Here is a 134,899-nt window from a genome sequence, read left to right as displayed (position 1 = left end):
TTAGAAAGGTTTCCGTTTTCGAATAGCCAAGCTGCTCTAGTTCCAGGGTGAATGGAACATGGACGAGTTCATCCGGTCGTACGCCCTTGCCATTGAGGCTAACGTTGTTGTGCTGGCAACAGTAGCTGGAGAAAATTGGAGGACGGTGCCCTTGCTTTATGGGTGCATACAATTGGACTGCATGGGTGCATATATGGTGGTGCATACAATTGGACTGTATGGGTGCATATATGGTGAAAAATTGGATCTAAGGAGGGACTTGGGGGCGACCCGTCTAGCGCCAGCGACGCCCCGAAGCCAGTGCCACGCGCGTCTCCTCCCCTCCTCCTTCCTTCTCTCCCTCCCCTGCTCTCCTAATCTAGGTTGCCTTGGTTGCCGCCTCCAGTCGCCGGTGCTGCCGGCTGCCCTTCGTCGGTCTGCTACCTTCAGGCCCATATCTGCGCTCTCCCAGGCTCGGGAGGGTGGGGGGCGTCGTCCTAGCCCAACGAGCACGGCGACGCCGCACCGCTGGACCTCGCCACGCGGCAGCACGTGGAGCCGGGGCTACTGGCTGGGCGCGCGCGCCGAGCGCGTCCCCGCACCTCACCGCGTGGCTCTGGGCCGCTAGCCTCCCGCCGCACCTATCCCCACGATGTTGCTCTTGGCGCCGCCACCCGACGGGGCGCCCTCGGCATGGACGGCGCTCTCCGTCTGCTGCCTGGGGCTCCTTGGCGCCGGGGCGGTGGGTCTGCTGCAGTCACACGCATGGTGCGTCCGGATCCGTGCTTCCCCGGGCCCTCCAACTACGGTGCGGTGGCGGCCCCTCTCCTGCTGCCGGTGCACGGCCGGTTCGGGCTTCCTCCCCGCCGTCAAGGCCGCCGGTGGGTCGGGATGTCGTCAGCACATCCAAGGTCGCACTTTTACAAGTCGGGTCACCACTCTCCCCCCAGCAAGGTCGGGATGTTGCCGGCACATCCAAGGTCACGCCTTTCCGCGTCGGGTCACCTAGCTCCCCCCGGTGGGTTGATGCTTCGTTGCCGCCGGCTCCAAACTATGGCTTCATGGCGGACGCCCGGCGCGGCGTCCACATTCGCGGTGCTATGGTCATGGAGGAGGACAGTGGGGAGGTTGCCGTGCCACGCAAGAGGGGGGCGACGCGCTTGCCAGCCTATCCCCCCACCGCCCGATGCCGGCTGACCTCATCGGCCTGTACTTCAACTGCTTCTGGAACGACCACGTAGCTGCCCTCTTCGGTGATGGCGGTCGCCGCAGTGAGTCGCTCGCTCTTGGGTCGCTCCTGCCTATGGTTGACGCTCGTGAGGCCATGCCTCCTCCAGTCGTCTTCTTCGCTGGTAGGGATGGGAGGATGGGTCTTCGTCCTCCCCATGGTGCTTCGGGTCATCACCACCCCACGACGACTACCGCTACCATGGATCGTCCCCAATCATCGTCATCGAGTGTTACTAGGGGGCCCTCGACTCCCCCTCCCCCCGTGGTCGTCTTTTGGTCGTCGCCGTCGCCCCTGGTCGTCTTTGGATCGTTGTGATGCCGGTCGGCTGGCCTGCAGATGTTTCCCATCATCGTGGCCGTGGATTGCTTGTTGCCATCCTATCAATTTGGCTCTCATCCAGGCCTTGGTGGTCGGCTGCGTAGAGTTGGTTTTGGGGACCTTAGCGAGAGCTTTGCCGGCATTCACCGGTGCCGACAACGGTTGCATTCCTTAACGTAGGTCACCTTGCTTGGGACGTTGTTGCGGCCACCAAATCCATTTGGTTGTGCTAGGTGAAGACTTGGTCTGCTCCTCCATGGACAGACGGGCGATGGCTGCGTTGGCATCGCTCCCCCTTGGAGGTATCGTCATGCATGACATTCTCGCTCCACCTCTGCTGGCTCCGGGTTGTTAGGCAATCGGTGATGTGCGTGTGTTCATGGTGTCCTTATCTCCTGCAGGTTTCAGTTGCCTTAGGTCCTTTTTAGTGAGGTGGTGGTGCTATGGTTTTTTTTCTGTTGTTGTGTTTCTGTTGTTGGTCGCAGGTGGTGGTTCTTGTAACTCTGCACTTTGGAGTCTCTCCTAAAGTTGCATCATTGTAATTCTATTCCTAACCTCTGTTTTTATAATTTTTTGGGTGCATTAGCACTCCTAATATGATTATAGGAAAAAGTCTACATAACCCCCAACCTATTGCTAGTGAACTACATAACCCCTCGACCTATAAAACAAGGTATTCTACCCCTCACGTTTGCAAAACCGTTCAAATAATCTCCTGGGGTGGTTTTGCATAGAGGTTTTGCCACGCTGACACGTTGAGGTGGACTAAGATGTTGATGTGGACCGGCCAATGTGTGGGACCCGCTTGTAAGTGTCACCAGCCTTTTGTTGAACACCACGGCCCCCTTGCCCCCGGGGAAGGCGGCGGCGTGCGGGCAGTAGCCGCGAAGGGCAAGCGAGGATCGACACAGGCGAGGTCCGAGCCGTCCAACGTGTGAGAGTGCAAGGACCAGTGAAATAGAAGCAGGTGTGGACCAAATTATAGCACGGGCGGATGAAATCAGCGGTCTGTAGGCCAAATCAGAGCACGAGCCGGTGAAATTGAAGCAGACGCAAGCCAAATCGGAGCATGGGAGGGCAAAGTCGGAGGTTGCACAGATCAAATCGAAGCATGAGCTAATGAAATCTGCAGTGTTGCAGACCGAATCGGAGCGTCCACAGGAGGACCCGAGGATTGGCGGCTGCAGGAAAGGACTGGGGTGCTACGCACCTTGCCTCATCCACTTCCTGGCATCCGCCGCGTCTCCCACGGTCTCTGCATCTCCACTGCATCCGTGGCCACACCAGCATCTCCTGGCGAGGCGTATGCCGTGCCGCTGCTGCTCGTTCGCGAACCGCATGCGACGCGATGGTCGCTGCATATGCACCCCTGGAGGCAGCGCGCACCCGACGCCTGACTCCTAGTGCCACCATGGTCTGCACCTCTGGTGTCGCGGCGGGCTAAGGGTCAGGATGGAGCAGCTACGACGAGCATGGGTCGGAGTAGAGCAGGCTCACTTGCTCTGGTCACCATGTTACAAATTGAACCTGACCTTTGTTTCTTCACCAACCATGGCATAGGCTAGTTATTGACTTGTTGCCTCGCCGTTGTTTGCTTCTTAACCCCTATGCAGTGCGCTGCCATCCACCTGCCTCACCTGCTCATCACCCGAGCCAAGCAATCTCATCCAGCCGCATGTGCTGCGCCTCACCCATCCCGCTCCATGCCCTGGCTACTGGCGTCAAGAACCTCGCGCCAAGCAGCCCCACCGTCCTCCTCTCCACTGACTCCGCACCTCTGCCGTGGCTCGATGGGCACTGACGAGAGCCTGCAAATGTAAGCCCCAGGCTGCTCCCTCCCCTTCCTTGTGCAACGCTCGCTGGCCGCCGTTCACAAGTTGCCGTGCAAGCTAGCTGCGCAGAAGCCATCGTCCCCACTCAACAATCAACACCGTCGGCCGGGCATACTTACAAGCGGGACCCACTTATTAGGCAGTCCACGTCAGCAGCGTAATCCATCTCAGCAAGCTGACATGGCAAAACCGTGATGCAATACCACTTGAGGAGGTTATTTGAACGGTTTTGCAAATGTGAGGGTTGAATATCTGGTTTTATACTATGGAATTATGTAGACTTTTTCCATTGATTATACCTTCACCCCAGGGCCACACCATGGTCAAATGAGCTCCATTGGAATCATAAACACCCTCTTTTGTTCAATTATATTGGTCCCTGGCCAAATGGCGAAGGATTAGCCGGCTTTAAAATGTGCATCGATGACACGTCCACGAGTACTCTCTCCGACGACATTCCCAAGGCCGTGTGAGCTTCCAGCGTCTTCGTTTTGTCGCGCACGTCTTATCAATTCCTACAATAATCGCTACCCTGCTATAAGAAGGCGTCAACCGAACCACCGCCTTGCATCACCAAGCAAACAATCACAACTCTACCTCTACATACATATCACCTGTTTACATTTCAATCAAGCAGCAAGATTTGCAATGGCGAACGACCACCGCGCCGCCGCCCTCCTGATCGCGTCCCTCCTCGTGACGGTCGCCGTCGCCGACGCGAGGCTCGCCAAGCACCACAACGCGAGGCTCACCATACACCGAGACGCGCGTGGAGGTAGGCAGAGGCAGCACACGTTAATTACAGCAATGATAATGAGCTGCATCGTCCAATGAAAATCATCCGGCAAGGCGGCAACAAGGTCTAACTGTTGGAGAAATTAATGGGATCTCTTGCAGTTTACTTTGCGAGTGACGCCGCGGCGGTGCCGTCGCTGACCTGCAGCAAGGTGCACGGGGTGAAGGCGGGCGAGACGTGCTCCTCCGTGGCGCAGGGCGCGGGGCTGACGCAGGATGACTTCCTCGGCTTCAACCCCAACATCAACTGCGATAAGGTCTTCGTCGGCCAGTGGGTCTGCCTTGCGGCCACTTCCGCTTGATCAAAGTCAAGTCTACGCGCGCGCAGCCATTCACTTTTTTTTTTTACATGCAGCTTATTATGATGTTTGTGCTACCAATAAAGGAGGTCTCCAAGCATTTGTTTGCTTGTCGGCTCTCTCGGCTGTGCCACTTTATTGTATTCTGGAGTCATGTAGTACTACTCGTCCCCGTGACAGATTTGCATTGAAAATTGTTCCAACTATTGTGCATGTGTTCCATTCTTATATTCTTCATCTATTTTCTTGGGAAATACCGATAGCATTGTAGTAAGATGGCACAGCAGAGGCAGCGGTGGGTAGAGAACGGGATTGATAGGATAGATTGAGATATGGATTGAGATTCTGATCTTTCGTTGAATCTTCATCCTGAGCATCTACAACAGTTTAGACGGTCGTTATCTGCAAACACATGCCATGTCACATACAGACAACTAAACAGACAATTTATATAATGATATGTCTATTAGGTTGTCTATAAACTATTTAATTCATGCATGAGGCGATCAAGTATATATTTGGTCTTTGCATATCATTTTGTTGCTAGTTTGGCACATGTTAGCATCTATTCACACTTCAGCACATTCACATGAAAAACTGACGGACATAATAGTGCGCTGCAACAGCAGGTCTTCCCTTGGATTCCTCCTTGCTAGTCAAAGCATTCAGACCAAATCTGCAATGTGAAGTCTAAGCATTCATAGTTATAGTTCGTGTACATAGCAGACATATTCAGTGGCAGAATTTGAAGTTTGTGAGCCTAACAAGAATCAGATAGCAGTAGGCCCTAGTGCTCAGCAACTCTGCCTGTGAAAATCAATGGCAATACTAGCATGTGTTAAACTGACCAAGATTATTAGAATATCAGGAGCATGCTAGCAGAGAACTCGAACTGATATTACGTTGCTATTATCTACATATGGAACTGTAAAAAAATGATATTAGTAGCATAATGCTTGACTGTCATCAAAAGGTCATGAAACAAAAAAACACAGGTCTACGTTTCAGATTCGTAAACACCAGGAAAAAAATTAAGAAATTGGAAAAGAGAAGATCTGCACGATCTTCGCTCTCTACATTTGCATTAGTGACGTTTAAGTAAACAAAGAAGCAAGCAACACGGACATTCAGAGAAGCAAGCATGGACTGGGGGAGATCAGTAATGAAGCTGAACACAATTATATCAATAGAGTTGAGATTTGCACAGATAGGATAATACTCGTTCACTTTTGCACACTTTAAAAATGGTAAGCAAGTCTAATTTACATTTTCTTAGTTACAATCTTGTGTGGCCAAACGGCAGAGTGAACGGTAGAGTGCATCGAGGTAGGCAGCGGATGTATGGATCGAAGGAAAGAGCATAGGTAGCGATAGGGAAGAGGGCGGGACATAGATTGGTAAACAGTTACGTATGCAGAACTGGGGTGGGGGCATGTGCTCTCGATTAGAAGAACCATGTGTCACATGGTTGGTTTCCTTAGATCCTTATACATGATATTAAATGATGTATCTCATTTGAGAAACGTTATTTACAGATTTTCTGGTAAAAGTTTATCAGATTTGCAATGTTCCAGTTTAAGGGGAAAAAATATAATCGCAATGAAATAATAAGTTCCAAATGGAGAAATAAAATATTCTTTAGAAATTAGGTCGAGATTTTTTAGGAAAAATATACCAAGTAGACAAATAAAATGTTCCAAATTTATTTCACATTTATATACATAGTGGTCAGAATCCAAATTATTATTGGATTTTAATTCAATGGTCAGAGTAGTTGTAGAGTATGTTTGAATCCAAATTATTGGATTTTAATCCAATGGTCACAAGAGTTGTATATTTCACATGGAGAGAGATACTTAGTAGCTAAAGAAATGTGTAACAACCCTACATATGGCACATAATGGTTATATTCCTTTTTGTCCTTAAAAAACTTTTGGGTCTTTTTTTGAGCTGTGCTGTGATGCGTTTTTTCTCAATTAACTTTTCAACATTTTACCTGTGACTCTGCTGACTTAGGTTGTTTTCCCCCTATCTTTTAATGAAACATGTGCAATGCACGTTCTCGAAACTATCCTTGAGAAATACCAAGAGGTATCACACGATTATACCTAGCTAGGGAGTAGCGGCGGAGTCAGACCAGAAGCTCGCCGAGATCATGTCTATCAGACAACGGGGTCATCAAGCAGTATTAACAGCCATGTATCGTGATTTTCTTCAATTTTTTAAAATCCGTTGGGATCAGCTGACCCCGATGAGAAGTTGTATCAAAATTTGGTACTTTATTGGCTATTAAAATTCTATACATTTAGTAGTGACTAGTAGAATTGCCCGTGCGTTGCTACGGGTATTTACCCTCCCTAAAATAATTATCTGCTTATTTCTAATTCATGTTTCATAGTGCTTTACCACTTTTCTTCTTCTCGTTCCCAAAATCCTGCACAAAAAAAATTTAAAAAGTAGATAAGCTATCACAAGGAGAAAAGTTCATGAATTTTATACCAGGTGCTATCACAAGAATACGGAGGTTCTGATGTAATTGGATGCTGTAATCCGTCATTTTTTTAAGTCAATCTATATTTACCCCCTTCTCTTTTTCTTTTTTACCCCTCTCCTTTTTCCCACCTTATCTGTTCAGCCTTCCTTATCTTCTCTTCCGTCTCCACGCCGCTAGTCCAGCCACGCCGACCTGCTCAGTTCCCCACCTTTGCTCGCTCGCCGTGCGTTGCTGCTGCTACCCGGCCTCCACCGTTGCCCGGCCGACGAAGCTAGTACTACTCTGCTGCAACTGCCCCCCATGCTGCCATGCGAGGGACACACTGTTGCAGGCGCTCGCACCCACATTGTCCTGCGCGCTGGCACTGGCGTGCCAGCCATGGCTGCAGCGAGGCGGGGAGATGCACATAGGCCATGCCAGCGGTCTTCCAAGCCGCACTCCTCTGCTGATGCGGTGCCGCTGTGGGCTGAGGCCCACATTCTCAACCACGCTATCCGCTGCAGTTGCTCGGTCATCCTTCTCCTCCCCCGCCAGATCTGTAGCGCCCGATGGGAGAGGAGGGTCTTTCGGTGCGGGGAACTTCATCCTCGACCTCCCGATGAGCTCGCAGCGCGACTGCCAAGAGCAGCACCAGCATCCGGGCCGAAGATGATGAGATCTAGTCCACTAGCACCACTACGACGCCGCGCTCGGCCTGGGCCTCCGCGTGTACAGGGCAGCTTCTCCAGCCGTTGCCGGGACCGCCACTAACGGAGGGGGAAGAAGCAGCAGCAAGCTCCCCGTCGTGGTCGCCTTCCATAGCGGCGGCTTTTCTACCAACTCCTACACGACGCGCTGCAACTCCCTGGGCGAGCGCGGCGAACTCCGGGAGGGAGCCCGAGTGGTGCGGCGCGGGGGAGGGAGACAGACGGCGGCGGAGCGAGAGGCCGACTCCCTGGGCGAGCGCAGGCGCAGCTTGAGCGGCGAGGCCGAGGCGGCGGTGAACTCCGGGAGGGAGCCCAAGTGGTGCGGCGCGGGGAAGTGGGACAGACGGCGGCGGATCGGGAGGCCGACTCCCTGGGCGGGCGTGGGCGCAGCTCAGAGCGGGGACGACGCAAGCGAGGCAGCGCAGGCGGATACGTTTGCAATTGCGGAGAGGAGAGGAGGAGGGAAATCAGAGGGACGCGGCGTGGGCACAGTCAACGATATGGACCCACCTGTCGGTGTGGTATATAATAATTAGATCCACATGTCAACGAGATTAAGTTGGACCAAATAAAAAAAAGTAGGCAAAAGTGGTCCACACTTTATAAATAGGTATAGATATAGATATAGATATAGATTTGAGGTACCTTAGGAAGCCCATATAAAGTCTTGTTATTTTTTCCTTTTGTATTTAGACTTATACCATATTCCTGTAAAAGGGACTCTGCACAATCGAGATGGTCTACTCTAGACTCTAGACAGTGCATATATACTCTCTGCACGTACAAACTAGGGAGATGGATATATTGATTTTCAGCACAATATCAAGGGACAAATAGAAATACTACTCTGTTTTCAGATGGCCTAACAAAAGACAAATGCGTCAATATTTACATTAATTAAATACATTGATGTCATTAATATATTTGTAGAGAAGCTCTACAAATGCGGTTACACCAAATCTACGAGAGAGATATAGAGCTCATTTGGTAGGGCTCCGGTTGTAGCTAAAACGGCTGTAACTGTGGCTTCTTCGATGGAGCAGCTTTTTTAGCTTCAGCTTGTCTGTTTAGAACAATGTTCGGCAAACCGGCTCCTCTGGTAGTTTAAAGCGGAAAGGTAGGTGAAATACCCATGATACCCTTTCCTTTTCTTTTTTTCATCCTATTTATTTTCCTTCCCATTTTTTTCCTTTATTTTTCTCTCCTTCCCCTTCTCTCTCTTCCTTATCCAGCTCGCGATCTTCTTCCTTCGGTCTTCTTCCTCCCACGGTCGAATGCCGACCTCCGACTCCGGCAAGCCCCCTACGTTACCTCCCACCGCCGACTAGCCCCCACCTCATGCCATCCCCATCAGCTTGCCCCCGTCGATGGCTAGCCCCACCACTCCTGTCGCTGGCCATATCCACCCTCCCCTCCCTACGCAGGCTGCCTCCGCCCCATTTTCCAGCCGCCGGCCACCTGGCGCTGCTGTTTGCAGCCACCGCTTGCCCACGGGCCCTCCACCGCGAGGGCAAAGGTGGGAAATGAGGAAAAGCCGCGGGGAGCCAGTTTTTTGGTTCCTCCCTCTCCTAGCTCCTCTCAAAGGAAATCTTGGAGCTTCATCGGAGGAGCCATTTTGCTTCGGTCCGTTTAGTAGGGTTTCGTGAGAAGCCGGTAGAGGAGCCTCTCAAGAAGCCCCGCCAAAATGGGCTATATTTTCTTTCGATGGAAATTTAACATTCTCTAGCTTCAGAAATATGTAATAACATTCATGGAGGCCCCACTGGCTGATTATACTTACCCTAATTAAGATAATTTGTTGGAAAAGTATCAGAATTCTTTAAATTTATATCAAATCCTAATTTCCCTTATCTGGGCTACATCCTCTATTCCCCTGTTGAAGTATCATTACACACCAATCCTCACGCATGTCTTGTGCTTAGCCTGTGCCCCTGGCTCTTGGTTCTTGTCTATAGCTAGCCTCGTCTATCGATTCAATAATTACTTTATTGCTAGCTAGCTAATGATAACTAGTAGAAAATTGCCAGCCGGCCGGACAAATTAGTGTATTATCAGAATCGTCTTGTTAATATCCATGGACAATTGAAGGCTTAGCATCATTGTTACATGCATGTGCTTTTATAATCACTACAACCTTTAGGCCTACTTAGGCGATGAAATCAATAGTGTTGTGAGTTTCGTCCTAATGACACTTTGTAAAATGTTGTCTTTGTCCATAGTCCTAGTTACACATTCAAAGTTACACGTGATAAACTATACATTTACTTTTATAGGAATTGTAACTACTTTTTTCCATTGCTCTATGCTTCAATACTTCACTTGGCCCCGGTCCAAAATCGAACAAGAATGCTTGGCCATGAAGCTCTGTTTGTTTTCCCCAAAGCAAGCCGAACTTCATTTCTTTTCTTTTTTTTTGAGGAACCAGAAACTTCAGTTCATTTCACCTAAGAAAAGAATGGCCGCCATGCAAGTATGGGCAACGACATGCCCGTAAATCGTATCACCAGTACGTACAGTAGTTGACCGGAGCGCCATTTCCGAGGTCGTGGTGGAATATACGCGATTATGTTGTCACCAAAATGTAATCGCCTTTTGGCTTTTGCACTCGCTACGCTATATAAGAAGGCACACGAGAACGTAGCCAAGCCACTCGCAGCATCAGCAAAGCAGAGACCTCAAGCTTGCACACGCACACCGGCCTATCTGCGTTGCTCATTCATAGCCTCCTTCACGGGCAAAATCCTTGCAATGGCGAACCATGGCACCGCCGCTATTGTGATCGCGTTCCTCCTCGTCACCGTCACCCTGGCGGACGCAGCCCCGCTGGGGTCGCTGCTGACCTGCACCAAGGCGTACGGGGTGAAGGAGCGGGAGACGTGCTTCGCCGTGGCGCAGGCTACCGGTCTGACCCTGGATCAGTTCCTCAGCTTCAACCCCAACATCAACTGCCACAACCTCTTCATCGGCCAGTGGGTCTGTGTCGCCGCCGTTACCGCTTGATCGAGTTTTTGCTGGCACCCTGGTCGATCGAGCACAACGTAACGTTGTTACGTTCGTGCTATATACCCCTTTATATTTCGCCAGGAAAGAATGTTTGTGCTATGAATAAGGAGGTCTCTCTTATGTACGCTTACCTCTAAGAGCCTTAGTTTACTGTAACTAAGATCGGCTGAATTTGCTACTTCCTCGTATTGTTGTGGAGTAATCTGTCACTCTGGCCATGTACCAGATATGGTATGAAAATAATTATCAGGTGTGTCGTGTTTTGTAGCATGTGTTCTTTGGCTATTCTAATGGATGTTTTTGAAAAACATAGTGACGCTTACACATACACACGTCACCATACTCCCTCCATCAGTCATTCTATGTTTGTCTTAAGTCAAACTTTCTCAACTTTAATCAAATTTATAAAGAAAAGTATCAATGTTTATTGCATCAAATAGGTATACTATAAAAATATATCTCATGATAAATCTAATGGTACTTATTTCATACCATAAATATATGTAGTTTTTTCTATAATCTTGGTCAAATTTAAAAAAAATTGACTTAGGACAATCCTAAAATGACTTGTTTTCTTGGATGGAGGCACACATACTCAGAATCATCTTGCCATCAGCAGCCATGTCGCCTACTTTGAACAGTATTAGGATCTGATTGGTTCCGAGGTGAACCATTCCCTGCACGGGCTCGTGAGATGCAACGAGTGCTAGTTTGGTTGCCTGCTCAAGCCACTGAGCTAGGCTCTCAGCGTGTAAAGATGCTCCCGCAGCCAGGCTCCAGGGAAACGTGAGAATTAGCTGTTTCCAAACCTGGCTCGTGTGGTGCAAGAATGAGCTGCTTGGGGAAGCGTGCAGAGGAGCAGGAGTGCTAACTATGCAGCAGACCAAATAGCAGCTCGAAGCAAACTTGTATCCGTATAACGTGCATGCAACCAGCCTGGTCAGGGGCGGCCTGGCTCACGGTCACGGATGCAGGGCAGGTTGGGGAGGCCCAGCCATCCAATCACGCCCTTGACGAACCGCATCCACATGGGTTCAGAGGCGGATCTAGGACCCTGGCTTGTGGTATTCACTAGTTCCAAGCCTATGAGCTTATCTCCACCTAAAGAAAATGAGGCCCAAGAGGCCATTGTTAGCCTACAAAGCAACAATTCAGCCCGGGTCCTACTCTCATTCGTCCTCCCCTGTTGGGTTCTCCACAGGCCATGGGTTTCGGAAGATGGCCCGTGGAGACCTGAGTTCACTTTAGTTTCATGATTATAGTTTTATGATTATTGTTTTTTTAAGGGACTATCTATTTATGTAGTATTGACTTCATAAGAACTTGTTTGCTACCTCTTCTTAAATGACATAGCAGTGCTCCTACAAGTTTTTTTTAAAAAAAATCCTCGCATTCATCCCTGGCTATGATCATAATGTAGCAGCATTATGTATGACAGTATGAGCATGACACTCTTCTACTTCCCTGGGAAAACATGCCGTGAACATCTCAGTGTTGTTCCTGCTCTCTGGTCGAACTTCAGTGGACACATCGACAAATATCCATATCTTGAGGTCATCAGGACATTCTAATTCAGGAACACAACCTGAAACCATAAAGCATTCGGCACGCGGGCAGCAATAATTTAACCGGAACAGTTCGTACCACCACCGCTAGTCCAAATGTCCAATAATGGAAGACGGGCGACAGCAATGTGGATGAGGATAGACGCATCAGGTCATGTAGTTAACATGGAGTTGGAGATGATTTGGCATCTGTAGATCACTGGCGCTATACCGGAGCATGCAGTAGTACCAGTCATACAGAGTACAAGATTGCAATGGAAAACCCTGATCCTCCTAGGTTCACCTCCCGATGGAAAACTCTGGAACTGTGTGCGCATTTGCATAGACTGTTTGTACCACGCCACGCTAGATAGCTAGCTCGGTCGAATAGCAGCAGGCAGACGCAGACGAGACCGGACCTGAGCGGGCCACCTGACCCCGGCCCGCTGATAAGCTGATCTCTACGGCTCTTTCGTGGACTGGCTAGAAACTTAGACGCGGCGTTGCCGCGTCAAACGGATTGGGCCGTGCATGGGATATGTCTCCTTTAATTTGTCACATCGAACTGCAACGAAACTAATACGCTATCAATTTTGCACGATCAATATTAAGGTCTGCAGTAGCAGTAAACTGAAAGTTACATCTAGCTAATAAATACATGCACATACAGAGATTCGGGGAGCTATGGTGGACGTAGTAGTCATCAACTGCAGCAAATCAGGTTTTCCTATATGATTAGCAATAAAAGAGGTAAAATCAGATTTTGCATATGCGACGACGTTAACTCAATTCATGAGAGACAAACGTGCTGGTCGCACCAGGGAAAGAGAAGACAAAAACTTATCCAAAAAAAGTATGACTGCACCAACGAAGTACTCTAGGAAATTAAGAATGGTTTAGGAGCAATCTCCAAGCTGACTGTTGTATAGAAACAGAGGTCATCTAAATCAAGTAGAAACACTACTGAACATTTTTTTTTCATTTTCCAGCATCGCCTTTGCCCAACTCTTCATCATGCGCTGGAGCTTGGTGTCACATTCCGGTGTCAAGTTCATTTCAACAATACCAAATAAAAGCCTATTCCTGCATTGAACTCAAAAACTTCAGTTATACAGAGATGCTGCACGCCTGCACCTAACAAACTAATCATGGAGGTTTTGACGAGTGTATGTTTCTGTAGAAGTGAAAGTCCAAATAATTAAAGTCCTTTTTAAATCAATGTTTGCATTTAAGAAAATTATTACTCAGAGTTGTATGAGGTTCTGAACATTACTGTACAGTATAAGAAGTTAAGTACAACCATCTGTGAGATATGATATAGGAAAGCTACAGGCACCAAGGGAAATTTGTACAATTAAGCTTAGGCCCCGTTGGATATATTCTAATAATCATAATTTAGACACGAATTAATTAAGCTAATATAGTTGCATGTGGAATATATTTGTATATTATTGTTGGTCATATGGGAGAGATATTTATGTGCTGCACTTCTGCTATAGCGAAGCAAGTCGAAGAACGTGCTATAAGTTGCACATTAGAAACATAGCATGGGGATCTATAGAATCAATTTCCACCTACCACCCCATAAATTCAAGATATACTTATATTTAAATTTTGAAAAATTATGGAATATCACGTGCCAAGATAAATAGCCTACTATATTAAATATATTCTAATTCCTTCATTTTCAAAATGAAGGGATCCAAACGGGTCTTACGGAGCAAGAATTAGTTTGCAAGCTAGAAGCTCCTGCTGGCTGCTGCATAATCTTCAAATCGGTTTGTATGGGACAAACTAATCATGGTGAGGAGGTGGATCGGAGCAAATTGATATTCACCTCTTCCCCTGTCCACGGCATCGAAGCTGCTACCGCGAGGAAAGTGGGAGCTCTAGCACCGAGAACTCCATCTCCATGGCCGTACAGTGGACATTGTGCTGAATGGCACCATGTGCTCCACGCCGTTGAGCCCCCAGTACAGCGACCGGAGTTGCCCGCATCACTCGAGAGCCAGCGGCGAGATGCTCGCGACGTACGGCGATGTCAGCTCAGGAGAGGTCGCCGGAGGATAGGACCAGCGCGCTCAGCTCGCCCAAGGCGGTGTCTCGCAACACGCAGATGACGTGGTCGGAGAAGAGGCTGTACTGTGTACTCGATGCGCGCCCGGCGGCCGGCGGGACGGCGCCGGGAGGCAGACGCAGCGGCGGGAGATTGGGTCCGCGACGACGAGTTCCTGGGAGGCTGGGATCCAGATTCCTCAGGAGAGGTAGCCGTTGTAGCAGAAGAGGTGCTTCTACGAGGCGGCGCCCAGTCCGTCCGATCAGCGCCGCTTGTGAGGAAGGAGAGGGCGAGGTCGCCGTCGACGTTGCCCGTTGGCGGCCGCGGTTGCGATGCTGCGTACGAGGAGGATCGGAGGATGTGAAGATGGTGATGAGGTGGAACATGCGACGGTGGCGGAGAAGCGAGGAGCGCGGCGGCGGCGGAGAAAAGCGTGGCCGCGACGGAATCGGCAATGATGAGTTGACGACGGCAACGGCACCATAGAAGGCGGCTGGTCGGCAAGGGAGGTGTGCGGCACAGCGGCGTGGAATCCGGCCGCTCGAGAAGCCGCGACGGGCTGAGGTGGAACGCGAAGCTGCCTGAGTCCATTGCCCGCTCGTGCGCCCTGGTCTTCACCGTAGATGTAAGATCGGATGGCCGATAAATGGAGGCGACGTGGCCCAATCCTGGCTCGAGAAACGTCCACAGGTCTCGTCGCTTAAAGATGGACGCAAAAAATGATTGAAGCGTGCATGCGGGTGTTGATTTGATTTGAACGGGTGATGTGGCCACCTTGTTCCCTTGTCGATTGTCCGACCCCCGGGGCTAACAGCTTTGCTTCCATTCCGATCGAGTCAGTGAAGTAGTGATGCGCTGGCATCGTCGTCTACCTTGTCGTCCACACTCCACAGCCTGCTTCAGTTCGCAGCGTTTCTCTTCTCTCTTCGTGAATGTACAAGCTGATGACAGCCGTGCAGACAGAAGCAAGAACTGGACCAGGGAGTCACACGCCGCGGATGGCGACAAACGCCGGTCAGGTAGGTCGATTATTTCGTCACCAAACTCGTACGCACTACGCGCCGCGCGTGCACGGCGAGGAGAGGAGAGGAGAGACACGTACGTACCCTCCTGCTGTTGCTACCCACCGGCGTAGCTGCTCGCTATATATCCGTCCCGTCCATCTCGCTCGCGCAGAGCCCTGCGGACGCCGTCCTCTCCTCCACTCCATCACCCACATGCCACGGCCTCACCACCACCTGACTGGCTGACCACGCACACAGTCGCCGTCACTACTCAGCAGCAGCGGCAAGCATCGATTGATCATGTTAGCCGGCGAGCTCTCGGCGCACCCGACCTCGTCCTCGTCGTCCCCTCACGGCGCGCCGCCGCGGAGAGGAGTGGAACGAGACGAGATTAGGCCGGCGACGGCGGCGACATCGCCGGGAGGCGGCAAGCAGCGCCGGCGCGGGGCGTGGGCGGCGGCGCTGGACCACCCGCGGGCGGGGTGGGGGTGGGACCGCGCGTACCTGCTGGCCTGCGCGGCGGGTCTCGTGGTCGACCCGCTCTTCCTGTACGCCGTGTGCCTCAGCGCGCCGCTCATGTGCGTCTTCCTCGACGGCTGGTTCGCCGCCGCGGTCACCGCGCTCCGGTGCGCGCCGGACGCCATGCACGCCTGGAACCTGCTGCTGCGGCTCCGGGACGCGCGCGCCCCGCCGCTGCCGCCGCCGGCGCGGGAGGACGCGGACGAGGAGGCGGCGCGGCCGGGGCGCGACGGCGCCGCCGCCGTGCCAGGACGGGCCAGGTCCAAGAAAGGGATCCTCTTGGACGTGTTCGTCATCCTCCCGGTGATGCAGGTGCGCGCGCCTTGTCCGTATCCGAGCATGATTCTCGTGCACTCTTTGAAATGCTAGTTCCATCTGGCTCTGCTGGGCACAAAAAACAATTTAGCATGAATTGCGTTGGTAGGCGATGGGTCTGTAGAGCATAGTGACAGATTTGAACGCTTGTCCAAAAAACCGGAGAATTTTGAGACATCGACGTTCGTACTGATACTTCCATACCGTGGCCGCATGCGGCCTCGCGTTCTTCTTCCCTTCCGCGTTCTGCCGAGCTGATAGCTGCACGTGATCCACTACTGCTCCGAGCACCAGCCACACGTCCCACCGCCGCACGGCCATGGTCCATGAGGCCCCCAGCCTGCCTTCTTCGTTCTGGCACCCTGCACCCACCAACGTGCTGGGCCTGCGATCGATTGGGGTGCCGATTCCCTGAGGTTCTAGTTTTAGAAAGGATCAAGCAGCGTCAGCGATCCACGCCACGTACGAAGACGGTTTCGCTCATCGGCGTGTCGTTGCAGACCGGGACCATGGTTCATGGCGTCATGCGGCGTGTCGTTCTATCAATCAATGCAGATTTAAACTGCTTTCCGGTGAGGCTCGAACGATCTGTACTGCTCCAACGGTCCAACCCCACTGAAAACCCTGTGGAGTGTGGGCGCCTCGTCATTTCTTCAGTGGTAGTGTGGTACCATGTCAGCCATAGGCCCATATAGCGTGACAATGCATTTCGTACGCTCGCAGGTAGTCGTCTGGGTGGCGGCGCCGGCGATGATACGCGCCGGGTCGACGACGGCCGTCATGACGGTGCTGCTGGTGGCGTTCCTGTTCGAGTACCTGCCCAAGATCTACCACTCCGTCCGCGTCCTGCGCCGGATGCAGGACGCCTCCGGCTACGTCTTCGGCACCATCTGGTGGGGGATCGCGCTCAACCTCATGGCCTACTTCGTCGCCGCTCATGTGAGTCCGGCTTGTCTCCTTTACCATCTTCTTCGTGCACACTGATGTGCTTTAGACGTTTCGGTAAACTTGTCGCCTTGTCGGGGCGTGGAACTCGATACGATAGCATCATATCCGTTTGCCCAACTACCGCATTATGTTGGACGGAAACACAGGGCAAAACTGGCGAAGCACGCGTTGTCGTGCACGCAGGGGCATCTTACCAGGAACGGCCTCGGCAAATAACGACGCCTGCGAGGCTGCGACGCCATGATTCTGTGATAGCGAAGTCACGCCATTCCTGATTGCAGGCGGTGGGCGCGTGCTGGTACCTGCTCGGTGCGCAGCGGGCCACCAAGTGCCTCAGGGAGCAGTGCGCCCAGGGCGGGAGCGGGTGCGCGCCCTGGGCGCTCGCGTGCGCGGATCCGCTCTACTACGGCGGCGCCACCGCGGCGGCGGCGCCAGGCAGGCTCGCCTGGGCCGGCAACGCCACCGCCAGGGGCACGTGCCTCGATAGCGGTGACCACTACCAGTACGGGGCGTACAAGTGGACGGTCATGCTGGTGGCCAACCCCAGCAGGGTCGAGAGGATCCTGCTCCCGATATTCTGGGGCTTAATGACTCTCAGGTGAAATCGCTGTTGAAGTTGCAGATTACCTGTTCATAATTGAATGCGCATTCATTATGGGTTTATTTATGGTTTGATGAGTAACTTGGGCTGGTCACTGATCGTGTGAATTCTTTTGCACTGTTCCGCTGCTGGGTGGCGCTGATCAGCACGTTCGGGAACCTGGAGAGCACGACGGAGTGGCTGGAGATCGTGTTCAACATCATCACCATCACCGGCGGACTGGTCCTCGTGACCATGCTCATCGGCAACATCAAGGTAGCTACAAAGGATAGTGTTCCACAATATTGGGACCGATCCTCCATCGACGACGTCTTGGCTGATGATCGACGCGCGCGAACGTCTTGTGTGACTGCTGGCAGGTGTTCCTGAACGCGACGACGTCGAGGAAGCAGGCGATGCACACGCGGCTTCGGAGCGTGGAGCTGTGGATGAAGCGCAAGAGCCTGCCCAAGAGCTTCCGGCACCGGGTGCGGCAGTACGAGCGGCAGCGGTGGGCGGCCACGCGCGGCGTCGACGAGTGCCGCATCGTCCGTGACCTGCCCGAGGGGCTCCGAAGGGACATCAAGTACCACCTCTGCCTCGACCTCGTGCGCCAGGTACGTGCATGCACACCGCCCGTCCTCCTCCTGGTGTGAAGTGCGATTGGGCTCTGCTGGCCGTGCTGGCGCGTCACGTGCTCGTCTCGCGTAACTGTGCAGGTGCCGCTGTTCCAGCACATGGACGACCTGGTGCTGGAGAACATCTGCGACAGGGTCAAGTCCCTCATATTTCCCAAAGGAGAAGTCGTAAGCACACGACCACGCGATCTCCCTTGTCGACTGCAATTTTGGAAGCACAACTAAAAGCGAAAGTGATCTCTGCCTGTTTTTTTTTTTAAAAAAAACTCGATCGAACAGATCGTCAGGGAAGGGGACCCGGTGAGGCGGATGCTGTTCATCGTGCGGGGCCACCTGCAGAGCAGCCAGGCGCTCCGGAACGGCGGCACGAGCTGCTGCACGCTGGGCCCGGGCAACTTCAGCGGCGACGAGCTCCTGTCGTGGTGCCTGCGCCGGCCGTTCATGGAGCGGCTGCCGGCGTCGTCGTCGACGCTGGCGACGCTCGAGAGCACCGAGGCGTTCGGGCTCGACGCCGCCGACGTCAAGTACGTGACGCAGCACTTCCGGTATACCTTCACCAACGACAGGGTGCGGCGGAGCGCGCGATACTACTCACCCGGGTGGCGCACGTGGGCGGCCGTGGCCGTGCAGCTCGCGTGGCGGAGGTACAGGCACCGCAAGACGCTCACGTCGCTCTCCTTCATCCGCCCGCGGCGGCCGCTGTCGAGGTGCTCGTCGCTGGGGGAGGAGAAGCTCAGGCTCTACACCGCGCTGCTCACCTCGCCCAAGCCCAACCAGGACGATCTGCTGTGAGTGACAGAGATGCGCGCATGCGTGACAGGAACGGCCGCGTGTGCACTACTCGTAAGTGAATGTGAGATTGAACTCGAGCCTTGGAGATGGAGCTCCAGGTGCACTGCTTTAATGGCTTTATACATGGCCCGTGATGTGTGGTTAACACTATTAAATCCTATTTACTTCTAAGCATGCGCAGCAACTTAAGAGGCCTATCCAATTGTTCCATGCTTGCAAATTTACAAAATCTAATTAACCAGACATGTAGGCAACAGAACTCAGGATGAAAAGAACGAAGCGGAACATGCACATACTAAAACCCATATGGCACTATATCGAAAGCAATAAACATATATCCCAAGTAAGACCAGAAATACTCTCCGAACCAGTCATAGTGGATCGCATGGTAACAAAAGAACTGTCAAGGACAAAATTGGGTATCAAAAACCTTGCTAGGCTAAGCTTAGAAAATAGCGGGACAGCAAAACTGATGCAAGTAGCAGCATCTGGAATTAGGTAGGAGATGAACCAAGGAATCAGCCGATTCGAATCTATAGGCTGCTGGAGTCCCTTCCAAAGATGAACCGCCTCCCCCAATCTGAAACGACCAGCATCCTTGTGCGCCAGCTGAATTGCATGCTGTATTTAACAAAGAGCAAACGACCATCAAAACCAGCATTCAATCAGATGTGTCTGAGGGCCAGAGCAAAAAGCATACAGAATGGTGAGATCTATACCTTGCATAAGCAGAATACCACAGCCATTGAGTGCTGTGGCCAACATGTACCCAATCACCCGGCAACTGATAAGCTGTTTGCTCTCCACCCAGTGGAGCAAATTGGCCAAGATGCCTGTACCTGTAGGTCACAGGATAACAGATTAGTGAAGTCTGGATAATCATTCGTAGCCACGCAAACGGTAGTAACATCTAGTTACACGTGCCAATAAATATACGCCATTTGTGCACCTTGTACATCAAATACAACAACAAAATTACATTTATGTTTCAACAGGATTTTGTAATTTCGAATAATTGAGCAGTTTCTGTTGCAGATACATATAACAAGCATGGAAAACAGACCTGAAGGGTTTGAACCGATGACGCCCTGCACCTCTGATTCTTACAGGACCCTCAGGGTTTTCTTCACAAATCTTCATTCTGTTGAAACAATTAGCTAGATATGATCCCTCTTGAGCAGCAACCTGAAGCACCAACAAGCATCGATATAGAATGTCAGCACAAAGAGCGCAGAAGTTATCTTGCCAATCTGGAATACGAGTTACTCGGCTGTAATGCTACATATGAATTACCTGAGCTGTTGCTGGGAGCATCTTGACTTGAGAATCAACTTGAGCAAGGGCCTTTTTGAACTGCTCGATGTCCAGTTCTTTCAACTCCTTGGAGTTGCCATCCGAGTTCTTGAGTAGATCATGGAAGCCTTTCATTTGGTTGGATTTAAGATACAACTCCACTTGTGGGTATCTCTCACAGATGTCTCCAAGAACATCTTTTATTTCCTTCACAGTTAAAGTGCCGGAATTATCCTTGTCTGCTACTCGGAATATGGCAGCAACATCTTCCTGAAAATATTACAAATAAATATGTAAGAACTAAGAACACTCTAAACAGATGCTAGTTGATCGAAAAACAGCCACTTCCTGAAAATCCATTAATACAGCCCACTGAATATATAAGCACATAGATGACAAGAAATTTAGTTTGTACAATATACAATGTATTTACAAAACAGCAATATCTAGAGTTAATCACAGAGTAGGAATCAACATGGCCTTGTTGATGAAGCATCTAACAACAGATCAAAGTATAACTGAACCTGAAATTGAAAACCTGGCAGTATGTAACTCAGACTAAAAGCAATAACACATTTCTAATTGGTTCTTCTCATGTGTGAAAAAACCAGATATTTTTGGTAGAGCAAATTAGACACAGGTTATAAAAAGTAAGGCTGATACACATAATTGTCGTTTTTCCAGAACAAGCTAGACACAGGTGTAATTTTGAACTGAAAGAAAAAGGCAATGAATAGTGATTCTGCTAAATATAAGTGTCAAACCATGATGTGGTTATCTGGTACGAGTAACATGATGTTTAAAAAAAGAGTATCATGAACATACCATAACTTTTCTTTGAGCTATTGTTGCGCAATCACCAAGTGCATATACATCCTCACACCCTTGAACCCTGAGCCACTCATCAGTAGCTAGCGCACGCCGGTTCTCCTGCAACAGTTTTAGTGATACTTATTTACAAGTGGATACAACGAAATACATTTTTCACTCCTGGATGGAGGAAATGAGATATACCTGACCAACTTGCTTCATGAAATCCATAATGATGGGACGGGTTCCAATTCCAGTTGTCCAAACAGCCATCCCATAAGGAACAGCAACCTCTCCAGTTGCAGGATTGGTCATGGTAATATCCTTATGGTCTACCTTCACGACCTTAAAATTTGTCTTCAAATCTATACCATCCCTCTTGAACTTCTCTTCTGCAAATTGGGTGATTCTTTTGTCGAACCTAAACAAATCATGAAATATATTGTAAAAAGATCGCAACAGACGTGATATCAGGAGGCAAAAGGTGCATTAATAAGCATATAAACTGTTATTGACAAGATATTTTTTGAACCTCTCATATTAACTGCATAAACATAAGAAATGCCGCAATAAAAAGCATCAAATACGTGACACCAAATTTTAAGAAACACCTTTTGTTCTTTATGGAAAAGAAAAGAGGAAAGAAGTTCATTTGGTGTCTCCACATTATAGCCATGGGTTAACTAGATTGATGGAAGTAGACGTGGAAGGGGTACAAACCATTGAATGGACTTACATTGTAAGGATATGACCACCTGCTTCAATTACTGAAATGTTCACATACTTATTTACATCAGGATACAACTTTGCCAAGTCTTCATTCACAAAATCATGCAACTCTGCAGCAAATTCTACCCCCGTTGGGCCTCCACCAATAACGACAAAGTGAAGATTCTTCTTCCGCTCTTCCTCAGAAAGGTTTGGAAGGGAGGCTCTTTCAAAACATTTCAAGACACTCTTCCTGATATTTTGAGCATCTTCTACTTCCTACAATAGTGACGCTCTATCAAAAGGCATTGCATTGTACAAAATATATAGAAAATGTTTGCACCATTAAACACATATTACATCAAGAGAAATAAAACAATAAATTATGATGAAGATAGACCGAATCTGCTATCCAACTGCAGCAGCCCAAGGAACACATTGATTGAAAACAATATAGCCTGGTTGCACCAAGTTATTAACTTGACATGGTATGGTATGAGACAACGGATACACAAAGCAGCAGGTACACCAAGGCACATAAGAAAGTTTGTACCCAAGGTAATGTTGGCATCAACAAAAAGGTGGTAAATTGTTTCTAAAGTAGCTTTATTCACTGATTCAAATGTGGGGACTTCATTGCTTCTCTAGACCTTACATGGTACTTACCTTTAGGAAATGGCAATTCTCAGTAACACCTGGGGTGTTGAATGTATTAGGTCTAGCCCCAACACTGACAATCAGGTAATCATAATCCACAGAAAATTCACCGTTTCCATCAATGTTTGTCCCTACATCTGATCTGCAGTGGACCTTTTTGTTTGTTGGATCAATCTGGAAGCACTCGGCTTCCCAAAACCGGAATGCACCATTTCTCTACAGAATGATATACAGACATCAGTATCATATATACTACTAAACACAATTCGACAATCAGCGATAAGTGCTATAATTTAGAGCATATTCCCTATTAGTACTAGGGAGATACCTTTCTCACAATATTGCGAACTGGCTCCACAATACTACGTGCTTCAACTGTGCCACATGTCACGCTTGGCAACAAGGGAGTGAAGGTGAAGTAGTTGCGAGGTGATACCACATGGACATCATACAAGGATGTGTCAATATTTCTCAAGAAACTTGCACCTGCCCACCCAGTTCCAAGGATAACCACCTTCTTCTTGTTTCCGGTCCCATCACAAACTTGAAGAACCTGATTATCTTGACAAGCATAAGTTAAGGTGCCAGCTCTACAAAAGGTTAACGACAGAAGTGTGTCAGTCCTGAAAGAGTATAAGTGAAAGAATAGCACGTAAGCTGAAGTAAAAGAGTGACTGACCCTTGTATGGTCGCAGTAACATCTAAAGTGAAGTTTCTTACACTATTTCTGGATATATTTACAAATAGCCACTTCTGGGATTCATAAAAGTATTTTAGTACACAATGACTAAATATTATTTTCTGAAGGACATCATGCAGCACAAGACAGCAATTGTGAACTGCTGAAAAATCTTAGCTACTTTACTGATCAAATAGCATAATGAACAAGCATATTGTACAGAACTACAGCTGCATAATTAGAACCACATTCCGGGTATATGAACTAAAAAAGTAAGAATAATTTCATCTTCTACCATCTCATATCTAGATGACCAAAGCACATACACATAGCATTGCAGTGCAAATACGGCAGTCACATTGTCATCAGCATAAGGTAGACACTGTGATCAACTTAAATACCTAGAACACTTACTGCCTGGTCTAGTAAGTATACTCCTCTAAGATTGACACTCACCAAGTACGGGGCTATTCAAGTAATTTGCCTATTAAAAATCACAAAATTATTTTGCAACACCCGAATATAACACGCAGCACGATGGTTAGATACATCTACTAATTTATCAGGCCGTAAAACACATCTAGCAAGGTCAGACAGTATGCATCAACGCAGTGTGGTTTTAACAAACGAAGAGATCTACGATGCCGTAACAGAGTTTCGGAGTAAAACGTCCCATATCGAAGCAATTCAAAATTCTATCGACCGGCCGCAATAAACAATAAACTCTCCTTAATTCTGTTGCCCCCTGCCTCGAACTGCAAAGGGTTGGCAGAATGCACCACGACGACGGCGAGGCACATGCACGGATCAATCGACTAGCAGCGGGACGAAAAAGAAAAAAAAGGGAATGCATAGGGGAGATGAAGACGCTGGACGCACCCGACGGCGAAGACGACGAGACCCTTCTGCCAGCGCGGCGTGCGGCGCACGGCCTCGGCGGCCCGGCGCACCAGCGACAAGCCGCTGCTCGCCATCGCTCGCTCGCAACAGCCCGGACTCTCTCGGATCGCGTCGACGTGGGGTGCGCGCGCGGGGCAATGGTACGGCGAGGGTGGGGAGGAGCGGTTTGCTCGCTTCCCAAACACGCGGCGGCGGACGGGGGCGGTGGCGAGGTGCCTCCTCGACTTCCGGGGCGAGCCTAATATAGTAGTGGAGTACAGCACGAAGCCTTCCGGTGCGGCCCCTGCGGCGTAGATATTTTTTCACCTCAACCCTCGATTGGAGGAGGAATAACGTAATGCCGCGCCACCGCCGGAACGCACTGGCGCAGGCCGCAGGAACTCATTCATTTGGCCCCCTCAGGGATGAGTTTGGAAATGCAAAACTTTGAACGGGCGAATCAGGGATATGACCCGGGACAGCTCGCGGGCCGCGGTTGCTTGCCTTTTCGTTCGGTCGCGGTTACCACGTTCGTACATGCACACCCGAACCTCGGCGCGTACACGATCCGACGGTCGGGGCGTGTACGTGGACGGCTGCGATGGTCGCGCGAGATCTTGGGGTAGGTGAGGCGTGCGCCGCGCGCCGGTCTATTGACTTGTGAACCAAGAAAGAAAGGAGAGGCAGGGGCATGGAGGGAAGTGCGGGGAGCCGGAGATCCTGGTGTTTACAGGTCAGAGACAGGAGAGACCAGGGAGATTTTGCGGCGGCGCAGCTGTACGGCGCTAGGGTTTTGTTTTTCTTTCCCCGTTTGTCTAGGAAACATGTGATTGTTTTTTGTGTCTTGTAAGGCAATATTTGAATTGGAGGTTTGGTGTATTTGTGCTAACTTAAATAATTAACCGGAAAATGGAAATGGAATGTTGGAGTAGATACCAAATCTTGCGAGAATTGAAAATGGTGTTGCGAGTGATTAAGGAAACGTTTAAATATAAGGAAATGAACACAGATCCTTTTAACTTTCGAACCAGAACGAACACTCATCGAGGAAAATAGGAAAATGCTCACTCGGTGCAGCCGTCAAATGTAACTTTTGAACATGTAGAACAATTATTCATGAAAGTGGAAAGGTATCAATAAGACAATAACGTATCTCGGTGCACGAGAGGTCAGATCTCAGGGAAGTTGCGAAAGGATCTCTAGTATAGTGGTTAGACCACCTAAGTAGCACCTAGCAGATCCAGTTTTGACTCCCCATATGAGCGAATTAAACAGGTTTGGAATAAAAAATTATAAAAAAATAGGTAGGGACTTCCCCAGCTGACTTCGGTTAGATCTCACGAAAGTTGCTTTCATGTTCTCCAGCATCCATTTCCGTTTTGGCCAAAGGAGTTTATTGTCCATACTCCAGTCTCCACATGAGCGGCCATCAATTCATCTCATATTCGCATTGTTGGTAAATGCAGCATTTAGTATGGCCTCCTCGACAAGAAAGTAAATGTATGGCTCTGCCCCTAGAAGCGCCCCCATCGGTACAATGTTGCATGATTATGGGCTGTAATCCATACTAAATCTCTCAATGCCTTCCACTAAAAGAAGGTTCCCTTCCTCCTCTTCCCAAAACGACGTGACAACTCTCATGTCTCATCCAACAGGTATCATGGTTAAACCCTTTTCCACTAGGATTCTAGGACAGAAGGAGCGTATAGGATTACCACATCACTACCCTTACGTGGTCTCCTCTTCGGCTCTGATATGAATTGCGATCGCACTCCCCTGGTGATCTTCTGTTTGTCGAATTGTGCAGAATATCATCATCTGAATGCTATGTAAGTTGGTTTGCATCCTTGGACCATGCATGCTATATGTAAATTGTGAAAATTTGACCGCACTATGTTTACCGTGAAGGAGAACACTTTACGTACAGCCATTATTTGGATTCAACTCGATAAGTACATCGAAATTAACATATTATTAACGCCCCGCTAATTGTTTTAATAAACTATTAAAATCTTAATCTAAAGTACTCAACTAGCCTAAAAACAAAAGTACCCTCCAATGGGAGGGTACACATTTTTTATGCAAAACTTTGTATAAGTTCTACCCTCTGGTGCCCGTACCTAAGCAAAGGAAGTCCGAAAGGTAGACCCAAATAAAAAATAAATAGTATCTTTGACCAAATAAGTAAGAAGAAAAATGATCCTTACTTCGATACGAGAATAGAAGATTCGACACATCGCATTTTTCTTGTGCCCAGTAAAGGATTAAGAAGGTCCACTGTTCCTCATAAAAAGAACTTGTTCTTTTGCATGAGATAGAAATAATGAACTCCATAAAATTGATAGGTTTTTCCCCCTAAATCCTAGGAACTATAGTCGAGTTGTACACGTGCCAGTACTTGCGAAGGTAAAATACTTACGAAAAACTTGGCTACGGAATTCTATTGTGATCAACCCAACTTCAATCATACTTCTATCTCAGAATTCCATTAGGCTCAGGATGAGCCTAAAAGGTAATTGTTGTGTGAAATGAAAAGCGAGACAAATAGTTTCTACGTGGACCTGTCCCCTTGTGAAATTTACTCGAGATACTACTTTACTCTAGTAGAACTACAACATGTCATTTCGTCGTCCACTCGCGAAAACAGGAGTCGTCACAGGGGAGTTGTTCTTGATTGCACCCACCTTCGCAATGGAGAGCTGCAAGCTAGGATTAGATTTCGTGGGCCATATTCCTTTTTCCGCGATTCCTACTATGTTGGGCCAAACAAACCAAGCTCCTTTTTCCGCCGCACAAACACGTCCAAGAGTTGGGCCCAGCACTGCCGCAACACTGTAGCCGGGCGTCCACCTACCTATCGCCGCCGGCCGGCCGCACGAGCCGCCACGGAACCCACCCGGGGCCCGCGGGAGGTCTCATCCGTCCAAAACTCTCTTGACAACGCCGAGGCAACCGGAAGAAATGACCGAGCGGGCGGGGAGTGGACCATGACGAACGAACCCGCACGGCCACACCCCCCATGCCCACCGCTCCGCGGTCCCCCCAGCGTCGCGACGCGCGGGCGGCCGCCGCGCGGCCGCGACCACGCCCCGAGTCCCTGACGCGGGGCGCTCCCGCACCGCGCCCCGAGTCCCGAGAGCGGCCTGCCTGCAGCCTACGGCACGGCCTGCGGCTGCCTGCAGTGGACTGATGATTAGAGCGCGTGCGCAGTAGGCGGTAGTATAAAGCTCCGCTCCCCCGGGGGCGCCGCTCCGGTCTGCCCCTGGTTCCTATAGCGTGGTGCGACCCGGGATTCCCTCGTGCTCTCCTGTCCCCCTCCCCCCGCCCCCCTGAGGGGAGGACCCCGCAGATCCCATCGGAATTCACGGCCGCATCCAGGCCGGCCCTCCCCGCCTCCCGGCGACGACCAATTCTCCCCTGGTATGTCAGCCACTCTGTCTCGCTCGCTGCACCCTATTCATCCGTTCTTTCTTTCAAGCAATCCTGCGCTTGTGGTCTTCTTCGTTTAAGGTTCGAGCCGAGGACGGCGCCTCGGGCGGCCGATTCGGCGTTGCTGGGTTCCTGGGCGAGTTCGTATCTCTAGGATTATGGGTTGGTGTTTCTTTGGTTATAGGCGATTTCCGTGAGCTAACTGAGCAACCGTGATGGGATGGTTAGGTGTGTCGCCGTGAGTTGCTTTGATCACTCTGAATCTAACATGGAGGTGCAACTACTGTTGGCCATGGGTGGCCACATGGCGGAGCACCCTAAGCATTGCAGAGGCTGAATTTTCGCTGTTAGTGGTATGCAGAAATGGGAATTTTGTGAAAGGAGGCCTACGCATGGAATTGTGATATTCCTTCTACCGATTTTGCAGATAGGTAGATCGTCAATATGCTTCTCTTTGCAATCCATGCTTTGCTTGCAAAGGGGATTTGTGTTTCTGAAGGCATGTAGAACGGCCGAACAGGAAAGGTGGTTCTTCTGAAATGTTTGAATAGGGGGAGGGTAATTATGTAATCATGAAGAGACATACACCATTTTTATGCAATGTCTTGATGGTACTTTTAGATTAGCTTTCTGGTGGTGCAATTATATGGTTCATAATTAGTGGAGCCGTGGAGAACCACCAGTTACTTTTGAATGCATCTGGACTGCATAAATGATTGTTTTGGAGTTCAATCTACGATAGTCGATCTATTCCTTGCTGTCCAAAACAGGGAATCTTTTATTTGTCCTGAGCGTGCTGGGACATACATGCTGCGCAATACGACAGATGTCTGCATGGCATTTTTGGTATATTTCAGCCTGAGTAGTAGAATTCGATTTGGATAATTGGATGTTGGGTGATGACTTGTGCAATAATTGTTGTATCTGATGGAGTGTCGCGACCCGTGCAGATGCTCTAAAGGCATCAATTGCGACGAGAGCTAATAGTTTGGTAGCCGTCAGCTGAGCGGTTGAGTTTCATATTCTGGGTGGTTGTTTTCATATAGTCTTCCCAATTGGGGCTAGGATTTAGTGAGCTGCAAGCTGTTGAACCAGCGCAATAACTGCTGTATTATTTGAGGGCATTAACTGCTGTATTTGATGGCGTTTCTAAACTCACACTGATACACTAAAGCTACCAATCACCTTGAGAGTTCAGATTTGATGGAAAAGTGGAAATTTGTCGGTACTCGCTAGATACTCACCCATACAGCCACGTGTTTGCGATTGTGCAGCCTCATGCAGAGTTACAGAGAAGATGAGATAATGGGAAATTCTGGGTTTGTGTATGTGAATCTTGTGTTTTCCTGCTGATATGCATGGCAGATGGTGTTGTTATGTCCCGTAATGGTAGATTATTTTTGGGTGTGATTGGAGGTCACCTTGCAATATTGCTAACCTTCTGATGAAACTGACTTAAAGTGATAGCGTTTCTTTCAAGTAAATTATGCTAACTTAAGTCTTAAATAGCAACAGTATGCTAACATCTGATCAGTAATGTTGACTTTTTTGCAGTTCTCGTTTCTCCTACCCTTCATGATGTTTAGATAATCAACGGTGCTGGGTTTTAGCCCTGTTTTGAAATTTTGAATTGTGCTAAGGATTCAGTCTTAGTCGTGAAAGATGAATGGTTCAAATGGTTCCCAAGAGCATCATGTCAGTGGAGAGGAGGAAGTGCACCATGTTAGCCGACCCATTCTGAACAATGGACCAAAGCACCGTCCATTGACCCCCATGAGGCAATGCCGTGGTGTAGCATGTGTAGCTGTTATACTGTCAACAGCATTCCTGTTGATAGTTTACTTGGCCCCTATTACTACTTTTGTTGTGCGGCTGTTCAGCGTGCATTACAGCCGAAAGGCGACTTCCTTTCTGTTTGGAATGTGGTTATCTTTATGGCCATTCTTGTTTGAGAAGATAAACAAAACCAAGGTTGTCTTCTCTGGTGAAAATGTGATTCCAAAAAGGCGTGTATTGATATTTGCTAACCACAGGACTGAGGTTGATTGGATGTACTTGTGGGATCTTGCATTGAGGAAAGGGCATTTAGGATATATCAAGTACATACTTAAGAGCAGCTTGATGAAGTTGCCTATTTTTAGCTGGGCATTTCACATTTTTGAGTTTATTCCGGTAGAACGGAAATGGGAGATTGATGAAGCAATTATCCAGAACAAACTATCAAAATTTAAGAACCCCAGAGATCCTATCTGGTTGGCGGTTTTCCCTGAAGGCACAGATTATACGTAAGGGCATAATCATCTTTGAAATTCTTTGTTTGTATATTTGTGTAATCCACATGCATGACTGAATATGTACTTAATCACATATATTTAATGTCTCAAATTTCAATAGTTATTGATTACCAAACCAATATTATATGTGGCCATCCATTTTTACATTGCTTCTATGTATTGCTTGTCATTTTATTGAATGTGCATGATTCTTCCTCTTTTCCTATATTTGGTTGCTGATTGCTGATTCTGTATTAGTGAGAAGAAATGCATCAAGAGTCAAGAGTATGCTTCAGAGCACGGTTTGCCTAAGCTAGAACATGTTCTTCTTCCAAAGACAAAGGGGTTCATTTGTTGTTTGCAGCAGCTGAGGAGTTCCTTAGATGCAGGTGAACACCATTTCCCCCTACTTCTCATACCGTGCATGCATGATACATTTGCTGCCATGATGTTGTGTGGTACTGTCTGGATTTCTTCTTTCTTTTCTTAGCAGCAGAATCTTTATCAACTAACATCTATAAATCTACAATTGAAAATTCCATCTCTTGAGTTTTAGAAGTATATCCATTACATGTGATGTTAATAGTGAAAAATCTATATTCACTCTCTGTCAAATTGTTATGCCTTGAATATGAATAAGCATTCTTAGAACCCATAAAGTTTCTAAAAAAGATCACATGTGATGTTATTTGTGAAAAATCTATATTCACTATTTGCTATTGTTATGGTTTTGAGTAACAAGTACATGGGTTTTCAGCTCCTGGCATAGATTGAAAAAATGTTCTCACTGTTATAGCCATCTAATTGTAATTTTGAGTTAATAAAATGGGGCGTATTTTGCTTCCAAAGCGAACTAAATAAGTCCGTATCAGGTGTTGTACAGTCTGTGCGGTCCAATTATTAGTGTCTGAACCAGTATGTACTAGCATTTTGAAAATATCTCGTCACTGTTACTGAAAGGACCACATATACTTGAATTCCCAGTAACCTAAAATATAACAGCAATTTCAAAAGCCTAGCTACTTTGTAGTTTTTGAAGAACTTCTTTTCCGCTTCTGCAATGTATTTTGGCTAAGTTCCACACTTTTTTTTTTTATATATTTGACTGACTCATGAGTCCTGACATGCCGTTCTTGCAGTTTATGATGTCACAATCGCATACAAGCATCGACTGCCAGATTTTCTGGATAATGTATATGGTGTTGATCCTTCTGAAGTCCACATCCACATCAGGACTATTCAGCTCTCTGACATCCCCACATCAGAAGACGAAATAACTGACTGGATGATAGAGAGGTTCAGGCAGAAGGACCAACTCCTGTCAGATTTTTTCGCGAAGGGCCACTTCCCCGACGAAGGAACTGAAGGAGATTTATCGACACCGAAGTGCCTGGCAAACGTTTTTGTGATAGTCGGCTTGACAGGCATCTGCCTCTTCCTAACCCTTTTTTCGTCTGTGTGGTTCAAGATATATGTCGTAGCAAGCTGCGCTTACCTCTCGTTTGTTACCTATTATTCCGTTCTACCACCCCAACTGGTAGGTTCACCGGAGGGTGGTGTCAAGGCCAAAAAGGCTGTGTAGAAGATGATGTAATTTGTGACCGAGAACTGTATATCCGCCAGCCAAAGATGTTTACAGCTGGAAGTCTGGCGTGTGCCATTTTAAGATTCCCATTCATGCTGTAGAGTTTTGATGTCTGCGTATGGAGTCATTTTCTCGTGTCATCAGTGTAGGAGGGCTCTTATCTGAAGGCAGTGAAATGTGCTCTGAGCTAGAGATTGAACAGTAACATGATACGAATCGAGCTCATTTACATCTGTCGTTCCATTGCATGCCTTGCCCGAAAAATGCGATTAGCCTTTCGGTGCTCAATTCATCACACAACGACAATAAGAACTAATTCAAGCAGTCACCAGCCAAGTCGTTGTAGTATAGTGGTGAGTATTCCCGCCTGTCACGCGGGTGACCCGGGTTCGATCCCCGGCAACGGCGCAATTTTTTATTTTATAATGCTCTACTTCTTTTTTGTTAGACGCAAACAGAAATGGATTTGATACGCTTCTGTTTCCTCTCTCCACGGGTCTAGAAGTCAGAACACGTCGCCGTCCCATTCAATGCACAGAATCAATTGTGAAAGTTACATGCCAGTCACTTCCATTCCATACTTTTTCTTCAAGAAAATCCTTGCAAAAAACCGATCCCCTCAGGCTCAACCTTTCCAATCATGGTACTGTTGTGAAAACCACACTCGAGCTGTTTTCGCCTATCCCATCTGATAACTCCACAGTCGTTCGCCTCTAGAAGACCTTCCATGAACACGCAGTATGCAGTGCAGGGCTCTCATAATTAGGAAGTTAATTAGACCCCGCCGCATAGTTTATTATGGTTGGCTCGCGTTTACAGTTACTAACTCTGAACCATCTCCGTACGCCTCAATCTGATGATACCACTACCTGGCTAGCCGGGTGCCCAGTCGCCGTGCACGGCAAGCGAGCTGCCCAGCGGTTTGAACTGATCGCCGGATGACATGGAAGGGTGAAGAGGAAGCCCATAGCGTTAAGCAATGAGACGATGAGCACCCCATCGCCTCCTGTCAGCTTACAACTGCTATAAAATTTAGTCCCTATCACATCAAATATTTAGATACTAATTAGGAGTATTAAATATAGATTAATTATAAAACCAATTGCACAGATGGAGGCTAATTCGCGAGACGAATCATTAATATGTGCTAATCATGGACTAATTAGGCTTAATAGATTCGTCTCGCGAATTAGTCTCCATCTGTGCAATTAGTTTTATAATTAGCTCATATTTAATTCTCTTAATTAGCATCCAAAGATTCGATGTGATAAGAACTACACTTTAACTTAAGGATCCAAACACACAATAAGTACGAAGTGTCATTCCAACGTGGGGATTGCCATGACCAACAGAGCAATGAGCAGCCCGTCGCTTTCGTTCCCATAACATCCAGCACGTCGCCACTCGAGCCCGTCCGCCCCCTCCACATCGATCGCCTCGTCCTGCTCCTGCCCGTCCACGCTGCCTCCTGCTCCTGCGTGCGCGCCACTCCCTTGTCAAGCGCCCAAACCTCCGCCAGCACACGACTCCGCCGCTACGCCAGGGACAGGGAGGGCAGGGCATGGAGGACCGCGCCGCCACGGCCAGTGTCCGCGTGGACGGCGCGCCGGCGGAGGCGACGCTCGGGGGCGGGGAGCTACGGTGGCGCCGCGCGACCGGCGGCGGCGGTGCGGGGGAGCGGGCGCTGTCGCTGGAGCGCGAGGTGCTCGGGGTCGAGGCGAGGGGGAAGGAGGTCGTTGTGAGGGCCTTCGTTGCGGCGGGCGCGGGCAGGGCGACGTCGTGCGCGTCCGGCGCGGGCGCGGGAGGGAAGAAGGGAGCTGGGAGGCGGTGCAGGCGGGACTTCGTGCTCGAGATGGCCGACGGCGAGGGCGCCGCCGCGGCGTGGGGCGAGAGGATGAGACGCTGCCTCGACTCGTTCGGTATGTGTGCTCACTGCTCAGGCTAGATGGAAGTGCTCCCCTGTTTTGATTCTCTTCTCACACTAATTAATGCGAGATCAAAATACCTGTTAATCATGTCTGTGCTGAAAACTTCACCCGTAGGCCGGCCGAAGAGACTGTTCACTTTCGTCAACCCCTTCGGCGGCAAGAAATGCGCGAAGAAGATCTACGACGCGGAAATCAAGCCTCTGTTTGAAGCTGCGGGTGTGAGCATCACAGTGCAAGGTTCAGCATGCAAATGCGGATGGTTTTCCATGAATTTTACCAAGTATTTTTCCATGGTTTTTGCGGTTACATCGATCCGTTTTGTTCGTGATCTGTTTCAGAGACCGAGTACCGGGGACATGCCCGGGAGGTGGCGACTTCCCTCGACCTTGCCAAGTACGACGGCATTGTCTGCGTTAGCGGCGACGGTGTCCTCGTGGAGGTTAGTGACTTAGTGACAAACCAGTGTTTGCAGCCTAGTATGCTGTATGTTCTGAACGATAAGCGCGTAACATGCGTTCAGGCTGGCCTGACGGGGCTTCAATGTAGAGCGCTGACTTACGTTTTGTTTGTACTCAGCAAGGTTACTTGAATCTGATAAACCTCAAACCTCGTTTCAAAAAAGAATAATAAACCTCAAACTTCACAGAGTTCATCTGAAATGTGGTTGTTTAAGCCAGTTGTTCATTGGTTAACGTTTTTTTGACGTGATACCCCTTCCTCACAAATACCTAGTGAAGATTGCCTGAAGAAATAGTATGTTATCTGAAAGTGTACAGTACTAACACTGATGCATCACCATGTTCTCCTGTTTGTCATAGCTTGTGATACATATTTGGATCCAGTCTTAGTCCCTGGAAATCTAAAAACCACTGGGTTCCAGTCATTCTTATTGTTAACATCTGCGAGGAAAGGTGTAACCTTTTTTTTTTTTGCGAGGAGGAAACGTGTAACCTGTTGCTTCTGATGCTGTGATTTCTGACCTAGGTAGTGAACGGAATTCTTCAACGAACAGATTGGGAGGAGGCAATAAAGATGCCAATTGGGCTAATTCCAGCGGGTAAAACAATATTAACTACAACACTACCACAAGAAAATTCTGAAAGCCACAGAACAGGCCTGGTCTTGTCATGTGTGCAGGTACAGGAAATGGCATGGCTAAATCACTCCTGCATGCTGCCAGTGAGAAATGCTCTGTTTCAAATGCTGTATTTGCCATTATCAGAGGTCATCTCTCTATTCCTTTCTTTCTCATGCACGGAAGTACATGAATCATGCGGATTTCCTGGGGAGAATCTTATGGAACACAAACTTCTGGTTATACACAGGTCACAAGCAGTCCTTAGATGTCTGTACCATTTTGCAAGGGGAGAAGAAATTTTTTAGTGTCTTGCTAATGACTTGGGGTATGCAACAGACTTTATAAAATAGAGGTAATTCTAAGAAACTTTTCTGATTGTTACCTGATTGACGTCTTAGGTTTGGTGGCCGACATAGATATTGAGTCTGAGAAATACAGGTGGATAGGAAGTGCACGCTTGGACTTCTATGTATGTACTAAAACACTCCCATTTCTTGGCAGTTCTTTCATCTATCTTCTCTGAAAGATCTAGGCCTTGCCTTTTGTCCTTTCTTTTCCTGAATTTGTATCCAACTCCTTGCTGACATCATTTGGACTTGTTAATTATGACAAGTAATTGACATGGCTGGGACCTGTAGGATCAGTTCTAGCTTCAGAAAGTTGCCTTCCGATTTTGTTTCTTTGCTGTTTGGGAAATGATCCCTGAAGTCTAACAAGCTCTAGCCTTGTTTCAGGCCGTGGTTCGCATAATGAACTTGCGAAAATACTGTGGAAATATTCACTTCGTGCCTGCCCCAGGCTATGAGGCATATGGAGAACCCATCAAGCAAGTCAAGAATTTCATGGTAGAGTCTCTGGAGCAAAATGGAAAATCTCATCCGTCTTCTTATCCAGGTCCTTCGGTCGAGTTCCAAGCTTCAGACTGGAGATTTGTTGATGGTCCATTTGTTGCAGTTTGGATAAACAACGTGCCATGGGCTGCCGAGGATATCATGGCAGCTCCTGAGGCAAAGGTAACCCAATAATATGCTCTAGCAATAGTAACACTTTATCAAGGGTCCCCATTTCCTTTTGTACTTTGAAACCTGTGCTTAGCTAGCGTGTTCACTTGCCAAATGAACTTCAGAAAATGTTCGGAACTACTTCCTCTGTCCTAAATTACTATTCGTTTTAACTTTTCTAGATACATACCTTTTGATATACATCTAGATATATACTTGCCAAATGAACTTCGGAAAATGTTCGTACAGAACTACTTCCTCCGTCCCAAATTACTATTCGTTTTAGTTTTTCTAGAGACATACCTTTTGATATGCACCTAGATATATATAGATACATAACAAAAATGATGTGTCTAGAAAAGGTAAAATGAATAGTAATTTGGGACGGAGGGAGTACAGTTCTTAAGGCTAAATGCCTCTCTTCAGTAGCTCATTTTTTATTATGACAAGGGCTTTGCGTTTTTGCTTGTATGCGTTAATGGAATGCCTCTCATCATTATGCATCGTATATTCGAGTATTCAGTTCCATTCGCTTCTGGAGGAGTGTTTTTTTTTATCAGCCTTGATTTAGTATATTTGACTCAAGGAAGCTGAATGCTATGATTGTGGTGCAGTTCGCAGATGGCTATATGGATGCAGTCATACTCAGAGATTGTCCAAAGGCCGATCTTTTAGCTCTACTGATGAAGATGAGCGATGGGAGCTATGTCAAATCACCTTATGTTACATATCTCAAGGTTAGTTTTTCTCATCCACTGAAATTTAGATGTTGCAACTTACAGTGACGTTTTCCCCAAAGTAAAAAAAAAACCATATTAGGTTATATTTTAACTGAATAAAAGGTGCTTCAACAGTTCAACTTATGTCTTGTTGCGAGTGCAGCATGATTAGTTATCATGATCCAATAGTCCATCAGTAACAAGGAAACGAACCCCCTTACTGTGACTTTTTGCAGGTAAGATCTTTTAAATTATCTCCAGGCCCGCTTGTTGGGAACCCAAAAAAGGGTGGCATTATAGACGTGGACGGTGAGGTAATTGCTAGAGGAGAAGGAACGTACGGCAGAAGCCAACATCAAGATGTGATGGCTTATGGTCCTCCTATTCAGCTGACAGTGCACCAAGCATTGGCTACTGTATATTGCCCTAACAAAATTCGGTGAAGATTGGCGTTGACAAAACAAAAAATTGCCTACAACTTTGCCAAGTTCTAGAAGAAACATGCTCAAGTAGAGAGACAACAAGAAAGGGATCTTACAGTTCTTTTGTCAACAAGCCAATGAAAGCCGAAACCAAGAAAAGGTTGTCTTTTGCTAAGACAACTGTGGCATTCATGAATGTCAGACCAAATACCCTCAAATGACCTTCCCTTTCTGCCCTTTATCATATCTCCTAAGGTTAATCGCGTCAATTGTTTTTATTGTTGTTTAATAATTTTATGACTTATTCTTCATGAGCTGTAACTTGTAACTAACAACCCAGTGTAGATAGTACTGTTCATATACCATCATAATTTTCTATTGGGCATGATAAATTGATTTACGGTGAAATGATCGTGACGTGTTAAAGTAATCCATATATATGGTTTGTATTTGCACAACTCTTGAACATTTTGTTCAATCTCTTCATTGGAAAACAGAATCAGAAAGTAGGCACATAATGATTCCTTCCGAATTTTATTTAGTGCCTGAGAGTTGCTTAAGAGGGGTTTATTCAGAGGCGACTGTGATGCATTTCTAGGCAACCACAGCCTGAGTCAGGCCGCCGGAAAAGGCATCTCCACGTGTACATGTGACCGCATTGGTTATCTCGGCCGTTCATTTGCCTCACATGATATCTATCCAACCGTTGAATTTTTCACCTACTCATGATTCTCTCACCTACCCATGATTCATTTCACCGTTAATTTTGAAATGAATGGTCCATATAGATCATGTGATCACATGTGTACGTTTGAAAAATCCACATTCTAGAATCGGGGGCCTAACTCCGGCACCTTTATTTACAAAGTATTGCAAACGCTAATGCTGATATCAAAGGTTACTGCCAGTTAAAAGAACTATCGTGTCCGCGAAGTACTCACTCCTCGCAACAACACAAACCAGGAAACCACGACTGTCTAAACAAGAACGGACATAGAACATTCTGTCAACTACGAAATCAAGAACTCTAGACATCACAAAGTTTCATCACAGAGAGGATGTTCTATCCAAAAGAAATCTCAGAGTTGAGGTACATATTTTCTCATAACTATATAGAGCTTAAGACTTCAGAAGTACACCACAGCAGAGCACACGAGAGATAGCAGTTGCAACCAGTACCGGTACCACAACAGAGCAACTTCCAAATTTAGATGGCAGATAAGGGAAAGGAAAAGGTGATACAAACCAACGGAAAACCAACACAACCCTCTCTCGTAGGCAGTCAGAATCAGTGGCAGGGGCGCTAGAGGAGAGGAGACGATGGAGCCATGCAAGTTGGGAGCACAGTGTGGCATCGGAGGATAGAGAGTCGAACCGTTTGGGACACTCCACCTGGTAACGTTGCTGCAGGGGAATTATCTCAGGTCAGCTGTTGCAAACATGTATAGTCAAAAGACCAGGACTGGCTGAAATGATTTTTCTTTTTTTGCAGAAAGTTAGCCCTTGAAAGTAAATTGGTGGAACCTTTACCATTTATCCCTGGTTGCGAGTCTGAAGCACGTTCAATAGATGTGCTTCCAGCGGATATGGGCTATCTTTGGCCAGCTTTCTCCATCAGGTGCTCGGCAGCTCTCCTTCAAGAGCTCACAACCGTATATCTCTATGTGCTGGAGGGAGCATGGCAGATCTGGTAACGGATATATGTTGGCGCAGCATCCGATCCTGAGTCTCTTCAAACTCGAGAGGCACTTCAGATTTCTTGGCAGGAACTTCATCTCGCATCCAACCAATGATAGCTCCTCGACAGATGAGAACTTCGCAGATTCTTCGAAAGAAAAGGATGGCTCCTTCCAGCATTCAAGAGTGAGATCCGCTGGGACTGTAAAACCTTCAGACGAGAGCATATGGCGGAGCAACACAGAGCTGCTAATAAGGAAAGCCCTTTGGACACGAAAATGCGAGATGCACTCAGCAGTGAGCTTTGGAACATCTCTCAAAGAAACCTCGAGAAGTTGCAGTGAAGACAAGCCTTCAAGGAAGCACAGGTCCTGGATACCACAAATTGATAGTGATTTAAGGGACGTTAGATGACCAATTGATAAGGAAGCAGAGCTCCTGCAGAAATAAATATGAAGATATTCCAGGTGTGGCAAGCTAACACTCAATGAATCAGCAGCAAGAAAGCAGTTATATTTGTCAAACGGGCAAACTACAAGTTTCTGGCATGATCGGTGGCTCGCCGCAGGACGGCTCCGTGATATGTTCCCTATGCTTCACAGCCATGTCCTCGACGACGTCATGACCGTAGCACAAGCAATGACCGGTGAGGCGGTGACTTGGACCTGAACCTGGCGCCATGGTTATCAGCTCAAGCAATTTCAGAGCTTGGTAGCCTGCAGAACCTGCTCACACATGTCTCGCTGAGACCCGGGAATGACCAGAGAATTTACCCCAACAGCAAGCAGAATGTTTCTTTCTCATCAAGGGACGCCTACCACAAACTCATGGCTGCAGCAGGATCCACCCCCTCACCCTTCTTCAACTTCATCTGGCGAAACGCGCACCACCCCATGTGCAGTTCTTCGGGTGGCTGCTAGTTCAAGGGAGAATACAGAGCCGCGAAAACCTGGTCAAAAAACACATCCTAGATAACCCCTTGTGTGAGTTGTGTGGTCAGATTGAGAGCTGTGATCACATTATTTTCCAGTGCCACTTTGCTTCCCAAATCTGGAACTCCATGGGTTTCGACACAACAAACACAACAGTGCGCCGACTGTGGACTGTAGTCCGACCGGCAACGGTTCTTGTCCGTCAGTTCTCGGCTTTTTTCCTTCTGATTACCTGGATGCTTTGGAAGGAACGGAATGCACATGTGTTCCGGCAAATCATACCATCACATACACGGTTCTGGCTCTCCTGCCGTGAGGAAGCTCGCCTTTGGAGCGCTAGGTTCAGACAAGAGGAGCGAGTAGTAACAGAAGCTTGGTGTTCTCTATTTAGCTCCATGTAAACAGTTTCATGAAATTTTCAGTTTCCCTCTTCCCCTAAGATTTCAATGCAAAAAATGTACGGTGTAAGACTTTGGTCAGACAATGGCCCCGGTAATGAAAATTCAGGTGGGGATGACCCTAAAAAAAAAAGGCATATATTCTGCTCCACGAGCCAGCTCTAAAGAAGGGCAGGAACTGAGGTGAAGGCTTGAAATGGAGGCAGCAGCTCGCAAGCCCCCTAATGACCTGAGGCACCAGCAATACTTAACAGAAACGAATTTAAGCGCTGTCAAATGTTGAAAGACCTTCTGAGGGAGTGCGGTTAAATTCATAATCTGTTTCAATGACAAGTGGCGCACTGAAGTGAGTCCACCAAGGCAACTAGCTAAGGCTCCGTCTGTAATACTGCATGAAGAAAGATGAAGTCTAGAAAGTCCTGACGGTGGAATCAGCAGCAGCACGATATGCCGTCCATAGATGAGTCCTATCCTCTGCTCATGGCAACATAGCCATGCATTAATGACATTTTCTTTCGCCAATACTTTATCTCCTCCCTTTTCGACAGAGCTTTTAATTGTTTGAATATGTTCAGATACATCATCATCCATCAAGGTCATCAACTGCTTCAGAGATGAATGTTCTTTTGACAGTACGCTCCTAATATTTGATCCTGAATCCACCTCCCAAAGCAAAGCGAGTTGTGATGCCAAGTGGTCTATCCTCATCAGGTTTTCCCTCTGACCATGCTGCTGCAACTCGTCATTGGTAATAAACATAAGCAGTGGGCAGTGGCTAACTGATAATTCTTTAAGGCCTGATGGAAGAGAAGGCAATGCCTTCAGATTTGGAACATTATCTAGTTTCAGATAGTGGCAATGCCTAAGGATCTTGGTGTCGTGTGGTAAGCCTTCTAACCCAGGGCAATTAACAAGTTTAAAATATCCCAAACTCTCAAAATAGGAACAGTCAAGTAACCAGCTTGGATACAGGGAGGATTTGTAACCTTTAGCTTGAGCTCTTTTACGGTCCACAATACTACCAGATGGTAGTATAGAGTATAAACTGTTTTTTTGGTACGGGTAAAATTATAATTAGCCCGTCGATCTCCAGCGCTCGGCCGCCGCCACCGCCGCCTCCGGCACGCCGCGCTTGAACTCGTAGAAAGCCAGGTGAACGACGACAGAGAGCGGACTCACATGTTCGTGATCGTGACACACAAATTCAAATGGAACAGTGAATGAAGGAGGCCAAATTCCCGGAGGAGGCGCCCGGCTCCGGCTCCGGCCTGGGCCGCGCCACGTGCTCATCGACCATGAAGCAGGCCAAATTCCCCGACGCGCTCGACCTCGCGCCGGGCGCCACCGACGCCGAGGGCCCCGCGGCGCTGCGGGTGTGCCCCTACACCTACTGCTCCCTCAACGGCCACACGCACTCGCCGGCGGTGCCGCTCCGGAGCTTCCTCGCGCCACGCCGGCGGCTCATCAAGACGCAGCAGAGCATGAAGCTCAAGGGCGTCTCGGCGTTCCGCAAGAAATCAGGGGAGAAGACCAGCAGCGGCAGTGGAGGCGGAGGCGCAACGCCATTTTACATATTTTCAAACATACCCCTATACTACTTATACATACTATGCATACTATAGCTTAAGGTTTTAGAAGTATATAATTAATCTCAACCGTCAGCGTTAGGTAATTACATACGAGTCAAGTCATTTTCGAATAGTGTACCGTAATGAAGCCATTCAGGCTGAGGTGGTGGCATCAAACCTTCCCGGATCTCCAAATGTTGAATGTCGTCTGCTTGGGAGCTATTCTCTTCAGTCCAGATAAGCTGCAAATCTTCAAGGTGTCTTTTCTGATGAAGCGCTGCCTCCAAGGCTTCCTCCTTTCCTGTGACAGCTTCGAGATTTGTAATACATAAACTGCCACGAAGCTCGTTCATGTTCCTGAGCTGACGCAGCTCATATCCCATCTGCCTTTTCACGCCAAACGTACCAAGTCGTTGGGCTGACGTTAACCTGCCAATGTTTGGTATTGAAGGCATACCTCCTCCATAAATCCCTAGATGTCGCAGCTTTCTTAAATTGCAGAACTGGCCAGGCAAATATTTTCCTTTGATGTGTGAAGAAAGAAACTGTAAGTGGAATAGAGTGTACAATGATCCAGGCAATTCGGAAATTGAGGTTGTTGTGAGGTTCAGATACCGAAGGTGCTTCAACTCACAAACAGATTCGGGCAACTTGCTTCTATTGTAAAAGCACAGATGCAGTACACGCAACTTGTTCAAATTCTGCAGTAACACATGAAAAAGATCACATACATCATCAACCAGTGGGTCAAGGCAAATTATTGTACGTAGATGTTGTAGCTTGCATATATTTTGCTTATGCTGTATCATACTCTTAACACGAATAGACAGATGCCTAACTGTGAGTGGTATTTCTGCCTTGTCATCATCTAATCTGAAGCAATCTTCTCTAGAGAGTGGCCCTGCCAAATCATGAAGGAGATCATGCATAGTATAGGCATCAGTGGTTATCTCCTTCCCTACATAAACAGGCTGAAAGAAGGATCCAGAAATCAGCTCATCGATGTAGTCGCTTCCGACATCTTCGATGCTCCTATTATGGTTGCATGATTTTTCAACTAAGTTAGTCCCTCTGCAACCCATAAATGTACCACCTCATGAATATAGTAACTGTGGCCGTTTGGAAATAAGCTGCAATACGAAAAGCACCTTTGTAGACGTGGATCTAGAGGGGTGTTTGGATACCACCCGCTAAAGTTTAGCACCTGTCACATCGGATGTTGGATACAAGTATTAAATATAGGTTAATTACAAAACTAATTGCACAGATGGAGTCTAATTCGCGAGACAAATCTATTAAGCCTAATTAATCCATGATTTGACAATGTGGTGCTACAGTAACCATTTGCTAATAATGGATTAATTAGACTTAATAGATTCATCTTGCGAATTAGCCCAGAGGTTCTGCAAATTAGTTTTATAATTAGCTCATGATTAGTCCTCATAATTAGCATCCGAACATTCGATGTGACACTACTAAAGTTTAGCACTTAGTATCCAAAGTTTAGCACTTAGTATCCAAATACCCTCTAATTTCTCATAACTCCATAGAAGAGCTCTCATGGGTTCACTTAAGTTTTTAATTGCCAAAGCGTCTCTCCATGAAGTGACATCCTTTTTTCTGCTCAAATGCGAGCCCACAACTTTTGCTGCCAAAGGTGATTGTCCAAGACGTTTGGCTATCTTTTCTCCAATCACTTGTAGCTGCACTTGCAACTGCTGATCTCCAATTTCCGCTCCAGAGAAAGCATGATGTTTGAAGAGTGCCCAAAACTCAGCATCTTTCAGGTCTTCCAAACGAACCACTTCTTCACAGCAAAGAGCAGCTGGAAATGTATCCCGTCGAGAAGTAATCAAAACTTTGCTTCCCTCCTTCTGAGAAACCAGAGGTTCTAGCAGTAGGTCCCACTCCCTCTCATTGCTGTATCCTTCAAACCACACATCATCCAAGACGAGCAGGAATCTCTCTAACTTTTGCAGTGTCTCTTACCCCTGCTAAACTTTAGCACCTGTCACATCATATGTTTGAATACTAATTAGGAGTATTAAATATAGTCTAATTGAGTGTGACGATGGACATCAAGTTTGCCTGAGATGCAGACCCACATCCTGGCATCAAAATATTCTTGTGTCCTCTTGTCATTGTAAACAAGTTGCGCCAAGGTGAATTTTCCCGCACCTCCGTGTGCAACAATGGCCAACCTAAGAATCTACCTGAGCAATCGTTGGCAGTCTTCTTGGTGAGAAGATCTATTATGCTGTCGCGATCCTTGTCGCGCCCAAACACTTTTGGCGGGGTTAGTGATGTTGCCGGAGGAACAATAGCTATTGCTGCAGCAGATGTCCCTGTGCTGTTGCTGGCTGGTAAGCCCAGAAGTTGACGGAAGTCCTCGGCTTTTGCCAGGGTGGCCTTCAGTTCACTCAGCTTGCGAATTAGCTTCCTGTTCTCAGGAAGCAGGTTGCGTGCCCTGCTCGTCGCAGCACGAAGAGGCTTCATAATACTTGTTTTAATGGTGGGGGCATCCGCTTCCCGTGCGGGCTCCTCGCCGCTCTTCACTTTGCGCTTGGCGAGGTTGTACTCGTGCTCATCAAGCAGGTCTTCGGCCTCATAGAATGCTTCTTTGAGCTGGTGCAGCCATGCCTTCAGCTTGTCCCCATGGGAGCTCTTCTCGGCCGTTTCAATCAGCAGGTCAAGTTGTGGCAGGACGGTGGTCTCCAATTCGTGGAGCTTACGCGCCAGGTCCACTCCCAGATAGGTTGAAGCGTCAGCGAGCAGCTTGTTGACGATTGGCGATGCCACCCACCGTAAGCCGGCCAGCGCCACGCCCGCCATGGAACTGCAGTAGTCTGTGTTTCCACCGCTTTTGCAAGTGAAGAGATCTTGGATGATGAAAGTATTTCCAGGTGAAAAGGAAGAGAACAGAATGAATTGAAATAGCAGGAGGTGTTGGGATATTGGCAGGGATCTACACTGGCAAACGATGGGAAGCAAGCAAAAACTCAAGATATTTTTTCTAGATTTTCTTTTTCTAGGGGATCAAAAGAAACGAAGGAAGAGATGAGAGTGAAAAATATAGGACAAAATGGAAGAGTAGAGGTAAGAAATGGATTAACAGGTAAATGATGAGAAGAAAAAAGACCGATTCATGTTTTTTTTCTGTTTCTTTTTTGGAAGGAAGTATGGACGAGACGAGCAATGGAAGTGCTTATGCTATGCTGGGGGAAACCTACTGGCAAAGACACAAATCTTGTCGTAGAAGAAACCTGCTACAGTCAGAAAGACGAGATTAATTGGTGACTTGCAGCCTGAGATATACAGAACCTACAAGCTGACTATCTTTCCTTTCCCATGCGCGAATGGATGCACAAAACGAAGAGTCGGGAAATTGGAAATAGCTAACGAATTAATAGACAGAAGGGCGAGTTGCCCTTAAAGTGCAACCACTCGCCAAACAGTTGAGTAGTGGGATTTGCACGATGGGACCAGTCCAATTTGCATTAACCGAAGTTTCACCAGTATCCCACTCTTTCCCATAGTGCAGCACTGTTTTCTATAGTGCAGGAGTCCAGGACTATTCGACTCTGTTTTCCCTTAAAGTGTAACCACTCGCCAAACACCATTGATCGCGCAGAAACAGCAAAAGAACAATCGAGTCAATGAGATGGTAGGCAAAGTTACCTTCCTTTCTTTACCACCAGTACTGGCCTTTCATGCTTTTGCATCACCCTTTCAGATCTGAATGCTGTGACCAAGAATACAATATGACCCTTGGTCCTTTGTTTTACAGGAAACCCATGACAGTAGAGAATTGCAATTGAGCAACATGATTTTCCGTTAAATTGGGTTCACAAATTACATGGCCAAGACCTGACTTGCAACACGCCAATTTTGGAGAGCATAAAAGAGCATGAGAGAAACAGAAACGAAGGGAATAAGAGCTAAGATTAGTACTGAGCACAGCAATGTCCTTCCCATAATTCCAAAGAAATTCCTACCCATCACCTGAATGGTGATGCTGAGTGACAAAACTCAACTTGAGTAATGGAAACACAGGCAATCGTCACCGTGCCGGACAAGAGGTCAAGGCCAATAATTAAAACCAAAGGTGATCGTCAAGAACAACTTGCAGAAGCTGGACCGCAAGAAGAAAAAAAAGGATTTCGACATTAGGGCCTCGAAATGATGGTGCTTTAATAAACCCAGAACTTTAGTAAGATAAAATTTTTACTTCAATTCAAAGCAGCCTTAAACCAATTGTTTTTCTCAAGTTTCCAATTGCGCTACTCATGAGTATGGTAAACAGCAGGAAAAGAGTGCACCAAAGCACAGCAGTGGCATCTGTATGCGAGTATTACTCAAAATTCAAAAGATCCAAAGTAAACTGACAGCACACTGCCTAATTCATATTACCATATGACAAGTCTCAAAAATTACATGGGACAGTTCCAAGTGGTTCCATCCTATCCTACCTCATAAATCATAATAAGTTAATTAACTGCCAGGTAGCTTCCAGCATAATAAGTAGAGGGCACATTTGTTAGAGTGGTGAACATAGTGGTCTTACCAATCTATCAAATCCATGTTGCAAATTGCAATGGTTAAGCACCCCAATAGCAGACACTAGACAGTTACATAATTGTGCTCATTGTTAATTTCTAACACGCTAGTTACTATAAAAGAACATTTCAAGATCCACACATACAAACTGGAAAGTATCTTATTAACAGTAATACAGCACGGCCAAAATTAAGCACATCTATAGCACTACAGTAGTGATCTACACTCTACAGTGCCAAAAGTGTAAGAAAATAGAACAAACCAACCAAATAGGAATCAAGCAGGTAAATTCTTTCCCAGTCACAGACTGGCGGGTTACTGCCTACACATTCTTAGTTCAATGAGCTTCCTCAATATATTAAAAAAAACTAACAGCCTCCTAGGCATTTAAATTTTTAGTCCTATCAGGATCAGTACAATGGGGGTTAAAGTTAAGGTGATATGATGTTAAACATGTGAAGTGCAGGCAGTGGTCATAACTCATAACTGTGCCCGCTGCTTATGATTTATGAACAACTAATTCCGAAACCAAGCATGCTTGAACTACTCGAAGTAATATCTCAAGTTGTCAACTAACATCAAAGTTAGAACAGTTCAATGCGTTGCAACCATTCTTTTTCTTTTTCATTTCAATTGTTTGGAACCCAAAGAAGAATCAGCAGATCCAATTTCCCTAAATTTCAAATAGATCATTCATGGTTTCATGCAAGCAGAAAGATAATGGCCTATAATGGGAGATAACAATATAATTTACAGGTATTGCTTCATATGTTCCACAGAAAATAAACATATCAAATGAAAAGACCAGCATGCATTGTACTATGAACGTATATCATGCAATAAACATATTTACTTAGATAAATGAAACAGAAACCACCAACACAAGGTCAATTCACCACAAATTGGAAACTTTCTTATAAACAGCAATATAGCACAACCAAAATTACATGTATCTATAGCACTACAACAGTGATCCACTCAGTCAGAAGCGTAACAAAATAGAAAGAACCAACCAAATAGGAATGAAGCAGGCAGATCCTTGCCCAGTCACATGCCAGCAGGCAGCGCAGCCAAGAAGGCACTGTACGCCGAGTCGAGGTCGAAGTTGAGCTGCCTAGCCTGCTGCTCGGTGAGCTCATCCGCGGCGCCCATTTTATGCAGCTTGCTGAGCCACTCGTTCACCTTGACCTTCCCCTCGAAGTCGGGCGGCAGCAGGGGGCCGAGCCTGGCCATGGAGGTGGAGACGTCCTGCAGCAGCGGGCGGACCTGGTCGTTGGCGAGCATGTTGAGCTTGACGGCGTCCATGGCGGTGATGAAGGTCTGGACGCAGTGCGCGATGGAGGCGGCGGATGCGGCGGTGGCGGCCGGCGCCGAGGACGACGACGCGGCGCGGAGCTCGACGGTGGCCGGGACGCCCGACTGGAGGAGGCGGTTGAGCGCGGCGGGGCAGTCGAGGCGGTACGCCTGGACGAAGCGCGGGACGGTGACGGCGCCGGCGAGCGAGGAGGAGAGGGAGTTGAACTGGGAGATGAGCTTGAGGCACTCCGCCTCGTAGTCGGCGGCGGAGACGAGGTCGCGGACGTAGGCCCGCTCCAGCTTCTCCGTCGCCTTGATGATCGCGTACAGGTCCGCGTAGCTCTCCAGGAGCTCCCGCTCCCGCTTGTCGTTCCACAGCTTCACCTCCATCGGCGCCGGCGGGGCTCCCTCCTCCCTCCGGCGAGCGGATTGGCGGGGCGGGCGGGCTAGGGTTTCGCGGCGCGCGAGATTTGGGGGAAGAGGAGAGGAGGGGAGGGGGATCGGAGTAGGATGGGTATGGGAGTTGCGAAGAAGTGCGAGGGGTTCCGTGTGAATAGGAGAGATGCTGAAGGATTCGGCGACGACGCGGCCAAGGCCTTGACGCGTTTGTTTTGCCTTTCTGCTGAAGCGATCTCGCGAGCACAAAGGAGTGTTCGTATTCGGCAGCACTCCATTTTAAAAAACAATTTCACTCCATTAAGGACCTGTTTGGATTGAGGCTGTTAAAGTTTAACAAGATGTTACCTCAAATAAGGTGTTAAACTTTAACATATTGGGGTGTTTGGATGTCCTGTTAAAGTTTAACACCAAAGGATGGAATTGCCACTATTGCCCCTCATTTCTTCCTACTAATTGCAGCCAAATACCCCTGTTCCCGCCAACACAGTACACACGCCAGTGACGCTGCTACTATGGTAGTGACGCTGCTGCACAGTGATGCTGTTGCTGCTGCACATTTTTTTTTCCTTCATTCGGCCAAATGACAAATCAAAGAAGTAAAGGAGAAAAACAGCCAAAAATTATTCGCATTGTCCAAAACACACGGTACAACACAGATATTGCCTTGTCATTACAACACAAAAATACAAATAACCTACGATTTGTTGTACAACCCTCTAGCTAATTCATCCCGAAATGCATTCATATTACAGTCTTCTTCCCCTCCTTGTGTATTTGTTGCTTGTCCTTCACAGTTTGATTGTTCGTTCAAAGGAACAAAATTTTCATCCGTATCGTACATACTAAAGGCCGTATCGGCCATATCATTCTCTCGAATGAAATTATGTAGCGCCATGCATGCTACTATTATCTTGCTCTGTTTGTGCATTGGAAAACTAGGTATACCCAATAAAATCCTCCACTTCATCTTCAGCACACCGAATGACCTCTCGATAACATTCCTAAGGGACGAATGCGCGTAATTAAATGTCTCTTTCGTACCTTTTGGCATTGGGCCACTTCTAAACTCTAGAAGATGATACTTTATACCCTTGTATGATGCGAGGTAACCAGTACGGTTAGGATATCCCGAGTTAACTAGGTAAAATTTTCCTAAAACAGAAGACAAATTCATGATGTTAAACAAAATTGACACCAAACTTGTATAACCTTGTATAAATTTAAGACATTCTAAGTATACAAAGAGGAGTACCTGAAGGCGGATGTGGAAACCTATCCCCATATTTGGTTAAGGCATCACTGAACACCCTCATATCATGAACCGATCCTGGCCATCCACTGACTACAAATGTGAACCTCATATCGAAGTCACAAATAGCTAACACATTTTGTGACGGATACCCATGCCTTCCTGTGTGCTGGACTACCTTATCATTTGGCACCACAACTGGAACATGCGTCCCATCTATAGCTCCTATACAATTATCGAAGTATGGAGAAAATCGTGGATTCCTCAATCTTTGGTGGACGGTCTTGAAATCTGGATCCTTTGGTTTAATGATATCTACTGCTAGTCTCAGCACACTAGATAAAATCTTATCAAAAGTACGACTGATAGTCTCTAAGGACCTGACAAACCGATCCTCAACCTGTCGAAGTGACTGGGGTGCACCAATGATCCAAAGAAACATTCCTAAAGCTTCCATAGTTGACATTCCTCTAGTTGGGCTCAGTCCATACATGTCTACCAACAGGTCATGTAACTGATGAAACATTAAGCTTGACATCCTAAACATGTTATAGCATGAGGTTCTATTACTTAATGTTTCGTGAACCCAATCTATGCCAGGTACAGTGGGTACCCTCCTTGGTGCTTTGTCCATGTGTTTTTCATAGTACGTACCAATCATAATTGCAGCCTGTATGATGTCTCTAGTCCTTTTACGACGATGTTGCCTCATTTCCATGAATATTTGAAACTCCAGCGACAAGTACTCATCAGAATCACTTCCACCAGAATCATTATCCTATAACAGTAACTTCAAAATGTCAGGAACTAATTATTCAAACAGCCATAACAGCCATAACAGGTAGTTCATGCATACAGGTAGTTCAAGCATACAAATTGTTCATGCATACAAATTGTTCACAACAGTAACACATAGTTCATGCATACAAATAGTTCATACAGCTAGCACACCAATAAGTCACAATGCATACTAAAGAGACAGCCTCTAATTCTACTTGGGATTTGTAGACGTTGCAAACTCGACAATGTTGTTCTCCTTGCAAAATCTTCTCAAGTGAAGCAACCTTCCTTCAGGAGTTGGAATGTTACAAAAAAATTCCCTCTCATATGGATCTTTAAACAAGTGCCTGCTTCCATAAAACTCCACAGTATCAGGTGTTGCTCCACATTCTAAAGCTAGTTCTTGTGCCTTCTTTACTGATTGAGCCATCTCTTGCATAGGTGTTAGCTTCATTCTTTTTTCATTGATTCTGGCTTCTAAACTAGCACCCACATTCTTCAAAAGATGGTCACTTCTATCCTCAGAGGCACTCAGTTTATCAATCAAGTTGTTCATGGCTAACATCATTGGGCTTTTGTATTTCTTGGTAGGACTTGTACCAGTGGACTGTGTGCTTGGGGTACTGCCTCTCTTCTTGCTGTTAGTGCTGACTGGGTTCTCCTCATAATCATTAAAAACCCCATTAGGCCCTTCTTGATCTTCCTCCTGACCATCTTCATCATCTGCTGGCTGTTATTGGTCCCCTTCTTCATCATCAAATCCAACCAGGAAAGAAGTAGACCCATCCACTATAACATCATGAAACATTTCCTCTAGATGATCCATATATGCAGGAGTACCATGCTGCAATTTTTTGCATTCCCTAAACTTTCCTGCAAATACATTTTCAGGTTATACAACAATTCAAACAAAGGGACTGCATGATACTGTACATACTGCCCCTCACCTTTGTGTTCTGTTTCCACCACCAATCAGATGTTGTTACAGTGCCATCTGCTCTCCTTCCTAGGCCACTCCGTGTTTGAAGTTTTCTCCAGAACCCATAGAGAATTTTTAGTTGATTAATTCTGTTCCTCAACTATCCTTTGTCATGTTTCAAACCAGTGATCTTAGAGAATTTGTCAACAACTATCTTGAAACCCCTTGCTGACATGGTCCCTTTGTGGCAATTGCCGCCTCTAATTTGCTCAACCCATAATTCACACAAAACATGGGTATTTGGTTCAGACCATTGTGCCTTGTCAGTTGTAATCTAGTTCATAGCACAAACATACAATCCAATCACACACAAATTCAACAGATATAGTAATTCAATTCACATTGCACATAAGCAGTGAGTATCAAGAAAGGACCACACATTGCATAGTAATCTAGTTCAAGAAAGGATCACACATGGATCAGCAGTGAGTATCAATGAAAAATGGGTCCCCTGATGTAAATGAAATCTAAATACCATCATAAGCAAGAAGGAATATACAGTAGCTCAGGATAGTTCAATTCACACACAATTCAATTCACATTGTATGCAAGCATATGAAGCATTGCACCATTCATTCACAGTGAAGAAGATGAGTTCCAGAAATTACCTTCGAGCCTGGGAATATGCATTCCACATTTTGTGCATTGGAGTTGTCTTCATCAACATCATAACACTCATCTCCACCAAAATGAGATGTCTCTTCTGCAAGGCCTTTACCACGAGCAACGGCACCTCTCATGCGAGCTCGTCCATCGCCGGCGGTAGCACCGTCAGGGCGCTCACCGACGAACAGGGACCTTGTTGCACGGCCTCTGCTTGCGCCGGTGTTCTTGCTGCCGCCGCTAGCTCCTCTTGCGCCGGTGTTCTTGCTGCCGCCGCTAGCTCCTTTGCTTGCGTTGCCACTCTTGCTGCCGCCGACAGGGACTCTTCCGCCGCCTCCTCCAACCCTTCCTCCGTGGCGCAACGCGCGCAAGACGGGTGGACGGCTTCCGCGGCCAACGAATGTTGGTTCGCGAAGCATCTCCGCGTACGAGTCCATGTCGGGGAAGTCGGGGAAGTCTTCGGCCTGAGAGTTTAGATCCAGAGCTTGGAGACCTTGGTGAGGAACCCTAGAACAATCGGCCTGAGAGAACAAGTCTTGAAGGCCATCGTCGCCGTGGCCCTCCATGGAAGCCGGTGGAGCAAAGCCGCTTGACTGCGGAAGGTGTGGATCCATGGGATCTGGATCGGCGTGGGGAGGAGTGGATCCACAACCGGAGAGGAGGAGTTGTGGATGGGGATTGGAGCCAGAGGGGAGGAAGGGGAATGCGGCAGCGGCCGGAGATGGCTGTAGGGCGAAGGGAAAGGCGGCGGATGACGGGGAAGATTTGCGGGCGGTGGATGAAGGGGCTTGCGAAGCGGAAGGCAGCGGCTCGCGGGGAAGATCTGCGGGCGGCGACTGGCGGGGAGGATCTGCGGGCGGCGGATGGGGTGAGGGCGGAGCGGGAGGCGGTGGCTGGCGGCGGGGTGGGGGGCGAGAACTGGCGGCGGGGTGGGGGGCGATGCGAGAGGAGAGACGGAGGCGCAGGCGATGCGGCGGGGGGCGATGCGGGAGGAGAGAGACGGAGGGTACCCAGGGAATAGCCGGATGAGGACCAAAGTTTAACAAGTTTAACACCCCCTTGAGGGGTTAAAGTTTTTGGGGGTGTTAAAGTTTAACACCTAAGTTTTAACACATCTGTTTAGATCAAAAAGTGTTAAAAAGTGTTAAAACTAGGGTGTTAAACTTTAACAGCCTCAATCCAAACAGGCCCTAACTCTATAAAACTTCCTACCAAACACATTCAGTTTCACCAACTTCAGCTCCAGAAAAAAATATGGAGTTAAGATACTTATTTTTTATGTAAGTACTTAAGGACTTCAAAAATACTGGTTTTAGACCTCCTCATGATGTCGTGGGTTATTTATCCACCGCTGCCACTGGTTATGCAACTTAACTCGTTACACAACTTACCTCCTCGCGAAACAAAAGAATCCACCCGTCACCCCCTCCCACCGTGGCCACGCCGCCCCCGTCAACGGACAGGCCGCGGTGCCCCTGCCCACCCGCGGGGGCCGCGCCGCCGCTGCCCACCGCGGCCACCCTTGCCCACCGCGCCGTGCTGAGCATGACGCCGCCCGTGCCGCTACCGGCGTGGAGGTCGAAGACCCCCGACGGCAAAGGCACGCGCTCGTTGTTGACGAGAATGCCGGTGATGCCGACGTAGTAGGCGCCGTTCCTGGGGCTCTTGAGGAAGCGCTCTTGAGGAAGCGGAGCAGGTGCGAGTCATCAAGGAAGAATCCGTCGGCGACGTCGATGGGCGACGCCACCAGGAGCTGGAACGGGCCACCGCCGAAGATGGCGGCGCCGCTCCTGCCGCTGCTGGTGGGAAGGCATAGGGCGAACTGCCTCGCGACCCTGAGCGCGGATGCGACCTGCGACGGCAGCGACAGGGGCAGCCTCGACAGCGGGAACAACGGGTTCTTGCCATCCGTGGCGTTCGCCGCTTGCATGCCGGGTAGCTGCTGCCGGCAGTTGAAATTGGATGCTCCTGTCGGCTCCTCCAGTCCTCCTATAGTCACCAGAGCAATGGGCCCACAAGAGCAATGGGGCTTCTTGTTACTGGCGGTTGAAATTAGCTGCTGCCGGCGGCAAGAGGAAGAGCAGGCAGGAGGACTGGAGGAGGGCGGAGATGATGAGAAGCGCCGAGAATCGAGCACTGCCGCCGCGAATCAAGCTGTGAGGTCCTCGATTTGAGCTGCACGCCAGCGATGAAGATATGGGGAGTAAAGAGAAGCGACAGACACGTGGACCCGTTCATAAAAGATAAAATGGGTTGTTCACAACAAGTGATATTTTTTAAGTTGGAGTACTGCCACCAGCTAAACACGTACAGCTTCATATTTTTCTGGAATCAGTGAAGTGGAGCTGGAAAAGCATGAAATTGGTGAAGTGGAACTGATTTTTGTGAGATTTTGTGAAGTGGAGTGCTGCTAAATACCTCAAAATTGCAACACCAGTTTGCACGGCATCTTTCTATTCGTGGCCTCCTCGCACACGAAAACGTTCGTCCACGCTCAGTTGCAAATTGCAATTCGCAAATGGTACAATTTTGGCTGCGGCGGCATACGGCACCCGTTTTGTACACAAAGTTCGTTGAGGAATCTAGGTAGGAAAATGAGCAAGGCACACAAAGTCCATTGCTCAAAATTCTTGGATACTGACAACTCCTATCTGAATCTGTCGACGGAGTGACCGGGTAAAGTAGAGGATGGACAAGTTACATGCAACGATCAATCTCCGCTGTACAACCATGTCCCCTGCATCTTTCGCATAGTGCGATTGGCTTTTTTTTTTTTTGAAACTTTAGTGCGATTGGCTTCCTTGTTGGAATTCGGAGACAAGTCTTACGCCGTTGGCTCCTTGGGATGTTTCAGGCTTTTGTCCGTTTTGGCGCACGAACTCTGAATAGATTGCTGCGAGTCGAATCTCTGGACACTGTGCGACACAACCACGTACAGGTACTCCAGCAACCACGACATGCTCTTGTTTCTCTGTTTGTTGGCACATTGCCAGGAGACTGTCCGATCACCAAGGGTAGAATAAAGAGAAAGGACACGGGTGTGTTTGTACGCTCGTTGCTCTCTGTCTGCGGTACTTGCAATCTCACACCGCACCACAACTTTCTTTTGGTTTGCTTCTATTTTCTTTTTTCTTTTTTTAGGGATGCTTCTGTTTTCTTGTGCGAAAGCACACAGATTCTACCATTCAGGCCCAAAAGGCCTAGGCGTAGCGGAAGCAAGAAGCCCAGCATGGAGTATAGTTTGGGCCGAGTTTACCGTCCATCCACAGCCCACGTGGGGATTTTCGAGGCCTGCGTCCCCCGCACTGTCAGAAAGCTCGACAGTGGACGGCAAGCTCAAGCGTGGCTAGTGGCTACTAGAGTTTTCTTTTCCTTTTTTCTCCCTTTTTGTTCCGACACTAGAGCCTAATGTGTAGGATTGGGTTGGGTGCAGTGCTGCAGACCTGCAGTGCCAGCCATCCGCGAGCGAGCGCGTCATCCGTGCACGAGAGTACTGACTTAGGGGGTGTTTGAAAACACCAACTTTGGTGGCTGTCACATCGGATGTTTGATACTAACTAGAAGTATTAAATATAGTTTAATTATAAAACTAATTGCACAGATGGAGTCTAATTTGCGAGATAAATCTATTAAGCCTAATTATTTCATGATTTGACAATGTAGTGCTACCGTAACCATTTGCTAATGATGGATTAATTAGGCTTAATAGATTCGTCTCGTGAATTAGTATAGGGGTTCTGCAGTTAGTTTTATAATTAGCTTATGTTTAGTCCTCTTAATTAGCGTCCGAATATCCGATATGACCCTCCTAAAGTAGCTCGTATCCACACACCACCTTAGGGCAGCTCCAGTGATCCGTTTTGCCAAGAGGAGAGAGAAGAAGAAATACAGGGTGCCATACAGTATACACTGGAGCGGGTAAGCTAACGAGAAAATGCTAGCACCTGGAGCCAGGATTTGCACCCGGTGCCCTGAATAAAGAATGCTTCTTTCTTTCTTGCTTTGCGTGCCGCTCTACTCACCCGCCCTCTGGTTGAGGCAGCTCATGCATTTAAGAAATGAGCAAAGTTATTTTATTCTTCCTGAGTCCCACCCTTAGATGTTCCTAGGAAGCTAAACGTTGGAGCATCTCAATCTAAAATATCACCTCATGACATGTCTGTACTAGCACTATGTGAAAAGATTATACACTAAAGTTACCCTTAGCGTACTGAAAAAGAAAAACAGACAAACCGCTGTTCTGTACTGTAGCGTGACGTATACCTATAGCCCTGCGACGAAATGTGGATCCAAAATTTTAGGCTATACTAGCGAGCTAAGACGGGCGTGAGCTACACAAATAAGCCATAACACAAAATGTACGATGCTATAAGGATTAAGGACAAAACAATCTACTTATTACTAATTGATACTCTCTCCGGTTATGTTTCCATGTTTGGAGGATTTTTTTCGAAACACGGTGCGAACTCGGACGCTCATAAACATGCACGTACACTCGCATTACTACGTAACCCTACCCTTATGAGCACCTTCGAGAGACTGAGTCGGCAGATTCTTCAAATTGACGAAGTCACCGTTGACAACTTGCTATCGGCGGGCACGTCACTTACCACAGAGAAGCATATCACTAATTAAATCCTGAAATAAATTTAGAAAAATACGAGCACCAACGTCGAGTCGGAACTCAAACCCTGACAATCAAGTTACACTGTAAGGAATCTTGCTAGCTGAGCTACACTCACTTTGCGTATGGAAGAAGTAATTAGTAAAGCTATTGGTCCCAGATTGAGCCAAATTAGAGGTAGGGCCTGGTACTACCAAACCGGTGTTACTCTACTCATGCACTATATTTCGACTATGACTGCCTCTAGTTCTGCAACACATGACACCTTCTCTGCGGTTATGGAAGCGAAAGGTTAAGCACATTTTTCACTGAAAAAAATGATACAATTAGGCAATGAGCACTCATCATGACCTGTTAACTTATTCATCTTCATTTGGCAGATGACGAGACTTGTCTACTCACAAGTTGCATGGAATCTAGGCCGCTTAGCGTATGTCTGGTACCAAAAAAAGGGCTCACTCCTAGGCTCCTAGCCATCGACCTTGTTCTAAGAAGTCCGCCAATCCACGTCTTGAGGAGAACAAGTCATACGGCGCGTCACCATCCGGTAGTTAATCTGGCGCTGAATACCAACACGGACTGATCGAGGGACTAAAACTAAAATTTAATCTTCTAAATTAAAGTTAGCCCTGTCTTGTTCAGAGACATAGCTAATTTTTAGCCTATTTTCTAGGAAACGTTCATTCTATCATTTGAAGTGTAATAGAGAATGTTAAAATTTCGGTGGGAGGGTATTTTTAGTGTTTTGCCATTCGTGTCTGAAATTAGCTTCCATTAGCTGAATTTAGTTGCGGTTGGTTAATTATTAGCCACCTTTAACCCCACTGTTTGGATCATTAGAAACTAATTTTTAGCTGATCCGGATCCAAACGGGGCCTAAACCCCTCCCCCTCTAGCCTCAACTAGCCGTACGGCCACAACGACTTGGCGACGGCGACGGCAACGAGAGTAAGCGCGGTGGTCCTGGCCGCGGCGGATGCGAATGTGCGGTGCCTGCCGCTGCCGGGGACGACGACCGAAACGGACGTGCATTTTTTAACGCGCATGCAGGCGAGCAGGCGCTTTCCCGCACGCGGCCGACGCGCCCCGTGCCGCGCTGCGGGTTGGAGCTGGCAGCTGGGCGCTGGCTGGCTCCGGACCAGCGGATCCGCGCCGAACTTTTCTCTCTGCGGCGCCGGCGCGGGCGCATCTGGTGGTTGCGCTCGCTCGTCCCTGGGTTGCGTGGTGGCTTTGCGTTTTTTGAACGCGCGCGGCCGCTGCTGCGCGGCTGCACGTCATCAGGAACGTGCGTGGGGTGGCCCGACCGACGCCGTAGCGCGCTCGTGATCCCTTTCCAATCATGGTGCAGTGGTGGTCTCGGGGTAGCAGGTTTATGCCGTGCTCGATCAACCATAACTGCGGTGCTCTCCGGCAAAATCCGCCGCCAATTATTGGGTTTGGGCGCTCCGAGCCGCCACGTGGTACCTTTTTTTCGGCACGCATCATTAAGGGATGACGTTGCTCACTGGAACCAAACTCTCTTCTCTCTATCGATCCTCCTCTTGCTGCTAGTTGCCATACTCCTGCGTCATAATCGCTGAACAGCGTACGCTTTCTCAGCTCATGAAATATACGTATACTCCTTTCAAAAAAAAATATGTATACTAGTACATGCGATCATTAGCACTTGCTTGGCTGGATCCTACTGCCATTTCCTTTCTTTCAGCTGTGGCCTCGCTGATGCAAATTAAGCACCCTGCATTGCTTGATTAGCTGATTGCTTCCTCAAGGACATGCGATATTGTCTCCAAGCAGTGCCTATCACCTAGCCATAGATGGCTGAAAGAGGATAACTGGGAGGTTGCTATTTTTCTCTAATCCACGAGGAACGTACAAAAGCACGAAGCTTTGTCAGATTGCGTCCTCGATCTGATCCTTAACCGGTGTAGTACCATACAGCTCATCTAGCTGCCATCCTGTGTCGATAATAAAATAAAAACTAGTCGTCCCGTACCTACGGAAGTGTGTGTCCGTGCTGCGATGGATGCGTCACAGTAACTAGATTCCCTAAACTCCATGGACCTTTTTAGACCCGTTTTGTTAGATTAACTTCGCGTCCGAGACCGCTTGTCCCGCGCGCCGCCGAGCATGGACGCCCAAACGCCTGAGTTGCGACACTGCACGCACAGTGACACGGTGCGCGGCATTTGCAGTCGGCTCGACACGACCACGGAAGCTAGCGTCCGAGTGCCTCATCGCCTCCAAAGAATCAACCACGGCACGGGAAGCAACTCGCCGTCAACGGGATGGCAAAGCCGCTCAAAATCCACTAGCCAGTCTGCCAGTGTGAGCGGTGAGCCGGTGAGGCCACGCCCGGCCGACCGAGCAAGACCAACACGGGACGGCAGCCGGAGCGGAGCCTGACCCGCCCGACTGCTTGATGTCACGCACACGACGACGAGGCGCGAGTAGGCGAACGGGCGAGCTCGCCGCGCCCGCCCGGGCAGGCGTCAGGCGCCCTCATTATTTCCGCTCCGCCGGGCGCCAGGCCGCCAGCCAACCAACCCGGCCTCCCCTCCCCTTGGGAGTTGGGAGCGGGCCCGGCGCCGCGGCCGCGGGGCCCTCCTCCGCTCCGGTTACCCTTTTCCCAAAACGGCCTCCGCAGTCCGCACTCCGCACCCGTATCAGCAGCCCTGCCCAAGGACGGGGCCCGCCGGAGCGTCCCGGCGCGGCGGGTAGGGAAGAGAGGCCGCCGTCTTGCTGGTCGAGTGGGTCCTGCGCGCGTGGAGCCCGCCGGGCAGTGGGCTGTCACGAGGGTGGTGGGGCCGGGGAGGAGCCGAACGAGGGGGCAGCGGAATCTGGAATTTCCCCAGTCGCCACGCCTCGTCCCCCTCGATATGATGCGGAACAGGGAAGGAGACGGGAGGTTTGATTTGAGGCGACGCGGCCGCGCGGAGGTAGACGGCGTCCGATTTTTTGCCGCAGCCCCGGTACGTGTTCGGTGTTCCAAAACACACACCCTTCACACTTTTTTCCTTCTCTTTTTCTTAAGATTCCCCCCCCCCCCCCCCCCTATCTTCGAGGCTATGTTAAAGAGAATCCGTATTTGTAGGGGTACAAGGTTCAGCTAAATTTGAAAAACTTTGACTATCAACGGTTAAATATTCTATTTGAAAACATGAAAAATATCAAATTCATCCTATTTCACCGTACTGTACCAAGAAGTACATATTATACATGTCAAAACACTAAGGCCTTATTTGCTTCCGGCCTTATTCCAGGCAGTTAACTCCGGGCGTCGATTTTGACTGCCTTGCGGTTGAATGCACCTGCCTGGCGCTAGCTGCAAGCAAACAGGCCCTAAGGGTCACAACCTGTCAAGTCACGGTGTAACACTCCTCAATGTTCATGTGAAAGTCCATAAGATCTACGTTCAGATCTACATTCATGTTTTCTCCCTTGTTTGGATCACTTATTGCTACATTCATATTTGGACGACTCTCTTTCTACAAGTGCTGACATCTCCACCAACATTCCATGGCATCAACACACACCTAATAGTATTAGCAATTATTGTTGCCATTTAGTAATAGATTTTAAAATATAATTTAGCATTATCACATAAAAAATATTTGTGTAGATAATAATAGATTATTTGTCGAGTTGCTTTCCTCGTCACGCGCTACCACCACATGATTCTCGCATTTGATAATATCCTTTCTTAACAATTCGTTTATATGACTCAATGATACAGTGATGCCATCTTTTCGTCGCATAGTGGCTATCACTCGTCGGTTTTGTAGTTGTGCCTCTCAACACTTCTCCCTAGGGATTTTTTTTCTACAAAGATAGTGAAATCTAAAAGAATGAAAAATAGTTGAAACTGTAGTGCGGAGAAGTAGCATAAAAGGGAAGAGCTAAGGTCCCACTTGGAAGATCTTCTCCCAAAATAGCTTCACCAGTGAAGCCAAAGCCGGTGAAGCTAAAAAAAAAATAATTTTATCTTGCTTCAAGTTCATTTTAGCATTAGTTTACAAAACCGCTTCACACTGAAATACGTTGTTTTGCATAAAACAGGTGAAGTGAAAGCCAAGATAAATGCTACCAAACGAGACCTACCACTAAAGCAGCGTATACAAACATCAACATCCCCACATCCATCCATAGGTTAAAAGCCCGGCACCCGCACAACACACCAAGCTCCCCCTCCATCAGTCATCACCGGTTCCTCCATCTCGGCCCTCCCCTCTCCTCTCTCCCCCCCTCCTCCTCTCCCTCTCCAAACCCCATCTACGTCGGCGTAGGGTGCGGGGGCTGGAGTTGGAGGAAGCATTTGTGGAGATTCTGTGGCGACTTCTACAGATCGGCAGATCCATCTTTCTGGGTCGTATCTTTGGGCGATTTGAAGCAAGCCCCAAATAGTTTGTTGCAGAAAGGAGCCGCTTTTGCGCTGCTCCAGCCTCTCTGTGAGCCTCTGCTCGTCGTTCTTGGCCTCGGATCATATATCCATCTAGGAAAAAGAGGCCACCTTTGCATTTATTCTTTGGCCCCTTCGGAGATCGCCCCCGTCAAGATTTGGTGGGAACCCAATTCGCTGCGATTCCCTTGTGGAAAGGCGCCGCTTTGGTTCCTGTTTCCCCACAGCTCCCAACTCTATATATCTCAATCTCTTGTTCACCTACTTGCCTAACTTCCTTTTACTTCGATCCACCAGTTTGTGCCGTCCACGCCTCGGCATTCGATAGCTTATTGATTTGACGCAAACCAGATCAATCTGTGGGCTGTTGCCGTGTTTGTTCCTGTTCTTGGTCGGAGGCATGGCGGCGGCGAACGGAGGTGCCGGGGCGGCGCTCTTTAGCGAGGAGGAGCTGCGGGAGGTGAGCGGGGTGCGCCGGGGGGAGGACTTCGTGGAGATGACGTGCGGATGTACCAGCCACCGCTACGGCGACGCCGTCGGCCGCCTCCGCGTCTTCGCCTCCGGCGACCTGGAGGTCAGCTGCGAGTGCACGCCCGGCTGCCACGAAGGTCCGTGCCAGTCACCAACACACCGCTTCTCTCTCTTTGATTTTTTTCTTCGCTCTTGATTTCATGTCCGTGCATCGATGCGCGTATGCTGTTTGATCTCTGGGTCACGGCGTCTTGCCCCCAAAGGTGAGCCTGCATGCAATGCCAGTGCACGCGCAGCGGCGCCGCTTGTGCCCCGCATCGCCTGCTTCTAGTGCTTGGTACCATGCTGCATCCCATGCATTGCGGCTCTGGCTTTGCTTGCGTGTCTGTTGCCTGTTGATTTTTTTGCCAATAAACCATTGCCTTTTTGCAATCTGAATGTTAGGATGCTGCCGAACTAGTTTGTTGGTTGGTGGTCAATTGGTCATGCGCCCCTGGGAGTAATTAATATCACTTGTATCATTCATTCGGCATAACTGACCTTTCATGTTGTTGTCTCTGCACACCCTCTAGTCTAGTACAGCACACGAAACCAGTTTGTCCTTGATACAATGATACCTAATGCACGTCGATTCATTCTGTATGCTCTCTTTGCATGGCTGGTGGTGATGGGATTTGCCCCTCTGTGCGGTCGTGTTGTCCATCACGGCAGTACAGCACATTGTTACGTCTCTGTTTATATCCAGGCTTTCGTTTGCATGGATTAGCACCTGTTCTCGTTTGGAGTTGCATGCTTCTTTCTTTTGTATGCAAAGTGGAAGTGGCCTTTGTGATCTTCCATTGTAACATCAGGATGCTTGTTTGCAACGAGTAAGATGTAAAGATACTGTTTTCTCTGTTTCTGTGCTGGTACCTGGTGGCCTTAATAGTTTTGGTCTCTGAGATCTGTAGATGATATTTTCTGCTTCTCATCTGCAATGTCTGTATTTCAGTGTGCGTCCGTACTGATGTTTCAGTAGAATATTGTAGGGGACATACTGATATAGATAACATAAGTGTTATGGCTGCCAGTATTACTGCATACTATATACAGGACCTTGGATGTTCTGCATCAGAGTTTATATGTCTTGAACCTAAAATGTGTGACAAAATATGATTGTTTGTTTTGGGGGTTAACATGTGAAGCAACAATTGTCTTCCTTTATTCAGATGTTCTAGAAAGTTTTCATTTGATCTGGCACCTTTTTTCCATTTCATGGCTGGTATTCATAGAGATAGCGACATGGCAAAGTGACAAAAAGATAGCAGCCAGTTATGGCTTGCCATATATTCCAAAATTCAGGATTTGTTTATGAAATCTAGATGTGTATGTGGGATTTAACAAATGGGATAGGCTCTGCACTCGAAATATGCAGTTCCTAATGCCAATAATTTATGACGGCAACCCGCAGCCTTCTATAAGATGTATCGATCTGGGGCTACATACACTGCAGTGCTCCTCGGTGGAGCAATCAGGCGCCCAGTTTTCTAGGGAAGTTACTTTGTTTATGTGCTGCTTGGCTCGAGTGACATCACAGATCACGAAACTTCAAATGGTTCTTGTTTTATACGAATTTAAGGATTCATAAGACTGCGTGTATATCTTCTAGTTAAAACTCATTCTGCTTTGAGTTCTTTTTGTGGTATGACATTTTGTTAGTACATTTCTAGGTCAAACCTTGGAGATAGCATTTGTTTAATCATCTAGTGAGCTGATAGCTCTCAGTTTCATGGTGGCTCAGGCTAACTGTGCTACAAGTTAATTTTGTAACTTGAAATTGCAGATAAGTTGACACCTGCTGCCTTTGAGAAGCACTCTGGAAAGGAGACTGCTGGAAAGTGGAGGAACACTATCTGGGTCATGGTTCAAGGAGAAAAAGTGCCACTGTCAAAGACAGCTCTGCTCAAGTACTACTATTTGGCCCACAAATCTGGCAATGGTTCTCACAAAGGTCGTAATGGACGTCCATCTCACCGCGATGAGTTCGTCCGCTGCACAAAATGTGGCAAGGAGAGGAGATTTCGGCTCCGGTCAAAAGAAGAGTGCCGTGTGTACCATGATGCTCTTGCCAAAATCAACTGGACATGCACAGATTTGACAACTGATAGGTATGTGTTTGCACTTTTGGCTATTGTATTTTTAATTATGAATCTAACTATAGTTTTGTACATATAGAGATTTCTGTTCAGCCATCTTAGATCCATCTCGAGCTACAATGGACTTCTGTTGTTTTAGCACAGTTAATTTTGTTGCTTTTAGTTTTTACTTCAATCAAGTTGCGACTGCCGACTGTTAGTGTAATACTGGGGAGTTATCAGTTGTCTGCCAAGCTATGGTTTTCTGATCTCTTTGCGTTTACTGTTTAATGATCTGTAGTATAGTGTTTCCAAATTTCATTAATGCTGACATTCTCCTAGCTGCTAATTATCTGTAGATTTCTTGGTTGACATGGATATGACCTAGTACTAGTGGGTGGAGTGGATGCCCTTTAGCAGCAGGAACTTCCCATGTTGTCCAACTGGTGGTGTTACTAGAATAGTGACATCAAACCCCTGAATGTCCAACTGCAGGCTCTGCCAAGGGAAGTGGTTGATGCATATCCAGTACCATTATTGGTAATGCCCGTTGTGGTAGCAGACCCACTGCTAAAGCACATTGGTTAACTGTAGCATAGATCAGATGCTTTCAGTATTGTACTGTAGGAAACTAGGAACTTCTGTTGTTTCTGGCCGAACATTGGCAGATCTCTGCAGGTTCCTGTCCCTTGCGGCCACAGTAGCGTGTTTGCGCATCCCATAGCTTGCCTGCAGGGATCATGTATGTAGAAAAAATTACCAAGGATGACCACGGAGACTGTTCCAAGTCATATTTTTTTTCCAACATGGAGTTTAACTATTGGTGCTGCCTTTTGTTTAAAAAAAGGAAAGAAAATGGTTGCTTCCTATTAGTACCTGAATATTTGTTTCCATGTGACAATCTCTTTTATTTCCACCTGTTTGACTGCAAGTCCTTGTCTCCACTGTTCTGAGTTCTTGTCTCCTGCATGACCACCAGGGTCACCTGTGACGACGAGGAGGAGCGAGCAAGCCGCAAGGTGCTGAGGGGCTGCTCCCGCGCCACCTCCTGCAGCGGCTGCATGAAGTGCGTCTGCTTCGGGTGCGAGACCTGCCGCTTCAAGGACTGCGACTGCCAGACCTGCGTCGACTTCTACCGCAACTCAAAGGAATGATAGGAGGATCTAACACCATTGGTTCCATTGGTCAAGACACCAAAAATGGCCTCGGCCTTGCCGACCGAGGTCGTCGGCCTCGGTAAACAGGAGGCTTTAGCTAGCTCGCCCGGGCCAATCGATGCTCTCAGCAACCTGCATCTTGGGACTGGGCAGGCCGTTATTCTGAACAATTCCGTTCTCTTTTTTTTGTTGAGAAAGATTCCGTTCTCTATTATCCATGGCTGTGGCATTCACTGAGTAGGGAAGGATGCCAGCCAATTTTGCTACGTACGTAGCACAATTTTACCAACACTACTTCCTGCGCGTTACTTGCATCGGTTTAAGATCCTATATGTGCTGTCTGCTTGGTTTTCTGACAAACTCCCTTCTTTTCCTCCCCAAAAAAATAGAGCTCTGACATTGACATTATTGTATCTGCGCCATGGGTGGCCAGGGCCAGCCACAAAGGTTGACCTTTCGCCAGTTTTTTGTCAGGCCAGCATGCAGGCATGACATTTGAGCCTGTGCTGTGAAGATCAGTAGCTTGATGCCAGGCTTGAAATGCTACGTGTATGCGTGTGTGTAGCTTGCTGCCAACATCTGCAGCCGCGCATCGTCGTCTGCCGTCTACGTAGCATGGGCGATGGGGCCAATCAGTTTTTGCAATTATTCGGGTTGGGGTTGGGGACCCCCGACACGTCTCTCGCCCGCCGGTATGCCAGGCGTCGGGACGTGATGCTACTATGCTAGCTATGCTCATATGCTATCGACATGGGCTACGGGGTTACCGGTTACGATCGCGAGGCTGCGGCGGGGGCTCTCTCGCGCGGTCACGCGCTGCGTCTGCGACCTGGCCTGTGCTCACTGTTGGGCGCCCGGAGTGGAGCGTCGGTGCACAGTGCCGCCGGTCCTCTGGCCGTCTGGCGCCCGCGCGGCGGCACTTCCGCACAGTGCCCTGCGCGCCCCTGCTACCCGTCCGGCTGCGATTGTGAGTTGCGAGCCCCCGGCCGGCCTGCCCTCCCTGCACGGCTGCACTGGCGTCCTGGCCCAGGCCCCCGTGGTTGTTGATGGACATCCCGACAAGTTTTCGGTGCACGGGCTGGCAGCGATTCCAGCGGGCGGGGGGCGCGGGGAACGGGGCCGCCTGGTACGAGAACAGTGGCGGGCGCGCCTGGTCTGATCTCATCTGAGTGTCTGATGGCGCTTACGCCTGTTGCAGCAGCAGCAGGCGCAGAGTTGGCCAGTCGTCGTCTGTTGTCTGTCGTCGGCAAGTGTAGCAGCGCGGGCGGCAGATCCACTGTTCCCATCATCCTGGTGGGAGGGTGAGCCGAAGGTGAGGCAACGCCAGGAGGACCTGCGTGAGCTTGTCCGGTGATTGTCTGCCTCTAGCCCTCTACTGCAGCTCGCCCGTCGGTCCGGTCCGGCTGGGAGCAAACGCGAGGGCGAAACGTGGAACATGGCGGCACACGAGTCGTCCGGCCGGCCGGGGCTCATGCGCCGTACGAGTCAGGTCCGTTTGGATCCCAGTCGTATTGAATAGATCTTAATTAGAAGCATTAAATATAGATTATTTATAAAAATCCATTACACATATGGAGGCTAATTGGCGAGATGAATCTATTAAACCTAATTAGGTTATAGTTTGACCATGTCATGCTACAGTAAACATGTGCTAATGATGGATTAATTAGGCTTAATAGATTCGTCTCGTGAATTAATCTCCATATGTGTAATTAGTTTTATAATTAGCTCATATTTAATCCTCCTAATTAGCCTCTGAACATCCGATACTGCCAGTTTTACACATTGTATTCAAACACACTCCGACGAACCAGCCCACGGCTAGAACCAGCAGTAAGTGACGGAAGTGACGTGACACGGTGACGGTGACAGAGGGCACGGCGGTGGATCCATCAAGAGATTCGCTGCGCGCGGAGGCGACAAAGCTGGCGCGGCGGGATACGGGGGATCGCGGGAGCCCGGCGCATGCGGTGACGCTGACGTGGGAGCCGGGACTGACTGACTAGCTGAGGCTGGCTGACGGGGTGACGCCTTCTGCAGGCTTTGCCGTCTCAGCAGCGCTGCCGAGAAGGGCTCCACGGACCACGGTCCACGCCCCCTGAAAAAGGCATCGCGCACTTGGCATTCACGTCTCCTACCTCTGGCCTCTAGCGGATGGATCGCAAAAGAGAAGCAGTCAGGTAGAGCACCACCGTATGGTCAGTCCGTAGCTAATCTACTGTACTACGTACACATATCGTAGCCTGTACCGTTACGGTGTCACGGAGCGGAACTGAATACGGAGCTGAGCTAAACTGAAATCGTATCGTATCGTATGCGCGGCGGCATGCAGAGCGCGTCCGCGGATGGATCTGCGCATCCGCTTCCCCTACGCGAAAGCGACATGTTGCCCATCAAAGAAGACCAGCGCGCCTCGCTTGGCATCATTGCATGCGAACGGACAACCCCCTGAGAAGTGGATCTGGCTGGCCACGTGTAAAGAGGGAGAGACAGCCGAGACCGAGAGCTATGCATGGCCATCGATCACCTCTCGCTCTCAGTCGATCGCTCCGCTAACAGATGAGATCAGGAGCATGTCTGCAACTGATGAGCGTTTCCCTGACTCTGACAAGTGGGACAGGAGCAGGAAAAGCGCAGTGTCCGGCAATGACTGGTAGGTCCAGAAGTACAACCAGCAACGGGAGGACCCCATTTGTCAGGGAGTGCATCGGACATTTCCAGTAGCAGCTGCCTTTTTCCCAAGAGAAATTTGGCCAAAGTCAGTGCCCGCTCCGATCCTTTGGACCCGGGCCGAGCCTTGACTGGCTGCGCCATTTCTCTCGCCACTGTCTGCATGCAACCAGTGATGCAGGAATGAGCACACCGACCTCCTTCCATCCATCCTCCCTGATAAATCCTTGGCTAGTTCCTTCCATTGGCTTCCATTTCCACAAAAAAAAAACCACATGCATGAGCAGTGAACGCCACTCAGCAGCCCTGCAGATCTGTAGAGGAGGAGTCGACTGAAATAAAGAACAGTTGGCGCCGCGGTACGAGGATGGCGACCATGAAGCTGGGTTCCAAGCCGGAGATCTTCGTCCTCGAAGACCTCACATGGTTATCTCAATTTCTAGTTTCTTTTCGGTTGTGTTGATTGATTTACGATGTGTTCAGCCTACAATGTCGAGATATATTAGGCCAGATTTTTACAAGAATACTTCTATCTCTTATTTGGCACAGTAAACCCAAATTATGTTCATCCAAATCACATCCCTTTCCTCTCGGCATTTCTTATGGATTGATCATTTTTTAAAAAGAATAATTATGATATGTATATCCATCTTACCTACAATTAAGAGTTAATTTCACACCTGATCTCACAGTATGTGGGGTTTCAATGAACATTACCGTGGCCATAGGTTGAACGATTACAATGCGTGCGCATTGTGGATTGTACATTTCTACCGAATAAACTTTTTTTTTTGAGGGGGATTCTACCGAATAAACTGCTTGACTCATCCATCAGATCGAGTATTTTCCATCCTTTTGAGTTCCAAAATTTCATATGTTCGATCTTGACCTTATTCCCAGGAGATGCACTACCGAGCTTGAGAGTGATGTTGTTGTCGAAGTAGGAGAGATGTCCTTCTACCTCCACAAGGTTGGTTAGTGCTGCCGTTGTCCATTGCTACACTCTTTAATTAGAGTCCTGATCTTGGTTTGCTCTGAACCGCGGCGCCTCCTGGGTATATGCAGTTCCCGCTGCTGAGCCGGAGCGGCGTGCTGCAGCGGATGATCAGCGAGTACCAGCCCCCGTCCGACGGCGGCGGCATGTGCACGCTGCAGCTGGACGACATCCCCGGCGGCGCCAAGGCGTTCGAGCTGGCGGCCAAGTTCTGCTACGACGTCAAGATCGAGCTCAATGCGCTGAACGTGGTGTGCCTCCGCTGCGCCGCCGAGTACCTGCGCATGACGGACGACTACGCCGAGGGCAACCTCATCACGCAGGCCGAGTCGTTCCTCGCCGACGTGCTCGCCAACTGGAAGGACTCCATCAAGGCGCTGGAGACCTGCGAGGGCGTCCTCCCCACCGCCGAGGACCTGCACCTCGTGTCCCGCTGCATCACCGCGCTCGCCTCCAAAGCCTGCGCGTCCGACGCCGCCGCGCCGCTGCTCAGGAACGCCAGCGTCGACAAGGATGCGCTCTGGAACGGCATCCGGTCGGGCGACATGGCGTCCTCCGCGGCGGCGGCGTCCGGGATGGACTGGTGGTACGAGGACGTGTCGTTCCTCAGCCTGCCCATGTTCAAGCGCCTGATCCAGGCGATGGAGGCCAAGGGCATGCGCCCCGAGAGCATCGCCGGCGCCATCATGTTCTACGCGGGGCGGTTCCTGCCGGGGCTCAAGCGCAACACCAGCTTCAGCAACGCGCTGGCCAGCTACGGCGCCGACGGCGGCGGCGGCGGCGGCATGAGCAGCCGGAACATCACGCCGCGCGCCGCGAGCGTGTCGGCGCCGTCGGAGGGCGACCAGAGGTACTTCCTGGAGGAGATCGTGGCGCTGCTGCCGACGAAGAAGGGCGTGGCGTCCACCAAGTTCCTGCTCGGGATGCTGCGCACGGCGATGCTCCTCCACGCCAGCCCGCTGTGCCGGGAGAACCTGGAGCGCCGCATCGGCGCGCAGCTCGAGGACGCGTCGCTGGACGACCTGCTCGTGCCCAACCTCGGCTACCACGTCGAGACGCTCTACGACATCGACTGCGTGCAGCGGATCCTGGACTACTTTATGTCGTCGACGGACGGGATCGGGACGGGGTACACGTCGCCGGCGCTGGCGGAGGACGGCGGCGGCAGCCTCGGCGTGCCCCACGGCGGGACGCCGTCGACGTCGCTGTCGCCGATCACCATGGTGGCCAAGCTCATGGACGGGTACCTCGCGGAGGTGGCGCCGGACACCAACCTGAAGCTGCCCAAGTTCCAGGCGCTCGCCGCCGTGGTGCCTGACTACGCGCGCCCCGTCGACGACGGCATCTACCGCGCCATCGACATATACCTCAAGGTACACATTCAGGTTTCCTTTCGTGATCTCATCGACATTCAGGTTTCCTTTCGTGATCTCATTGGCATGCGCCCGTGTTGCAGTCGCACCCGTGGCTGTCGGAGTCGGAGCGGGAGCAGCTGTGCCGGCTGATGAACTGCCAGAAGCTGTCGCTGGAGGCGTGCACGCACGCGGCGCAGAACGAGAGGCTGCCGCTGCGGGTGGTGGTGCAGGTGCTCTTCTTCGAGCAGCTCCGCCTGCGCACGTCCATCGCCGGGTGGTTCTTCGTGTCCGAGAACGCGGCGGGGGGCGACGGCGCGCGGCCGCACCCTGGCGGCGCCATCGTCCCCAAGGGCGCCACCGCCGCCGTCGCAGCCAGCGCGCAAGTGGAGGTGGACAGCGACGCGGAGGACGACGCGCCCGAGGGTAAGGAGACCATCACCGACGTGAAGGAGCGGGTATCGGAGCTGGAGAAGGAGTGCAAGAGCATGAAGCAGGAGATCCGGAGGCTCGGGAAGCCCCGGAGGTCGTGGAGCCTGCTCACCAGGAAGTGCGGCTTCGGGGCCAAGGTGCAACAAGCGCAGCCAGCCATGAGCGGCAAATAGATTGTTCCTCTCTTCCGTTTGCTTAGGCAGTATATAGCCTCGTTTTCATTACCAGGTGTTATCTTTCCTTTATTCAATAGTTTTCGAGCTAGCTAGCTCTAGTATTATGCAATAATTACGTCCTTATGCTTTGCATGGATTATAATAAGGTAGCTTAAGCACAGTTAGCAATATCTTCTCACGATTCTGTTGTTACCTGTGGAACCCCTAAAATCTGTTTCTTTCACCAGCAGAGAACTCAGTTTCCATGCACCCCATTTTGTCCCGATGTAAAGTTGATCCGGGATAAAAGATTCACCAACCGGGACTAAAGCTCGATCACTGGTGGGAGGCTCACCAACCGGACCTTTTATCTCGGTTGCAAAGGCTAGTGGAAAACAAAACCCTGAGAGACTTTTTATCCCGGTTTGAAACACCAATCGGGATAAAAGACCCCCCGCTTTCAGTTCTCAGGATTTTTTTCAGCACCTGGCATGATGACCTATTTTATTCTGGTTGGTATTACCAACCAGGATAAAAAGGAGTCTTAGTCCCGGTTGAGTGACCCAGGATAAGAGTGAACCGAGATAAAAGACCCCCCTTTTATCCCGGTTGGTTTATCCCGGATGGATTATCGGGAGATTTGCATCCTACCAACCGAAACTCTACCAGTGTTTACTATTTTATATCTGGACCTGGATAGCAAGATGCAGTAAAACAAAGGCAACAAAGGAACAAAGGTCATGGAGTGAGTACATAGTTCGGCATGGATTTGACAAGACCAAAACCAGATTTTCCAGTGGGGCAAAGAATCACTCATCAAGATAAAATGAACAATGATGGTCACGCAAGTAGTTAAGAGTACATATCAGGCAGGCAAACGTATTCCCCTAGAAACTTAATAGTTACCTATAAGCACATCTGAACCTAGGTAAGAGATAAAGCTCTGGTAATGTATGCGGTATATATTACATGGAAGGCAAGAAGGCTATAAGCTATAAGTAATCTCAGAGACGCACTGCATATGTATAGCGATGTACAAGACAGCGGTACCAACTGCCACACCCTGTTTCTCTTCCACTCAGCAAGGCAGCTCTATCAAAAGGCATTTCGCAGTGCACCACGGGCCGCCTCGCGTTTCATCTCTGCTTCTTTTCCACTTCCACGGAAGTACATGTATACTTGCTGCATTTCCACAAGTTCAGAACAATAAATCTCAGAACAATTCCTCTGGAATGATAAAAACTTGAAGAGACATTATGATGATTGATGCGTTAAGAGTAGCTATGCACATAGACACCATGTTCCTAAAGAATGTCCTACACATCAGTGAGCAAAGGTAAAAACATCAAACCCACCTGAATGACAGCAATGCTGAGCAGTGATTCAAGGCAGAACATTCCAAATCCAATGAAGTAAAATATCTGTCAAACAAAAATGCGAAAAAAAATAGTGTGAACGATGAGCATTTACCATTTACCAGAAAAGATGTGAACCTGGCTTATTCATGTATAACTGAATATATATGATCAGCCAATCAGAAAAGGCAAAAAATCAAGTATTCCCAGGCCTGTGGACTGGTGCAAGATGCAAGAGGGCCATAACAAAATTTTAACTTGAATTAGACCCAAGTTAAGCAGTGTAGACTTACCCCCACAATAGCACTCCTGCCTATGACATCAATTGCCGGCAAAATTCCACTGTAGGAACAAAAAATTGAAAAGTAATTTGGCATTAGATAGTATAAGTTAGCTAGCATTGTACACAGATAATAGTTGGAAATATAGTAGCTGCAGTGTTCTTGCAACTTTACAGTAGCATAGGGTTGGGTAGGCATATGATGTAAAATTTAGCAGCGCAACAAGACTAAGTAAAATTAACACAAAATCAGTTGAACAAAGGTGGGGTTGCAGACCAAGAACTCAAGCAATTTGATAATAACTAGAGTGCTGCTTTAAGATAAGCTAACACTTGTGAAGCACGCGTAAAGGCTATGTCAGCAGTAAATTTGGCCCTAGTGCAAAATGATACCGGTAGCCTCAAAATTCTGAGTGTCTGAGCAGTGCTCTTTTATCCTCAAGTAACTGTCGGATTTGCGCATGACCCAAAAAAATAGTAACTTCACTTACAAAAGGATAAAGTCCAAATCATAAAACACTTACGCCAAAGATTTTCCTTTGAAAGGAAATGGAGGAGCCACAGCAGACCAGACACAAAATAGTATATGGAGCTGGAAGGGTAAAGATCATCAGCAAGGACTTAAATAACATTTTGGTCTAATATATGAAATGATGATAAACATACCAAGTAAAACAAGAAAAACCACCCAAACTTCAAAGCACTTTCAGTCCTGTAATAGAGATTTCAATAAGACAATATGTGAAACATATGAAGATACAATGCGGCAATGTGCATGAATAGCCAAGGAAGAAACATATACATAACCTCATCGCATTATAAAGTGGACGATACCATAGCACATAGGCCCCAGGGACACCAGAGATGAAGTAAATGATGGCTAGCAACCAGATCATCACACCTATTCAAGTGAGCCACTGGATTAGTTTCAAGTTGGTAGCAATTGATTCACAAGATGTAAAAATGAAGTAGTCCACCATACGTTCATACCTTCTCCTTTAATCCATGCTGCTGTGGTTGCAATGATGTTCCAAAAAAGACAGGCTGTCAATCCTGCATGATATCAAAGTTCACACAATAAGGACCTTAATGGAGCAATGCTATGCCACAATGTGACGGTGTCTAGTTCTTGTCTACTGACTTTAGTGTCTGCTAGTCTGCTTATCATCTCAGCATACCATTGAGGCATTAAACGATATTCCTGATTCCAACTACAAATGTGAGAATTGCTTTGGACATGGTTTGATAATGACCAAAATTGAAGTCACCCCCAAAACAAGAGTAATATTGTTTACATGTTAATCTACAGGATTCACTATCAAGACATTTTGAAAACAAGGGCGACATTTTTTTTTCAAATTCTCTACCTCAAAAAAATGGTATTTGTAGTCAGCACAGGAGAAAAGTTTTAAAATCAAATTCCATTTGTAATTTATCTCAGTTTTATGATGCCACTTCTCACGTGACAGTAAAAGTTTTGAATCCAATGAGATAATGTGGCGTTGCCATTAATTTCGAGGATATCTGTTACTTGGACATGCAGGTCTTCACTCGCAGCATTTGACAGATAGCACATAAAAAATTTGAGGCTTAGCTAAGTAGTTTACTTCTTTCGTCAGGCTATTTCCTACAATTGGAGGGCAACGAGCAACCAAGACTTACCCAGCAGTGAAGAAAATGCCAGGTACTGCATCCTTTGTAGGTGAACTGGTATCTCATTCGAAATGTCATGATGAATAATGGGCATAAAGGGTGGCCAGTTCTTATCTTCAATGACAATACCAGCTGTCAAAGAAAGGAAAAGGGCATATTATTAAAAGACAGACCTAACAAGTAAAATGGTTGCAGCAGCATGAGCAATAAGCAACAATTAGCGTAACTTAATTCTTAGAGAGAAACGGGAAACACTGAAGTAGCTTTTGCGAGAATGGAGCACATAAAGTAACATAGCATACAAAGGAGCCTTTCTAAACCACTAATTAGCAGTAAAAAAGAGTAAACTAAAGTCCTAACCTCTACAGTGCTCGATTTGCTTAAATTTCCTTTGAACATACTTAGACCAAAACTCCTGAATCACATTAATGACTAGACCACTCTGAAAAACTTCCTATATAGATCTCATCAACAAACTGACAGTTTGAGACCATCACATGATTTCTATCTTCAAATATTTTTTATTAGATATTCGAGCCCATATGTAAGTAATAACCAACCTCTGGATGCAGCTTCCTCCTTTCTTTTCAGTTCCTGAGTGCCAAGGCAACAAAGGGGAAAAAATCAGCTAACATATTCAAAGAGATGAAATATAGGGTAATGAGTGTAGATGCATCTGGGTTGTTTCAAATATATGAAACATCGCCGAAGCAACTTTTGCTTCTTTGAGAAGAACTGGTCAAAACTCAACACAGGTCACTCTTGAGCTCAGTATATTGGTTCATTATGTCCCAAAGTCTCTTGTTTGAACAACACAACAAAATCTTCTTGGATAAAGAACGAATGGGTAGAAGTGAACTGTTGGTAACAATGTGCAGTCTGCGCATACATTATTACCCTTCCACTAATAGCGCTATAAGTGGCTATTAGTTTTTTCAAAGTTATCCATGTTACTTGTTTTTTCAAAGTTTCAACCCAAAGGCGCACTTACGATGATTTAGGCAATGGTTAGTAGTGTTCTGTTAAGTGTGCCATTCCAACTTTAGCTGATTAGCTCCCATACGATGTTAAGTGTTCGCTGTTTCAATTACTCAGGAAAAGTAAAATAACGTAGTAATGTTTTGCGGCTCTTAGTAATGTTTTGCGGCTCTGTACTGCTACGTATTTGAGCACAATAAAATCATAACATGTAGGAGCCTTGAAAGATCATCCAGGGCATGCCATTATTTTTTATCAATGAGATGATTTTACTATTGAATGCAGTATAAGCACTTCATGAATCTGCAAACACATCGTTTGATCAAACACAGGGAACACAGGTATAACATGGTTTCAAGTTTCAATTACAAAGGCACATACCCTTTCCCGTTTGTTTAGCTCAGCCTCCTTTGCCTGCAGTTCTTTCTCCTTTTTATTCATGTCCTACATTTACATAAAAAAATATTCATCGCGTGATCAAACAACTATAAACACTCTTGCAAAAAAAACAACTACAAACACATCAATGAAAAAACATATCTGGAGTTTATTTTGGATTATGAACATCTAAAAAATATAGCATGACCTCTGCCGCTTGATCGATAACATCAGATGTGACCTTCCGAAAAAAAAAGAAAGGACTTACAGTGTTGGAATGAGAGCATAGTAATATGATTTTTCTTAGGCAGAGCGGACCTAATAAATATAAATTCGCACAATAATAACAGACTCAACGGGAGATCATGTACCTTAGTTGAATCAAGAGGTATGTCTACTGTGGCACCACGATCATTGTAGAAGCCCGCTGGTTCATGAGGAAGAGGTGGCATCCGAGAATTGGAAGCAGGAGGTACACTTCCTCCCTGCAGAATATGATGCATTTTGGAGATCAATCAAGCAATATTTAAAGAAAACAGACTGAATATTAGAGCCAACTGGAAGCTTGTTTTGCATTATCTACAAGATATCAGAAAACTGTTGCTCCAAAGAACCGTAAATGCTAGATGGAACAAACAAGAATGCATACAGAGTCCCAAACTCAAGATCTATGCAACCACTTAACAGTTTCCACACACAATGAACCCTGACAAACAGCTACTGCTACAAATAGTGCTCAATCCCCTTGTGTCATTAATAATTTCCACAGAAAAATGTTTTTACCATATCATTTCATCCACTAAAATGAGTAGTTCCTAATATAACCCCACGAATAATTCTTACAAAAAAAAGTCACTAATCAGAGGCTAACAACCCAGCAGCCCCAAATCCAAGTAGCAATTTCCAAAATTAATCATCATTTCTCCCTTGAAAACCCCAGAACAGATACAGCCAGTCAGCCACAGCCAAGCCCTATGCCCCTATCCTTGCCACAAATCGCAATAAGCGAACAACACGCAAGCCCAAGCACAAACCGGCACCTCACAGGCGAACCCGATCTTAAACCACGAACCCTAGCGCCAGCAATTCGGCAGATCCGAGCACCCACCACCGTCGACGGGTCCCAACGAAGCGTCACGGCCAGAAACCAGCGCCAACGGCCTGAAGCCCCCGAACCCAAACCCACATCCGCATCAACAAAAGCGCGGGAACAAGCTTCCACATGGCTACTAGATGAATCGCGGCCTAGAGCGGGGAGCAATCGCTACCCGGCTACAACGAGTGCACCGATTACTCACCGCAAAGGGGTTGACGTCGTCCTCATCGAACGGGTTGCGGTCGTACCTCCCCGCCATGGCCGCCTCCTCCTGCTGCGGCGGCGGGGTCTCCGGCGAGGGAAGGGAAGGGGAAGAGCAGCACGGGGCGGGGGCGGGGGCGGGGGCGGGAGGAGTCCAACCTCCCAACGTGGCGGTGGCGACCAACTGCTACGCGGCTGCCGCTTTCACTTTTAGCCGGGGTTGTTTACTTGACGAAGTGGGTTTGGAATTTCGGATTTGTTCTGGGGCTTGATTTTATACTCCTGCGGCTCTGGTTGCGTTCCCGTGGTGCCTAGTTGACCAGTGCGATTCTGCGCGTGCTGGTTGTGCGGCCGACAGGTGGGGTCGGTTTGGCAGCCAGGTCGACCGGCAAGGTGGAACAGAATTGTGGTGGCTGGTGCGAACGCAGCGGCGTCTCTTGTGCAGGACAAGAATAGTGTCAGCGATTTATCAAGGGAAACTTGCAGGATTAATAATTGTTCATTAACGGAAAGATGAATCCAAAGTTTACCTACACTATTTAACTCCTATGATTTGTCGGTAAGCAACAAGCAAGGAGACATGATATTATTAGGTGGAACACTTCTTTGTCCTGGTATGCCATGTACAAACTGAAGGAACATGATATTGGACTAACACCGTGGAAAAAAAGAGTATAATATCTGTATCAACTCTTAAGACACGGGAGGACACTGAAACGTCCGTCAAGAAAGGAGAGAATGCCATCGCAAGAAAATACCATATATAAATAGCGGAACGAATGTGCTAGGTTGTAACCTTAGCATCGAAGGAAATGCAAGTACAGCAGGGCATTTTCATATGATAAGTCATCAGCAGCCAACTGTGGTTAGGTCAAAGTAAACATTGACCATACGTTCAAACTATACCAAGCTCTGAGTAGAGGAAAAAATGAACAGTCATCACATGATATATGGGCCATACCGCCAAAGGCCGCAAGAAACTGTTTTTTCCCCTACTAATTGTTTCCTTTCCTGTTTCCACTAATCTCTGACTCTCTGTTCAGGGCTGCGCATACAGCAAATGTGGCTAATTACAGACTGATGCACAGCCAGGCTACATATACAACAGGGAACAAAGGCCGAATGCCAGCCCAAGTCAAAACACAATCGCAGGACCCACTTGCAAAGCTATGGCAAAATTACAAGCTACACAACCGTGGGTACTTCTCGCCAAAAAGAATTGTATCTACTCTGCCGTATGGGATGAACTTCACCCGACTTGTTTTAGATCACCACCAAGTCTTGCAACGAGAGACTTAGCTCTTGAGCGAGTTGTGCTGATTGACCACCCCGCCTGTACCAACAAAACAAACAAAAAGAAAACCGCAGAACATTAGAAGAAAATTGGTTTGTTGTACCAACAGGTGCCTAATTGAGAAATGACGGTTAACAAAATGGAGCATAAAGTAAGGGAAAGGAAGAGAATTACATTATCAACGGATGCAGAACTTGTTGAATCTTTTGCAAATGGTTAAAGCATCGTGTGCAACGTTGCAACCTGCATTAGATAGCAAAGTTTGTGACTTGCATGGCAGCGGTTTCTCACTGGTATGTAGGGACATGCACCATTCTTCTTTTCACATCCAATGTTTTTGGGCAAGGTACAAGTTTTAGAGTTAATTTGCATACCTCTGCTCAGCCTGAAGGTCAACTCCTACGCCCGAATTTGCTGATAATGTTGAGTGTATAACTGGTCCAAAAATCTTTATAAGATCCAACAACATTTCCAAAGAAACTGTAGCATGCCTGAAAATTTGTGGCAAAGTAATCGCAACTTATGAGAAATAGTTACTGTAAACCAATTGTGTTATTCTAATGCAAGATGCCAATATTTGCATGACTTAGATAATGCAGAATATTGACACGAGATGTTTTCTCTTTCAAATGAAGAGAGACTTGCAATGAAACAAAGCATTCAATGCATTACCTTTCAGTCTTGCTACACAATAACCCGGCAAGAATAGGTAGAAAGCTTGAGAAAATCTCCAGGTTGAAAAGATCAAGCTTCCCTTTGAGAGCACTAACAACATCAGCTTGAACCTGTCCATCTCGACTATCAGTAGCTTATAAAAGAGAAGGAATACAAAATACAGCCATGCATAATCATCATGCATCTCAAAGAAACTTACAGCATTGTCAGGCAGCTTTCCCACTGCAGCAATTGCTCCTTTGATACCACTTTGCTCAAAGACATGCCGCATCATCTGAATACACATAATACTAAAATTATATTGGTTTATCACAAAAATAATAATGATTCTGTACATGAGCCTAAAGGAAGTGAAAGATAGCAGCCCCATGTCATAGCATAAGTTCATATATGTTTGTAATATGCCCCTGATGCCACACTGAATGTGGGCCCCATAATCAAATATTTAATGTTAAGGTTTCTCATGTACTCCTTTCATTTTTAAATATGAGACGTTTCAGACGAGCAGCTTAATTCCTTTTAAACTAATTACCTTGTCTTAAATCTCATGTATTTTGAACAGAGTGAATAAAAAAACTAAAGAAAATAATCTTTCCTTCACAACCTTCTTGATATGGGAACTGCCAAGCAAGGTTAATTGCATTAACCACTCACAGGTTGCACCAATAAATAAACTATGTAAGTCTCACAAGATCCCCTCTATTTGTTGGATGTAAGTTCACAAGACAATTCCATGATGCATATGAACTGAAAACAAACAGCAGTCGGCAAGTTCATAGCAAAGGGATTACCTCCAGTTTTGTCAGCCGAAGTTTTACAGCATTTATGAATTCATCATGGTTCAGCACTAAATTGACAGGAGTCATTACTTCATCCACTGTTGACAAATCCTTTTCATATGTCTGACTTGGTTCTGCCTGTTCATTGCAATCAGTACCAAACATAAAAATCTGAACAGCCAAACAATTTTTTAAAACTATACATAGCATGTACAAATAAAGTAGAGCAAAGCTTAGTCAAGTATGTTTGATTTGTATTCTGCATGTAGTTTATGAATACTTCAGAAACACTTCAGTCTCCAACAGCATAATGTCCATAAACATTACAACACAATCGGCCCCATGAATTTTGTATCTGGTTAGTACTTAGTAGTCTGCCATTACTTTTCCTATAAATATATGTGGCAGTCAGGACTCAAAGGATTAACAAGTAAACATATGAAAACTAAATTAGATCCAGCATAGCTGCAATAGTTTTAGTGAAATGGTTACAATTCTTACCCAGTAGACTAGGAAAGCACATACAAGTCAAGATACCACTATATCACAGGACCATAATAAGGTAAAAAATCATGTTTAAATAACTACGCTCAAACTTATGAGTACGTACTGAATGGGCTGGAGGGCTGTCATTTTTCAATGCCCGATCGCCACAAGAATCAGTTTGTGGTGAATAATCATTGCTAGAAGACTCCCTCTTTTCCCATCTCTCAACAAGAGACTTTGTTTTCCCCAGTGGCACAGCAACTGAAAAGGAGTTAATATCGTTAAAAAGTTATTTTTAGGCCAGGTAGAACCCAAATTGAGAGTGGATTAAAGATATGCCCTTGACAATATCAGTTACTGTACATACACACCTCCTCTGACGTACTTAACCCTGGCTGTCTCTGTTGTTGAGCATGGTGATTCAAAGGCTGCATCAAACAGAGTTCAACTGTCACATTACCATACTTGCAAAACAACAGGGTCAATGTTTAAAAACAAAGAAGGGCTATACACATACACTTATCATCATTTGACTGCAGAGGATGCTCCAGCAATACTGTTCTATCCATCTCTTTTGCTATATGTGCAATATCTTCTCTATCCACCTCACTGTTTTCTTCTTTTTTATAATATGGAGATAGTCCAAAGGAGAATTTTAAGCTTGACAAACCCTCTGAGCAAACGTCAGGATCAGTGATTGTGGATCCTACTGAGCTATCACTATCAGCAGCAGTGCCACTAAGTGAAGGTTTTCTTCTGTGAACAGGAACCCGGACAGCATCTGGGGCTGTAGTTGTGCCTCCAGTTCCTCTACGAACACTGCTTACTGCTTTGTCCTCTAAAATGTCTCTGGGTACAACAACAGGTGCAGAAACAGCCTGCGGCGTAGTGTAAATATCTTTCACCGATGCTGACTCTGTAAGATTGCCTTTCTTAGTAGTAGAAGAATTATTGGGTATTCTTGTACGAGATGCTAATGAAATATCTTTCTGTCCAAAATTACGTTCTGATGTTTTTGGGTTGGTGAAAGGACTATCAGCAAGCTTCATACGCCTCATTGGAGTAGAACTCTGAATAGATGATCTAAAAGATGAATCAGGTCTTCGTGGAATACTGCTCCTATCTTTCTTGATCTTATCTGTACTTGCTGGAGTTAAATGTGAGCCACGAACCCTGCTTTCAGCTAGTACCACAGAAGCAAGAGAGAGGGAGGGAAGGATCATCACAACGCGTGTCAAGCAGTAATAAGGAAAAAGAAACATTTCAATAAATAGAAAAGGAGGAAAAATGTATAGGTGGTTTGAAACCGTACCACTCCCAGCCTCCTTGACTTTGTATGAATTTTTTGGTTGCGTCATTGCTAAAGCAGGACTAGAATTTGCGGTGCTATCAATTGGTTTCACAGGATTATCATCCATAGACTGCACCAGCTCAGCAAAGAAATTTGCTTTGGGCAACACACCAAGAGCATAGGGTCCAATGAGCTGGATCAAACAATAAAAAATAGAACTTAGAAGAGGGAGGAGATGAGGGAGAATACATATTGCGTATAAAGTACACTCACTGATATATCAGCAGCCCATAGACCAACACGGCGTTCATGGTAGGAGCATCCCAAGAGTTTCCCTTCATAAATACTAAGGTCAGCCAAATTGCTCCACCCCATGTCAACAACGTCATGGCATCTTACTGGTTCCCAAGAGAATACCTGAAAATATTCATAGATTATCAGGTGCCAAGCAAATAAATAATTAACTATCAACAAATAGCATATCAAAACCAGATCTACCTTCAAGCTTTGGTCCAATCCACAGAAAAGGGTTTTACCATCTGGGTGGAAGACCATAGAACGTACTCCAGTACCCTGGGAGAGAGAAGGCATGTAAGCTATCCCAGAAGAGGAAGATGTATATGCACCTCATGTGCATTTTAGATCAAAGAGCACAGAACAAGTGCACGAGATGTAAGCAAAGCCTAGATCTCAGACTATGTCTCTTAGCAAAACTGGATCAACCATAAGGAGATGTCAACTACCGTTCTCTGAGAAAGCTTTTATGGTGCTAATTTGAAAGAAATAAGATAGTAACAAAAGGCCAACTGCACGAATGTGCTGTAGTAATTACCATGCATATGTAGCACATGCATACAAAAGAATTGAGGAGCCATGGTTCGTGGTTTATCAGATTATCGATTTCATATGCAAAATCTAGCTTGATTTAAGCAAATCATTTGTGATACCTCGGGTCCAGCAGAACCTATCAATTCAAAAGTTTCGAGGTCCCAAAATTTCACTGTCCGATCAGCTGAGCCTGAAAATGTCAATATAAGTCATTCAGGATACATTTCCACTACTTTAAACTTCACTTACTTTAGATGTATACGACAAAACAATTGCTTTTCTCATTCAGAAATGAGATTTCAAAACTAATGCATTGGGTCATCACATCCTACATCAATAATAACAAAATTGATGAAAACGAGATGGCGTGTATAGAAAGATAGGTAGGTACCTGTTGCAAGCAAAAATTCTTGAGGATGAAAATCAATGCAGTTAATTTGTCCGCTGTGAAACTTGAAATCATGTAGAAGCTTTCCAGCTGTCAGATCCCACACCTTCACAATGCTATCTTCCCCTCCCGTGACAACCCATCGTCCATCAGGAGTAAACCTGATTTTTTTAATTGCTCCTCTGTGACCCTTATATGTGTGAATGCATCCTTTTTTCTTTATATCCCATATCTTCAGGTCTGTATCTGACGAACCAGATGCAAAAAACTCGCCGAATGGATGGAATTCAACAGCAGTGCAACTCAATCTATGCCCAGTAAGAGACCGCACAACTACATGTCAATTGAAAAACATTAATCAGATATTTCTTTTCCCCTATCCATCCACAAGAAGCTTAAAGTTACCACACATGGTCAAACTTGATGTAGTTGATTTGCAAGCTTAAACTATGATGCTGGGCAAACTGAGACAAATTGGAGCACACTCAGCAGATTGCTAAGATGACAGTTCAGGCACTGCTTTCTAATTAGTTCAGCAGAATCCTTTAGCATGGAACCACCAAAGCACGTGGATTTGAATGTGGCCATCCAAGACATTTGGAAAAGACTGGGGGGCTTGAAAATCTATAATCATGGTTCCAAAACAGCCACTAAAAAACAAAAAGAAGTCCATAATGCAATAGAAGATTATCCTCACAAAGTGTTTTCATCTGTATGACTGTATCAAAATCTAAAAGGAATTTGTGAAGAACACAACATAAAACAGCCATGTTTTAAACAAGCATAGCAAGAAATGAGAGAAATATGCACGCTTTTAGAGTAAAACCAAATTGTGGGAGCCTTATACAAGCATGAACCACACCTTTAGCTTCCTCTAAGTCCCAGAGCTTGATGGAACCATTTGATGAGCCAGCAAGCACAAGCACCTCTGCTGAATCAAACTGCACAGTCTCCACTGCACTTGTGTGGCCTGACAAGCTCTGTGGAAACAATTAGACAATCATTCAGAAACACTGCATTATTCAAATTTTAAGCTACACAAAAAGATTGCAGTGTCATTGGCATATGGGACATGTACCAGAAGTGGAGTTTGCTTGCCAATGGCCCACAAGTTGACCTTGCGATCATTGCCTCCGGTGATGAAGACACGGCTGGACTTCTTGCCGATGGCCAGGGACCTCACGTCAGCATCGTGAGCCACAAACTCCTCTAGTTTGGGATGCCAGGTTAAGGAGATGTCAAATTTGAACAATGCACACCTCCAGATAGTTAACTAGTGGTACTCCTAGGTACTACTCCACTAAAGAAAGTGAATGAAGAATCATTAAGCAAAATAAAGGCAAAAAACAGCAGAAGTAGCATTAGCTAAAGCAAAACAGATTTCGGAATTCGGCGCTGTAACCTAAGTTGGGGACAAAAGGGGAACTGTTTGCCGAACCAGTTGCAACAGCTCAAGGTTTAGCTTGGATGCTTCGAGAACGGTTGCTTTCTTGGCGCAGATTGCCAACAAAGACAAATGCGGCAGGAAATTTCAAGAATCTACTTCAAGAAGCATCCCAGACCAAGGAAATCCAAGAATAAACCAAGAATTTGGGGGGCACATAATACTCGCGGCGCTCTACTTCTTGAGCAAATGCCTGCCCGGATTGCTGGCAGATTCTTCCTCCTGCGAGCCAAATCGAATCAAGAAAACAGAGCGGCAACTCGGAGACGAAGCAAAAAGGATACGGAGCCTGTAGCCGCGCTTCTCGGGGTCCATCCCTCCGGCTCCCCTCTACCGTCTTCCTCCCCAGTCCACGCCGCGGGGTGGCTGGCTCGCCAGCGGGGACTGCAGGTCGGGGGTCCGTCGCGTCGTCGTCGACGGCGACGACGAAGACGAGTAGGGCTCGGATTGGGATCCGAGTGGTCTTGTGGAGCAGGGGAGTTGGCAAGAGGCGAGAGCGAGGCTCTCCCTCTCTCTCTCTCTCTCTCTCTCTCCCTGTTCTTTGCTGCGGCAGGGGCAGTGAAAACGAGAGGGGTGGAGCGGCGTGGGTGGGTGGGGAGTGGAGTTCTTGTCGTCTCCCTCTCCTCTCTCCTGTAGTCCTACGCGTCGCTCCGCTTTTGCCACCCGTTTCTTTTCTTCTGTACCAAAGCGGGGCATAAAGCAAAGGTTCCCTCTTCTGGCGTTCCTTGAACCGGGAAAAGGAAGGAAGGCCACATGAATCGGGCGTACGAAATCAACCACAGACCACCCGTTGGCCACAAAAAATAAATCCGACAGTTGAGAGCGAACTCTGGGGCTACAGGGGGGACGGAGAACGGTCGTGGATTGGTATTCGACTCCCACAAGTTAAATGCTGACAAGATCTCAAGATAGACTGCAAATTTGGCGAGCTGGGGCTGGGGGCAGCCATTCGGCCCGAGCCATCCCAAATTCCCTTCAGCTTGGCCTACCATACCAGCCGCCCGTGGACAAGGGCTACAATTAATACCAGTACCATACAAACACCAATTCTTCGGTTCGTTTGGCAGGGACAGGGCGGGCGTTTGTCCGGTGAGACGTCGCTCGGGGGCAGGCCGCGGCAGGATCCTCTTTCCGGTCCACCCTTCCCCCCCTCATTTCCGTCCCGCTCAAAAACGATTCCAAGCAAGCAACCGAACAAGGAAAACAGGCCATATGCCCGCGCCGGAAGCAAGCGATCGCGCAGGACACGCGCTCCGCTGCCGCGGCGGAAGGAAACGTGCGCGACGTGGCGAGGAAGGCAGCGCGAGCCGTGGGCGGCTGGGCGCCCCGCGCCGCGGCGGGACGACCGGGGGCCAATGGGGATCGAGGCCGCGGCGCACGGGCACATGCCGTGCTGGGTGTCGAGTCGTGCGCAGGGAGGGGAGGACGGGCGGCGCGGGGGGTCCCGGGTCCTCCGCGTGGAGGGCGGCGGCTTCCACCGCGGCATGTGGTGGCGCCGACAGGGGGAGCGGTGACACGTGGTCAGCACGGATGACAATGATTGTGCTCAGCGTTTTCTTAATGGGGGGTTGGGTAAAAACTAGGCCCGTTTTCTTTAGAACATTGGGCCTGTTCGCTTCAGTTTATTCAGCCGGCTTATCAGCCACCAAACAGTGTTTTCCTCTCACAATAAATCAGCCGTTTCAGTTTTTCAGCCGGCTTATAAGCTGAAGCGAACAGGCCCATTAGTTCCTCGGCGTGACGCGACTGCTGTCTGTCAGGGAGAAGATTCTCGTCTCGTTAGGACGTTATTAGGGAGATTTGGTGCTGGAGATAGTAGGTGCCAAACTATAAATCATGGACTGCATCGTGATATGCGACGGGAGGGACTAATCAGCGCGCGCAACGGGGAGGGACTAATCAGCGCGCGCAGGAGGGGTGCCAAACTATAAAATCATAAACTTTCTTTTTTAAAAGTTCAAAATGTTGCGACTTTTCATTTTCAAAATATCATAATTTATACACATAATTTCGATGCATAACTTCATAATATAATTTTTTATGAGATAATTTTTTAGCACAACTTTAATAGCGTGCATAACTTATGTGTACAACTTCTAGGTACAATTTGTAAGAACAATTTTGAATTTTGTTTTTTAGAAATTGTAACCTATACGTACAATTTGTACGCATAACTTTTTCCCTAACAACAATTTAGTGGTAAATTTCATAATACAACTTTCATAATATACATAACTTATACAAGTGACATTTGTCATAACTTTTGAGAGAATGTTGTTAAAAAAATTTATGCACAGCATGTACCTGGTATAAAAAATTGAAAAGAAAAAAACACACGCGGGTGCGCGCGCAACGCTCTGCGTGGGACCCAACGGGCGCTCGTGTCGCGAAGCGCTGCAGTGCGCGCATGCATGCGTCTCGGGTTCGTGCTACAAACTTGCAAAAGTTGCGATGATAAGAGCTAATCTGGGCGTCCAACCATGTTATTTTAATTTGAAACGGAAAAAATCTATTTCACGTCCCTCGACTATCGCCCTTGTCCAATTTACACCCCTCAACTAAAAAATCAGATATTTAGCATCCACCAACTATCGAAACCGTCTGATTTAACCCTTGATGATTTTGAGGGCTATTTTCACATACTGGGTGCTACATCAGCGATCCTCCCTGCCAACCAGTCTATCGAGGCTCACATGTTGCGGCTTCATCGGCGCGCAATCGACGGCGCAGCTAAAGCAAGACCGAGAGCCATGGACTCAGTTTGGTGAGGTTTTACGGGCTGATATGGGCCACCACCAGTCTACAGGATATGTTGCCGAGGCTGTCGGCGGATGAGCTGTGGACGGTGAAAATGTGTTGTAGGGATACAAGGTAGGCTATGCTAGCGCAAAACAAAAATTTTCTACCGCGTAAACCAGGAAAACTACCGTATATAGATCACGGGATTACCACTCGACGCACTGGTGCGGAAGATGTAGAATCGCGTTGGGGCAGCGAAGTTGATCAGCGTAGTCGATCACGTCGACGTCGAGCAGCTCCTCAGCAACTTGTCCACGTGCAGCGAGGTCCTCCTCGTGGCACGGCTTGTCGTCGGCTCGTCGTGGCTCGTCGGCAGCTCATCCAAGTGTTGCAGGTGCAACATCTCCAAGGTATCCACATGTGCAGGGAGGAACCGTCGTAAGCTGGACTGCTAGGTCCGCGAGTTGCAACAGGGCGAGTGCGTGGGAGGCGCGGCAGATGTGTTTTCAGCCAAAGGGATGAAACCCTAGGGCGCCCCACCCCTCTATTTATAAAAGTTCCTGCGGGCCTCCGGGTCTGAGGCCTATTAGTACTTCTAAACTTGATCCAACTCGGATCATATCTGAATTGGGCTTCCAGCCCCTTAAGTGTGTGACCCTATGGGTTCGGATACGTATAGACATGGCCCGAGTACTCCTACTCGGCCTAATAGTCGGTAGCGGCCTCTAGCAAGACGTGCCAACTCCTATACGCACATGAAGATTATATCAGACGAACCGTCATAACATCATGTACATGCTATTCCCTTTGCTTCACTAGCTTCAAGCCGGCCGCTCTTTCTCGATCTTGTGATTCGGAATCCCTTTGTAGGTTAACTCTTAACCGTACGTAGCATGATCATGCATTTCCGGATCCGATCACTCGAGGGGCCTAGAGACATCACTCTCAATCAGAGAGGGGCAAATCCCATCTTAATTGATCATGCCTCACAGCATGCTTCCTGACAAACCCGAAAGCTACCTTTTTAACTACCCTGTTACGGTGTAGCGTTTGATAGCCCCTAAGTAAGTTGATCCACATCTTGAGTACATGCGACAATCTCAGGTCTAAGGACAAAGCGTGCATGTTGTGTAAAGAGAGAACTACTTCTCGTGTTGGGTCAGTCCTAGCACATGTCTCTACATATGCCTACATTATTAGTTTGACATCTCCATGTCCATGACTTGTGAAACATAGCCATCATCTAATACATGTAATAGTCTAATATTCATGTGTTTCCACACATGAACTATAACTAGGGACAACTTTTAGAATAACCATACAAATAAAGAGTTCCATATACAATTCACATAATTGCAAATCAATTCAAGTAGCCTTTAATGGATATTCAATGAACACAATATACAAATCATGGATACAATCAGATATCATCATCTCTATGATTGCCTTTAGGGTATACCTCCAACATGTGTGACTATAGTGTGCTATCAAATAAGCTCACGTTAGAGGATTTGATTCTGTTGTACTTGGCTTGTGAAGTCTATCGAGGCCGCGACTTGGGAGGGCTAGATTTGGCACAAGGAGGTGCCAAGTTGACTCCGAGGATGGTAGGTCTACATGTCAGTTATTGGAGCAGGATCACAGGTAGAGTGGGAATGGGTACGTAATTTTCAAGCTCATATTGTTTTACTTACTGGATTCAACTACAAACCCTCACCCACACCTGTGGGCACAAACTTGCACACGCATTCTTGCCTTATAAGGTTTTTAGCCGTGGGCACGTGGATAATTTGTGCGAGTTGCCATCCCTAGTTGAGATAGGATCCACCAAACATATTGCCACCTAGGATAGGTAACGTGACGCCACATCGGATAAAACCGGTGATAGAAGGTTAGGGAGCGTCAGGGGTGTCAGGTCTCCGATTTTAGGAGCACTAGGGCTAGAATGGACAGTGTTGGAGTTCTGGGAGGAAACACGGATTCGGGCCCATTATCTAGGCAGGTGAATAGCACTTTTTTCATTGCACACCGACCTACTATTAGCATTATTGGGCCCGACAACTAGCCCAATTCCATCATATATCTCTAGGCGCGCGCCGTCCGACCAGATCCCCCCTCCCTTCCTCCTCGACGCAGCGAGTCTGCTTCCCCTCCTCCGCACGGAGGCGGCCAATGGACCAAGGTGTGCTCCTCCTCCCCTACCATCTTCTAGCAGGGGTAAGCTCGCATATCCTCGTCCAATCTCCTTCCCTTTATTTGGTGGCGTGCAACTCAGCGAGAATGCAAGATGAAGACGCTCGACTCGCGTCGACTCGGCGATACGTGCCGATTCGGCAAGAAAAACAAGTCCCCCCCTCGCCTACCGCGCTATGTACGCACCCACCACACCCTTTGCTGGTTAGGGTTAGGGTTATGTGGGGGCACCGGTGCTCGACGGGATTATTGGTATGCGCATACCTGAGGCAACGGCTGACCCAGCGTTTGGTGTGGTTGTCGTGGTGGTGAAGAGCTGTAGTGATGTTTGAGTCGAGTGGCTGAGGGTGGAGGCGGCTCGATGGGGTGGGGATGGTGATTGAGGATTGCACCTATGGTGATAATAGGGGCAACGGTTGCATAATGCTGGGTCTGCAGCTGTCTCGGATGATGGTTTTCCTTTTTGTCAGTGTATGCCACTGTGGTCAGTTCTATGTACCAGATTTCATTCTGTCTAGCTTGTTCGGATCATTACTGAACTCTATACTACAGACTCTCACGTTTGCAGTGAAGCTTTACTTAATGTTATATATGCGTGGTTGACATGTCCACCTGAACATAGCAAGTGTCAGGCCTTTCTTTTTTACCTATTACCCTCCATATAAAAGAAAAGAAACCAGTGCTTCAGTTAGACTTCTATTTCCAGAAAAGAAACCAGTGTTATCGCACCATCTTCGGCTGAGGGGCCAAAGCCAAGGCTATTCCCTCTCTGTTGCATCAGAGGAATTTCGACCCTCGCTTTTGGACACACCGACAGACAAATAAAGAAGACCTAACGTGAGCATGTTTGTATGCAAAATTCCCAACTTATTCTCCGCGTATGGCTACGTATGAATAAAATCGTTTCCTTTGCTATGTGGCGCACAGCTGACGATGTCTGATGGGTCACATCATTGAACAGCATCCGAAATCAGATTACCTAAAATCTCTGAATCCATAACCCCGCTCAATTGTCTGCTCGGCTGTGCTACATCCGGTTGGCTGCCTAAAAATCTTCATCTCCTGTCTAACCTTGTGTACACCGGTTCACAGCTGCTACAGTAAAGGCTGATTGGTTGGCTGTTTTCCCTCAGCCAGGCCCTCCCGATGCGACCAGCGCTTGATTGGTTGGCTGAATCACTGACTGGACCTGGCTCTGACGGTGCAAATCAGACGCCCCAGCCAGGCTCCGCGCGTACGAGGAAATTCCTCGTTTCCCCCGGGCCTGGCTCGCGCGAGCACACTTCCTGTGCGGGATGAGAGAGCAGCGGTGCGAGATAGTACCAACCAATCATTTTCCCTGCAGAGCCAGGCTACCAATCGGCTGCGGATGTACCAACAGAACCTGGTTTCAGCAACCAATCAGGCCCTGCTGCACATGTAGCTACAGCGCTACGCAGCGAGCACCTCCGAGCACCGTTTGATTCCAGAGATTGCCGCTCAAACGTACTCCCCATGTCCCATTATAAGTGCACTTATAGAATTTGAAGGGCAAATTAGTAGGGATAGGAAATGACATTCAGCTGTTCGCTTTAGCTTATCAGCCACCGAATAGTGTTTTTCTCTCACAACAAATCAGCCGTTTCAGCTTTTCAGCCGGCTTATAATCCAGCCGAACATGCCCATTACTACTCTCATTGAAAATATAACAGTCAGCCTGGGCTGCAGCAACGGTGGGGAAGAAACCAAAACGAGCGGTGGGGAAAGAAGGTAGAATGTTTCAGATTTTTCACTCGTGGTGGTTCAGATTTTTTTTAACAAATGGGCTCACGTGTACAGCCGTACATGTGCAATGTTGGACGGATGAGCACCCATTGCTATTGACGCATTTATTCTGGAATTTTTTTTAAATGTTACAATGGCATTTAAATTGGGACGGAGAGAGTAGCAAACAAACGAGAAATGGACATGCTAGCACCCGAATGTCTATGTTCCGAGCTAGCGTTAGCAACGGACGCTTCTGTCTCTGTCTGATCAAAAGATATCTAATATCCAAGCTTTGCATGTTCTCGTGTTCGTGCTGCATAACTTTGCAAAAGTTGCGATGATAAGAACCAAGTTGGCCGTGCAACCATGGGGCGAGTCCACATTTGGACGATGATCGTGGACCCCTTTTTTTTTTTTGAACACCTCATGAACCGCGTTACCTTAGCAAGGCCGACAAAGGACTAGAAACGACTAATCTTGGGCCGGACATTCTGGGCCGTGCTGGTTCCACGCGGAATCCAGTTTGACAGATTACCTCGAGTGCAACTGCAAAGTGCAAACTGGACACGCCATGCCAGGCTGATACATACAGCTGCTAAATGAAGAGCCGGTTTACGTGTAGGGAGAGCGCGGAGCGGATCATCAACATAGCCCATCCGAACACGCGCAGGTGTCAAAACATCGAAGTATTTCGAAAAACTTGTACGGCAGGAAAGTTGAACAAACCTAGAGGACCTTTACTGATTTCTCTGAAAAAGTTTGTCTGATCGAGCAAACAATTTCCTGGAAAAAAGATAGATGGAGCAGAATTCCGGAATCTGCTATGTTCCCTGTGCAAGTCAGGTGATTTGCATCCGTGTCTGTCGTTGTGGGGCATCGCGCGTGCAGGCAGAGGCAGCCTCGATGGACGCAGCCTCCACTTCAAACCGTGGGGTTCTGCGGCGCAGATAACATAGATCCAGTCGCTGCAGCCTGCAGGTTGTGGTTGTACGGTCGTCGTTGTGGTTGTCGCACGCTATACGCCGGGAGATGCCGCGGATTTTTCCGAGGTCGGTGTTTCCGGACATGTTCGCTTCAACTTATAAGCCAACTGAAAAGCTGAAACGGCTAATTTATTATGAGAGAAAAATACTGTTTAGTGGCTAATAAGCCGGTTGAATAAGCTGAAGCGAACAGGTCTGCCACGCCGGTCTGCCGGCTCGCACCACTTCGAGTTAAGTAAAAGCTCGTTTGATCAGCCGTTTAAGCGCATCAGCCAAACGTTCGTGCCGTACTTGTTCGCTGGCATTAACGTACATAAGCTCTGCCATGCGATGATATGAACGTACGGACGGACTGTACTATGCAGAAGTATATACTACACACTCTCTCTCTCTTCTTTCCTTGCAATGAATACCCTCCTGTCCCTCCGTTGCGTGTTTGCACAGCCAATTGATCCGCAACAGCAAGCAAGCAAAAAGGTCCGGCAGGCGGCATTGAGCCCATGACTGCATGGTTCTCACTTCTCAGGCTCTGCGACCTGCGAGGGTGCGTGCCTTGCCTTTGCTGCGACCCTGGCTGACGAAGTGACGAGGCAGGGCAGGCGTGTAGACGCAGCAGCGTTTCTGAAAAAACGGAGTAGATGCAGCAGAATCGGACGCTGTAAATACGCGGTGTTTGGATAACTTTAGGAGGGTTACGACGGATGTTCACATGCTAATTTGGAGGATTAAACATGAGCTAATTATAAAACTAATTGCATAACTTCTAGATTAATTCACGAGACGAATCTAGCACCACATTGTCAAATCATAGACTATTTAGACTTAATAAATTCGTCTTACGAATTAGACTCCATCTGCGTAATTAATTTTATAATTAAATTATATTTAATAATCCTAATTAGTATCAAACATCCGCATAATGCGGACGGGTGCTTAAAGTCTGGCACATGGATCCAACCAACACCCCGATGGACCAAAGCGCATCGGCACACGTGACCCCCACTCGAGCAGAGGCATACGCAGGTACTGTAGCAGTAGCATCCAAGGAAAGTCGGAATAGCCCAATAGGGGCAGCCCCGTCATATCCCCTGGCGTTGCAGGCTTGCAGCAGCCAGCAGTCTGCAGGAGATACTTGTCTATTTACACGTCAACGTCACGTGCTATCCGGCAGAGACTCACAGGAGGAGATGGGACGCTGGCATGGACGAGCACGCGCTGCAACCGCAGCACCAGTGCACCGGCTACCGACCGTCAGATCGACCCGGTAGCGTAGCGTACGAACCGGTTGACTGCTAGTAGGCCGCACTGCATATAGCCTTTTTCTAGACTAGTTACCGTAGATCCGGACAGTGTGTCGCATGTACAATGGTACATACAAAGCAACCTACAATTGTACGAAGGTCAACCTACAATATAAGCACTTGGATTTGCGTTTTCACAGTCAAAGACAGCTCCATTTGTTACCCAAGGACGAAGCCTTTCGACTAAGGCCTGGTTTGGTTCCATTTGCTTATTTTTAAGCAGGTGTCACATCAATGTTTAGATACTAATTAGGAGTATTAAACGTAGACTATTTACAAAATCCATTACATAAGTGGAGGCTAAACGGCGAGACGAATCTATTAAGCCTAATTAGTTCATGATTTGACAATGTGTTGCTACAGTAAACATTTGCTAATGATGGATTAATTAGGCTTAATAGGTTCGTCTCGCTGTTTAGCCTCCACTTATGTAATGGGTTTTGTAAATAGCCTACGTTTAATACTCCTAATTAGTATCTAAACATTGATGTGACACTTGCTTAAAAATAAGCAAAGGAACCAAACGCCCCCTAAGTCCCTTGTTCTTTTTTACTTTTTTGAATTTGATTGTTCAGAATTTCAAAGATCCATCCCGCACTGATCGAGCATTGCGACCACATGTGCCGTGCGTAGCTACAGAATCCTTTATTTCGAGCATCATCAAGTATTGAGATCACATATGCCCCGTAGCTACAGAATCCTTTATTTCGAAGGGAGCTAAGCAGCTAAAAAGAGCTAAGTCTATAGATCCCTTTAACGAGAAGGCCTCCAACCTAATAATTAGAGCATATGAATATCGCCTAGCACGTTCAGGTTTGCGAAGCTGAAGCCCCCCAAGCCATACCGAAAGAGCTCTAACTAGCACCAACAACATTGAGTTTCTTATTCCTCGTGCATAGGAATTTTACCAAGAGGTTTGAGTAGATGTTAAAATTCCTTTGGAATCAGTATACAAAGAAGTAAATTCCTATGGAATACTATTCCCATTTCCCTCGAACCAAAGGATAGGATAGGAAGCATTCCCTATGAACAGTATTCCCATAAAATTCCTTCAATCCAAAGGACCTTAAGGTTTAGAGATTGTCTTGATCCGTGATCAAGATTGTTCTCTGCCTCTCAAACAACAATATCTTCCCCGATGGATTGAGTTTTTTAATAGGAACATGTTTGAATGTCTGCCATCGATCGCCATGTAGCACTTGTGGCGGTGGCGAAGCTTGGACAGTGAAATTCAATGCCATGGGTGTCGCGACAAAATCAACTAACATTCTGAAGTGTTGTTGTGGCACGCTACGTATTTCTTGTCAACCAAACAACAACATTTGTTTTTGCAACAGCCACAAACCATGACGTGTAACCAAGTAGCCTCTAATCTGGTTGGATATGATATAGGTGGGGCTGCTTGATAGCCAGCCCACATATTTGCCACACCACCTGCGGCGCCAAAGCTAGCATCATGAATTATTGTCGTTACACCTATGGTGATGTCCTCTCTCTATAAAAGATGTGGCAGGTAAATTTTGTGTTGGAAATCAAACAACAGTCACGGTAGGCATGGCAGCCACAAGTTTAACATGGTATTTGCTGGCATGGAACCAAGTAGCTTCAAAGATTCTTACAATGTGGATAGTAGTTAGAGATTATAGCAGTCTCGATTTAAATCGTGAATAGTTGGATTGTGTCCAGAGGCCGGAGCCCCAGACGGTGGTGGTGAAGGCAAGAAGGACTAGCCTTGCCACCGCAGGAGCAAGCGAGGTGCAGCGCGGCAAGGTGAAGAGGGCCTCCCCGGGTCGCCCGCGGTCAGGAACGGCATCGCCGTCAAGAACCACGCCGCCCACACCATCACGCCTCATCTCGCGGCCCTTTGATTCTTTTAGTGACAATCTTGAATTGAATGGCTGAAGGCTTTGATTCGCTGTGCGTGAGTTTGGTTTTGACGGTGAGCAACTCGATTTGTGGCTCGGTGAATTCTGATTTAATTTTTGGGGATTGGATTTGAGTATTGATGCAGGTAATAGAGTGCGGTGGCGATGTCAGGTGCAACAGGAGCCGGCGCAATCACTCGGCAGCAGCCTACGCAACTCGTCCGCCGGCTGCACCGTGACCGCCTCGACCAACTTCTCGTCCTTGGGCACGGCAGTAGCATGATAAACGCGGCGGCGGGCCGGCGGCCGTCGACGGTTGAGGCCCCCGTGGATGCGGGTAGCACTGGGGCACCTCGCGGGACCGGAGGTCAGCGATGACCGGCAGGGTGGCTCGACAAGGGGGCAGCGATGGGAAGGGGCGAACGGCACACGTCGGCTAGGAAGAAGCAGCAGCACAGGGAAAAGAGATTTAGGAAAGAATACTCGCTCACAGGCTCACGGGTGGTGACCACAGCTTCTTACCTGCCACTCGAGCGGAACGACCAAATTTTCCGTTCCACGCGGTGCAGCTTTTTTTTCATCCGATGAGCCAGGCTCATAAGCTTCACAGGCTACCGAACACGTCCAAGGTCAAAGTGCATCCACAGATGCAGTGCTGGCCAGGTACAGGCTGCCAATCGCCCCACCAGTCACCCCTCAAGGCCACAACCCATCCTCCAGGCCCAGCCACCAACACCACTCCTCTTTCACTGGTCACCACCACAGCCGGTCAGTACCACCTTGATGCCCGCCTAGTGCGCCGGCGGCACCAGAAGACATGGGTTGCTGCTTCAGCAAGAAGCGCAAGAACCGTCTCGCGCCCGGGGCGCGCCGGTGCGAGCCCGAGGACCGCGACCCGCCGTCGCCGGAGGAGGAGACTGTCAAGGAGGTGCTCTCTGAGACGCCGAGCGCTAAGCCGAGGGCCGAGCCCAAGCCCGTCGCCAATGTCGCCCCCGCCGCGGAGGAGCGAGGAGTGAAGAAGGCCAAGGAGCAGGAGTACAGCGCCGACGCCGCGGTGAGCGACCTCGGGAGCTGCGTGTCGCTCTCCCTCGCCACCGACGAGCGGTCAGAGGCGGCGTCGGAGTCGTCGGTCGCGACCAGCTCGTTGGCCGGGCCGGAGCGGTCGCCTGGGAGGAGGCCGTCGGCCAGGAGGCGCCCGGTCTCCGCCGATCTGGGGCCGGCGCGGCGCGACCGCGCCGTCGCGGCATCCTACGGCGTCCGCTCCCGCAGCGCGCGGGCGTCGCCGTCCCCGCCCCCGCGGCACGTGCCCCGGGACCGCTCGGTGAGGCGGTCACCGTCGCCGGCGGCGAAGCGACCGTCGTCGGAGCACCGTCGCGCCGCCAGTCCAGCCGCGCCCGCGCAGCGGAAGCCGCCCGTCCCGGCAAGGCCGTCCGGCCGCGTGTCCCCGCGGCGCGCGCAGGAGCTGCCGCCACCTCCCGCCGTCTCCCCGCCGCAGTCGCCGCCGCCTTCCTCGCAGCCGGAAGACGACGTCGACACCACGGCGAGTGGGCAGAGCATTCCAGACGCCAACGCTGGCGGCGATGGCCAAGGTGGCCGTGACGGCGACGGGAAAGAGTCGTTGGAGAACCCGCTCGTGTCATTGGAATGTTTCATCTTTCTTTAGCCCCCTGCTGATGTGATCTCGCATTCTCGCGCTATTTCCCTTCGAAAGCCTTGGGCTAATCAAAGTTTAGATGTTAAGCTCAGCGAAGTAGTTAGTTGTAGGGCACGGTGGTTCAGACGCTCTACTGCCGCTGTGCCACCTTCCGTTAACTTTGTCAGGGGAAATGCTAGTAGCTTTTGACTTTTCAGAGCCGCGATCGGAATTGGCGGAGCTGCATTGCTTCTCCAATGCTGGGTGTGCTTTCGCTTTTGGGGTCCATAACGTATTTTTGCAGAGATGTTCCAGTAATCAGAATGTCTTGCCCTTGAATCTTGATCCCGCTCCACACTAGTGTAGTAGTCTGTTACTCCATTTCACATAAGGTAAGAGCATGCACAGTGTGGTCGAGGCTTGGAACGTCATTTCAGCGACACGCAACAACAACGATGCTTGAACTCAGTTTTTAGTCGCAGTGTGGTAAACCAATCGTGGGGCCCGTCCACAAATAAAATACACCCTCTGCCCCTCTAGAGAAACTATTCGCTGTGCCTCAAGATCATCTGCTCTCTGCACTATTCTATTCATGTGGAAAGAGTGGGCATCGAGGAATGAACTGGCGCCGGTGTCATGCTTCGTTCGCTTCAGCTTATAAGCCGGCTGAAAAGCTGAAACGACTGATTTATTGTGAGAGAAAAATACTGTTGGGTGGCTGATAAGTCGACTGAATAAACTAAAGCGAACAGGTTGAGAAATTTTTGACTGAGCATCGCACGCCGCAGTGTCAAAAGCGATGCTGGGATAGGAAAGAGAATACCCAAGCATCGGCATTTTACCGCACTGCGGCTGCTCTAACATCTCGCGAATTAGAAGAATCATGCATCTCAATGACGCCCCTCTGCTCCCGTTGCCTGGAGTCATTTTCCACAAGCCGCGCTGGTCCGACGAGCGCCGCATCCAATGTGCCTGATCAGCGATCGGCTGATCGCCCAGGCATTGGATTCTTTCCCCCTCTTTGCTGCTCCATTCCACGTTGCCACCCACCAATGTTTAATTTCAGAAATCAGGAACGTCCGGGCACTTTACGATCCCGTCAGCAGATTCACCAAGAATCAGATCCGCGCCGACAACGGCAAAGAATCACCGGATCTTGCGCATTCCCCCGCCTCGGACCCGCATCCGAGGGGTATGTGCGTGTGCCGCCCATTAAAAATGGGCGATGCGCCTGGATCCTCCGCAGGGTCGCATGCGCGCGGCGTGAACGACCGCCGGGTGGCGCCGCACGAGCAGAAGAAGCGCGCGCGAGGAGGCTTGGATCACGAGAACGCCCGCGCTTTTGTTCGCTTGGGTCGCCCGCCGCCGCACCTTCCGTTCGCTTGGGAGTGAAGGCCACGAGAGCAGAGTACCAGACGGTCCAGACGTGTCGGCCGGCGACCGGATCGCTACAGCTCTCGTCGACTGGTCTCTTCCTGGCGTGTCCGCTTGTTGCACAAGCGCAAGGCTCGGTCGGTTCACATCTCAACATCAACTTGCAGTTGCTGCCTTGCAGCCTTGCGCCCCTTGCCGATAAGGTACCTGACGGCACATGGCGGTAGCCCACCACCAGCAAGCATTCCCTGCTAGAACTGCACACAGTTTCCCGGCTGGCATGGCAATGCTGTGGGCGGGTTTTGGCGCTCCGTTTGGTCCTATCATGAGACGGGAAAGATGGCCGCGTGACCAGTGATCACACCCAGCAGGGTGGGTGTGCGTCGTGATGATTGGTGACGACTGCCCCGGCGCCATGCTATCATCTTGACACCTTCTCGGCTCTGCGTCGCTGTTAGTGCGGGACAGTCGGACAGACGAGACGATACAGCCGCCGGCACGGAGCGGCCGGTTCACATGGTGAGGGCTTGTTTTCGCCGCGTCGCGCCGCACCGGGCAGATGGTCAACGGTGGCTGGCGGTCGCTGGGAGTGGATTTCTTCTGGTGGTGTTGGAGACTTCGCTTCACATGCCCAGTGATCGCAACAAAGCTCCAGCCACATTACCAAAAACAGGTAGCAATGGACAAAAGGGCAAAGACCAAGCGTACAAATCAGCGTCCCCTGATTTGCGACCGTGGGAGATCGAGAAATCGTGAACCTCCCGTCCTAAAATTCTTTCCTCAAAAGAAGTGCGCCGTTGTCTTCCTTGGGCATTGGGCGTCGGGTGCGACGGCGGAATACTGGAATCCATGCATAGGGCGTTCCGCGTCCGTCGTCCGACGCTCCTCCAAAGTCTTGAGACAAGCAAAACTGCAAATGCTAATCGAAAAGACGATAGGCATGTGGGGTAGTGGGCTTAGGTTGGGCTTAATTCTGATCCTAATTTTGTTGGTCGAAAGGCTGGGCTTTGATATCCTTTTGGCCCACTCATGTGGAGTTGGATCATGGCCCAATAAGATCGCCTGGCCTCGTATATTATTATTATTTGCGTAATCTGCGATTTATAATTTATATACTGTAGACGATAGACGTCCGAATCAAGCTTACAAGACCAAGAACTGCGAATTGGTTGGAAACTTCACCGAGCCAAGAAAACAAAATTACCTGGCAATGTACAGTATATGTCACACAATTGGTGAAACGCGTATCCTGCTTCACTGCTTCCTGGGAAACTCGTATCTGTTCCCCTCTTTACCTCCCGTGACATATCAAACCAAAAGATCTTTTTAACTGGTCCCCCGCGGACAGCGTATAGAACTGACGGAAACACAGCGAGCACGCGGGGAGACGCATGACTTGACCTCAGTCTTTCTAGATGGCCAATGGTCCATGGAACGCTCTCCTTTTTCTTTCTCCAGGTGAGAGTGTCGGTGCCCTGCAGCAGGCTCGTTTTCAGTTTTCACAGGGAGATGAATAGACGATGCAGGCAGCGTTGACGCGGGCCCGAAAGCAACGGGAAATTGGGCGGCGGACGAGACGGCTCGGCCGGCCGGAACACTTGTGCGCGCCGACGGCGACGTTAACTCGTTCTTTACACTGTTTTAGTGGCCTATGGAAACAAGTGGCGCGTTCGTCTGCGTGTTCGTCTGAACTTATAAATCAGCTAAAAAGCTGAAGGCTGAAAATTGAAGGGAATAGAGCGAAGTATTCTCGTCGGCTTGGTCGTCACTGTCGTCCTCATCCCCCTTCCCGAGGGAGAAGGATTATCTGCGGTCAGGTCAACCCCCAACTTCTCGAGCGGAAAGGGACCTGCGCTACTGAACACCAACTAGTACGCAGAATCGATCAATCGACCGAATGCTTGAAACCGGCAGGAACAGAAGCATGCTGCCTTGAAGTTTCCAAGAAACGGAAACGAGGTAACTGAAATGAACAACTGACGAGACGCGAGAGGTAATTTCCGTTTCCTTTAGAGTATTTAGGTGGTGTTTGGAGGCATGGGCTAAATTTTAGCCCCTGTCACATCGGATGTTTGGACACTAATTAGGAGTATTAAATATAGACTAATTACAAAACTAATTGCACAACCTCTAGGCTAAATCGCGAGAGGAATCTATTAAGCCTAATTAGTCCATGATTTGACAATGTGGTGCTACAGTAATCATTCGCTAATGATAGATTAATTAGGTTTAATAGATTCGTCTCGCAATTTAGCTCAGGGTTCTGCTATTAGTTTTATAATTAGCTCATATTTAATCCTCCTAATTAGCATCCGAACATCCAATGTGACAGGGCTAAACTTTAGCCCCTGCTATCCAAACACCTTATGTGCTGCACCACCTCAGCTACTATCGATCATCGAGGTCGATGATGCTTCACGTCATTGCTTGGACTGGGCTTGCAGCGAAGCTGGAGTACGATCGTACTCCGCAGCTGCAGGAACGCGCTGCTTCTCTGACGGTATGTTCTGTCCTCTCTGTGGTGCAGCGTCTGCCCGTCTCGCTCTGTCACCGAAAAGGCAACCAGCCCCAGCCAGCCTCTGCAGTGCCAGTGTATGAACACGGCGGTGCATCGCGTGGACTTTTCCTCCCGCGGGCCGTGCCGCCGTGGCCCGTGGGGCGTTCTCCCCAAATTTCCGTGGAATTTACCGGCCCCGCGGCCCCCGCGCGCTCCGGTGACGCGGAGGGAAACCCGCGAGCAATCAAGGCAACCAACCTCCACCAACCCCCAACGTCCTTGAGCTGCCGACGAATCAGAATCGCGAATCAGGAACTGCGACTGGGAGCGCTCCTCGTCAGATCGCACTGCGCCGCGCGGCACTGCGACGGAGGCCGACGAGCAACAAAAGGGTTGCGGTTTTCTTTTTTCCTGCTCTTCTGCGCAGCCCCCTGCCGGATGCCGAAATATATTCCTACTCCAGCGGGACCTCTGCGACCGTGCCTACGAACTACGATCACATGGCAATCGACGAACTGGCGACGCAAATGGAGTCACCCTATGCAGGAATCTTGCTGCTTTGCAGGCATCACCGGACTAATGGTGCCTTACCAGACTTCTAATATATAGTAATATGGAGTATTGTGTAATGTACCGGACTTAAGTTTTCGTTTCCTCGTACAAGTGGCTATTTTGCTAGCTTGCAGCTAAAAAATCACCATTTTTCTCTTCCGAAGTTCGACGTGACACGATCAGTGCTACTTCCAGAAGTCATGGTCATAGGAATTGACCCCTAGTCTTTGGGGATTCGTGGTAAGGCTCCCTACCCATTCATACTTAGAGTCATGGTTAGCTTTTTATATATTACATCCGTTCTAAATTGTAGATCGTTTTGATTTTTCTAGATTCATACACGTTTGTATGCACTTAAATATATTGTATGTATACATATTTAGGTGCATACAAACATCTACAAACTTAGAAAAGCTAAAACGACCTACAATTTCAAACGGAGGGAGTACATGTTTTTTATGTTGATACATCCTTGTATCGTCGAGCACAAGTGGATTCGGACCAGATCACGGTTGTGTTCCAAGTAGTTATTGTTTACAACCTATAAGCACAGTTTAGTTGGTCAGATTATTTAGTGTGGAACTAGGTTCTTTTTTGGCTAATTATCCGTTTGGTGGTAGGGGGTCATGTGTTGCGATGCTCCATTGCTCCTGTAAATGGTTTGAAAGTGAACTATGCGGAGTCATTTATGGCCCCGATAAACATAAATGAGGAGAAAAATGGGAATTCTTGCATCAACTTTTGGCAGCATTGTTAGCTCCATGTCTTTCCACCATCTTGGCACCCCACTCGTGCTGACAAAGTCAACAATACAGGAGTTAATGCCACTTGTTAAGATATGTGAAAACAAGCTTTTGACCACTTCAAATTTACTACCTCAAGAAGGTAAGCTCACTCTAGTTAATCCAACCATCACCTCTTTCGCAACTTTCCCGATGTGCATCATGAGACCCCATGCAACAATTCTAAATCAATTAGACAGATACTATACATATGCTGATTTCTTAATCTCATAAATGTGTCGAGCTAGCTTCTTGGAGACGTTCACAAGGGATGTTGTATGTATGTATGTTTATATAATGTGTTTTGTGAAAGAAAACAATGATTGTTTGAGCCTACAGCAACAATAAGATAACATAATGAATGTACTCCATCCGTTTCAAAACATAGCTACTTTTAGCTTTCAAAAGTCAAATCTTTTTAACTTTGACCATCAATACCTCTAAAAATAATTTATCTCAAATAGAAAATGTAAATATTATAATAGTTGACTCCATGATAAATCTATGAACATTATTTTTATGTTATTAGTCTCTATAATTATTTCTTTATTTCCAGTTAAAATTGAAAATGTTTGACTTTGAAAAGGTCTAAATGTAACTATATTCTTGAACGGAGGGAGTAGTTTGAGCTTGACCCAAAGCTGATCCATCGGATGAAGAAATTTATAATTCATCAGGCAATTAAGTTTTTACCATTGTCACCAAGCTTAGTTGATAGCATACTATCTCATTACATAAAGACAATGTGGTACTATATTTGTCCGCACTACATTTTGTTAGCAAATACTCTCTCCGTCCTAAATTAGTATTTTAGCTAACTTTTGATATGGATCTAGATGTATATATGTCTAGATATGTAGCAAAAGCTATATATTTAAAAAAAACTAAAATAAATAGTAATTTGGGATGAAGGGAGTATCTACACTTGCTGTTTCTTTTGGCGGAACCTCTGCTCGTCTTACATGTTTCTCATCATGCTAGAGGGTCTCTAACAACAAAAGGAAAAAGGTCCATTCAACATTTCTGTTTAACCAAGTGAACAAATTTGTGCTCGACTTACCCCAATCTATTTTATGGTCTCAGTCGCATTTTCATCTTTATTTGTCCGATAGACCTATATAGATCTTTTTCAACGTGTAGCAACGCTACGTACCAATATGCCAGGATTACTATGCACTGAAACCTGTCCTGATACGTCAAAAACAAAGATGTTGACTTTTTCATTTCAAAACGATAACCATGTTTGACCGAACCAATATTTCCTGGTCCCTGAGGGCCCAAACACAACATTGTTATGAGCAAACCCCTATTTTGCAGGGTCTACCTTGCAAAAGGGCCGTTACCCCAACGGGTACGTGTACGTGTAGCGCACGCGCCCGTACCACGACTCGGAACATGGACGGGTCCGCCCCGAGCACCACCGGATCAAAAAAGAGCCAACCGTCCCGACTCCACCGCGGTCGTGAGCACATGCGCGATCACCGCCGCGAAACCACCCACCCCATGTCACCCCTGGCCGGCTGGCCCGGCGGCCCGCCTCCAGAAATAACGATTCCGATTCCAGTTCGGCCATTCGGAAGTCCCCTTTTTTTAAATCCCCACCCCCAAGCGAATTTTTCCCCTTCGACCACTTCGGTTTGGTTTCGACGCGGATGCCATCTTCTTCTTAGCCCCCTCACCGCGACACCACCACAGCCGCCCGCCCGCCCGCCCGCCCGCGCCGGTTGGAAAAGGGGTTTCGCTCGTCCGGAGAAGGCAAGGCGCCCGCCCCGCCCCGCGAATCGTATGGTCGAATCGCGCCGCGGGTGATGGCGGAGGAACCGGCGGTCGGTTACGATGGCTTCGATGCCCCCGCCGGCGCTGGCGGTGTCGCCGTCGGCGGCGCGGAGGACAACCTGTCCATGCCCCTCGGCGACTTCATGGCCTTCCTCGAGACCGAGCCCGCGCCGCCCGAGCAGGGCGGGGAGGAGGAGGAGGACCAGCAGCATCCCGGGGTGAGTTGCCTCTCGCCGTGCCCTAATTCGCTTTGCGCTGGATTTCGCGATGTCGGATCGGATTTGGCGGGGTGGGGCTGCGTTCAGGGTAGGGTTTTGGGTTGCGCGGAGGCCGAATTCGTCGGATATTTGGCGGAATTTTTGCTCCCGGCTTGGCGATTTTGGATGATCTGGGGCTTACTAGATGCTGTACCTTTTGGAATATGTTGTGCTTCTGCCGGGTCGAGGGGTCGATGAGCTGCGGAGCCAGGTGCGATCGAGCTAAGGGATTAGTGCGGACCTTTAAATTTAGCGCGTGCTGTTTGTTTTTGCTTAGCACTTGCTGGATTTTCCGGATTTTACACGCTTGTTCTGCTAGTAAATGTTCTTCTGGAGACGATAGCTATGGGAATGCTATGTTGTTGGGGGAAATGGAAACCACCTGAGCATGGTTGCTTCTCAGTTTATTGTACAGTGCCCTTGTTTGTGAACACTCGACATGAAGATGTTCTTGTGCTTCCCTCTCTTGGCATATTTGGATGGCCGATGGGTAGTGGTGCTGTAAGCTATGGGCAATGGTGCTTGCCAGTCAGTGGTTCAGGGTTAGCTATAGTTACGGTAGTGGGGGGAGCTGGCAGCTAAGTTTATGTTGTGATGGGGTTGCAAGAGTGGTGTTGGGTGGATCTCAGGTGAAGTGCCAGTTGTGGTCAATAGTGGTGCCATTGTGGCAGTAGTGATGGGCGTCGTGATGCTTGAAGCTTAGATGCTTTGCATGAAACCTGTAGCATAATTTGCTTATATTTGACAGTTTCAAGTCTTTGGATGCCTGATTCAACTTGAAATAGTGATATTCCTATGTTGAAACCTAATGGCCTTGTTTTTCTACTGAGATTTGAGCTGAAAAGGATCAACAAGTGCCAAGTGATTTTGTTCTTGCATTCCTTTTTTTTGTTTTATCAAAATTGCTCCATCTTTTTGGGTTAAGGAAGCAGTGAATCGTATCTAGGGTATTCCACCTCTAGACTGTTTGTGCAGTAAACGTTGTGATAAAGATAGCATACATGTAACATATAATATTCTCGATCGTGTTTTGAGTCTATTGTCTAACTTTAGGCTCTTGCATTTCTTATGTTTCTGGATGCAGGTCAATCAAGGTTGTTTGGAGATGGCTGCCAACACCAATGGTTCCGAAGATTTATTCCAAAGCCATGAAGGTACATTGAACTGGCCATTTTAACACATGATTTTGCAGGATGCAAAAATTTCCTTCTTTATGATTGTTGATCTGTAATCTTGTTATTTTGTGAGATCAGCAGAAATGCTTGAGAACGTAGAATATTGGTCAAACTACTCGCATGTGGACCCTTCAGAGTGCCAGATGGAAGCTAACATGGAGCTCGAGCAAAAATTTGATCATTCAGAGGCTAGCCGTTATGGTTTGTTTATCAATGGTGAGAAATGGAAAGGTGGCTTTCGTTTGAAACTGAGTTTTGTTGCTCATTGTTAACTTTGTCATCATCACCTAATATTTATCTGGTAACTTACAAACATTTTTTTATTATTGCTTTGCAGATTTACAGAACCAACCAGGAACTTACAACTTGGACAATCAACATTTTCCAAGGGATGCATCAAACCATGCTAATTTTGAAGAAGCAACTGTCCACCCTCATGATGGTCTCTCAAATGGTTCATACCTTGAACAGCAAACAATTTGCTCTGATCAAATAGAACTCCAAGTAGAGAACAATACAGAAGGCATGGAGACACAAATGAATACTTGTATGTCATTTTCCTCTCGTGACATACTCATTTTACACTATCAGTACCATAAAGGAAGCATTAATTAATCATTTATTATCTGCTACAGATTTTTCAGGTGGTATATCCAGAGAGCAGTCAGCTTTGAGTGAAATTCAATGGGAGAGTACAGATGTTCCTAATAATAGTCAGGATGGTGACCATTTCACTTCCATGGCCATGTTTTCTCTTACCCACAATGCAGATGTTCCTGATATTTCTTGCACTGAGTTGAACATGGGTGAGACAACTGAAAGCATTCGCAATGGCAACAGTAGTTGCCTTACTATGCAGGAAGAACATCAACAGGGGGAGTGTGGACAATATCCTCATCCAGATTATGTTTCTGTTGATATGGTTGGTGAAAGATCTCTGCATGATTTGCCACAGGATTTTTCACAAAACAATGAGCAATATGAGATGGAGCAGTTCCCACAGAATATATGTGAAAGTGATTCGATGCAGATGGGCTCTCCGGATCAATATTGCGATGATACATCTTTATCAGATTTTTACATGGATGTATCCTCGCCAGAGTCGATATCATGTGAACAGAACCAGTCTGAAGATATTTGTTTCAAGAGTGAGTCTAGCACTGACTCTTCTCCAGTACCCTCTAGCAGAAACTCCACCACAGAGGATGCTGATAAATACTTAGGTCACATATCAAAACAGTTGCTAGACTCCAAGTCCAAGTTTATCCCTTTCAATAACCAACATCCGTTTAAGAACATAGGATATCAAAAACCTCCGGTATTGCAGAAACAATACGATTATAGAAGCAACAGTTCCTCTATTCAGGGCAATTCATCAAGAGGCTGCTTCAGTATCAATGGGGCTTCTGATTTATGTGTGCTTGAGGGTAATAGGAATCCTGCTTCTGATCCCCGATTGCCAATCCAGGGCAAGTTCCATCATAGTTTTCAGCAACATATGTATAGTAATCCCATTCATCCTGGGATGAGATACAAGCCACATGATGAAAGAATCACTCTGCGGCTTGCATTGCAGGTCATATAATCCTCTGAACTGATGCTTGCTTACTTTCCATGCTCATGTTTAGCATTCTCCTAGTAATAAGGCTGCTGCTAACATTTTCTGTGTCTCAGTTGCTGGATTGTGAATTTCTGATATATAATAAATGAACATTAGTAAAATTGTATGTGGAAAATGAAATGCAAAATCTCGGTTGAGTAACATCATTTTGTTGATGTTGTTTGACCTTTTCAATAGCATAGTGTTTCATGCTTTAGTTTGGTTCCTAGAACCAATTTATACCTGATTATTTTCTTTTTTGTATTGAGTGAATGAGCGCTTCCTTTTTAAGATACCTTGAAAAGGTAGTGTCGTGAATTTTTTTAAAGCACCATATTTCAGTGTATCTCAACTTGCTATTGTTGAGTTTTCTTGGGCTAGTAAGTCTTTATCTTTTCATGATGTGATAGTGCTCGCATATCTTTATTCCCTTGAACTGTCATAAGCTGGGTTCTTGACCTTTCTAACCCAATGTTCCCTGACATTATAAACTGCCTCCAGAATGTTTGGTTTGTTGCTTTATCAAAAGCTGGTAATGCAAGTTGTTTTTCCTTAAGTATGAGTTTCGTCTTCAATCCATTCAGTAGGCATATGGTCACACTCATTTTCTATTTCTAGTTCCAGGTGCTTATTTTTTCTACAGTCTATTGAACATTGGCTTCTTTATTGCTAAAAAAGAAAAAGTAACTGCACATTGAATTTTATTAGGGTTATCTTTCTTCTGCTTCTTCAGCGCACACCTGACAATTTTGGTGATTTGCAGGATATTTCACAGCCAAAATTGGAGGCTAATCCACCTGATGGGGTTTTGGCAGTTCCTTTATTGAGGCATCAGGTTTGCCTTGTAGCTAATTGTTGTGTAATTTTATTAAAAATACCATTACCAATTCTTGAGTAACTGCTATTACTTCGTACAGAAAATTGCCTTGTCTTGGATGGTACAAAAGGAGACGAGTAGTCCGCATTGCTCTGGTGGAATTCTTGCAGATGATCAGGTATAATAGTTTTTTCTCACCTGTTGGTCAGCAAAATGATCGATTGTGTCTTAGAGGCATTTGGTACTTTTCAGGGCCTGGGTAAAACTGTATCAGCCATATCACTGATTCTGACTGAACGGCCACCAGTGCCACAGTCATCTACTATTAAGAAAGAGCCATGCGAAGCTGTAACTCTAGACGATGACGATGAGGATGATTGTGCTGAACCTAATTTGAAAAAGCAGATGCAGACTTGCAGCTCTGAATTGACAAGTAACACAGTGAAGCAAGAAAATCCTATTGTAGCGGTTAAGACAAGGCCAGCTGCTGGTACTTTGGTTGTTTGCCCAACAAGTGTTCTGCGACAGTGGGCAGGAGAACTGAAGAACAAAGTTACAAGCAAAGCTAATCTGTCTTTTTTAATATATCATGGTAGCAACCGCACGAAGGATCCTGATGAGCTCACCAAATATGATGTTGTGCTAACTACATATTCTATAGTAAGCATGGAAGTACCAAAACAATCAAATCCTGATAGTGATGATGAAGAGAAGGGGAAGCCTGACAGATATGGTGCTCCTGTGTCCTCTTCAGGCAGCAAAAAGAGGAAGCCACCATCTTCTAAGAAAATGAAAAATAAAAGTGCTGCAGAGAGTAGCTTGCCTGAAAAACCTCTTGCAAAAGTTGCTTGGTTTAGGGTTATTCTTGATGAAGCACAAAGTATTAAAAATTACCGAACTCAGGTTGCCAGGGCTTGCTGGGGTTTGCGAGCCAAAAGAAGATGGTGTTTGTCTGGGACGCCTATACAGAATGCCGTGGAGGATCTCTATAGCTATTTTAGATTTCTAAGATATGACCCCTATGCTGTGTACAAGCAATTTTGCTCTATGATAAAGATTCCTATCAGTCGGAACCCAACTAATGGTTACAAGAAGCTTCAGCTTGTTTTGAAGACGGTAATGCTACGCCGGACTAAAGGTCAGTAAATAGGTCACTGTTGCCCTACTGATGCTTAACCACATGCTATCACTTTGTCCAAGGCCATTTTTTGTTGCTTAAAATTTGCGGAATAGCTGTCATGCTAAATCTGGTTTCAGTAGTTATCATATTGTATTTATGTGGAGCTTAATCAATATGCATCAAATCTCTTGGGAGATGTTCAGCAGAATAACAATCAATCATCGATTAGTGGTTTAAGCATGAGCTGTGTGATTACATGTACTCATCGTGGTATCATTGATGGGGCTGGCATTTAGTTTCCTCTTTACAAATGCGTGTTTGTGCTGCCAGCAAGATCCTGTTGTTTATAGAAAAAGTAAAATATCCTTTATTCCTGCCTTTAATGGTCAGCTGCAACTTTATTTTGCGTAGTCTGCATATTTTGTCTCCACTCTGATTTGTTTCAATTATGCATCAGTGCTATTTTGATAACATTAGGCTATATTTGTGGACTTTGTTAGTTTGTTAGTAACTAATATATTTTCATCCATATTAGTAGGCAAAACAGCACTATTAAACAAACTATTTTATTTTTGAGATTAATGCCTAAAGTACAATTATGTTTTCTTTAGCTTTCTGCAGTTAAAACCTTCAATTTCAGTTTTTATTGAAGAGTCCTTTAAAGCTTATTTCTACTCAATGTCTAGAATATTTGTTAAAAATGTCTAATAAACTGCATATGGTTAACGAATTAGAGAAACTAATAAACTTTTGCCAATGTGGAGCGCTAAGGACAGAATGTTAAACTATTATTTGTTTTTAGAGATAATTTTCTATTACAATGAAATGTTAGGGATTGTTGCATGCACACAATTTTGACGAACTGGTGGTGTTGTAGGATTTTTTGTTCCAGGGAATATTACTCCCATGTAGTAATTACTTAAATGTGTTGATTATCAACTGAAAATCCTTGTCTTAAAATTTAACACTCATGCCTATATTCAATTGGAAGGGCCAAATTGGAAAACTTTTAGAGCACGAATGGGCTTTTTGAAGGAAAAGCGAATAGTACAGTGTCTCGAATCAAGATAAAATTTGATGGGTGCACAAAAATGTATAATGCATATAGTTTACATAATCAAAATTAGGCAACTTGTCACACATAATGAACTAGTTTGTGGGCTTATAGTGCAGTTCTGCCTGTCTGTGTAGCAGAGGTGGACTTGTTGACATAATACATTTTCACATCCTATAGAAAAATTCCTCATTGTGCATACCTGTATGTCTGTATATTTAGCTTGGCTTTTTTTTTTTGGCCAGTTCCGATCAACCTTGAAAGTTAACTGTTGGTAGGACAGTGCACTTGTTGAGGAAGTCTAAGCTTAACCGAACACATACATTCTTATCTGCTAGTGCTTTTCCAGTGCTACAAATTGCAATGTAGGGCAATTAATTTTTTTAAAACAATATTCTCCATCTTATTTTTTTATTCTTTTGAAGGCAAACATTCTCTACTTTAACTCAGTTGGCTTGGTGCCACTTGTAGTTCTCCAATTAGTATTTAACATTATATTTCTTTATCTCTAGTATTATGATTTGTTTATCCATTGATTTATGGTTTCTGATCTATCATCTTGTAGCAACCATGCTTGATGGGAAACCAATCATATCCTTACCACCGAAAACCGTTTCACTTAAGACGGTGGACTTCACTAGCGAAGAGCGTAATTTTTATAACACTTTAGAAGTTGAATCGCGAGAACAGTTCAAGGTCAGTTCTCAATACTGATTAACAGTTCTCAATACTGTTTTGTCACTCAGCTTGTTCTTTGGCTCTATTTAGATACATGGTTTTTTTGCATGATGAAAGATAAATCAATTAGTTGAATGTTTGCAGTTATGATTGGTATTCTCTAGTCATGTTGAATTATGATTAAATGATACAGATCCTTTTGCAACAGTTGATATTGATGCTTTCACGTTTCCTTTGCAAATATTAGAAGACTATGCTAACTACAATTGATTTGCAGGAATATGCAGCTGCCGGTACTGTAAGGCAAAATTATGTCAACATATTATTGATGCTTTTACGGCTCAGACAGGCATGTGATCACCCTCACCTAGTTAGAGGCCATGAATCTACTTCTAACTGGATGTCTTCATTGGAGATGGCCAAGAAACTTCCCATGGAAAGGCAGCAACAATTACTTATTTGCTTGCAATCTTGTTCTGCAATATGCGCTCTCTGCAATGTAAGTGAATTCGTCTCTCTCTTCATGGAAACTTCCCATTGTGTGTTATCTTTCCATATGCACCTTGTTCTGTAGTATGTACTGTATCTGATGCTACCATTTGCGTTCATGCTCTGGAGTGTCCTTTATTTGAAACTAAGTTTGCATAATTGAGTTTTTATTGGAAAATATACTTGGAGGACTATAATTACCGTGTGAAGTAAAATTTCAGAAAGTCTAGCTTGTGTATCTGATAAAAATAATTATTAGTGTGTTGCTGGTCTGGTGGTTGGGTTGTGACAGATATCTTGCAGTTAACGTTTATCTTAGTTACAGTTTGCATTTCTGTCAATGCAACTGGGTTTTCTAATTGTCAACTAGCTTGAACGGAACCAGAGAAACTTAAGCTCAGGAAATAACATAATGTTTTTTTTTAACAAATATGAGTTTTGCAGGATGCACCAGAAGATGCTGTTGTCACTATATGTGGTCATGTTTTTTGCAACCAGTGCATACTGGAGCAACTCACTGGCGATGACAGCGTATGCCCAGTGTCGAATTGCAGAGTCCGACTAAATACAACTTCACTATTCTCCAGAGACACCCTTGAATGCTCTCTGAGTAGATTAACCTGCAATTTCAAGTCTAACGATACTCGTATGGAAATGGTACATGCTGAAAAGCGTCCTGGGACAGATTCATCCTATGCATCTTCAAAAGTGAGGGCTGCACTAGATATTCTTCTTTCATTGCCCAAAATAGACCCTACCCAAATGATCAATAGCAAAAATTCGATCGGGCTAGCCTCTGAAAAGTTTGATGGAAAGGGTCCTTTGGAACAAACAAACACCAAGTTAACGGAGAAGGCAATTGTTTTCTCTCAATGGACTAGAATGCTAGATTTGCTTGAAGTTCATTTGAAAGCTTCTCATGTGACATATCGAAGGCTTGATGGAACAATGTCTGTTGCTGCACGGGATAAAGCTGTGAAAGACTTCAATACGGTTCCAGAGGTTTGCATTTTATAGCTTTTTGGCAAATCCACATACATTATGTTTTCAAGTATATGAATTATGTTTTTTAACTTCTACTACTGTCAGGTTACTGTGATGATCATGTCACTCAAAGCTGCAAGTCTTGGTCTGAACATGGTTGCTGCCTGCCACGTGCTTATGCTAGATCTTTGGTGGAACCCAACCACAGAAGACCAAGCGGTGGATAGAGCACACCGTATTGGCCAAACGCGGCCTGTCACGGTATCACGATTAACAATAAAAGACACTGTTGAAGATCGTATTCTGGCTCTCCAGGTAGGTTTTGAAGCTTTTATTGTCTTTGAATCTTCTGCATCTTCATCCATGAGTAGGTATTGAGTTTCAGTTTGGATTATGGCAAGAATCTTATCCAAATACCTCCTGAAATAGGCTGAGGCAGGCCTGGTGTTCAGGCCCTCCTTGTATATTGATAGAGTAGTAGGAAAATTATAATAAGCCCTTTTAGCAGGTCCTTTTAAGTTCATCCGCTACTGATTTTAGGGAACAAGCAGGTTTGTTTCATTAACGGCGAATTATTTTCCTGGAAACAATGATTCAGAATACAGAAAAAGTGTAGGCCTGAAACAATTAACAAAGCTATTTGATTTTTCAAAACTGTGAACCAGTATGCTTATTTTGTCATGTATACCATTCACTGGAGTTCCATGAATTGGCAAAATCTGCATAGTATTTTTGGTCCTACAAATATAAACTATTATTTGTTGGCACTTTAGTTGTCAATAATCACTTATATAACCTACTGTCTTGATGGTTAACTAAGCTGTACATGTCTCAGGAGAAAAAGCGGGAGATGGTTGCTTCTGCGTTTGGGGAAGACAGATCTGGTTCCCGCCAGACTCGATTGACCGTCGAAGATCTGAATTATCTGTTTATGGTTTAGCATTGCTCCTGAGAGTGAAAACAGTTTTGCTCATTGGATGGTGTAGACAGTGATAGATAAAATATCTCTCAAAACAAATAACAAATAGTTTTCATTTAGGGGTTATTACCTATTAGTGCTTGTAGTTTGTACAGTTTGTAGAGATTTTGTAGTTCTGAAGGTGGCATTGTGGTGGTTAGATCATCCAATTCTTTTCGCACTTGAAGCTGTAAGATACTGAACCAGGTGAATTCTTCAGATAGCTGCAATAGTGCCTGTTGAAAATATCATGAAGATAACAATGACAATCATCAGCTAACATGATATTTGTACATATTTTCCATTGGTGACTGATGCGGGCTTCAGCGTGTGCCAACAGTTCGGTTGATTGCCAACAAACCGTTTGACTTGTTATCAATTCTATATCTATGGAGAACGTGTTCTCAATGGTCGCATTTTTTTAATCCTTATCTCTCTGTGCACTCCTATCATGGATATTTCAGTGTTCTCATCAGCGCAGCAATTTGAACTTTATTTTTTGAAGTCATATACAGAAAGAACTTTCTATTTTGCGTATGCAGAAAAACGCTCATCCTTGTGCGTAGATTGGCCAACATGTTTTGCGGCAATTTTGAACTTGCACTGCGACTGTCTCGTAACAAAACCAAACTTCTGCATATGAAGCGGAACACAGGGCTCTTGTTTTGTCACCTACAATCGAATCAAATACATTTCGATGCTATATACAACTGAATATGTGTAGTACAAAACTCCAAGTAGCATATCAGTTTCAAAAACCTTTTCCTTTTGAGGTCAACAAAATCTTTTTTGGGAAGTCCAGTAAAGAAAAAAAAAACTTCATGAAGAATCCAGCAGCCTATCCCTGACCGATGAACCTTTACATGAGAAAACTTCATCAAGTATCCAGCAGCCTGTCCCTGACCGATGAACCTTTACCTGAGGATCCATAATCACTAATACCTGCATCCTCGGTGCTCGACGCACCTCCAACAGAAATCGGAGAAACCAATTCAGGCACTGGGAAGTACGTCGGCACCGGCATCTTCGGCGGCAGCACCGGCAATGGCGCCTCGAATTTAAGCACGTTCAGGGCCTGCCTGATGCTTGGTCTATGCGCGTAGTCAGGATGAGCGCACCACAATCCTACAACCATCAGGCGCTCCATCTGCTTCTCGTCAAACTGCCCCTTCAGCCTCCAGTCTGCTGCTTCAAGAAGGGCGTTCTTGCCATAGAGCTCCCACACCCATGGCACCAGCCTCGCCTTGCTCGGCTCCTCGCTGAGCTCCGCCGGCCGTCGGCCGCACGCGATCTCCAACGCCACGACGCCGAAGCTGTACACGTCCGACTCCCGGCTCGCCTTGCCGGTCATCACGCACTCCGGCGCCAGGTAGCCCAGCGTGCCGGCCAGGGCGGTGGTGTACGGCTGGCTGCCGTGCTCGACGAGCTTGGCGAGGCCGAAGTCCCCGAGCTTGGCGCTGAAGGTGGCGTCCAGCATGACGTTGCTCGGCTTGATGTCGCGGTGGACGACGCACTGCGCGCACTCTTCGTGGAGGTAGAGCACCGCCGACGTGAGGCCCAGTGCGACGTCGTACCGCGCCGGCCAGGCGAGGGGCGCGCCCTTGCCGTAGAGGTGGTGGTCGACGCTGCCGTTGGGCATGAGCTCGTACACCAGCAGGAAGTCGCCGCGGTGCTCGTGGCACCAGCCGACGAGGCGGACGAGGTGACGGTGGCGCAGCTGGCTGATGATGCGCACCTCGGCGGCGTACTCCTTGCGCCCCTGCGTCGAGCCCTTGGACACCCTCTTGATGGCCACATCCAGGCCGAGATCCCTCAAGAAGCCCCGGTACACGGCGCCGAACCCGCCCTGCCCGAGCTTCCGGTCCTCGGCGAAGTTCCTCGTCGCCGCCGCCAGTTCGGCGTACCGGAACCTTCTCGGGCCGCTCTCGACGACAAACTCGTCGGCCAGCTCATCGTACTCGCCTCCCATCACGTCGTCGACCTCGATGTCGCCGTCGTCGAGTTCTCCGGCCTTCCTCCACTGCCTCACGAACCAGACGACGCCCGCGCCGACGAGGACGAGGAGCAAACAGCATAGTCCTAGCACCACCCACAGGATCACCGTCTCCTTCTTGGGGTCGATGGTGGAGGTGAACTCCCAGTAGAGCACCTGGTGCAGCTCCGCGGCCTCGCCCGTGGCGGCCGAGAAGCCGACGGCGACGGAGTCGGGGAGGTGCTCCCTCAGATCGACGGCGTACCAGAGCAGAACGTCGCCCGTGGCGTTGGGCCGCGCGGCGCCGTAGGAGAGAGCGACGGTGAGGTTCTTCGCGGCGCCGTCGTAGGCGACGCGCGCGTGCGCCGTGCGGCCGTCCTTCATGCTGGTGGGCCAGTCGGCGGTGGCGGCGGAGACGATCCCGCCGAGATCGACGCCGACGTGGTCGCCGCTGGGGTCCCACTCGTTCTTGTAGGTGTCGAACTCGACGGCAACGAGCGGGCCCGCGCGGGGCGCGGAGGAGTTGAAGAGGCCGAGGAGGCCCCCGGCGGAGGAGCCCGGGAGCGCGGAGGGGAACGGGGAGAGGAAGAAGGCGAGCCCGTCGCCCGAGGCGGCGGCCGGGTCGGGGGCGGCGATGGAGAAGGCGAAGGCGGTGGCGAAGGAGGCCGGGCGGCGGGTGACTGGGTCGGCGAGCGGGACGGCGCGGGAGTAGAAGGCGCGGCCGGCGCTGCTGGTGATGGGCCCCAGGCGCTCGTCGCGGGTGAGGCGGATGGCCTTGTTGTAGAAGGCGTCCCCCTGGAAGGCGATCCCGGGCGGCGGCGTGTCCGATGGGGAGGTGAAGTTGTACGTGAAGGAGAAGGGTGCCGCGGGGGGCGGCGGCAGCAGCAGCAGCGCGAGCAGGGCGGCGGCCCCGGCCCCGACGGCGGAGATCCCCATGGGGGACTGGAATACTGGAGGCGGAGGCCGGAGGGAGGAAGGAAATGGGGACTACTAGTGTCAATGGGTGTGTTGACCACCAATGGAAAGGCGTCGACGTCGTGAGCTGGCGTATAGAGAGCTGTCTAGTGAACTGGACTGTGGAGCTAGGATCAAAGTCAATCTCAAGTGTTTACTGTAGTACATTTGTTTCTGATGGGATGACAACCAAATTTATGTAGAGAAATTTGTTCTATTGACATTCTAACGTGTGATTTCGCATAATTTGACATTCGAAACATTTGCTTCGCATATTCGACATTTAAAATATAAGGTTGCTAGATTCCCTTACATTTTTGACTTTTTACATATGTTCCCTTTTCTTTTTGCTATGCTGGCTACCTAAAATGACCATCTTAGCCTTTGAACTATACAAGACACACTTCCTTCTTTTTACTTTAGTTGAACAACATTTCATGATGTATTTCCGCATGAACTTCGCAGCCACACTAAGTGGCATGCCACAATATATTTTGGCACAAATATTACTACTTAGAGCAACACAAAACGTCCAAAGTTCATAGTTGATATACATCCAAATAGCAGGGTTCACACATTATTTATACATACAGGTCACGCTATATAGTTTGCACAATTGCTCGCTCTCAAGGATGCATGAGGAAATCTAAAGGGGGAGAAGATGGCGGCGCAGGGCAAGCAATGGTGGAAAAGAACGAGCGTTAATAGGAAGAAAAAGAAAAGGCAACATAGATAAATAACACTGCAGGCAAGGGTACATGTGTTGTTTGATATGCCAAAAATAATGAAAAATAAAGAAAATAAATTAAAAAGAGAAAGAATGTCAGAAAATCAATCAACCTAAGTTTTGAGTGTCAAATTTGCGAAATAAATATTTTTATTGTCAAATATGTGAAGCGGTTCGAAGTGCTGATACAGCAAATTTCTCATTTATATACGGAGGAGTTGCGATTCAAAGTTCAAACGGAGCAAAAGATTCGAAACAGCTTCATCGAGGCATTTTTGGAAACAGCGAGAACTGAGGATGGAACAGCCCAGAAGTGGCGAAAATGAAACCGAGCTGGACCGCACGCACGACCGCGGGAGGATCTGCGGGGTCCAAACTCCAAACCGAGCTCAGCGTCTCGTGCAGGCCGAGCAGGGCGGACTTGCAGTGGCACAGCGCGGAGCTCGTGCGACGGCGCTTGCCTTGCTTTCGTGCAACGCCCTCGCGGTCGATCGGAAGTCTCCTAGATGAGGATGGGCATGGCGTGCCTCACCGTGAGGTTGGGCCACGGGGCGGTCATTCACGCGTTGCCGTAGATGGACACGCGGTTCGTCCACAAGGATAAACACGATATGGAAGATGAATTTTTTTAATAATGGAAATAATTCCGGCTTCAAAATCGCCAATATTACAAGCACACTCAAAGTTTAACACATTGTGTTTAATATTATTGACCAATTCGCAAAAAGCAAGGCCAACCATGGGATGCGAAGAAATGCATAGTTCTTAGACTCCAGAAGTTGGCATGTCTTGATAAACTGTTCCCTCCGGTCATCAATATGCTGCAACAGAGCTCATAACCGTAGCCAGTGTGTCCCCCTGAAAAGAACATGCAAAAAAGTTTTTTGTCTGCAACAGTTAAACACAGTCTCATTCTTGTGAGTCAAATTGTCCAACAAATACCTGCAGCTCCTATCAATAACATTAAATTGTGCTGTACCCCTTGCATAGACCAGCTATTAAAAAGATGTTCTGTGCTTTCAGGTGGAGGTATACCTAACACAATGTGTATTGCACACCATAGAAATTTTGCATAATGACAATAAAAAAACAGGTGATGGATAGTTTTTGGCTTGCTACAGAAGCAACAAGTTTTACTACCATTCGCTAAGTTGTCTTTCGTTAGAATCACGCATCTTTTAAGATACCACATAAAAATTTTTATTTTAAGAGGAATTTTCGTATGCCAAATTTCTTGCGTAGCTTTAATACCGTTATTAACAAGATACCTATACATTGAATTAATTGTGAAAGCTCCGTTCTTCTGTAAGTTCCACACAACCCTCATTAATATTAATACGTGCAAGTCGTGCAACAAGACTATACCACTCAATTAACTTATTCCCAACTATAGCTCTATGAAAGGAGACATTGAGTAGGTTCGAACCAAGTACCTCCGCCATAGTTGCATGCTTTTTTCGTACTATATTAAACAAAGCTTTTGGGTACTAACCATTTATCTTCCCAAAATCTAATTTGGTTGCAGCTAACTAGTTTGAAACCTTCCTAGATTGAGGAATTAATCTTTTACCCCCATTAGACTTGTCTGGGATAAAATTTTATTTTTCAGATACTTGTTTCTAAGCAAATCTTGCCATACACCATCTTCATTACATAACTTAAACAACCACTTGTTTAGCAGGCACTTGTTTTGTACATCTAGATCTTGTATCCTTATCCCCTATTCTTTTGATTGACGTAGTATGTTCTATTTGACCGATCATTCTGCCAGAAGAACCTCGACTTATAATATTTAATTTTTTGGACTCCCCTCGGGACTAAAAAAGAGATAGACTAGAGAGAACTGAGTTTATCAAGACTAAATCTCCCCTACCGATAGGAGTTTTCCTTTTCACCTGCTAAGTTTTTTCTCTATTCTATCCTCTATCATCTTCCGATCTTTGTTTGACAATTTTCTATAATGTATTGGTATCCCCAAATAGCAAAAAGGGTAAGAACCTATTTTACAACCGAAACGTTGTGAATATTGAGTTTCACACTTTCTTGCATTCCCAAAATAGAAAATTTCACTTTTGTGAAAGTTAATTTTAAGACCTAATAGTTATAGGCATGAAGGAGAAGCATTTTCTTTGCTTGTTCAATATCATGTCCATAAAAATAACTATATCATCTGCATATTGGAGAATCGACAAACAACCATCAATCAAATTTGGTGCTACCCCTTTCACCTAACTATCGGTGTTTTAGACCGGCAACCTGCTTAGGGAGTACCCAAGGTGGTCTTTTGTGCGGTGTCGTCGAGAATCAAGGAGTCGATGGTGACGCAAGGAACAAGATTTAGACAGGTTCGGGCCGCTAGATCGCGTAATACCCTACGTCCTGTGTGTTGGTTGTATTGAACTTGTGTCGAGTTGCGCTTGTTGAGCTTAGGTGTGCTGTTGATCTAGGTACCCCTGCCCCCCTTTATATACTCCAGGGGGCAGGAGAACTAGTCGGATTACAAGGAGTCCTAGTAGGAATACTCGGTATGAGTCCTAATCAGATTATAAGAGAATCCTAGTAGGAGTCCGACTTCTTCCTTCCTTGCGGGTACTAGGGATCTATCCCCATCACTGACCATCCTCTTTAGCTCTAGCCACGATGATTGCCAACATATGAACAATGATGTTGAAAAGTATCTGAGATAAAGGATCACCCTGCCTATGTTCCTTGTTTGTTTGGAAGTACGATCCTAGTTGATCGTTCACTTTTATCCCCACATTGCTCCCTTGTACAAACGATTTAACCCACTTGCACCATTTTAGGTCAAAACCCTTCATTCTAAGTGACTGCTGCAAAAATTCCCATTTAACTTTGTCATAAGCTTTTTGGAAGTCTATCCCTAGGTATAGTCATGCTTAGAGCGACGAATATCAACCGCTTAATCAAATCGGTGCCATGTCATCTCTCCGTCTCTAAATGAAAAATCGATACTAGCAAACTCCAGTGACAAAGCTAAGCTTTGTAAATAGCACGCAAACATATTGTGTCCGTGCATGGCCAATATTACCCGATGTTTTGCTGGACCTGCGCTGCATGCCAGCAGCTGGATCGAAGTACCATTGCGGAAGGTCCATGGCCAGTTGATTTCCAATGAAGATCGTATCCTTCTTCTAGGAAGATTGATCAGTTGACTTGGGGCAATGCAACTGACAAAATTTGGATAACAATGTCATGATGGGATAATTTGGATCACGAGAGCTACGTCACGGTTTTTATAACAAAATGGTTTAACTAGATCAGACGATGCCCAACAAACTCCATCTCCCAAAATTTTTAGGCCTTTTCCTCACCCTCTCCTCCTGCCCCCTTTGGTCTCTGGGACACGGCTGGATTGAACTCACAGCCCCTATCAATTGAGAAGACAAAACGAGAAAGTGTTTCTATTTTCCCGACCTCTGGATGCTTATCTCTTGCGCACTTTTGGCGTTTGTCCTGTATCGTTTTGGAAGAAGTACCTTGTTTGGTGTCATGCATGGATCTCATTGGGCTCGGCGCCGCACCAGGTAGAAGTCGCTCTTGTGATGCGTTGCGTAGTGAACCGTTCATTCGCACGAATACAGACTGACCTTGCTTTGAGTCAGCCATAAACTGCTACGACAAGTAATTAAATAGGGAATACGGATACGATATCTTCAGTATTTGTCTGAGGTAGTGATATGATATGATATCGTCAGTTTTTTGAAGAGACTCAGCTACATTGACAAAATCTACCATTCTCTGAAAATGATGACAAAATCTAAGGGTTTTTTTTCTTCTGAAAATGCTGGCAGAATCTATCTGGCATAGGAGTATGCCACAACCACTTAACGTGTACCGCAAAGTCCAAGCTAGCTAGTTCCATGTACTTGCCGGAAAAGTTCTTTTTGCCGTACGTTTCTATAATTCTGGCAACTGTAATTCCAAGGTAGTGGACTGGGCAGTGGCACAAAGTACATCAAGAAGTTCCTGGCCCCAAAGATCTAGTACTGCTATTACCATCGCAAGGCCTAAATTGTTTTTTAGCTTGGTTCTTCAAAGTTGACTTTGACCAATATTGTTTCGTCACAAATAATCACAGTATCTGTACGTAGTCAGGGAAAACAACACAATGTGAAAGCATTTTGGGATATGGAACATTCGTACATTGCGCACATATTATATATAGCTAAAGAGAAACGCTATGGTCAGGGTGTCCGGATGGTCGGACGCTCCCCACCGCTCCGTTCCTTCTACCGTTTTTTTCTTCCCCGTCCCTTTTCTTCTTCAACCTTCCATCCCGACATATTCCTCATCCATCCCGGCGGCAGCACGCTCCCCAACCCCGGCAGTCTTGTCCCGCACCCCGGTAGCCTCGTCCCCCACCCCAACGGCGGTGCGCTCCCCCACCACGGCGTCCTCCTCGTCCACCCCGGCGGCGGCACGCTCCTCCACTCCGGGAACCTCGTCCCCCACCCTGGCGGCACCCCTCCCCCCACTCCGGCGTCCTCAACCAACTGGGGGCGCCCAACCCCCCGGATCCGGTGGCCCTCTCCCCGACCCCGGCGAGATCCGAGCGGGGAAGGATCGGGCGGCGGCCATGGTGGACGACCTTCGGTGGCAGGCTGGTTGTCGTGGATCTGAGTGTTGCAATAGGTACCTCATGGTGTTGCAATAGTTGTTTTTGGATGTTGCAACGGTGGCTTTTGATGTTTCATCTGTTTTGCAACAGTCTGACTTGCCAGCAATCGGGTGTTGCACCGGATCCGGTGGCCCTCTCCCCGACCCCGGCGAGATCCGAGCGGGGAAAGATCGAGCGGCGGCCATGGTGGACGACCTTCGGCGGCAGGCTGGTTGTCGTGGATTTTAGTGTTACAATAGGTACCTCATGGTGTTGAAATAGTTATTTTTGAATGTTGCAACGGTGGTTTTTGATGTTTCATCTGTTTTGCAACAGTCTGACTTGCCAGCAATCGGGTGTTGCACCAACTTGTTCATGATATTGCATATAGTTATTTTCTTTGTTTCGTCTCTTCTTCTTTTGTTGTTGCAATGTTGTAAGAGATGTTTTTTTTCTTGTTGCAATGTGTCTGTTTTGAATGTTGCATGAAGCAATTCGGGATGTTTCATGCACGTAAAAGTGTTGCAATCCTCGGTGTTGCAAGTGTTGATTTTTAATGTTTCGATAGTTATTTTTCAATGTTGCGACGGAGCGTTCGATAAAACAAAATTATCAGATGTCTGGGCGCTAGCACTTCCCATAGCTAAATGTTTAACCAAGCGTCGGTCAAAACATATAAAGTTCTACTAAATTTTCTAGTCACAACTTAAACAGGACGCGTTTTCGGACTCGTTGAGATGATATCATCATCATCATCATAATACATGAATCCCTGCACGGAGTAAATAAACAAATGGCTACAAAGGTGGCCTACGTAAGAATTAGCATTTGAAAACAGTAGTCGGATAAGGAAGAACACTGGCTAATCCACAGATAGCAAATGGTTAAAGAAATGCATCAGCGGCTGCGTAAGAAATCAGTGAGGAGGTTTGTCTTGAGTTCGTAGCTTCTACCACGCAAACCTATCCTCGTCCCTCCGATGAATTCCTGCGAAAAAAGGGAGGACTTTCGCAAGCGGCAAGCCGGATGTCCAGAGCGATCAGTTGGCCTTCGGGTACGCCACTTCGCTCGGATGGGAGTGGGACACGGGAGGATAAGAAAACGGCCGCCGCAACCGCGAAGAAGCTACGGGGGGGTGATGGAAGGATGGTGCTTACCTGTTCTGTTCCGCGGCCTGGCGCGCACCCCGATTCCGAGCTCCGATCCTTTGAGTGCACCGAAAGGAAACCGCAACCGAGCAGGCTCCGCTCCGTGGACAACGAAACCGAAGGAAGGATCAGCATGCGGCGCCAACGCACCCCTCCTCACGCGATCCCCAGCCGCCCGGGCGCGCCACGCTCCCCGGTCCGCCCCCTCCCGCACGCGGCCACGCCCCCGCCCTCCCCTCCACGTCACCACGTCGCGATACCAAACCAATCCTGCCACCCCCCGCCCACAAATATTCCCCCGCCTTTTCCCTCGTCTACTCACCTCCCACCAGGGCACACCACCAGTCCACCACGCACCACCCGAAAACATCGCGGGAATCCAGTTCCATCCCGGCGCCTCCGCCTCTTTAGCATAGCCGAGCAATCGGGTCCTCTCTAGCTTTGCGGCTCGGCTTGCTCGGCCCAGGGCATGTGCCATCCGGGGCTGCCGCCGCTGCCGCCGCTGCCGCCGGGCTGCGCGGTCAGGCGGCGGCCGGGCGTGTCGCCGTCGCCCTCCGCGGCGGCTCGGCCAGGGCCGACGCGGGTGCACCAGGCGCAGCCGCGCCACTACTGTGTGTGCTCGCCCACCGCGCACCGGGGCTCGTTCCGGTGCAGGTGGCACCGCGTCGGCTACGAGTGGGGGCGCCGGCGGCCGTTCGCGCGGGACGGCGCCGGAGCCGAGCAGGCGATGCACGAGTAGGATGGATGGCGGCTCCGTGACGGTCGTCCCTCTGGTGCCATCGACATCGAGAAGCCGGGCTGCAAGCTGCATGTCTGTGTATGTGGTAGTTGATCGATCTCTCGGCCCCTCATGGAGGCATTGTCATGGAGCCTTCTTGTGCAGTCCTGCACTGTGATGATGTAACTGTACAAAGTGCATAGTTGTCAGAAGAAACGCAAACCAGCATGTGTACATGACTCTGTACAGCTCTCAGATTTCTCCAGAAAGTGACATGTGGTCGTGCATTATTGGTTAAGCCATGACTGAAGAATAGCATCTACTGTTCAATCGAATCTGACACTCGGAGTTCATTGAGCCAAGTAAAATCGAGTTCATGAGTATGCAACAGCCTACACGTATAAGGAAAAGAATAGCAGCCTGATATAGCTATTCAGTCCATTGTGATCCTGCCCGGACCTCCCTTGAGCGAGCTGTACAGCGGCCTCGATCGTTTGAAGCCGAATATGTCTGTGATCCTGTACGTTTTCGGCGGATCAGCTTCGGCAACCGCCTTCTTGAACTCTGCCGAATGGTTGCCACTGAAGACTTGCACGCTTATTGTCCTCCTTTCAGGCGCATCCAGTTTTATGTACTGATCGAAGAACGCAATGAATTCTTCTTTTTTGAGCTCTCTTAGGAGAGCGACCTGGCAAATGTTATTTCGAGGTCAGCACATCTTGTTGACAATTAATACTCAACCTTATTATTTTCTGTTTTCTCTGAATAGTAACAGTGATAAAATTTTGAGAAAACTTCTCAACTCGTACGCCATTTTTGTTTAACTACAACCTGTTTTCTTTGTACTTGATGTAATGTTCTTTTACAATGAAGCATTTTAACCAAAGGATAACTCTTACCTCTGACTCGACCCTGTCAAACTTGAGAGTTCCCGCATCAATCTCTCCCCAGTAGAAATGGGATTCCTCCCATAAGTTTTTGAACTTCTCCAGTTTAGAGTCAATGAGTGATTTCACATTTCTCTGAACCAAAAAAATTCACTGTCAAGAATACCAAATAATGTCCTCTGGTTGTGGACCTCTGAATAGTCCAATATTGCAGTAACATATAAAATACTCTCTCCGTTTTAAAATATACTACTCCCTCCATAAACTACTCCCTTCATTCCAAAATGTAGGTCGTTTTGGGTTTTCTAGATACATGGATTTTTCTATGCACCTAAATAGGGTTATGTCTAGATACATAGCAAAATCTATGTAACTAAAATACCAAAACGACCTATATTTTGGAATGGAGGGAGTATGATGTTAATAAAACAGGGGGGGTATGGATTCTAAATTCAATTATGATGTCGTATTTCTGTCCATTTTTAAACCCTAGTTCTTCATCCTTTCGATCCACTCTCTAAATCGTGTTTTCTCATAAGCAGTGAGCCCTGTGGTGGATGTGGCTTCTTGTGACAACAACGGAGACTTTTAAGAGCGTTTTATGGAAGATTTCTGAAAAGAAATTGCAATTTGACATCGAGCATCACATAAACTACAATAACATGGAAGTACAAAATGTGGAGTCAACTAACCTTGAAATCCTTGTCAGACAGTTCATGGATTTTGCTTTCAAACATCTTGAAGAATTCATCAACTCTAGCATCAAGGTATGCAGGATCCTAGGTGCCCAACATAGTATCAGTAGAAGCTAGCAGAATCTTAGTCATTCATTTTTTTAAAAAAAATATTAGTCGTGCCAATTACTCTAAAATATTATATCAGTAGAAGCAAAGGCAGAATTTTTGTCAAGTCAGTTATCCTAGTTTTGAACTTGTACCTTAACTGTGGACTGAATAACCACCTGGAGTGCCCAGACTCCATAGTCAGATCTGAAGAATGATAACATTCATAGTAAGCTAGGTTTTAAATGGTCAAATTCAAATGCTAACTAAAACCTTATGTTATTCCTGAAAAGAGAAAGGAACAAGCAATACGTATAATACAAAACCTCTGGCATATACCTTAGAGAAAGACTTGTTATATACCCAAGCTGCTCAACTGTTCGTAGCTGGTTGAAGGCAGGCTGGCTAGCAATTAAAGAGAACAGCTGAAGTTTGATATTCGAGCTGGCATCATCCTGATGTACCTGAATATACTCAACATGTTTAGTATTCTGGCATGCTAGCTGTTAACTGAAATGTTCCCCTAAACAATGTACATTCGATATAACCATTACAGTCCCTATTATATTGAACTAGGGAAAAGTATTTAGTCTTATCCTGACTTTTCGTCAGAGTGGATTCTTTAGATCAATTCAGTCTGCCTAATAAATAAATTCTTGTTGAGTCTGAGCATTCGACGTTAATATGCATCTGAGCACAATATTATACCTTAGAGCTTTAAAGATTGAAGGATGGAAAAAAATCTGATTCGAATGAGTTTGACGGAGTAAAATGGGCCAGTAGCCAACTGAGCAGCAACTAGTGAACTGCCAACGATCCTCGACACAATGTTCCAACTATCATTAAACTGACAACAAACACTAGATAACAGGGAGCAGAATCACCAAATTAGTAAACATTTTGGTACATTAGTTGTGTGCTAAAGGTAATAATTTCGGTACATTAGTTCAGCACAAAAGGTTTTAAGGTACCACATTTATACTGCACCTGTTGCACCAAATCACGTAAGAAATCTATACCTGAATATATTGGATAACTGATGAATTCTCATTTTTCTGATTTAAGCCCTCAATTTGGTAGTAGCATTTCAACTCATTTTCAAGCATGATAACCCTTTTAGTCAGATATTGTGATGGAGAAATGCATTTGAACATAGTATTGGGGGTATTGAATATGGTGTCCTCAATCTCCTGCGCAATAGATCTTGCCTCACTTGGTTCAATGTTTCCTACAAGGAGAGTTTTATTAGGCATGATTAAAGATATATTTTCCATTCATGACCCACAAAAATAAAATAACACCATAATTAGTACGGAAGTATGCCAAACCTTGAATATAACATTCCAAAAATGTCTTCGATAGCAAGTTTGGTAAAAACTTGGCGAGAGAATCTGATTCAAGCTTCAAAAGAGCTTCAAGTTTCTCAGCTACAGGCCATTTTTTATCTTCCAATATTAAAGAAACATAGTATGAAGCTTGTTTATGCGGTTGACTGAAATTAAAATTTTGGTAGTCTTTGGCAGAAGTTTCCTGAGATTGGAAGATGTTGGTCAGTAATATCATGAAAAAAGATCATCACAAGAAAGACTACTATGTTCAGTATTTTGCAAATGCCTGATGCGGACCTTGTTATCCTAGATTTGAGATAGCAGTCACAGGACAAGTGTTAAGTTTAATGAAATATATTGCAACATGCAGCATCTCACATAATTGGTCCCAACGATCCACAGTATTACTGCCATTAATGAAATGTGTATAGTGCTCTACTTTTTCGTAATCACAATGTGATGAGTTACTCATATGCATAAATGCATAAAAAACGGCAGTTACACCAGGGAGTTGACAAAATACACTGTTGGGAGTTGACATAAGTACTAAGATTAACAGCTTAGGATATATACAGTTATAAATCTTTTGTGAATAGACTTGTCAAGTGTGTCTAGAATCTAGATGTCTGCATTCACAGAATTCAAATTAACCTTCTACTGTTCAGCTAGATGGTTTGTCACAAGTTTTCCTAAACTTTCATGACAACTGGTAAGCCAAAATACTGTTTTCAACAACTGACAAAATAAACCACAGTAATGCCTCCTGAGAACCAGGTCTGTGAACCTTCATGCTTTCAAAACTCAGAATGTCATGTCCATAACTTAAATTGGACACAGCTCTCCGTGAACATCTAAGTTGCAATTTGACAGAAAATCAGAGATTAATGAAACTGAAATTCCTCTGCCAAATGAACTGGTATGAATAAACTTCATTACAAGGGAATGATTACGAATTTAAATGTTACTGAGCAAAATTATGAAAGGAAAGCTTGCACCAGAATATTAAGATCCACATCATACCTTCAGGGCAGAAAACCTATTAGGCTTAACTTCAAAATTAGCAATTTGCTTCAGTATGGCATTTAGGAGAACCCTCATCTTATCATTGTAACCACCTAAGGAGACCTTTAAACAGATACATTTAAATGTTTGAGTTCTAATAAAAAACTAGCATAATAACAGCAACTTCACTATGCATCAGAATTCTAACAAACAGCATGGAAATTATACACTGCGCAGCTTAACTGTTAGGGGCATTCATTGAAGACAAAAGCAATCATAGTAACTACAATTACCTGGAATCCTGCTGAAGTAAGATAGATTGAATAGTATAAGCCAGCAATTTGAGCATCATAAGCTGCAAAACGCACAAATAATTTGTCAGTAAACATTTAAACCTAAATTTGGCAGGAGCACTACCTAAACTAACTGTTATGGTGAAAAAAAAAGGTTTACCCTATTAACAAATTAGTGCTTACCATAAGCATTCAAATAATCCACTAATAAATCAACAAAGAGATCAGTAGAAATGATTGCTTCGGGAGAGTGGCTTGATAATGGGCAATGGAAATCAATTATAATGTGAACCTTTGGTGTGGAGAACAGCAAGTCAGGCTTATACCACAACCGTGAAAGTGGTGTCTTCCTTAATACTGTTGGAAAAGTAACCTGGTAAAACATTTTTTTTGTTAGAGTTATTTACTATGTAAGGTCTCAACAATGCATTCGAGTATGCTGACGCCAATATTAAAGTACTACAGAATTGACCTTTTCATGCACTTCTTTAAGAGATAAATCCTTTGGAATGAATATATTAGGCTCTGGGATATGGAGTTTCTCTGTAGGAGCTTTTTTAATCCATTTCTGTCAAGTAGAGACAATCAATATTAGAACATCAATATGGCAGGTGGAATAAGATGATGGGAGTATAATAAAGAAAATGGGATTTTTAAAAAGACGAACCTGTATCACAGGAGGAGTAACGTTTTCAACAGAATATGGTGTATCATACCAGGGCTCAGAAGAGGTAGTAGATCCTTCAAATTTTTTGGACTCCCAGAATATTCTAAATAGAGAGAAATAAGTATTGCGTCAAAAAAAAACAAATGCATATAGTGCGATAGGCAAAGCATGTGTGAAATAAGTTCAAGATACGAATGGAGATAAGTTCAGGATATCAATGTAAAGCCAGATAATCAGCCATTGACTGACTTTTTAACCACTGCCTATGAATGAAGCTAGGGCCAGTAGGATAACTTAACAACCTAACAAGTTTGTTATAGTACAAATTATACCCAAGGAGTCTATGAATTATAAGCTAGATAGGTCAAATACGCTGCTGCAGATACTGTCATACTAAGGCTGTAGTGCTTCCCAGCTCATGATTTTCTAAAGTTAAAAATTATCCAGGCACAATCCCAACCCCCAGACACCTCCAATATATATGCACATGCGGGCGCGCATGCATTGAACAAAAGCATTTCAGCACAACCACAGGATAAAAGGTGTCAAAAGAACATCTATATTCCAGAAAAGTGAATAGGTTTTCAAATCTGTATACTAGTCTACAAGGTTCATTACAGCTTTGCTGCTCTTTTCTTTTGATCTGCATACTCATCAGTGATTGAAGTGACAAAGGGAAGAGAAATTTCATTTTATACTTGATTTACATGTTCCCCTCCTTTTATAGCTTAGAAAAGAACCATTCCATGTACCATGTGTTTACAAATTACAAGGAATACAACATAGATGGTAGGCAAAAACAAAGATGCCATGTGAACTGCATGAGTGTACCTTACTCTTTCAGGTGACAACTGATCGAGTATCATCCTTATTCTCTGTGGCGCATACTTTGATGGCAATGCTGATCCAACCAGCCACTCTTCTGGTGGGAACAACTGCAAGCAAGTTTCAGAGTATTTGAAATTGAAGACGAAGTTGCAGTTCAACAAATTTCCGGAACATTGATGAAATTATAGGTAACTTAATTTTTGGTGCTTAGTGTTGTCATTGAAAGAATATAGCAAGAGAGTATATTACTATAATAAAAACAACTATCATAAATAACTGCAAAAGCTGAAACATGTAATGGGTTTTAGAGAATATACCCGCATACTTGAGACAGTACCCGTCACATAGCTGATTGGATGGACTTTGTCTTGATAATGGAACTCTGTTTCATTTATTGCCACAAGCTAGCAAATAACAGATATTAGCATTTACATTTCTCTAATCGAGTGTAAATCAATTTCATATGTTCCACAAAATGCTGAAAACATGTAGAAGGATTGATATTATGAGTTTGTATTGGCAACAAACAACCTCTAAATAATATGTGAAGGAAACATGAGTCCAAGAATGCAGTGCCCATATCCAAATACTCATGCTACATCATTACTCACGAGCAGATTAAGTCTATCATCTGTGTTTCTGTCCCTCAGAGAAGTATATGTGGATACAAAATCATAACTCATCAAATAATTTTACATAAAAATGTTAATCATGCACCTTTGCATTACCTCATTAAATATCCACTCATGGACTCCGTCTTCTTTTAATAGAAGAAGATATTTGAAGATCAATCCAACAATATCCTCCACGTGTTCTGAAATAAAGCATATGGGCACAAGAGGCTTAATAAATATCAAAGTGGTTCAAGTTAAAATAGCTATGCTGGTTCAAATAACCAAATATGGATGAAACTAACCATGACCAGCATCAGTGAGCCTCATGCTTATTGAGAAAAAGGAATATTCAGTGCTGTCAGTGCTCTCTCCAGCCATCAAGTTCATGGCCCATCCTACAGTAGCAAAATTTAGACATATCACGGTTGTGCACAAGTTGATATGTAAGAAAGTAAAGGATGATACACTGTATTTCAAGTAGATAAGGAAGCAAAGGTACATCAAAAATCAACTTTAGAATTAAACTTGCCTAGTTCCTTTATAATATGGAAGATGGAGCCCTCGCCTTCATGCCCAATAAGGTGACTCAGATAATGGCAAGGCCCTTCTTTGTAAAACTGGATGGTAGGTGTAATTGGCCATATTATTCTTAGATAGTCACCTTCTTCTATTGGCAGTGCTTTGACAATAAGCTGTATAACGAGCATGAGAAATCCCTTGTGATTTGCATCATTACACTATTTTTTTCTGACAAATAAAACTGTTGAGCACTCTGTCTTCTACCTGTAAATGTTCCTCTGAAAGAGGATGACTTGGACATTTGAAGCTTCTCTGGTCAGTGTTCTTTATGTCACTAAACATACGCTCGACCAAGCCCTGAGTGCAATCGAGGCTCTCTACAAAAGCATTTTATCAATTTTTAATAGGTTTATGTACTCCAATGTACCAATTTGCATTACTTACCCTTTCCATAAACAACAAGGTGCATAAGATTTGCTGAATAATTCTCATAAAACTTCAGAAGTTCATCTCTGATGTCCAAGCCCCTCCCTTTTGGTTTAGTTTCTAGTGTCTCCCAACTTCCTGATATACCAAATCGCAAATTAGAAGAAACAAAATGACAAAATAAGCACCGCTGCAGCTGTCTGAACATAGAGCATTCTTACCAGTACTGAATTTATGGTAAGGGTGATCCTTTGAAGCCAGATGCTTTTGAAGCTGGGAAGGGAAAAAAGGAGAAAGAAACTGAGGCCACAGTACAGCATGTCTATGGGATTATAACTTTAGATTGAAGAGACCGCAAATTTGAGAACTGGAGGAACTTTTTCTTAAATATATGTGTTAGCTGTGTATACCTACATGTATTTTCCCTCTAGTTGGAGGATTTTTTGCCATATATACACCTTATACATCTTGCCCCTATGGGCCATGGAATAGATCTGAGTTTCTCATTCCTAACAATATTGAGGATAAGCAAGATTTCGGTAATGCAAAATATGGTTGATTATTGTTCTCACATTATCATGATTGCCTTAAGATTTACACTGCTATTTTTATAATTGGGAGCACACTCGTAGATACTAAAATTCGAGAAACTGGCGGATACTTTGAGCATAAGATAAACTTGTGTAATGCAAAACATTGTTTGATTGTTGTTGCAACATATTTATGATACTCTTAAATATTCACGCTGTTAAGCACAACATGTAAATAAGAAAATTGTGTATTCAAAATGCATCTATGCTTTACTGACTGCAGTTTCGTTGGAGATATAGCATAGAATGCAAAAGGATTATCTGATGAATCATGAGTCATGACTAACAAATCTGAACTTCTGAGTACCTGATACATTCTCCAGCCATCAGACAACAAATTTTTCTTGTGCTCTGAAAGGTCAATAAAATAGCAAAATTAGCCAGAATGTGCTTCTCATTACTGAAAATAAGACATTTGTAAAGTACAAAGTTATCATGGCTGTTAGTTCAGACTAGTATAACATTAATCAGGCAACCAAGCTAGTTGCTTTGAGGAATTCAGTGGAAAACCACAGAAGCATATGCCTGGGCAGAGAAGCAACTGTCCCATACAAATAGCATCCATGCATAAAACAACTGCTTACCAGAATCAACAGCTTTTATCTCTCTAAGAACAGCATCCTGTGACATCAGCGGCTTAATAAAGAACTGAGCAAACCTGTGCATCAGGAATCACCTCATTATTATTCAATAAACAAATGCAGGACATAAACCACCACCTTATCCAATCGATATGAACTAACTGAACATAAAGTACCGTTGATGAAACTTACCTATCTAAAGCTTCTTCAAAATTGTCCACATTGACATCAAAATAGAAATTTGTTGTCTCTGAGCTCGTATATGCATTGTAAGAGCCACCATGCTGATAATTTTCATATCATACCAAATTGTTAAAATATGGACCATGCATGTCAGAGGTAGCCGTTTTTTTTTTTTTTTTTTTTGGGGGGGGGGGGGGGGGGGGGGGGGGGAGGTAATAAGGGGACATGGCATGAAGCATGATAGATATTCACTTAAAAGAATCATAATAACAGGATTTCCAGGCAGCAAATCGTGTAAAGTGTGGAGCTCTTAGCCTCTTAAGAACTTATGACAGGAAGTTGTTGCTGCTTCCTTTGTAACATTTTCCCTGCCCTGTAAGGGCACAACGACACCACAGAACATCTGAATATGGACTCTGCTTGCAGAACTAGGTGTGTTTGGTTCAAGAACCAGAGAGGTTACAACTGAAGTTTAGTTATTAACAGTATATGGTAGGTTGATCCATTAGTGCTGCACTCTGCGACCACAATAGTGAAAACTATGTCCTTATGACCGTAGATACAACTGTACATTCAGCGAGACTTCCTAAAATGATGGTAAGTGTACACGAGTCATCAAATCCCACCTGTCACAGCCTGCCTAACTAAAAACCTTTCCTGCTGTCCTTTCTCTATCGCTGTGTCATTTTGTCAATTATCACACTCAATGTGTCACTAATACTTGCATAAAAGAATTAAGATGAAGTGAATTAGGTTGAATTTTTGCAACTCGAAGTTGATTAACAAAATGTACCTCTGTGATATATTTCGTATACTCATGTTCTCCAGGGTATTTCTCGCTGGCATAAAATAGCATGTGCTCTGTGAGCAAAGACAATGGTATACATCAATACGAGAAAGAGAATAGAGAAATTCTTAAATGAAAGTAAATTTGATTTAATGCAACTGATGCACGAGCCATCATGCTCATCAACCATTTCGCCTTTATAAGATTAGCAGATTGTGCAGAAAACGTCGCCCATCAATTTAAATTCACGTGGTCTCAACTCCCATGTGGAAATGCTGCTTTCGCATGCATATGCAGAGTAAGTGTGCTCCTGTACAGTCCCGCACGAGTAGCTCTGTGTTTAGAAAAAAAAATCACCCGGCAGACAAGTGTGGATCATATAAAATAGTACTAGCATCGCGCAAGCTGCCAAGGATCGCATCAGACCACAACGTGTAGGAGCAGTTTATATTATCTGGAGAATGCGCTCCAGTCATAGAATTCAATTTTGTCACCGACTAACATTATTTTAACTACAAACTGACATAACAAACCATTTTTAAACCTTCGCGAAAAGCAAGTACTCAGAGGACGATGACACAGAATGCAAAGAGCCGTTACCCTGAACCGAAAAAGTTGATTATGCCGGCCGTACGCGATCAATCACAATTCTTTTGCTCTGATTCTACGTCAAAACCATCCACTGTTCAGTTCGAAAAAAAAACAGTCCACTGTTCAATCTGACGGTCCGAATATGCCGAGCTACCCCTCAACTAGCACCATATCATAGGGAACATCCAGTGACTTTGACTGCAAATCTACGTCATCATTTGACCCAGGATAGCGGCCAAGAGTGTCCTTGATTCGACAGAGACAATTCCAGACCCCAGCCGGATCCCAAAAGGGGATCCATGCCGGCGCGCGAGCGATTCAGCGAATCGCAGAGCGAAAGCTCCGCCGCGGGGCCCGGTGCCGTAGCGAAGAATCCCCCACCTAATCATTGCCTAGCCCAGGTCCTCACCTCACTCAACGAATCAAACATGAATCCGGATGGTGATTCGATCAGCACACGCGCACGCAACGAACCGAGTGAATCGGAGTGCTGGCAGCCAGCGAACGGGACGAGGCGGAGAGGACGAACTCACCGAGGAAGTGCGCGAGGCCCTCGAGCCCCTCCGGGTCGCTGAACGAGCCCACCTCGACCTCCATGCACGCCGCCGCCTGCGCACAGCGAGAGACACGGAGGAAGGATTAACAACCAAACACCAAAATCACGCGAAGACGATGACTGATCAGCCAGCGAGAAAAGCATTCCCCGCACCGCACTCGCGGCGGCCACGGGAGGCGGGACGCGGACGGACCTTGTCGGTGTCGGGGTCGCTGATGAGCAGGATCTCGAGCGCGTTGGGGAGCACCACCCGGCGGTACTCCCGCTTGTCGCTGCGCGCGCGGATGAACTCCACATCCCTGCTTCCCGCCGGCGCCGCCACCGCCGCCGCCATCCCCACTCCACTCGCTCCCACTCCACCCGTCCCCCCTACTCCTTCCTCTCTTCGTTTCCACGCGATCCTCTAGCGATCTCTCACGGCCGAATGGTGGATTGGATTGGGGGACCAAGGCTTAAGCGAAGCTAGTTGGGACTCGGGACTTTGGGAGACTCGAATTTTCTATCTCGTTGTCAATTTATATAGGCAGGGGGAAGTTGCCGTCCCGGTGGGTGGCTTGCCGCACAGGTTTGAGATTTGATTTGAGAGAAGCGAAGCGAGACTCCGCTCTGACCCTCTCGTCTCTGCGATAGCCAATAGGAAATTGTTGGCGTTTTGGAAGCGACCTCGTCTGGATTTGTTGGGTATCGGTATCGGAAGAGCGTTGCCTGCCAAAAAGAAAAATGGGAGAGCGGACGTCGCTAAGCAACGGCATTGCATTAGGTAGCGATCGCTCTCGTGCAGCACCGTCGCTTTAAGCCTTTTTAGTCTTTCACACGACGAAACATTCTTTTTATGCTAAGCCTGTACGATGACTCTGCTTGGAGTCGCGCTACAAATGCTAGTTAAACTGGGTGCGCGGTGTCTCTTTACTCCTTCCGTTCCAAATGATAAGTCATTCTAATTTTTTTGAAGAGTCAAAATATCTCAAGTTTGATCAAATTTATACAATAAGTGCTAACATTCATGTTATCAAATAAGTATCATTAGTTTCTTTATTAAATATATTTTTATAGTATATTTATTCAGTGTCATAAATCTTTGTGATCCTCTCTATAATTTTAGTTAAACATGAAACAGTTTGATTCTTTAAGAAAATTGGAATGACTTGTAATTTGAAATCTATAATTTTAATTAAATATGAAACAGTTTAACTCTTTAAAAAAAAGTTGAAATGACTCGTAATTTAGAAACGGAGGGAGTACTTCTTTATTTAGGGCCTGTTTGGATCCATGGGCTAAATTTTAGTCTTGCACTTTTAGCTCAAAATTTAGCTCTTGGGATCCAAACAGGAGGGCTAAAAGTGACAAATAGCTAAAATTTTGGAGCTAAATTTTAACCTCCAAAGAGGCCCTAAAAGGGGCTAAAAGTGATCCTGGACACTCCATACCCCTCCCCTCGCACAGCACCCTAGGCACGCGCCCCTCGCCTCCCCGCACTCTCTGTCTCTCCCCGCACTCTCTCCTCCCTCCCCGCATGCTCCGCCCGGCCCCGCCTCCTTCGCCCGCCGCTGCCGCCGCCTCGCCGGCCCCGCCATCTCTACTCGGCCCCGCCACCTCCTCCGCCTCCGCCTCGCTCCCGCCGCCGCCGGCCATCTCCTCCTCCTCCGCCGCCGGCCACCTCCTTCTCCACCTCCTTCTCCGCCCCCGCCACCACCTCCTCCAACGCCTCGACCCCGCCGCCAGCGGCCTCGATGCCACCGGCCGCCGGATCTGGGGGCCGCAGCCGCCGCGAGATCTCCGCCTCCTCCTCCGCCCTCTCCGTGTGCTACCGGCGCCGCGCTGGATCCAGGAGGCGGGAGCAGACCCATGTGCTCCTGGTGCCACGCTGGAGGAGCTGGGCACCGTGGTGGCACTCCCGGTGCCCTCCATCGCCACGGCCATCTCCGCGGTGGCGGCACTGCTTGACTCCGCCGGCGGGGACCTCCGGCCTCCGCCCGCACCCGCAAGGCCGCCGCCGCCCCGCTCGCCCGATCTCCTCCGTCTCCGGCACCAGGGACTTCTTCGGCAGCCTACGCCGGAGGGTCGAAGGGTTGCCGCCACCCCTTGTGCTCGAAGGGCAGCGCGAGCCCCGGCGGCTCCGGCTGGCGGAGGAGGCGGTGCAGTGCCGCCGCGATGGACTCGACGGAGTCCGCGGGCGTGGCGTGCGCCTTGGTGAGCGCATAGCGGTCCACGCACGGCCGCGGTGAGCAGCACCGTGCGGCCGCGGCACAGCGCAACGGCCTCCTGGTCGTCGAGCTTGGACCCCTTGCACCCCATGGCTAGAGGCTGTTGGTGCGCGAACGGTACAAGTACGACGGAGGCAGCCCTCTCGAGTGGAGCAGAGCAGGCAATGTATACCGTCCACTATACCCTCCCTCCTTACATGTGCAATCAATAAAGGAGGGCAAATCGGTCATTACCTCAAGGAAGACTAAATTTTAGCTCATGGATCCAAACACCCCACAAGGACTAAATTTTAGGGGCTAAACTTTAGGGACTAAATTTGAGCCCATCAACTTTGGATCCAAACACCACCTTACTCCTCTCCTTGAGAACTAAGCTAGCTACTGGTAACTTTTTCTTCTGATCCCTGCCACCGCTTTCGGCGTCGTGCCGCACTACGTGCCAAGCTTTGGGTGACGCGGTAAGGGCAAGAGCAATTTTTATGGATCAAGTAGTTTTTTATAAGTGGGCCTCAGAGAAGTGGTCTTTAGTTGTTTTTTATCTCCACAATGCTAACATGTTTACATGTCGCGAGCGTTATAGTTGTAGTACAATTGTTTGTTGATGAAAAGGTGTTCACCTACGTCGAAGAAGGTTCTGTGGGTAGTACTACGAAGCAAAGGTTACGGTACCATTTTGCCTGTCTTTGGCTTTGCTGAGGTGTAATCGCACTGCGCCAGGAACGACATCCAGACTCTTGAATGCGTCAGTGAAAATCAGAAAGATAGCGGTGAGCTACGAGTCGGACACCAAAGTTCTATCTCCACGGGTTTGAAAAGCATGACAACAATTTGACCAATGCCTGCTGATCGCCTATGGAGTTCTTCCGAAGTCCGGCAAGGCGGCTCCTATAGGGAAAGAACAGCATCTCACCGAGCTAAACCCTACGCT

The 134,899-nt window shown here is 46.9% G+C and overlaps 19 protein-coding genes, 1 long non-coding RNA gene and 1 other non-coding gene across 33 annotated transcripts; 11 read left to right on the top strand and 10 right to left on the bottom strand.

Moving 5' to 3' along the window:
* The first annotated feature begins 3,979 nt into the window (after positions 1–3,979).
* On the top strand, positions 3,980–4,649 carry LOC117859128 (uncharacterized). Its single transcript, XM_034742326.2, has 2 exons — positions 3,980–4,135; positions 4,258–4,649. Exons 1-2 carry the CDS (start codon positions 4,009–4,011, stop codon positions 4,455–4,457), a joined length of 327 nt encoding a protein of 108 aa, XP_034598217.1. The 5' UTR covers positions 3,980–4,008; the 3' UTR covers positions 4,458–4,649.
* Positions 4,650–10,382: 5,733 nt separating this feature from the next.
* On the top strand, positions 10,383–10,705 carry LOC140222703 (secreted LysM effector LysM1-like). Its single transcript, XM_072293551.1, has one exon. The coding sequence runs from the start codon at positions 10,383–10,385 to the stop codon at positions 10,632–10,634; it is 252 nt and encodes an 83-aa protein (XP_072149652.1). The 3' UTR covers positions 10,635–10,705.
* Positions 10,706–15,335: 4,630 nt separating this feature from the next.
* Positions 15,336–19,207, top strand: LOC117855269 (cyclic nucleotide-gated ion channel 4). Its single transcript, XM_034737578.2, has 7 exons — positions 15,336–16,072; positions 16,799–17,014; positions 17,305–17,621; positions 17,771–17,879; positions 17,984–18,220; positions 18,323–18,409; positions 18,521–19,207. The coding sequence occupies exons 1-7, from the start codon at positions 15,542–15,544 to the stop codon at positions 19,031–19,033; spliced, it is 2,010 nt and encodes a 669-aa protein (XP_034593469.1). The 5' UTR covers positions 15,336–15,541; the 3' UTR covers positions 19,034–19,207.
* A 119-nt stretch (positions 19,208–19,326) lies between these two features.
* Positions 19,327–24,502, bottom strand: LOC117855270 (external alternative NAD(P)H-ubiquinone oxidoreductase B3, mitochondrial). Its single transcript, XM_034737579.2, has 10 exons — positions 24,060–24,502; positions 22,830–23,091; positions 22,511–22,717; positions 21,873–22,123; positions 21,341–21,557; positions 21,152–21,256; positions 20,327–20,596; positions 20,097–20,218; positions 19,753–19,872; positions 19,327–19,654 (listed from the first exon to the last, which is right to left on the bottom strand). Exons 1-10 carry the CDS (start codon positions 24,152–24,154, stop codon positions 19,567–19,569), a joined length of 1,737 nt encoding a protein of 578 aa, XP_034593470.1. The 5' UTR covers positions 24,155–24,502; the 3' UTR covers positions 19,327–19,566.
* A 2,815-nt stretch (positions 24,503–27,317) lies between these two features.
* On the top strand, positions 27,318–31,446 carry LOC117858910 (probable 1-acyl-sn-glycerol-3-phosphate acyltransferase 5). Of its 2 annotated transcripts, none has more exons than XM_034742063.2 (4): positions 27,318–27,479; positions 29,043–29,773; positions 30,020–30,150; positions 30,901–31,446. In XM_034742063.2, exons 2-4 carry the CDS (start codon positions 29,151–29,153, stop codon positions 31,341–31,343), a joined length of 1,197 nt encoding a protein of 398 aa, XP_034597954.1. In that variant the 5' UTR covers positions 27,318–27,479; positions 29,043–29,150; the 3' UTR covers positions 31,344–31,446. The 2 variants fall into 2 exon arrangements, with proteins under 2 accessions (XP_034597954.1, XP_034597955.1); XM_034742064.2 differs by having other exon boundaries at positions 27,329–27,479; positions 29,023–29,773.
* A 236-nt stretch (positions 31,447–31,682) lies between these two features.
* TRNAD-GUC (transfer RNA aspartic acid (anticodon GUC)) lies at positions 31,683–31,754 on the top strand. The gene has a single exon. It is a non-coding gene; the product is annotated as a tRNA-Asp (tRNA).
* Positions 31,755–32,690: 936 nt separating this feature from the next.
* Positions 32,691–36,902, top strand: LOC117857987 (sphingosine kinase 2). Of its 9 annotated transcripts, XM_034740934.2 has the most exons (10): positions 32,701–33,265; positions 33,389–33,511; positions 33,613–33,713; positions 34,259–34,331; positions 34,412–34,498; positions 34,600–34,677; positions 34,751–34,821; positions 35,087–35,365; positions 35,968–36,090; positions 36,309–36,902. In XM_034740934.2, exons 1-10 carry the CDS (start codon positions 32,908–32,910, stop codon positions 36,513–36,515), a joined length of 1,500 nt encoding a protein of 499 aa, XP_034596825.1. In that variant the 5' UTR covers positions 32,701–32,907; the 3' UTR covers positions 36,516–36,902. The 9 variants fall into 9 exon arrangements, 5 of the variants coding, with proteins under 5 accessions (XP_072149845.1, XP_034596825.1, XP_072149842.1 ...); XM_072293741.1 differs by lacking the exon at positions 32,701–33,265 and having other exon boundaries at positions 34,263–34,331; positions 34,389–34,498; XM_072293742.1 differs by lacking the exons at positions 32,701–33,265; positions 33,389–33,511 and having other exon boundaries at positions 33,624–33,713; positions 34,263–34,331.
* Positions 36,903–37,664: 762 nt separating this feature from the next.
* On the bottom strand, positions 37,665–39,066 carry LOC140222906 (uncharacterized). The gene is made up of 3 exons (XM_072294024.1): positions 38,997–39,066; positions 38,843–38,896; positions 37,665–38,760 (listed from the first exon to the last, which is right to left on the bottom strand). Exons 1-3 carry the CDS (start codon positions 39,064–39,066, stop codon positions 38,057–38,059), a joined length of 828 nt encoding a protein of 275 aa, XP_072150125.1. The 3' UTR covers positions 37,665–38,056.
* A 474-nt stretch (positions 39,067–39,540) lies between these two features.
* LOC140222744 (uncharacterized) lies at positions 39,541–40,392 on the bottom strand. The gene has a single exon (XM_072293745.1). It carries the CDS (start codon positions 40,258–40,260, stop codon positions 39,607–39,609), a length of 654 nt encoding a protein of 217 aa, XP_072149846.1. The 5' UTR covers positions 40,261–40,392; the 3' UTR covers positions 39,541–39,606.
* Positions 40,393–40,903: 511 nt separating this feature from the next.
* LOC117857988 (putative disease resistance protein RGA3) lies at positions 40,904–42,528 on the bottom strand. Its single transcript, XM_034740935.2, has one exon. The coding sequence runs from the start codon at positions 42,149–42,151 to the stop codon at positions 41,174–41,176; it is 978 nt and encodes a 325-aa protein (XP_034596826.2). The 5' UTR covers positions 42,152–42,528; the 3' UTR covers positions 40,904–41,173.
* Positions 42,529–42,917: 389 nt separating this feature from the next.
* LOC117857989 (uncharacterized) lies at positions 42,918–46,303 on the bottom strand. The gene has a single exon (XM_034740937.2). The coding sequence runs from the start codon at positions 43,899–43,901 to the stop codon at positions 43,125–43,127; it is 777 nt and encodes a 258-aa protein (XP_034596828.1). The 5' UTR covers positions 43,902–46,303; the 3' UTR covers positions 42,918–43,124.
* Positions 46,304–46,517: 214 nt separating this feature from the next.
* Positions 46,518–47,507, bottom strand: LOC117857991 (vacuolar protein sorting-associated protein 28 homolog 1). Its single transcript, XM_034740938.2, has one exon. The coding sequence runs from the start codon at positions 47,310–47,312 to the stop codon at positions 46,674–46,676; it is 639 nt and encodes a 212-aa protein (XP_034596829.1). The 5' UTR covers positions 47,313–47,507; the 3' UTR covers positions 46,518–46,673.
* Positions 47,508–59,691: 12,184 nt separating this feature from the next.
* On the top strand, positions 59,692–64,024 carry LOC117859021 (protein ULTRAPETALA 1). Of its 2 annotated transcripts, XM_034742189.2 has the most exons (4): positions 59,692–60,113; positions 60,250–60,560; positions 62,246–62,570; positions 63,517–64,024. In XM_034742189.2, exons 2-4 carry the CDS (start codon positions 60,353–60,355, stop codon positions 63,689–63,691), a joined length of 708 nt encoding a protein of 235 aa, XP_034598080.1. In that variant the 5' UTR covers positions 59,692–60,113; positions 60,250–60,352; the 3' UTR covers positions 63,692–64,024. The 2 variants fall into 2 exon arrangements, with proteins under 2 accessions (XP_034598080.1, XP_034598079.1); XM_034742188.2 differs by having other exon boundaries at positions 59,693–60,560.
* A 2,334-nt stretch (positions 64,025–66,358) lies between these two features.
* Positions 66,359–69,541, top strand: LOC117855591 (BTB/POZ domain-containing protein At5g03250). Its single transcript, XM_034737972.2, has 4 exons — positions 66,359–66,790; positions 67,265–67,334; positions 67,430–68,731; positions 68,815–69,541. The coding sequence occupies exons 1-4, from the start codon at positions 66,732–66,734 to the stop codon at positions 69,313–69,315; spliced, it is 1,932 nt and encodes a 643-aa protein (XP_034593863.1). The 5' UTR covers positions 66,359–66,731; the 3' UTR covers positions 69,316–69,541.
* Positions 69,542–70,086: 545 nt separating this feature from the next.
* On the bottom strand, positions 70,087–75,432 carry LOC117855592 (secretory carrier-associated membrane protein 2). Its single transcript, XM_034737973.2, has 12 exons — positions 75,240–75,432; positions 74,313–74,426; positions 73,945–74,007; positions 73,146–73,179; positions 72,595–72,717; positions 71,923–71,985; positions 71,740–71,833; positions 71,599–71,644; positions 71,457–71,524; positions 70,946–70,994; positions 70,653–70,718; positions 70,087–70,479 (listed from the first exon to the last, which is right to left on the bottom strand). The coding sequence occupies exons 1-12, from the start codon at positions 75,294–75,296 to the stop codon at positions 70,393–70,395; spliced, it is 864 nt and encodes a 287-aa protein (XP_034593864.1). The 5' UTR covers positions 75,297–75,432; the 3' UTR covers positions 70,087–70,392.
* Positions 75,433–76,128: 696 nt separating this feature from the next.
* On the bottom strand, positions 76,129–83,069 carry LOC117855590 (katanin p80 WD40 repeat-containing subunit B1 homolog KTN80.4). Its single transcript, XM_034737970.2, has 17 exons — positions 82,708–83,069; positions 82,058–82,188; positions 81,842–81,959; positions 80,983–81,312; positions 80,711–80,781; positions 80,262–80,336; positions 80,037–80,180; positions 79,785–79,956; positions 78,990–79,655; positions 78,844–78,900; positions 78,597–78,733; positions 77,999–78,124; positions 77,407–77,481; positions 77,205–77,317; positions 76,907–77,023; positions 76,707–76,775; positions 76,129–76,571 (listed from the first exon to the last, which is right to left on the bottom strand). The coding sequence occupies exons 1-17, from the start codon at positions 82,736–82,738 to the stop codon at positions 76,502–76,504; spliced, it is 2,502 nt and encodes an 833-aa protein (XP_034593861.1). The 5' UTR covers positions 82,739–83,069; the 3' UTR covers positions 76,129–76,501.
* Positions 83,070–92,910: 9,841 nt separating this feature from the next.
* Positions 92,911–95,222, top strand: LOC117855218 (uncharacterized). The gene is made up of 2 exons (XM_034737521.2): positions 92,911–93,302; positions 93,397–95,222. The coding sequence occupies exon 2, from the start codon at positions 94,068–94,070 to the stop codon at positions 94,911–94,913; it is 846 nt and encodes a 281-aa protein (XP_034593412.1). The 5' UTR covers positions 92,911–93,302; positions 93,397–94,067; the 3' UTR covers positions 94,914–95,222.
* Positions 95,223–101,762: 6,540 nt separating this feature from the next.
* On the top strand, positions 101,763–111,300 carry LOC117854595 (helicase-like transcription factor CHR28). Of its 3 annotated transcripts, none has more exons than XM_034736821.2 (13): positions 101,763–102,082; positions 103,206–103,275; positions 103,375–103,527; positions 103,634–103,843; positions 103,932–104,872; positions 105,660–105,731; positions 105,814–105,891; positions 105,966–106,851; positions 108,453–108,583; positions 108,843–109,064; positions 109,499–110,056; positions 110,144–110,353; positions 110,874–111,300. In XM_034736821.2, the coding sequence occupies exons 1-13, from the start codon at positions 101,897–101,899 to the stop codon at positions 110,976–110,978; spliced, it is 3,822 nt and encodes a 1,273-aa protein (XP_034592712.1). In that variant the 5' UTR covers positions 101,763–101,896; the 3' UTR covers positions 110,979–111,300. The 3 variants fall into 3 exon arrangements, with proteins under 3 accessions (XP_034592712.1, XP_034592713.1, XP_034592714.1); XM_034736822.2 differs by having other exon boundaries at positions 101,764–102,082; positions 103,378–103,527; XM_034736823.2 differs by having other exon boundaries at positions 101,765–102,082; positions 103,375–103,512.
* A 304-nt stretch (positions 111,301–111,604) lies between these two features.
* Positions 111,605–114,011, bottom strand: LOC117854596 (L-type lectin-domain containing receptor kinase IX.1). The gene has a single exon (XM_034736824.2). It carries the CDS (start codon positions 113,902–113,904, stop codon positions 111,874–111,876), a length of 2,031 nt encoding a protein of 676 aa, XP_034592715.1. The 5' UTR covers positions 113,905–114,011; the 3' UTR covers positions 111,605–111,873.
* Positions 114,012–121,363: 7,352 nt separating this feature from the next.
* LOC117856992 (insulin-degrading enzyme-like 1, peroxisomal) lies at positions 121,364–132,440 on the bottom strand. Its single transcript, XM_034739454.2, has 26 exons — positions 131,961–132,440; positions 131,745–131,820; positions 130,627–130,694; positions 129,843–129,934; positions 129,654–129,727; positions 129,377–129,420; positions 128,701–128,752; positions 128,498–128,617; positions 128,318–128,430; positions 128,064–128,226; positions 127,837–127,929; positions 127,649–127,734; positions 127,238–127,324; positions 126,924–127,027; positions 126,093–126,195; positions 125,898–125,993; positions 125,609–125,798; positions 125,426–125,487; positions 125,151–125,255; positions 124,131–124,332; positions 123,822–124,030; positions 123,142–123,266; positions 122,958–123,009; positions 122,713–122,799; positions 122,033–122,155; positions 121,364–121,821 (listed from the first exon to the last, which is right to left on the bottom strand). The coding sequence occupies exons 1-26, from the start codon at positions 132,099–132,101 to the stop codon at positions 121,567–121,569; spliced, it is 2,922 nt and encodes a 973-aa protein (XP_034595345.1). The 5' UTR covers positions 132,102–132,440; the 3' UTR covers positions 121,364–121,566.
* On the top strand, positions 121,705–124,888 carry LOC140222743 (uncharacterized). The gene is made up of 2 exons (XR_011898212.1): positions 121,705–121,841; positions 122,563–124,888. It is a non-coding gene; the product is annotated as an uncharacterized lncRNA (long non-coding RNA).
* Positions 132,441–134,899: the final 2,459 nt, after the last annotated feature.

This window comes from Setaria viridis, chromosome 5, assembly GCF_005286985.2.
Source record: "Setaria viridis chromosome 5, Setaria_viridis_v4.0, whole genome shotgun sequence".
NCBI lineage: Eukaryota > Viridiplantae > Streptophyta > Magnoliopsida > Poales > Poaceae > Setaria > Setaria viridis.
Note: the sequence above shows the minus strand (reverse complement) of the source record. Positions and strands in the feature narration are given on the sequence as shown.

What these genes read in the sequence shown, in the direction of transcription:
- LOC117859128 (XM_034742326.2), top strand. Translation starts at nt 4,009, where the DNA reads ATGGCGAACGACCACCGCGCCGCCGCCCTCCTGATCGCGTCCCTCCTC. An exon ending in ACACCGAGACGCGCGTGGAG is followed by an intron (nt 4,136 to 4,257) that starts GTAGGCAGAGGC and finishes GATCTCTTGCAG; the next exon opens with TTTACTTTGCGAGTGACGCC.
- LOC140222703 (XM_072293551.1), top strand. Translation starts at nt 10,383, where the DNA reads ATGGCGAACCATGGCACCGCCGCTATTGTGATCGCGTTCCTCCTCGTC.
- LOC117855269 (XM_034737578.2), top strand. Translation starts at nt 15,542, where the DNA reads ATGTTAGCCGGCGAGCTCTCGGCGCACCCGACCTCGTCCTCGTCGTCC. An exon ending in CCTACTTCGTCGCCGCTCAT is followed by an intron (nt 17,015 to 17,304) that starts GTGAGTCCGGCT and finishes TCCTGATTGCAG; the next exon opens with GCGGTGGGCGCGTGCTGGTA. An exon ending in TGCTCATCGGCAACATCAAG is followed by an intron (nt 17,880 to 17,983) that starts GTAGCTACAAAG and finishes GACTGCTGGCAG; the next exon opens with GTGTTCCTGAACGCGACGAC.
- LOC117855270 (XM_034737579.2), bottom strand. Translation starts at nt 24,154, where the DNA reads ATGGCGAGCAGCGGCTTGTCGCTGGTGCGCCGGGCCGCCGAGGCCGTG. An exon ending in CTCGTCGTCTTCGCCGTCGG is followed by an intron (nt 23,092 to 24,059) that starts GTGCGTCCAGCG and finishes AACCTTTTGTAG; the next exon opens with AGCTGGCACCTTAACTTATG. An exon ending in GGTGGTCATATCCTTACAAT is followed by an intron (nt 21,558 to 21,872) that starts GTAAGTCCATTC and finishes TGATTTGTTTAG; the next exon opens with GTTCGACAAAAGAATCACCC.
- LOC117858910 (XM_034742063.2), top strand. Translation starts at nt 29,151, where the DNA reads ATGAATGGTTCAAATGGTTCCCAAGAGCATCATGTCAGTGGAGAGGAG. An exon ending in CCTGAAGGCACAGATTATAC is followed by an intron (nt 29,774 to 30,019) that starts GTAAGGGCATAA and finishes ATTCTGTATTAG; the next exon opens with TGAGAAGAAATGCATCAAGA. An exon ending in GAGGAGTTCCTTAGATGCAG is followed by an intron (nt 30,151 to 30,900) that starts GTGAACACCATT and finishes CCGTTCTTGCAG; the next exon opens with TTTATGATGTCACAATCGCA.
- LOC117857987 (XM_034740934.2), top strand. Translation starts at nt 32,908, where the DNA reads ATGGAGGACCGCGCCGCCACGGCCAGTGTCCGCGTGGACGGCGCGCCG. An exon ending in ACGCTGCCTCGACTCGTTCG is followed by an intron (nt 33,266 to 33,388) that starts GTATGTGTGCTC and finishes CTTCACCCGTAG; the next exon opens with GCCGGCCGAAGAGACTGTTC. An exon ending in TGTCTTGCTAATGACTTGGG is followed by an intron (nt 34,678 to 34,750) that starts GTATGCAACAGA and finishes TTGACGTCTTAG; the next exon opens with GTTTGGTGGCCGACATAGAT.
- LOC140222906 (XM_072294024.1), bottom strand. Translation starts at nt 39,066, where the DNA reads ATGGGGTGGTGCGCGTTTCGCCAGATGAAGTTGAAGAAGGGTGAGGGG. An exon ending in GGATCCTGCTGCAGCCATGA is followed by an intron (nt 38,897 to 38,996) that starts GTTTGTGGTAGG and finishes ATGTGTGAGCAG; the next exon opens with GTTCTGCAGGCTACCAAGCT. An exon ending in GCTGATAACCATGGCGCCAG is followed by an intron (nt 38,761 to 38,842) that starts GTTCAGGTCCAA and finishes TGTGAAGCATAG; the next exon opens with GGAACATATCACGGAGCCGT.
- LOC140222744 (XM_072293745.1), bottom strand. Translation starts at nt 40,260, where the DNA reads ATGTTTATTACCAATGACGAGTTGCAGCAGCATGGTCAGAGGGAAAAC.
- LOC117857988 (XM_034740935.2), bottom strand. Translation starts at nt 42,151, where the DNA reads ATGGGTTGCAGAGGGACTAACTTAGTTGAAAAATCATGCAACCATAAT.
- LOC117857989 (XM_034740937.2), bottom strand. Translation starts at nt 43,901, where the DNA reads ATGGCGGGCGTGGCGCTGGCCGGCTTACGGTGGGTGGCATCGCCAATC.
- LOC117857991 (XM_034740938.2), bottom strand. Translation starts at nt 47,312, where the DNA reads ATGGAGGTGAAGCTGTGGAACGACAAGCGGGAGCGGGAGCTCCTGGAG.
- LOC117859021 (XM_034742189.2), top strand. Translation starts at nt 60,353, where the DNA reads ATGGCGGCGGCGAACGGAGGTGCCGGGGCGGCGCTCTTTAGCGAGGAG. An exon ending in CACGCCCGGCTGCCACGAAG is followed by an intron (nt 60,561 to 62,245) that starts GTCCGTGCCAGT and finishes TTGAAATTGCAG; the next exon opens with ATAAGTTGACACCTGCTGCC. An exon ending in ACAGATTTGACAACTGATAG is followed by an intron (nt 62,571 to 63,516) that starts GTATGTGTTTGC and finishes CATGACCACCAG; the next exon opens with GGTCACCTGTGACGACGAGG.
- LOC117855591 (XM_034737972.2), top strand. Translation starts at nt 66,732, where the DNA reads ATGGCGACCATGAAGCTGGGTTCCAAGCCGGAGATCTTCGTCCTCGAA. An exon ending in GTCCTCGAAGACCTCACATG is followed by an intron (nt 66,791 to 67,264) that starts GTTATCTCAATT and finishes CCTTATTCCCAG; the next exon opens with GAGATGCACTACCGAGCTTG. An exon ending in TGTCCTTCTACCTCCACAAG is followed by an intron (nt 67,335 to 67,429) that starts GTTGGTTAGTGC and finishes GGGTATATGCAG; the next exon opens with TTCCCGCTGCTGAGCCGGAG.
- LOC117855592 (XM_034737973.2), bottom strand. Translation starts at nt 75,296, where the DNA reads ATGGCGGGGAGGTACGACCGCAACCCGTTCGATGAGGACGACGTCAAC. An exon ending in ACGACGTCAACCCCTTTGCG is followed by an intron (nt 74,427 to 75,239) that starts GTGAGTAATCGG and finishes CATATTCTGCAG; the next exon opens with GGAGGAAGTGTACCTCCTGC. An exon ending in GGAGGAAGCTGCATCCAGAG is followed by an intron (nt 72,718 to 73,145) that starts GTTGGTTATTAC and finishes TTTCTTTGACAG; the next exon opens with CTGGTATTGTCATTGAAGAT.
- LOC117855590 (XM_034737970.2), bottom strand. Translation starts at nt 82,738, where the DNA reads ATGGACCCCGAGAAGCGCGGCTACAGGCTCC. An exon ending in AGAATTTTTGCTTGCAACAG is followed by an intron (nt 80,782 to 80,982) that starts GTACCTACCTAT and finishes TGACATTTTCAG; the next exon opens with GCTCAGCTGATCGGACAGTG. An exon ending in GCAGTCAAATGATGATAAGT is followed by an intron (nt 78,901 to 78,989) that starts GTATGTGTATAG and finishes TGTTTGATGCAG; the next exon opens with CCTTTGAATCACCATGCTCA.
- LOC117855218 (XM_034737521.2), top strand. Translation starts at nt 94,068, where the DNA reads ATGGGTTGCTGCTTCAGCAAGAAGCGCAAGAACCGTCTCGCGCCCGGG.
- LOC117854595 (XM_034736821.2), top strand. Translation starts at nt 101,897, where the DNA reads ATGGCGGAGGAACCGGCGGTCGGTTACGATGGCTTCGATGCCCCCGCC. An exon ending in AATGCTACGCCGGACTAAAG is followed by an intron (nt 106,852 to 108,452) that starts GTCAGTAAATAG and finishes ATCATCTTGTAG; the next exon opens with CAACCATGCTTGATGGGAAA. An exon ending in ACTTCAATACGGTTCCAGAG is followed by an intron (nt 110,057 to 110,143) that starts GTTTGCATTTTA and finishes TACTACTGTCAG; the next exon opens with GTTACTGTGATGATCATGTC.
- LOC117854596 (XM_034736824.2), bottom strand. Translation starts at nt 113,904, where the DNA reads ATGGGGATCTCCGCCGTCGGGGCCGGGGCCGCCGCCCTGCTCGCGCTG.
- LOC117856992 (XM_034739454.2), bottom strand. Translation starts at nt 132,101, where the DNA reads ATGGCGGCGGCGGTGGCGGCGCCGGCGGGAAGCAGGGATGTGGAGTTC. An exon ending in GCTCACTGATGCTGGTCATG is followed by an intron (nt 127,735 to 127,836) that starts GTTAGTTTCATC and finishes GCTTTATTTCAG; the next exon opens with AACACGTGGAGGATATTGTT. An exon ending in GTACTGTCTCAAGTATGCGG is followed by an intron (nt 127,028 to 127,237) that starts GTATATTCTCTA and finishes ACTTGCTTGCAG; the next exon opens with TTGTTCCCACCAGAAGAGTG.